The sequence below is a fragment of the Calliphora vicina genome, chromosome 1 (assembly GCF_958450345.1).
Source record: "Calliphora vicina chromosome 1, idCalVici1.1, whole genome shotgun sequence".
NCBI classification, from domain to species: Eukaryota; Metazoa; Arthropoda; class Insecta; order Diptera; family Calliphoridae; genus Calliphora; species Calliphora vicina.
In genome coordinates this window covers 143913142-144035037 of record NC_088780.1, presented here as the reverse complement: position 1 = coordinate 144035037, position 121896 = coordinate 143913142, and the positions used below count along the sequence as shown (strand labels likewise).

Below are 121896 nucleotides of genomic sequence, written 5' to 3'. Positions count from 1 at the left end.
TTTGTGTGGTTCTGAAGTGGTGATTTTGAAACGGAAGACACATATCCCCAGATTAGCCATAAAAGTTTGAAGACCAAGAATTGGAGGCAGTACTAGATGAAGATTATTCTCCAACTCAATAAGATCTTGCGAAATAATTAATAGCTACTCAAGCAGTAATTTCAAAACGGTTTTGATTCAAGCAAAAGCAGGGAAATTTGGTACCATAAGAATTAAAGCCAAGAGACCTTGAAAGACAATTTGGTATGTCCGAAAATAACTTAAGCACCGAATCAATACCTGAAAAATGGATCAATTAAGATATTCCGAAAAGTATGTGAAGCCTGGTCAACCACCCGAATCGACACCATATCCAGCGCTAAGGTAATGCTCTGTATTTGGTGGAACAAAACGGTTCTATATATTATGAGCTGCGAAAAATTTAACAGACCTTCACAGGGAATCTGTACCGAAAGCAACTTGTTCTTTTGAAGCGAGCATTAGTAAAAAAAATGCCCAGAATATGCGCCTAGCCATGCAATACCTGTTAAAAATTATTTAGCTCGGTCGGACTACTATTTGCTTCGATCGATGCAGAACGCTCTCTCTGAGTACGATTCACTTTGGAGCAGAGTATACGATATTGGCTTGATTCGTTCTTGGCCTCATAAAATGAGCAGTTCTTTTGGCTCGAAATCCTTATGTTGCCAAAAAGATGGCAAAGGGTCATTGATAGCAATGGCAAATACTTTGAATAAATTTACACTGTACAAATGTTTCGAAATAAAAGCTAAAAGACTCTCATTTTTAAGTCATACACCCAGTATTTATTTTGAAAATATTTCAATATGTTCAATATAAAGAAATATTAAATAAAATGTAGGACTTCTCATCACAAAAAAATGTAATAACAACAAATTCAATTTATTAAATAGGCCATAATAATGAATCTTAAATCAATAAAATCAGACATCAACTTCATAACATACGACTATGTAAAGATACACAATAACAAATTTTTTTTTTTTATTTTTTTCAAAATTAATATTGCGAATTTTTCGAAATTAAAAAAAAAATGTAAATGACTTTAAGGTGTATGTGTTTATCGAATATTATCCAAATCGAAAAACCATGCATACCAATTTAAATAATTACCAATTAATACACAATAAGTTTGAAAGAAATGTACTCTAATTGGTTAAAGTGTATAAATCTGTAATGCAAATGCTACAGATATGATTTTAAAATCACACATTTTTAAAACATCTTCACTTTTCCTTTAAAAACTATTCTGCATATACAAATAATTAAAACAGAAAATATCACCACCATATACCCTTTAGTTCAAAATTTTCTTAATTAATATTTCCTTTTGACATTTATGCAATTAGAAACATAAAATTTTTTGTTCCACAAATCACCTTCAAATTGATTTTCATGCAAGCAGAACAAACTGAGAGCAATAATAATAGTAATAATAATAAAATGAAAAAAAAGAACTCAAAAACAATAACATTTCGTATAAATGTGCAAAAGTTTTCGTTACTCTTATCTGGTAAATAAATAATATAAAGTTAAAAGTTTATAACAAACGCGACTGGGGAACTAATTTAGAACTTGAGAAAAGTTAGTGTGCTTTGTTCTAAATTTGTTTGTAGTTTGGGCATAAAGTTTTTCCTTATTTTTGTTTTATTTTTCGGCAAGATGGCAAGTGAAATGATGCCATGATTTGAATGGTCACATAACACTGGCTTAGAGACTGAATTGTTAGATAAACAGACAGGCAGTAGTTGGACAGAAATGCAAGATGACATATAACTAAAAGAAAAGTAGAAACATTTTAAAATAGTCGACACTAGGACAAATAAAATAGTAAAGTGAAAAAAGCAATATCATCTTGATTTCAACAGAGATTTTTAGGGTGATGACAGCATAAAAAAATATTTTAGGTTAGAGTGAATGGAGTAGAGTGCATATTTAATTTAAAAACAAAGTACATAAATGAGCAAAACCATTTTTTTTTTAAATTCCAATAATTTATTTTTGGGAATGATTTTTGAAATTATGTGACATAACTTCCGTTTATACACAAAATTCGTGTAGATACCTATATAAATTAAACAATTATGAACGATAAAGTCCAACTTCGGGAGGACATTTGTATGGGGGCTAGGTGAAGTAATGGACCGATAACAGCAAACTTCAATAGGCTTTGTCCCTGAGCTGAAACAAATATGTACCAATCCACCCAAAAAGTGAGGTATACTGATTTTGTAATTCCGTTTTAACAATTCGAAATATTCTTCGCAGATCCATAAAAGTAGTATATACTATATGCCTTGTCCTATAAACACCTAACACGATTTAGCTATGTCCGTCTGTTATCTGTTGCAAACACGATAGGGTACATATGAAAATAGCTAGCTGGCTGAAATTTTCCACAAATACTCTTTGTTAATAAGGTTTGTTTAGTTTAGAAAACTATTATTCAGAATTAAATTCGGTTGTCTATGAAAACAGATTGGTTATCACATACAGAACTTTATATGCAATAAGCTTGTTCGTTTGCACAATATTTTTTTTTTTTACTAATTTTACTGTTTTTACTATTTTTTTTAATTTTAGTTATCGTTCTCAAAAATTAGTAAAATCTAGAAGGATTTAAAAAGAACATATTTTTCTCTTTTACTATTTTTGACTTGAAAAATATTCCTAGTCATCCATCCAATAAGAAACTTTGACAGTTGATAGCGGTTATATTGTTGAAGCCACATCTGTCGAATTGGCTGTCAATTGTTCAGTTTGTTTTGCTAAATCTTCACCGACTGATTTAGCGTAGAATAGTGAAATCTGGGACGATACAAATCCACATCAGATACAACAGCGTCTACGACATCCCGAATAAAATACTGTTTAGCGTGAATTTTAGGCTGGCGACGTCAGCAGTCTATATTTATTTGAGAACAACTTTGGCCACTCCATCAATGTCAAAGGCGAGCGCTATAGTTCTAAGGTTACCAATGTTGGCTTGAATTGGATGATATGGTCAACAACGACATGGGATTTCAATAGGATTACACTCCGTGCCACACAGCTCATGCCACATTGGACATTCTGCACGAGCAATTTTAGGGCATGGTCATCCCACTTGGAAGTGATGTGAACTGGCCTGGCCACCAAAATCTAGCGATTTGACACCGTTAGACATTTTCTAGTGCATTTTTATTAAATCTCATGTCTATGCGAATAAGCCAGAAATGCGTAGGGTTTTCTCCCGGCAATTCCCGGTACAAATTTCTCGGGAATTTTGCCAATTCTTCACTACCCGATTCCCGGGATTTTTAGTCGGGAATCTCGGGAATTAAAAACTGACAAAAATACAAAGAAAACAAATTAGAACTCAATTTTTGTCCCCAAAAAAAACGTGAAATGTTTTTTTTATAGTTTTTTGCTTATATCTCTGCAATAATAAACCACTTATTATTATTATTTATTTGGGTTGTTTTGTATGAAAATTTAAAAACAGAATTAATTATTTATATATTTCTTATTGAATCATTCTAATTTCTTCAAATCCTTAACAAAATAACTTCAAAAATGTATTAAATTATTAAATTTGTCTTTAATTTAAATCTATTACAAGAAGGCTTAAGACATTTTTTTCAATTAATTTTGTAAATGATAAAAACAAAACTGAATCAAGAATAAAATATTAACTTAATTCAAATTAACAAAAATTTATTCATTCAAAGTTTGAATAAATTCTATTATTAATTAACTTCAAAATTAATTCAGTTTAAACAAAGTATTTTGAATGAATCTAAAAAATTAAATATTGGGAAAAGATTTATGAAATGAAGGTCTGACATTTTTTAATTACGGATTAAGATTTTAGTGAATTAAGCTCAAATTGTATTAATTAATTCGAAGCTCTGATATATAATATTTATAACACTAAGTTTTTATATAAAATTTGGCTATAATATACCTAATTTACAGTATCATTATAAATCTCGGGAATAGCCGTGAATGTTGAAAATAATTTCCCGATTCCCGGGAATCAAAAAAGGTCGGGAAATTAAAAACCCTAATTGTGCGTAACAAAAATTCAAGATTTTTCCTACAGGTCAACTATGACCCAAAGATCTTAAGTGCAAAAAATTTTATAGATAATTTTTTTTGCAAATTTTTTTACTAAAAACCAAACGTAGTTGTTGACATTTAAAATTAAATAAAATTCATAAAATATAAAAAAAATTCAATTTTAATTTCAAAATCGGCAAAATTTGACGCTATGAAAGTTAATATCGTTGTTTTATATATTTCAGTTGTTAAATGTCTTTCTTTTACAAGTTTTTAAAGTCATTCTTTCACATTTTTTAACATACTGTTAATACGTAGTTATATGTGTATCTCTCTCACACAGTGTTTAATGTGAAATGTTAAGTAACATATCAGTTTTTTGGTTAAGTTCTTGATTGTTTCGATGTTTTTTATTAACAGATGTTATTGGAAACAGTAAATATTAGATTTTGATTAACACGAGTGCACATTTAAACCTGAAAATAATACCTAATGTATTCTTCACGTCCACTAAGAACGACGTTCTGGAAAAATCATGAGATCCGCTCATCTCTAATTTACACATTAAATGCATTTATAAATATAAAAGTGTTGCTGAATACATACTTCATGAAATTGATAGAAATGTTGAAAATGTGAATTGTGTGTTTATGAGCAAAGATTTTTTTTACCGCATACAATGTTAAAAGTCAAGTCTGATGGTCATATTATCATATAATAAAAAAAACTTATATACATTTGCATATATTTTTCAATTATTTTTTTTCTTAGTTGCTTTTAATACCAATCGTGTGGGAGTCAAACTAAAAAATAGCAATGAAAAAATGTATGTAAAACCATAATAAAACGAATACAGTATTTGGTGGTATGTAAAACCCATTTGCTCGTAATTTTTGTATATAATGATAGCAAAGGGGGTAATTATTAAGTGTTAGTTGCGCATTTAGGGTATAATTAGAAAGTGATTTGCCTGTAGGTATTTGCTTAATTTTATGTTGCCATAAAATTTTCAGCGTTTACATTTTAACTTGTTTTCATTACATATTCTTCTTTTTTTTTTCATTATTAAAGTTATGCTCACAAAAAATAACAAAAGATTAAAATTTACATAAATCTGTGTTAAACGAGTGTGTTCCAACAAAAAATGGTTAATGTTTAATTGTATAAGAGGACAAATATTTTCGTAACTTTCATAATTAAATGTAGATAGTTTTTAAAAGGAAATAAAGCATTGAATAATAACATATAAAATCCATAACTTATTTATACCATATTTTATGAAAAAATTGGCAAAACTTAAGCATATTTAAAAAACTAAAATTTCATTGGTGAGATTCGAATCCATTTAAAGAAAATTCCTGTTATTATGTCTATATGAATTCACTAATACCTTAAGCCAACAATAAATTTTTTCCATTATAAATTGTTCGTTAAGCATTGTCACTTTTTTTGGAGTATTTCAATATTTGTTCACGTTTAAAAGCACACCGCGTTTTAAAACTGTTTTAATTTTTGCTTGTTTTTTTTTTGTTTTATTTTTGTTCTGTGTGAAAGTCAACAAGGTGGTTTTTGTTATTTAATATTTTATTCAGACCCCTTTTAATAAATAAAACAAAATACACGTTTATTATCAACCTTGAATAACGTACGCATTATAATTTTTTTCCTCTGTTTCACACAGACTTTTTAAAGTTTTTAATGTTGCCATTATTCATGAAAAATTTTAATTATTTTCTTTTTTTGTTGTTGCTGTTATTGCATAAATTGTTTTTAATAACTGATGTGTGCAGATGTGTGAATGGTATTTAAGTATATATAATACAAAAATATTTTAAGTTTCTTTTTAATATTAAATACATAAATATTTGGAATTTTTAATAACCTCTGTGTTAAATGCAACAGTAAGTATTTTCATAATGCTTTTGTGTTCCTGCAATGACTATTTGAATATACCCCCATCTTTTTGATGGTGAATATAAAAAATAAAAATTGTTTTATTGTCAAATCTCCAAAAAGCTACAAAGAGATCTCTAAGTGCCATTATATGAAAATACTATACTAATACATTTTTGGTCTTGTAGTTTTGAAGAACGTTGAAATTTTAAATTGTTCTATTTTGGTTAATTTAGATTCACTAGGAATACTAATTTAAAAATACCTTAGCTGTACTGTGTCATATTTCATAGAAATGCACAAGAAACACACACATTTGTTGAACTTTCAATGAATGCTATTTTAAATTCATTACTTATATGTGACGTATGATTTATTTAAATTTGTATACTTTTTGTTATTTTATTAAGTATACGCTCAAGTAACATATAATGATTTACATATCGCTCATTTGCTGCAACGCACAGTGGGGGAACTGAATAAAAGTGGAAATAAATCTGTAACTTCTAAACAAAAATCCCGATTTTAATAAAATTTCCCATGGCTATAGAGTGTTGATAAGTTTAAGTTTTATATTTAAAAATTATGCCAAATGTTTGTTTGCGATCAGATTAGAACTGATAGATTTGTATATATATATGGAATCTACTAGACAAGATCTACAAAAATCTTATAGTTTACGAGTTATTCGCATCTGAAAAGTAAAATTTTATTTTTTACCTACATTGGTCTGCTTTTTTGCTAATAACGTATCCAATTATTTCCCTATTTTCTTGAAATATCATTTTCTGAATTAACAATGTAAAATGTCATTAAAAACGATGCATAAACAAAACTTTGATTGCATTTTAAAAATTAAAATTTTCTAAAAAAACTGTTCTATAATTTTTTGAATTCTTAAAAATTGTGTACATTTTTTTAAAGCGGGCATAATTTCCTAAACATTGATGTATAATATGTATATGTTTACTTTTTCGTTGATAGTTGATTTTCAGTTGATCAGCTTCCTAGGCTTAATGGGGCCCAGTACATAGACCTCTTAAATTTTTAAGAAATTCGCCAAAAAACCATTTATGTTCCGAATGAGCTGAAAAAATAAATAGTCCTTGAGAAGATCTATAAATACGCTTACACGTGTAGGTTATCTCCATTGGTTGAAGAGAAGAGATCCAATTGTATAAAATAGAAGCTATAAAAGGTACCATATATAATACGGTAATTTCAAACGAATTCACTTAGGTCAACTTTGAATGTCTCTGGACAAAAAAGTAATTAAGATATCAGATAGAAAAATCAGGTAGATCAAAAGACATGAAAAAAGTTAATTACTGCCGCTCTTGAACCACAGTGCGCCGCACATGGGGATTTTATTTTTCGTCCATGCAATTTAAAAAATCAAATGATGCAGTTTTGTTGAGAAATGTTTAAAGATAAAATTTTAACTTATAGTTTTAAGAAAAATTGTATTTTATTTTTAAAAAAATTAAGTAAAGTCCATGAAGGGGTTTTAAGCAAAAATTTATTTTAATTTTCACGCAATTCAATGGTTTGTATATGTACAATTTTCTTGATAACACCATTTACATTTATAATATTTGAAGAATATGCTCAAATCTGTAAGCCTCTAAAAATTATTTTATTTTTGATTTTTCATTTAAAAAATTAAAACAGCCCTATTTCCCCCAAACTGTTGTTTTCTATGCAAGGTGGGACTTTCCTGTTTCGATGAAAAAAATTAGTTCTGGACTTAAAATTGTTTGTCGTATGATAAACGAAATATCAAAAAAATATCTTATCAATTCATGGGCGGTGGTCATGGGCGATTTTATTGAAACATTTTGTTTCATAAAATGTATGCACCAAATTTCTAGACTTTTGCTTGAATAGGAAAAATTTTGTGCGAAAAAATCGATTTGGATTGTATGGGCAGTGGGCGTTGCACTAGGACGCTTTTGATCAAATTTAATTTTTTTCTTTATTTGGTCCATGTTATTCTCGGTGCCAAATCTCAATGCTCTACCATCACTCATTATAATGTTTGCACAAAAATGTATAAACTCATCCCTCTATGCGTCTTCATAACTCAATAAATTTTATTTTTTCAGGAGACACATTTTTATTATTTTAATCTTTTAAGGAAAATAACAAAATATGTCACTTTTCTAGATAACTTAACGATCTTGAACACACAAACTGCTACAAACAACTAAAACAAAACGTTGCTAGAAGTAATAGACTATAATTTGTGAAATTAGGACAAAATGCTCCTATGGCGATCCTGCATTTAATTTTAAAAGCTAGTTCACAAGACTTTGGTAATTCATTTATTTGGGTTTTTTTTTTAATTATGACAATGTTGCAGCAAATGAGCGTACTAATAAACTAAAATTAAAGAATAAAACAAGCAGGAAAGAATGGTCGGGCGATAATACGCTGCATTAAGTACTGACCAAATACATTTTTCTTTTAAAATTTCAATAATTTATTTTCATAAATGATTTTCGGAATAGGATCGAAGAGGCTAATAATGCACCGATGAAATTAGGTCATGTGATTTATGTCTATATGAAAGTGATTTCTGTTAATTTCTATGTGTATACCAACGTTTTTAGGAGATTTGTACTGGTTAAAGTGATTTCTGCCGGTTTCAATAGGCTTTATCCTATGGCCGAAAAAATTTTATGTCCCAAATTTAATGGAAATATCTTCAAAATGTGCAACAAGGTTTACATGGCCAGCCAGACTGACGGACATCGTTAAATCGATGAAAGTGATTCTGACTAATAAGACTAATACTTTTGGACGTTACAAACATGAGCATAAACGCATTATACCCTCCCCATTATGGTGGTGGGAACAATGAAAACTATATTATTTATAAAAGAAAATTGCATAGTTAAAATATATAAATTATCACAACAAGTTCTTCCGAATTCTAAAATATATCAAAGCGCTACTTTAAGAAAAACTAATGCTTCATGTATGAGAACTTGAATTAAGATAAAAATTATGTAAAATGTAGCAAAACAATAATTGTACAATAAATAATGAAAGCATAAATTCCATCCTAATTAAATGACAATTGTTATTTGTAAATCAATGTCATAATCCTTTTATAATAAATGTCTTTATATACATATGTACATAAATTTTATTTATTTTTTTACTTTAAGAGACCATACTAGACGATTCACCCCTTTGACTATTTACATAAACATCATAAATTATATATTTGTGTATTCAAATATACCCACACGCACCCACACTGGTGAACATGTGCAATTTAAAACAAAACATTCCCTGACAAGAAGTCTTAAAATAAATATTATTTTGATTATTCTCGGCACTTGATTTGTTTTGTTTCTATAAATATACATTATACTAGTGTAAACTACATTACTTGGTTGTTACAGTCATCCCAGCAGTTAAGCAAGTAGTCGATGTATCCCTTATAGAGAGTAATTGTCACTAATGTATTATCACTTGGCTAACTCCAACATATATATTTTGGGTCATTTGACACGTATGTATGTGCTCTTTGTAGTGCAGAGAGAAGCCAATGTTTTACTTTATACATCCCAGGTAATCTAGCTTAAAGACAATTGCCACATAAGTGCCTCTATGTAATCTAGAGTATAGTCACTTTAAACGTTTTGTGAATAATTCGTACAAACTGGTTTTATACAAATTGTGTTGATATAATTCTCATACAGTTTATTTTTATTTTTACTTAAGTATACGGATATCCCATGTAACATAGCGTGAAGTCAATAGTCACTTTAGTGTGTCTTAGTAACCTATGGTGAAGTCACTTTAAACCTTTATTTTGTACTGCTCTTTAGAAAGTAGTTATTTTAGCCACCAGAAGCAATCTATTGGAAAGTTTTCGGTGGAAGGTTTGTTTACAAGCAAACGTTTAGTGGACTGTCTGTTATATGTCTTTTTAGATGACTATTTGTGGTCAATTAGCACCCGTACGTGTTATGTAGCTGATCAAGTACCCAGATAGGTGGTGAATCCAATGCATTGACTACTTTGGATCATCTATCGGCCAGTCTTATTGTAATCAAAGAGTATCAATTCACTCCCGCCTTAGGACATGCACGTGCTAAAATAACTAGGCACGTAGATATTGAAGTAACTAGTTCTCACCCTAAATGATGGATAAAATCACTAGTTCGGGACAGTCTCCTAGAGCTGCTGGGATGTTATGTTTGCTAGAGTGTCTGTGTGAATCGAAAGCAATTTTATTTCTTTGAGTTGTGCTGCCAACATTTCATGTCATATTTGTTTTCTAATTTTAATGTTGGTTGATTTGAGTTTTTATTATGTTTGGCACTTCTTTCACACCTGAAGTTAATAACTTTAGCTGCTTTTTATTTACTATACAATTTGCTTATACATATATTTTTTTCAGTTTGTTTTGTGCTATTTTCTATTTCTGACATTTGCTTTGCTTTGTTTTATTTCATTTTAATTTTTTTTATATGTATGTATATGTAGCTGTTATTAACAACATTTATTACATATAATTTCTAGGCTTTTGCAAGAGACGTGCAGTTCGTTTGATGTATATATTTTTATCACCTTTCTGACACTTGAAATACAGCATTAGGTTGGAGGAAATTAAAGAGAAATGTACAACTGACAGTCAATGTAATGCATGTAGTAATTCGTGTGTACATAAGTAAGTAAAAATAATAGAAAACAAGTAAGAAAGTATGGTCGGTCAAGCCCGACCATATAATACCCTACACTAAGTAAAAGAGCAAAAAAAATTTACTTTTAAAATTTCAATAATTTATATTTTTGAGTGATTTTCGGAAGTGGGGTTATATGGGGGCTATGACCAATTATGGACCGATCACCATGAAATTAGGACGTGTGATTTATGTCTATATTAAAGTTAACTATGTTGAATTTTGTGTGTTTACCAACATTTTTAAGCGATTTATGCACGTTAAAGTGATTTTCGGAAGCGGGTCTATATGGGAGCTATGACTAATTATGGACCGATCGTAACAAAATTTGGTGACATGAATTTTGTGTATATAAAACTTATTTGGAGCGGAATTTGTGGAGATACATATATAAATTAAACATTTATGACCGATAAAGTCCAATTTCGGGAGGACATTTGTATGGGGGCTAGGTGAAATAATGGACCGATTTCAGCCAGTTTCAATCGGCTTGGTCCTTGAGCCGAAAAAATAATGTGTACCAAATTTGATCGAAATATCTTCAAAATTGCGACCTGTACTCTGCGCACAAGGTTTACATGGACAGCCAGCCAGCCAGCCAACCAGACGGACGGACGGACGGACGGACATCGCTTAATCGACTCAGAAAGTGTTTCTAAGTCGATCGGTATACTTTAAGGTGGGTGTTAGACTAATATTTTTGGGCGTTACAAACATCTGCACAAACGCATAATACCCTCCCCACTATGGTGGTGTAGGGTATAAATAGTTACGGAAATAAAGATAAATCCATTTTAAGCATTTTAGTAAGTATATAAATATAAGTATTATAAGTAATTGTTCTGTACAATTTTACAGACACTTTTCAATATCTTATAACATCTTATGCCAAGATTATTGACAGCATATTTAACAACAGCTTGAATTATAAAATACCAGCGATCGAAAATAGCTTGTCCTTAGAATCAAAATACCAAAATTATGATTTATATTTAGTTATAAAAAATAAATCACTGCACTGTATAGTTTATTATGACCTTTATTATTTTTTCTTTATACCCACCATAAAAAAGATGGAGGTATATATATTGATTGAGTCATTGCTTTTATAATATATCAAAATATTTGTCGCAGACCCACATGATCATATATACATTCTAGGTCTTCGTAGGATTCTAAGAAGATCCAGATATGTCTGTCGATCTGTACGGCTGTCTGTGAAAACACGATAGGGCCCTAACGAAAAGAAATAATCTCTGTTGATAGGATTTGTTTGGTATTGCAAATATGCAAATGGTTTTATATGAACCTAAATCTTTCTACCAACTTTTGTGAGGATCGGTTCATAAAGGATACATTATGAATCCCCATATAACCCATATAGCAGACAAACATTTTGTTGTCAATAAATAATTTATTTATAAAGATATTAATGTAAATTTTGACATAAGTAATTTAAAGCTTTCAGAAAGTATATCAATCTACTCACGATCGCTTTCTGAGTCGATTAAGCGATGCCCGTCCGTCTGTCCGTTCATGTAAACCTTGTAATCAAACTACAGGTCGCAATTTCAAAGGTTATTCGAAAATTGGTACAAGCTCTTATATTTCCCCAAGGAACTCTATTAAATTTGGTTAGAATAGGCCTAGTATTTCTCATAGCCCCCATACCATTGACCTACATGAAAATAGAAGATATCATAACTATCTTAGTTATATAGATATCCAAACCAAATTCAGCAAAAATAAGTTCTTCAAAATGTTGGTATTCAAATAAAATTTAACACAAATAAGTTTCATTCATATATAAGTCATGCCACCTAATTTTATGACGATTGGTCCATAATTAGATTGGTTAGGGTATCATATGGTCTTGACCGACTATATTTTCTCTACTTGCTTCCATACTTGTGTTTTAATGATTTAGTGAGGGACTAATTGTGGTTGATTTTAAAACTGTTACCGTTCTTTCTCTTTTATTTCTAGTTTGGCATTGAGACTAATAATATTTGTTTGAAATTGTTACCTTCGGAACAAGTCACGAATCTCGTATTCCTTCCATGGAAAGATTCTGGAATTAGTTTTATGGAAGCGATAAATAACTAACAAACCTTTCTATGAACGGTTATAGAACTAGTTCCTCCATTAATGTTTTTTAATCGAAATTGACATATTTGGAACTAGTTCCGGGAAGCAGTTGATGAATCTAGCTAAAGATTCTTGGATCCATTTAACGTTTGTTACATTCGTAACAAACATGATAAAAATTCTGTTGAAAATAATAAGACTAACATATCCATCCAATTATATCATATCTTCCATTTTTATTATTCATCGTTATTAAACAGTATCCTAAGAATAACACAGCAACATTTCACGTTGAATTCTTCTTCAGTTTAATTTATTTTATTGTTCCTCAGAACGGGTTGTATGAATTTTACCAAAGAATCTCAAGAGGTTCGGGTTATACAAATTCTAGAGCTACTGGGACCAACTTCTAAAAAATTAGCTTTAAGACAAATCCCGCTTTCATGTGGCTTGATACGAAAATTCCATTGAAGCTTAGATAACTTAAGGACTCACAATATTGTCATGATTCGGCTGTTTCGGATATCGATCATAAAAATCGATGGATTCTTTTCGAATTTATTCACAATTAAGTCAGTTCGCTCATTTTCACAAAATTGTATGTACTTACAAGCGTGTACTTTAAGTAGAAATTTTACATGTGTTTTATTTTTGTTACAATAACAAAACACATGTAAAATGTAAGCTGATGTAAAATGTAAAATGAGCGAATTCACTTAATTGTGAATAAATTCGAAATGAATCAATCGATTTTTATGATCGTTATCTCATTTTGTTACTATTATATGTGGCTTTGCGATAAAGCAATAAATCCGAATAATTTCTGTCGTTTTAAATTTTTTTAAACATAAAAATTGCTATTTTCACCTAAAAAATATAAAGGTTAAAAGTTATGTAAAATCCAATTTTTTTAGTTTACCTTAATAATATCGGACTAACCGTTTTTGAGTAATCACTAATTATGTGAAGAAATGTCTAAAAAAATTCACAATATTACTTAAACAATTTTTTTAAAAAAAACCTCTCCCTAGAATTTAAAATTTGGACCATATTTGTACTACTGGAACCACAATAAATCAAAATTGTGTAGTGGTTTGAAAAGCCTCTAAATTTTTTTCGATTTTGTTGCCCTATGTTATTAATTCGTATATTTTTAACGAAGCAGGAAACAAATTTTGAAAAATATTTATAGTCAAATTCCCCAAAATATTTGATTTTCCTCATATATGTATATTAGATATTAGTAAGTTAAAATATTTAAATTTCAATTTATGTGTTTCACTCCACTATTAACAATAACTTTGTAAATATAGTCAGACTTTAGATATATACAAGAGAATATTTATTATAATGTAAAATCCTTAATATTTAGTTCCGTTGACATAAGTCAGACAATTACCACACTTTAAGGTTTTCCAATGAAACCACAATATACAACAATCGCTCTACAAAATCTTCATACAAATTGTAGTAATAATCATTATTTATAACATTGCTTTCAGGTGTATATGCATCAGCAGAAACTAACTAACTAATAATAATAAAAAAAAATAAAAGCAAACCATTGATAGTATGAAAAACACATATAATCTATCAAACAATAATATGAAATTCATAATAGTATTTTATCTTTATTACCACATTCCTTTTAGTACTTTATGCATGTACGTGTCCTTTTCACTCTCCTACATTTCAATGTGAATAAATATATGTATTTGATTATAAACGTGTGCACAGGAGTGAGATGCAAGCCAATAGAAGTTAGTATCTAAAATATACATACATTCACATTTACTTATTCATATATCTATGAATGTATTCCTGGTCGTCATACATACATATGTGATTAATTATGGCAATAAATTTTATAAAATTTTCTATAAATTTTACACATCAAAAATATTTTTGAGAAAAGGTCATTATTATACAATTATTTATGATCATATAAAGTGAAACTGAAGACACAGACCCCGGTGTGAGGGAGAGCAAGTGTACTACTGAAAGCGAAAGGACATTTATACAAACACAAACTCACGCATAACAATAAATTTAAATAAATTATTCATGTTGACTTTCCGTATATGTATGTATGTATGTATGTGGGAGTATTTGAAAAATACTTTTTATTATAACAAATTACAGTCATATAATATTATGATTACAGTAGATTGAGTAGTTTCATTTTTGGCGACACTTGACAAACTACTTTCAATATCTAGTAAATTGAGATAAAGAGTCAAAAAATATATTTTAAATGCTATGGTCAAGTATAGGTTGTAGAAAAACGTATATATATGTTTGAGATATAATAAATAGTAAGAATGTTTTGTAAGATATTAGTTTAGATGATAACAAGAATTTTATTAGTCATATTTAGAAGATTAGAGATTAGTGTAGAAACCAAAAAATTATGGATTATTTTTTTGTTCGATTAAGTTGAATTAAAAGATTAACGGCCGTAAACGGCTTATAAACATTTGTTAAACAAAATTTTATAAAATTGTATTCATAAACGTTTAGGAGTTCAATATATCTTTAAATATATTTTAAAGTTTTCACATTGTAAATGGCAAAGTTATAACGAAAAATGTAAAAAAAAATCGAAACTCCCTTGCAAAATTACATTATATGAGGGGGTGTACGTAGAATTTGTTTAGGTATATTTCGTTAATGATACTTATACTCCAGCGGTGGTTAACCCCCTGTCTATACTTGACAAAACATTGGTTTTCTCGAGACAAAAACATTGATGTATCATACATTAAGATCCGACTGTAAATGACAAAGTTATAACAAACAAATTAAGAAGGCGACGTCAACGTTTGCAAAAAAATAAATAAATAAAAAAAATTGTTCGTAACTGATTACAAAAATACATTATACTAGTAGGTGTACGTCGCCCCTTTTTTTTGCTTGTAAGGTGGTACGCTCTAATGAGTTTGTTTGCAATTTTTGTCGTTTTCTGTTACCCCAGTAATGTCATGAAGTAATTAAATAAATAAACATCATACAATATTCGTCATTCAAATACTTTTAATAATAATTGAAGAAATACATATATAAAATCAAATAAATTTTTAATCAAAAATAAAAAGAATTAGCATAGGGTAATATAGTGACGCGATGTATTTGTAAAAAATCTAAGTCTGTTGTCAAAAACCTAACTCTTGCAACAACAAATTACAGGCTATTCAAAGTATTTTGTTGTTGTATCATACATATGATTTGTTGTATTTCTGTTTGCCAAATCGGAGTGTCTCCTCTCTATGTATATTTCTCTATGTGAATTAAATAGATTAACATACATATGTATGTCTCGTTTTGAAATTTAAATAATTATTTTTCCATAAGTAATATATATCTGAAGATATGTTTTTAATGACTAATATGGTGATGACTTACCTGAATAATAAGCGCAAGTTATCCTGATACTAGAGTTCTTCCAATATTTATCATTTCAACTCTGTTATTTAATTTAATGACTCTATTGTCATTAAAGTTGCTCCCAAATGTCAATGTAGCCCTTAATACGCGAATGTTGGATTTTGGCCATTCTCACCCACCAGTTTGGTGAACATTAGTAAAAAAATCATCCTGAAACAATTTTAGGTAAATCGGTTGGGGTTAAGGCACGTCTTAACCCTAAGCCCTCTGAAGTTTTGAGATGCATTTACAAGGGGAAAAATGCATTTTTTTCAGTTTCTGTAAAAATTTTTCCATTAAAAAATTACTTTTGCAATTTAATTTAAAAGAATAGAAATGTGTACGTAATTGTCGTTCTAATGAGACATAAAAAACAGAAATTGGTCAAAAAATGTTAAAGTTATTAAAAATTCGCCAGCCCATTAACGTGTCTCAAGCAACTAGAACAAGAAATGTAGGAACAAAATTAACATATTTTGATAAATATTAAAATAAAAGCTAATTTTTACTTAAAATATATCCATATTTACTTGTATATGACTTTTTGTCTTCGTAGGATACCGTTAACCAATTCGCAGGTATGACCAAAAAAAATATTTCTTTTAATGGCAGTTTCAAAACTCCATTTTCAAATTTTTAAAAATTTTGTTAAACAAATTTCAGAATTTGATCATCTCATTGTGATTTATTGAGAATATAATAGGGAATAAAAATGTGAAAAAAATTATGAAAATATCTGTTATAGTTTTTTCCGTACCTGCGATTTAAATTTTAAAATTTTCGAGAAAAACCAATTATTTGGCCAAACGATTTATCTAAAATTTTTTCAGAATGATTTTCCAAACTGGGGGGTGAGAATGGCCAAAATCCAACTTTCGTTTATTAAGGGCCACCCTAATGTATATCCTTAAAAAAATTTATAATTAATTTTTCCTTTTTGAAATTTAATGAATAAACCAAGTTTGACTCCATTATATAAACTAAATTTAATTTATTTTGGTATAATAAAGGCTTTGGAACAATATTGCATTAAAGTTTATTTATTATTTAAAATAAAACTTATTTATGAAAATATATTTGCAATCGTTATTATACGTATTTAATTTACTAGCTTATGCCAATAATTTAATTTTCTTTCAATAAATCACAGTAAAGTAAAACTTCTTCTCAAGGTTTAGCAATAATTTGAAATGAACTCGTAGTAATTTTTATATTCATCAAAATTCAAATTTTTAATAGAATTTGACATAAGTTTGTACAAGCAAATTTTTGCTAAATCATTATCGAAGAAACAAAAATAGTTGCTACATACTTACATACATATGTTAAAGTTGGTTTAGTTACAAAAAAAAAAAACAAATTAAATAAGTTTATTACTTGTTGTAAATCATATTTGACATGATTACTTTTTGAATTGTTTTGAAGGTTGGCTGGCATGTTGACGTAGACATTGTAAATTTCATGTTTATTAATAGTGTTTATTCAGGTATTTTATTACGTTTTTATTGCACGATATTATTTTGTATTTGATTTTTGTTTGCAGTAAAAAAATTTTATTTAGAAGGGAAGGATTGTAGTGTAATATGTATACAATTAAATAATGAAATACGTAAGAGAGTGTTGTCGAGGAAGTTCGACAAAATTATACCTTACAAGTAATACAAATCATATGCAGAATATTCAGAATCATGTTCAGAATATTCCGGCCTATTAACATCAGCAAAACAGATCACTGAAACCTTACCATCGATGAACCCATACTAACACAAATAAAACGTAGGAAATGGAGGTGGATCGGCCATACTATCAGAAAGAACGCTGACAGTATAACAAGGATGGCGCTAGAGTGGAATCCTAAAGGTTCAAGAAGCCGGAAGCGCACGATACTCCAAGATCTTCCACGGGAAGACGCGAAAACTACTGCAACAAATCGTGTAAGATGGAGAAGAAAACGATATTATGTTAAAATAATAGTTGCTGAAATATGAGGTGAGGTGCTTATAATATAGACAATTATGTATAGCTTTGCAAACACTTTGGTAAACTGCATTATGTTCATATAAGACATAAATCTAATTGCTCAGGATTGTGAGAAATAAAAGAATTCCTCAATTATAACAGTAATATTAAAGAAGAATGGCAGTACAGTTCATAACTAAGTGAAATTTTGTAACAACTATCGTAAAAATTGTCCTAATATCACTTGTTGTGAATCTAACATCTTTCCAACACATTTTCAATATGTCATAAATTACTACATTATGTACAGTAATTTGACAGGGTTATCATTGATTTTTATATAAAAACTCAATAGATTTTTAGAGCGCAAAATAATCAGCAATGAAGCCATCATCTGCAAGCATAGAAAAAACATTATGATTTAAAAATGCGGGATTTTTTAAAATAGTTTGTTTTATTTTGAACATTTATAAAATACAAATTTACTAAAAGTATTGTGCATTGTTAGCTATTAACTTTTTTCATCTTTCTGGCAACATATGTATTCCGAGTCAAGAGAACTGCCCATCACTGGAGGTCCAGAACGAATCAAGCCAATTTGGGATACTCTGTTCTGAGAAAGCGTTCTTCATTGACCGAAACATATAGTAGTCACACGGTGCAAGGTCTGCACTATAAAATGGGTGAGGCAAAACTTCCCAACCACTTCTTTCTAGTTTAGTTTTTAATAGGTATTGCAACAAGTGGTCTAACGTTGTCATGATATAATATTACGGTTTCATGTCTGGCCGCATATTCTGGGCTTTTTTCGGCCAATAATCGATTCAAACGAATCAGTTGCATTCGGTACTGGTGCCATGTGATGGTTTGGCCAGATTTCAGTAGCTCATAGTAGATAGCACACTTTTTGGTCATGGGCGCCATTGAAATTTGGCTTTGGTGGCGATTAGGCTGGTTGGCCAGGCTTTACATACGATCTCTTACGCTTTGGGTTGTCGTAATGAATCCATTTTGCATCGCAAATAATGGCTTGGTGTAAAAACGATTTTCTTTTATAGGATTCAAGCAACATTTCTGCCATACAAAATCATCTTTCAAGGTCTCTCAGCTTCAGTTCGTATGGTATCCAATTTACATGTTTTTGGATAAATTCTGCTGCTTGAAAACGTTTTAAAATTGCTGATTGAGTAGCTCCCATTGAATCCGAAAACTCTTGTAGCTTTTGACCACAAGCTTCGGTGATCAATCGTTGTGCTTCAGTGGCACTTTTTTTTAAAGAAGTATCGCAAAACTTAACGCATATGTCGCATTGCTGGCACAAAATTCGACATTTTCGAAGTATCATAAAATATCATATTATGATCAAGTAATTTATAAACTATGGATAAATTCACTGAAATTTATTGTTTTTCGGCTTAGAAAACTGTAGAAGGAATGAGAACTTTACTTGTCAAATGATGAGAACAAAATACTATTAAAAGTAAACAGATTTTGTTCGCATTTTAAACATATCATAAAAACTTAACATTTAGTGGTTATTTGTGAGTTTTAATGGTTGAGTATAATTATGTTTCGGTGAAACATACTCAAATGTAAAGAAGTGGCCACTTAAAATCGGTTATCAAAATGGAAAAAGATTTACATACGTTTTTAACAACAAATCTACCGTTATTCTACAATGAATTGCAAGTCATTATGTTTAGTTTTAAAAAGTGTAGACACAATGGAAAAAGAAGCTAGAGAAAAAATTGTGCACAAATATCTAGAAAATCCGACTTTGTCGGGTTACAAGACAGCCAAAATCTGATTTCCGGTAGATATCAGATCAAAAATTTTACGTTTCGGCAGCTCGTGTTTATGTGGCGGTTTGTGAATACGTAAAATTGAACAAAAATATTAATTTTGCAAGCAATCCGCAGCTGCGGTCTGAAGAGTCAAGCTTCTCAGACATGTTTTTAAAGAATTTTCAGAATTATATATAAAACGAGAGTTTGGAAAAGCGATTGCTATCATTTATAAGACATCACACATCTGATACAAAGTTTTTGTCAAGTTTTCATTACTCAATGACAAGTTGTCATTACTCAAATAGAACTATGAAGTGGTATAATGAGAATAATATTGATGTTATACCAAACCATATCAATTAAACAAATTACACAAATCTTTGTGCAATTGTTAAACGTAAATTGAAAGAGAGTACAGGTACAGTAAATAACCACATTTTGATGAGAACAAAGTGGAATAAATATGGTGGAATAACTGTAGAAGTGGGAAGAAAAGTTGTGCAGTTATTAATGGGAGGCATAAGAAGAAAAGCCGACAATTTATTCGCAATAAAAACGCATAAACCGACATTTATATTTTTTTAAAAGCTTAATAAATTACCTTTAATATCATGTATAAAATGTTAACACACGTTGTTTCGTTTAAAAGTGGCCACTTCTTTATAATCGCGATGAACAAAAAAATGATTTCAGTAACTAAAATATTGTTAAAACTTAATTAAAATAACAAATATTTGAGTATGACAACAATATTTTGTTACAAAGAACACAATTTAGTTGTCGTAAACATGTCATAGCTCCCATATAAAGCCCCCTTCCGAAAATCATTCATGAAAATAAGTTACTGAAATTTTAAAAGAAAAATATTTTTGCATTTACTTATTGTAGGGTATTACATTGTCGGGCTTGACTGGTCATACTTTCTTACATGTTATTTTCTCTACATGTGTGGCATATATTTAAAAAAAAAAAGTTTTTTTTTTTAATTTTATTAGGATATCCATCTTTCTATATGTTTTAATAATTGCTTCTCAAATGAATTATTTTGTACAATGTCCATATAAAGTTTGTAAAATTTCCCTGTTTCTGGATTATAATGTGCTTAACATTATAATCCAACTTTCTGTTTCTCACGACTGAGTAACCCGGAGGTTTGGGTTTTGTAATTTTTAAAACAGGAATGTTATTTGAATTGGACAATCTATTCTACTGATCATCAGAAAATAGGGCAGATATCGATTTAAAAATCTCTTATTGTTTATAGATATTTATCTATCCATATATTTTCAAGCTACAAGCTGTACAAAGTTTTCATAACCAGAGGTGGTCAACTTTGACACCCAAATTTTAGTTTCAAAAATCTATTATCCTACACCACGATTCTTTCATACATCGTTATGTAATCGGAGCAGTTAGAAGATTCATATTTATCACCATTTTTTTCGGAAGATGTTCTTATATGAATCGAACAGCACACAATTTTTCGGTTTCATCTATTTTTATAGAAAACTTGTTAGTAGAAAAATGTGAATGGATATGGTATGCATATAAATCATATCTATATGACACATAATGTCCTACTTCGGGAGGATATTTGTATGGGGACTAGGTGAAATAATCGACTAATTTTAAACAATTTTATGAACGAAACCTTGTCCTTGGCCGAAAAAAAGCATGTGTCAAATTTTATAGAAATACGAGTATTTTTAAAATTTGCGACCTGTACTTTGCGGAAAAGTTTACGGGCGGACAGATAGACATACATCGTTAAATCGACTCAGAAATTGATTTTGAATCCATGGATATACTTCAAGGAGGGTGATAGACTAAACGCTAATGCCTGTTCCACCATGGTGGTGTAGGTTATAAACTGTTTAACAGAATATCAAATACTTAAGATGCAATTTAAAACAATTCAGTTGACTTTACCACTGTTTGCTACTGCACTTAAAAAACCCACTCTAAATATGCCACGACTTCCACTTGTTTATGTCTGTATACAAACTTATAATTCGCAAATGTAGTACAATGTTCAATAGTTGTTTTTAGTAGTAATTTTTTCGATTTTAATTTAAAATGCTGACGCAGTTGTTACAGATTTTGTAGCATTTTGTTTTGCCATGTAGCAACATACGTTGACTATTATTATGGCTTAGAAACATTGCATTACATGGCTTTCTAAACTCCAATCATCACACACATACATATGTTAAATATGTCAGTACAATATTTCTATTTGTATATCTGTGTGTATAGAGGAATGTATCTATGAATATATGAATGTGTATTCATATGAATGTATGAGAGTCATGATACATGTATGCTTGGTGAATTTTATTGCTGCAAAATAATAACTTAATTATACTTTGAATTTTCAAAATTTGCAAATTATGATGGTGGCGTTGTTGCTGTTTTTGTATTTCTATAACCAGCTTGCTGTTGTAGCTGCAGTTATTGCTTTTTTCGTTGTTTGCAACACAAATAAAACGATTTAATATTGAGTCGCGTGCACTGAAATTTGTAGATGTTGAACTTACATGCATCTAAACATACTTACATGTGTTCTTGCTTTATATGTATATGAATGGAGGTTTCAACATAAGTTGTTATTTAATTATCTACTAAGAATGTTTGCCAAATAGTCAAAATTTGTTTATAATTCTTTAGTTATTATACAATACCTTTCCGCCATTTTGAGGCAAAATGTCATTTTATGTTTTCTTAATTGAAATTTACACTTATTATCGAAATACCCTTTATACACAAAATGCATGCAGACGCAATACCAAATCTATGTTGCGGCATTTATTCCAATGCTGTTGATGATGGTGTTGGTGGAAATGGCAATATAGCGGGAAATTAATTTTTTTTTCTTGTTTAATTCCAAAAAAAGAAAAATACAAGAAAATAACTAAAGTTGTTTTCTTTTTTTGCTCTCGTTATAATAAAAATAAAATTTTACTACTATTTCGCTTTCGTAATCAAAAGAAAAACCAGTTGGCATTTTCAACTCGCGCACCAAACAGCCAAAAAGTAGAAAAAAGAAATAAAAACATGTTTCTTTATTATTTCCTTTAGTTAATTACGTGCTTCCACCTGACATGTTTTTAATAGAAAGGACTTTAGTATTGTCGGTGTTGTTGCTGCTGCTGTTGATTTTGCTGTTATTTTTTCAATATTTAAAATACTTAAGCTCAAACATAGAGTATGCAGACAAATGCATTTTCGTGTTTTAACTTTCCAACTTGTGCATTTTTGTACACGTATGCGCATACTGGGAGCAATTCATTCAAGAGATGAAAACAAAAGTTCATGAACCCGCAAGAGTGAAAGTTCAAAATTAATTACAAGTACATACTGAATAAAATTATCACAAAAATCTTAAAGAAACTTAGTTAAAATTAGAGGAAATTTATTAAAATGTTGTATTAGTGTCTGTGATATTTAGAATTCGGGAAATGATTAATTAAGAGTAATTATAGATCAAAGATATTAAAAGTAATTCAAAATGGAATTTTACATGAAACAAAAACAAGTATTTTTAATGTCAATGTTTCTGTTAATAAGATTAGTAAATGCGAGTTTTCATTAATACGGTAAACTCACGAAAACATGAACTAATAGTTTACAAAATTAATCACGCTTGTTAACTTTGATTGTCAAGTTTAAAATTCCAAGTAAAAAATATCTACAGAGCAGATTTTCTTCAATATGGAATTTAGCTTATAAAATAAGACAGTTTTAACACCTTTTCGAGGCCTAAACTTCTCAAAAAAAATAAATTTAAAACCATTTCAGAATTACTATTTAATGGTTAATTTTAACTGTGTATGAAAACTGATATAAAAAAGAATTTCCATATTATTTCATCCTACGTTGGAATTCTACCATATCTGATTTTATTTATATTTTTCAATGTATTTTTCTAATCCAAATACATTGGATATTTAGCAATATATACATTACAACATTTTAAAATCCCTTTCATCTCTAAATCACTTTCTAGACCATAGTGCAGTAATAAAAATTTTGTAATGAGGTCGAATTTCTGAATGCATGAGAATCCCATTTGGGTATTTTCTAGAGCTAAATGAATCATTTTTTTTTATTTAAAATTCATTATTAATTATCTAAATTTCGAATTAATACATTTTACAACAAAAATTAATTGAATGAAATTTTAATCAATTCAAACGAATTAGGCAGAAATGAATTTCAATACATTTCCAATTCAAATGATTTTGTAAAAATGAGTTGCAATTCGTTTCCAATTCATTTGAATTGATTTTGAATTAAATCAAATGAATTAGAAAAAAGAATTAGCAATTCAAATGAATGAAATCTAAAATGAAATACAAGGGCAGGTCTCTAGGAGGAATGAAAAATTTCTCATACCAAAATGAAAATATTCAATACAAAACTTGAAAACTTCACAACTCATTGATTGAAATTTGAATTGAATTGAGTTGGAAAATGAGTTGGAAAAGAATTGCTAACTCTTTTTCCTAATTCATTTGAATTAATTCAAAATCAATTCAATTCAAATGAATTGCAATTAATTTTTACCAAATTCATTTGAATTGACTCAAATTTCATTCATTTCATTTTTTTTTGTGTGAATGATTCGCGAATTAATTCAGCAAATGAATGATTCGTCTACAGCTCTGGTATTTTCACACTGTAATTATCATTCTGTTGTTTATTACCAAATACAAAATATTCTTGGAATTCTTCAATTTTAAATCGGTATCCACGATAATAGCTTCAACTGTTAAAATTCGCAAATACAAAATATTCTTGGAATTCTTCAACTGTTAAAATTCGCATTTTTAGTCATTAGTTAGAAACGAAATAAATTTTTAAATGTCTTCAAAACAATTTTGAAGATGTATGATTTGCTATTTGAAATACATGAAATTTTATAATGAACATTTTTATAATAAATATTTAAACATCTGTCCATAGATAACAGCGATAATTACAAAAAATATTTTTAAATTACTTTCACCCAAAACATGAAATTTCAAAAAAAAATTTCGATAAAATGTTCAGCATTTGGTTTCTAAATGGCAAAGAAGAATCTTAAATCTTGAGAGCATCGAAAATCTAAAAAAATGCAAAAGAAAGGCAACCGCAAAAAAAATTAGGGTTTCTACGCGGGAAAATTTTACCGAGCATTTTTTTTAAATTTTCGCTAATTGCTTTATATATTTTCTTCTTATAGTTTTAATATTCAGATTCGCTGTGATGGTCAAAAACTCGGTCATTAAGATTGAATCACATTGAAATTTTATGTCCTTAAAGGAATTATTAAGGAGCCTAAAATAACTATGTTGTTTTACAGATTTAACATTAACGAAATTTTTAGGTTTTTTTAAAAAAAAAACATAGAATTTACTGATTTTATACAAGTGTGACAACATCGATCAAATCACTATTACCGATGATTATTAAATTACAATAGAAATCCTTAAAAAGTTTGGACCAATATTGTACACCCAAATATAATAGTTATTTTATACTTCTTTAAAAGTAAGTAAATGAGCAGAACTATTTTTCTTTTTTCAATAATTTATTTGCGTTAATGGTTTTCAGAAAAGGGTCTTATATGGGAGCTATAACTAATTATAGACCGATCGTCATTTTCACCGATTTCAGCCAGTTTCAATAGGCTTCGCCCTTGGGCCGAAAAAATTACAAGTACCAAATGTTATCGAAATATCTTCGAAATTGCGACCTGTACTTTGCGCACAATATTTATATGGAGAGCCAGCTAGACTGATGGAAATCGTTTAATCGACTCAGAAAGTAAGGTTGTGTAGGCTATAAAAATTCCCGGGAATGAAACGGTTTTATAATTTCCTCCCGAGAAGTGAAATATCCGGAAATTATTAACTATAATTACACTAATGCAAGAGTATACTTGTTACAATTATTATATATATTGATCATACGCATCCGTGGTCAATGCGAAAAATATTAACCTAATTAATAAACAGTATCTTGTAAACTAGAATTTACTTTGAAAATTTTTTATCCGATTCGACCCATAAATAAATACACATAGATCGTAAAGTCTGTTATCAAAGACCTAACTCAGTTGTCAAAAATCTAACTGGTAGGAATTAATTAAAAAAAACATGTGAAAACAAACAAAATTGTTTGAGTTTTTTTTTTAATTTCTATGATTCGATTTTCTGTATTTCGTTACATTCCATTTGAGAATAGAATCCGAATAATTTTGCAGTATTTGTAGAGTAAGAGATATTGAAGACTTTATAATATAAATAAAGAGTGTAAGTAAATTACTAATTTTATACATCCTACACGCAGAGAAAAAATATAATTGGGCATGGTTACTGTAACCATTTAAATAGTGTTACAAGATTTTTTACAATATTATAGTCACAGTAACCATTTACATGATTGTGGTAACCATTTAGAGCAAAAACTGTTACACAAAAACCCCCTTTTTTTGATAAAGAGTATGGTTGTATGAGTAGCTAAGGAAAGTGCGTGAGTTTAAGAGTGTGTATTGCATTTCTTTGCTCGTGTTTTGTTTAGACGAGTACAAAAATAAACATACGTGCAAAATAAAGAAAATATTTTTCATCTTAAAAGCTACAAAAAAAACAACAACAACTAAAATATACAAGAAAACGAAATGAAAATTCTTATAAAGTTACGTTCGACTTGTGCCACTAAACAGCTTCAAAGTTAACAAAAACAAAGCACAGAATTTGGGCCAAATTAAGAAAAACATACTACATGAAAGCAAAAAGAAAGAGTCAAGAAAATAATAAAAAAAATTGACAAAGTAACAAAGTAACAAACAATAAATTTAAGCATCACACACAACACCTTTCACAAAATCAACCATATATATGGTTACAGTAAACAAATATATGTTTGTGGCAACCATATTTCTGATGCATAATTTTATCATAATATGTTGTTCTCAGATTATGATAAGCTTTAAGCCGAGAGCAACATAATATGATAAGTCCTTGATCATATGAATGGTTGTCACAATCATATATTTGTTTACTGTAACCATATATATGGTTGATACAATCATGTGATTCGTAAATTAACCATATTATGGTTACCACAATCATGTAAATGGTTACTGTGTCTATAATATTGTAAAAAACTTGTAACAATATTGAAATGGTTACAGTAACCATGCCCAACTTTATTGTTTCTCTGTGTGTAGGTTTATTTAATAATGCTTTAATTATACTCGTTTTTCGAACATATAATTTTCACATGGATCCCAATTCACGGATATGTGTGACTCATTGAATATTTCCGAAAAACTAAAAAAATTGGAAGAATACATTTATATTCTAAAAACAGATTTTGATAATTTTCCTCCATCAAATAGAGTTGACTATGGATTTACTTCGACTTCAGAATTAGTCGCCGTAATTCCAACTAAACTTGGAAGTTGTGTTCAAGTGTATGCATAGTGTTGCTATAAAATGTAATGCCATGCAAGAACAAATAAATTGTTAATATTCACCATGTCTTCAATAATTTTTACGTTCATAATAAAATAACAACAAAAAAACATAAATTGTGAAGAACATAATTATTACCATAAAGCGGAAACAAGTTACGAACAAAACGGAACATCAAAACAACGAGAAAACAATTACTGATTTATAGCTTCACAAATTTGTTATAGTTACTACCAGTTCCCTATATATAACTTCCTATACATAACTTTATATAAAAATAAGAGTATTTAGGTATATATCGTAAAATAATTTTAACAGCATAATCAATAAAATAAAATACAACACTCATACATGCAATAGTAAATCTAATTACAAAAGCAACATATAAATAACAAATACTACTAAATCACATACATACATGCATACATATGGGCAATTCCATGTCATCGTACGTGACAGTTGTACACCTATAGAGTGGAAGAGATTTTGCAAAACTAAGAGTATCTGAATAATAGTTTAGTCATATTTAAATGAAAACAATCTTTAGAAAATCTTTACAGATTTTTCTCTTATATTAAAACAATATATATTCTGTAAATACAAAAAGCTATACAAAAGCTACAAAAATAAATAGAAAATATTCGATTTCAAATAGCAAAAAAACAATCAGAGTTAATTTCACTAATTGGGCGATTAGTTTTCGCCGTCACATACCAATTAAATTAAAAAATTAAATTTAGCTCAAAGTACCTTAACATAGTAAAATTCTTGTGTTTTTTCTTATTCAGTCATGTTTGTCATTCTCGTGGAATTGCCCATATGTATGCGTATTTTTTTAGATATTTAGAAGCAGGTGTAATCTTCATGTATAAGTACTCGCACATACATTCTATATAATAATGTATGTGTGAAAACGCTTATTCATTTTTATAGACACACATATGAGGAAAATCAAAAATTTTGCAGAATTTTACTAAATAAAATTTGACTATAATATTTTGCACGAAGTTGTTAAGAAGAAATATTTAAAAATATGGTAAAAATGCAGTATATACTATATATATTTCCATGTCATCGTACGTGACATTCGTACGTCTATGGAGTGAAAAATATTTTGGTACAGATTGTATTGTATTTTTTTAAAAAAAAAAATAACTACAATTGATTTTTTTTTTAAATTTCACTAAACCAAATATTTTTCCTTTAAAATTTTTTATATTTAAATAAAAACCATTTTTTAATTTTCTCTTATTTATATCTTAGTTATAAAATATATCGAGGGTTTATATTCAAATAGTGCTATAAGGAAAATCAACATTTTACAGGAGAGCGAAAAAACTGTTTTTTTCGTTAACTATAAGAGTAATAACTAAAGTTTATTTTACAATGTTATTTAAAAACGACATCTAAATCCTACATATATTAAGTTTTTATTAATTCCTGATATTCGCGCTAATATGTTAGATAGCACTTTTTACAAGTTGAAGTTTTTCGATTCTAACAGTGAAATAAGCAGATAGCACTATTTGAACAAAAATAAAAATAAGCTTTAATGTAAACTTTGAGGTTTTTATGTAAGTAATAGGGCTCATACACAACACCATCAAAGGTGTGCCATCAAGTGATTGTGCAATTAAGCTGGACACACACACTACAACCAGCATGCTGGTACAAAATAAATTTTTTACCAAAAATTGTGTGTGGAAGGTTGTAATGAATAACGACAAAATTTGTAATGCATTTATTATTGCTATTATCCTACACAGAAAAAACTATTTTTTAAACCGCTTCAATTCAAATATATATCACATATTGAAGTGGTTTCAATTATTTTATAATTGAGTCAAGTATTCATGTGCTCAAAAACAAAATTTTCTGATATTTTGAGTTTTGAATTTGATAATTTTGACAATTGAGTACACAATTTTCGTTATTGGTTGAATTTCAAATACAAAAGTTATTTAATAGATTATTTTCGTAATTGAAAGCACATTTTTGATATTTTTTGTGTTTTCAATTACGAAAATTATCTGTTCAACAATTTTTGTAATGAAATTCAACCAATAACGAAAATTGTGTATTCAATTGTCAAAATTATCAAATTCAAAACTCAAAATTCAATAGAAAATATCAGAAAATTTTGTTTTTGAGCACATGAATACTTGATTTAATTATGAAATAATTGAAACCATAGAGAAAACACATAGAGCGGAAACTCTCCTGTCAAAGACCTAACTCAGTTGTCAAAAACCTAAGTGGTGAGAATGTGTTAGTAAAAAAAACTATGTGAAAACAAAAACAACACTCGTATGTGTAACTTTTTTGAGTAATTTTTGTGTTTGAGTTTTTTTCGAGTTTCCGCTCTATATTCTCTATGATTGAAACCATTTCAATATGGGATACATGTTTGAATTGAAATATAATTTGTTCTGTGTAAAACGAAAAAGGATTAAAAAAAAGCGTTTGGATAAAGAAATTGCTAGAAAACAAAGGAAATCTAGGTTTTATTTAACTTTTATGAGCTAATTTTACAACACTCGATTCAATCCTACTTGTACAATAAAAATAATATAAAATATTTTTTATAAAGCACCAGCAGCTGGTACAATCACACTACAAGCTCATACACGGCCAATCAGCTGGCACAAGCACTTGATTGCACATTCATGATGGTGTAGTGTATGGGCCCTATAACACGAGTTTTTAATATTTGCTTAGTTGAATAGGACATAGTTTTACATATGTGAAGAACTTCGTAGTTGTAAGAAAGTTTATACATAAAGCTAATCAGCTTTCTAGAATTTTCCACAGAATTCTATTTGTTGGAAGCGGTACCTTGAAATAGCTCCCAAATGAAGTAACTCCCAATGAAAAAACTACCAATAAAATAATTCCCATCAAAAATGAAATAATTCCCAATCTTGACAAATGAAATAACTACCAAAGGGTAAAATGAAATTACTCCCAATAATCGACGGTTTCATAATTTTAAAAATATTAGTCCCAAAAAAACGAAATAACTCCCAATGAAATAAATCCCAATAGAAATGAAATAATTCCCAATGCGAAGCAATTTATTTATGTAATATAAAAAAAGGAACCACAAAAGTAAAAATATTCTTTCTCAGGACATACTCCAAAACGTTTCAAATGTAGGCTGTAGGGAATTCATTTTGCTGTTTGATCGGGCTTGCCCGACTGTACCATTTTACTTGTTTATTCGAATGAAATATTAAAATAAAATATAAAAAATCAAATAAAGCAAATTTAAAATATTATTTAACACTTAAGTAGCGAAGATAGAAGGATAAACATTTGGCATGTGGTATTCAATATTTGGATCTCTAACTCACTATTTCTTTAAAAAAAAATATTGGAAATCTAAAAGGATATTCAAGGATAAAAATTTGAATGGACATTTTTAACATCTCTGACAGGAAAAAATCAAAATAATACGAAATATTTTACAACCTTTCTTCATCATTTGACATCAAATTGGACATAGTAAGATGATCAGAAGTATTTTAAAACATGTTTTCAAAAATTTACTCCTCAGAAAATTTTAAATCCATTTAAAAGGAAACAGGATCACGAAATGAAAAACTGAAAACGCAGTTTTTCTCCATTTAATTTATAGTTTTGGACGTATATCACGGTTCGTGTCTAATATTGAGTGTCGTACGTTGTAATAGACATATATTTGTTCAATTCACAACTGACGTTGTACAGTCGTATGAGTTGTAAGTCGTCTGAATGTACAATAGTTGTACAAATGTTGTTGATAATTTCTATATAAATATTTTGTACAACACCTACAACATTTTTACATATGTTTTTCGAATGTTGTATGAAAATGTATGTGTTACCAAAAGTTCATATTTATACATAAACAAAAAAATCTGAAAACTGAAATCAGTAAATTTATTTAATTTATGAAAAACGATAATTTGTTTTAAATATTTGTCAATTGTTTGCATTTTTTACACAATGCACACATTAGTTCGCTTTCATTATTAATTTTACATATTAATAGATTTTATAATGTTTTTTGTTATCATATTCGTTTGGAATTGTCAAGGCTTGGCAGGGTAAGCTTACGACTTGGCGAAATTTGTGTTCACAACCACAATAGTTGTAACATACAACATACAACTAGGTTGTGAATTGGACAATTATATTTTATAAAAAACACTTTTAATATTTTATTATATACACGAATATTTCATATGCATATAGCACTTTTTTACAAACAAAATAAATTGTGTGTTAGATAGCCCAATACAAATTTTATGAAAACAAACATTGGAAATATTTTTTTTTTTAAATTTAAATGACAGATGACAAATTAGTTAGGGAATACGTTGCTATAAAAAAATCATTTTCGAGAAAATGTCGTATAGCTCTGTTTAAATATAAACCTTCGATATGTTCTGTAAATATATGTATACAAAATTCAAAATATATACTTCATACTAACTGTCCGCTTAGTTTCCCCGCCACTCAGCCTGCTAAATACTAATTAATTTAAAAAATTATAGAAAGTCATTTTAAATAAATTATGTTGTATTGCAGTCAATAAAGATCGAAAATACGTACAGTTTTTCTCGATCGCCTCTTTTAATACTTTATTTTATTAGTAAATATGGTGTAATAAATATACACTTAAAGTCGAATCTTTAAAATATCATAAGTAAAACTAATTATTTTATTTAAAAGATATATTATCCTTTTAAGAAATAGAGACTTTTTGAAAATCTGTTGGAGAAGGGGTGAGCTAAGGTCGTTTAAGTTTCAGAAAAATAAATTTTCAACAAATTTTCCAATTCATATACACTTATAAAAAAGTAATGACTCTAATTTATGTTGGATGTAATCTGTATGTTGTGAGGGCAGATATCAAATTAATGAGAGCACTTTAAGTTAAGTAAGTTATAAAGTATATTTTTAATTTTGTAACTTTTAACTGATCATAAATTTAAGAGGAGAAAAATTTTACACAACCCAGTTTTTTGGTATTATGTTTTACCGAAATATTTTAATATTTTTTTCAACGTTTCGTCCAAATTTTTGATTTTTCTCATATGTATGTACTCGTATGTATTTATTTATTTATAAAAATAAAATCATTTCTATAAACTGCTTAGAGTCGTAAAAAGACTACATGATTTAGAATTTTCCCAAAGGAGTCATTTACGTTTGAACGCAATCAATTATCCCAGGCTTATCACAAAACCGTAGTATATAATCAAGAGCATCCTTTATATTTAAACAGAGGTCTGTGTATGTTCACATCTAAATACACACATACTCAAATGAAACGACATTAACATGATTATCATTCACTGAAATCGTTAACATTAGTATTGTTAACGCTACGAGTCGTAAAAAAAATCTTACCAAAAAAAATCCTAATGAGCTTATATTGATTATACAATACATACAAGAACACACAAACATCTCACTCACGCTTTAAGTGAAACAAAAACAACAACCTTAATAAAATTAAAATGTTTTTAGGATTGTGATTGCCAGGTGTTTGATTTGTTTAACAATGGAGTTGATTAATAAACTGCAATTTTTTTTTAACTATTTTAAAATATTTAACTTTTATTAAAATACTGTCCTTTCTCTTTACAGCAAGCCCATGAATTTATTGGCAGCGTTCCTTATTCTGCCGACTTGGCAAGCCTATTTGCCAAAAGCGAGAAGGTAGGTGTAATAGTAGCACTTAATCTTCACTGGTTATTAGACATGTATTGATTGCTATTGTTATTATTAATTCGTGTTACGTATTATGCACGAGTATTATTGTATGGTAACATGATGATGTTCATACATCAAGTTCGAAAAAAAAAAAAAATGGTAATGAAAAATCAAATAGCATTAGGGGAAATTACAACAAATACAGCATACATTTGTAATGGTCAGTGAAATCACAAGAGTAAAGGCTGGCGATTAAACTCTGGTCGACTTAAAAAATTCCAGCAAAAAAGAATTTACAAAATCATTAATAAAATTAGAAATGTATATGAGGAAATTAAAAAATTTTAGAGAATCTCTAACATTGAATTCAAATGCTTGTATTTTTAATTTTGGGTTTTCGAAATGAAAAAAATTCTTAGAGGAAAAGCGACAATAATCTGTGATCACTCATATTTCCCACCATATATCGATTTTAATATGAAATATCTAAAATCACTCATATATTCTATATAAGAGGTCCTAGAGGAAAAACGACAATAATCTGTGATCACTCATATTTCCCACCAAATATTGATTTTTATATGAAACATCTAAAATCACTCATAGATCATTAATAAGAGGTCCTAGAGGAAAAACGACAATAATCTGTGATCACTCATATTTCCCACCAAATATAGGTTTTTATATGAAATATCTAAAATCACTCATATATTCTAAATAACAATAATCTGTGATCCCTCATATTTCCCACGAAATATCGATTTTTATATGAAATATCTAAAATCACTCATAGATCACTCATTAATAAGAGGTCCTACAGGAAAAATGACAATAATCTGTGATCACTAATATTTCCCAACAAATATTGATTTTTATGTGAAATATCTAAAATTTATGATAGAACGTTAATAAGAGGTCCTAGAGGAAAAACGACAATAATCTGTGATCACTCATATTTCCCACCAAATATTGATTTTTATACGAAATATCTAAAATCACTCATAGATCATTAATAAGAGGTCCTAGAGGAAAAACGACAATAATCTGTGATCACTCATATTTCCCACCAAATATTGATTTTTATATGAAATATCTAAAATCACTCATATATTCTAAACAAGAGGTCCTAGAGGAAAAACGACAATAATCTGTGATCCCTCATATTTCCCACCAAATATCGATTTTTATATGAAATATCTAAAATCACTCATAGATCGTTAATAAGAGGTCCTAGAGGAAAAACGACAATAATCTGTGATCACTCATATTTCCCACCAAATATTGATTTTTATATAAAATATCTAAAATCACCCATAGATCGTTAATACGAAGTCCTAGAGGAAAAACGACAATAATCTGTGATCCCTCATATTTCCCAAAAAATATCGAATTTTATATAAAATATCTAAAATCACTCATATATTCTAAATAAGAGGTCCTAGAGGAAAAACGACAATAATCTGTGATCACTCATATTTCCCACCACATGATTTTTATATGAAATACTTAAAATCACTCATAGATCATTAATAAGAGGTCCTAGAGGAAAAACGACAATAATCTGTGATCACTCATATTTCCCAACAAATATTGATTTTTATATGAAATATCTAAAATCAATCATAGAGCGTTAATAAGAGGTCCTAGAGGCAAAACGACAATAATCTGTGATCCCTCATATTTCCCACGAAATATCGATTTTTATATGAAATATCTAAAATCACTCATAGATCATTAATAGAAGTCCTAGAGAAAAAACGACAATAATCTGTGATCACTCATATTTCCCACCACATGATTTTTATATGAAATACTTAAAATCACTCATAGATCGTTAACAAGAGGTCCTAGAGGAAAAACGACAATAATCTGTGATCACTCATATTTCCCACCAAATATTGATTTTTATATGAAATATCTAAAATCACTCATATATTCTAAATAAGAGGTCCTAGAGGAAAAACGACAATAATCTGTGATCACTCGTATTTCCCACCACATATTGATTTTTAAATGAAATATCTAAAATCACTCATAGATCATTAATAAGAGGTCCTAGAGGAAAAACGACAATAATCTGTGATCACTCATATTTCCCACCAAATATTGATTTTTATATGAAATATCTAAAATCACTCATAGATTGTTAATAAGAGGTCCTAGAGGAAAAACGACAATAATCTGTGATCACTCATATTTCCCACCAAATATTGATTTTTATATGAAATATCTAAAATCACTCACATATTCTAAATAAGAGGTCTTAGAGGAAAAACGACAATAATCTGTGATCACTTATATTTCCCACCAAATATCGATTTTTATATGAAATATCTAAAATCACTCATAGATCGTTAATAAGAGGTCCTACAGGAAAAATGACAATAATCTGTGATCACTAATATTTCCCAACAAATATTGATTTTTATGTGAAATATCTAAAATTGATGACAGAACGTTAATAAGAGGTCCTAAAGGAAAAACGACAATAATCTGTGATCACTCATATTTCCCACCAAATATTGATTTTTATATGAAATATCTAAAATCACTCACATATTCTAAATAAGAGGTCTTAGAGGAAAAACGACAATAATCTGTGATCACTTATATTTCCCACCAAATATCGATTTTTATATGAAATATCTAAAATCACTCATAGATCGTTAATAAGAGGTCCTAGAGGAAAAACGACAATAATCTGTGATCACTCATATTTCCCACCAAATATTGATTTTTATATGAAATATCTAAAATCACTCATAGATCATTAATAAGAGGTCCTAGAGGAAAAACGACAATAATCTGTGATCACTCATATTTCCCACCAAATATTGATTTTTATATGAAATATCTAAAATCACTCACATATTCTAAATAAGAGGTCTTAGAGGAAAAACGACAATAATCTGTGATCACTTATATTTCCCACCAAATATCGATTTTTATATGAAATATCTAAAATCACTCATAGATCGTTAATAAGAGGTCCTAGAGGAAAAACGACAATAATCTGTGATCACTCATATTTCCCACCAAATATTGATTTTTATGTGAAATATCTAAAATTGATGACAGAACGTTAATAAGAGGTCCTAGAGGAAAAACGACAATAATCTGTGATCCCTCATATTTCCCACCAAATATCGATTTTTATATGAAATATCTAAAATCACTCATAGATCGTTAATAAGAGGTCCTAGAGGAAAAACGACAATAATCTGTGATCACTCATATTTCCCACCAAATATTGATTTTTATATGAAATATCGAAAATCAGTCATAGATCGTCAATAAGAGGTCCTAGAGGAAAAACGACAATAATCTGTGATCACTCATATTTCCCACCAAATATTGATTTTTATATCGTCAATAAGAGGTCCTAGAGGAAAAACGACAATAATCTGTGATCACTCATATTACCTACCAAATATTGATTTTTATATGAAATATCTAAAATCACTCATAGATCATTAATAAGAGGTCCTAGAGAAAAAACGACAATAATCTGTGATCACTCATATTTCCCACCAAATATTGATTTTTATACGAATCTAAAATCACTCATAGATCATTAATACGAAGTCCTAGAGGAAAAACGACAATAATCTGTGATCCCTCATATTTCCCACCAAATATTGATTTTTATATGAAATATCTAAAATCACTCATAGATCATTAATAAGAGGTCCTAGAGAAAAAACGACAATAATCTGTGATCACTCATATTTCCCACCACATATTGATTTTTATATGAAATATCTAAAATCACTCATAGATCGTTAATAAGAGGTCCTAGAGGAAAAACGACAATAATCTGTGATCACTCATAATTCCCACCAAATATCGATTTTTATATGAAATATCTAAAATCACTCATATATCGTTAATAAGAGGTCCTAGAGGAAAAAGGACAATAATCTGTGATCCCTCATATTTCCCACCAAATATCGATTTTTATATGAAATATCTAAAATCACTCATAGATCGTTAATAAGAGGTCCTAGAGGAAAAACGACAATAATCTGTGATCACTCGTATTTCCCACCAAATATTGATTTTTATATGAAATATCGAAAATCACTCATAGATCGTCAATAAGAGGTCCTAGAGGAAAAACGACAATAATCTGTGATCACTCATATTTCCCACCAAATATTGATTTTTATACGAAATATCTAAAATCACTCATATATTCTAAATAAGAGGTCCTAGAGGAAAAACGACAATAATCTGTGATCACTCATATTTCCCACCACATATTGATTTTTATATGAAATATCTAAAATCACTCATAGATCGTTAATAAGAGGTCCTAGAGGAAAAACGACAATAATCTGTGATCACTCATATTTCCCACCACATATTGATTTTTATATGAAATATCTAAAATCACTCATGACCGTTAATAAGAGGTCCTAGAGGAAAAACGACAATAATCTGTGATCCCTCATATTTCCCACCACATGATTTTTATATGAAATACTTAAAATCACTCATAGATCGTTAATAAGAGGTCCTAGAGGAAAAACGACAATAATATGTGATCACTCATATTTCCCACCAAATATTGATTTTTATATGAAATATCTAAAATCACTCATATATTCTAAATAAGAGGTCCTAGAGGAAAAACGACAATAATCTGTGATCACTCATATTTCCCACCACATATTGATTTTTATATGAAATATCTAAAATCACTCATGACCGTTAATAAGAGGTCCTAGAGGAAAAACGACAATAATCTGTGATCCCTCATATTTCCCACCAAATATCGATTTTTATATGAAATATCTAAAATCACTCATAGATCATTAATAAGAGCTCCTAGAGGAAAAACTACAATAATCTGTGATCACTCATATTTCCCACCAAATATTGATTTTTATACGAATCTAATATCACTCATAGATCATTAATAAGAGGTCCTAGAGGAAAAACGACAATAATCTGTGATCACTCATATTTCCCACCAAATACTGATTTTTATATAAAATATCTAAAATCACCCATAGATCGTTAATACGAAGTCCTAGAGGAAAAACGACAATAATTTGTGATCCCTCATATTTCCCACCAAATATCGATTTTTATATGAAATATCTAAAATCACTCATAGATCGTTAATAAGAGGTCCTAGAGGAAAAACGACAATAATCTGTGATCACTCATATTTCCCAACAAATATTGATTTTTATATGAAATATCTAAAATCACTCATAGATCGTCAATAAGAGGTCCTAGAGGAAAAACAACAATAATCTGTGATCACTCATATTTCCCACCAAATATTGATTTTTATATGAAATATCTAAAATCACTCATAGATCATTAATAAGAGGTCCTAGAGAAAAAACGACAATAATCTGTGATCACTCATATTTCCCACCACATATTGATTTTTATATGAAATATCTAAAATCACTCATAGATCGTTAATAAGAGGTCCTAGAGGAAAAACGACAATAATCTGTGATCCCTCATAGTTCCCACCAAATATCGATTTTTATATGAAATATCTAAAATCACTCATAGATCATTAATAAGAGGTCCTAGGAGAAAAATGACAATAATCTGTGATCACTCATATTTCCCACCAAATATTGATTTTTATACGAATCTAAAATCACTCATAGATCATTAATAAGAGGTCCTAGAGAAAAAACGACAATAATCTGTGATCACTCATATTTCCCACCACATATTGATTTTTATATGAAATATCTAAAATCACTCATAGATCGTTAATAAGAGGTCCTAGAGGAAAAACGACAATAATCTGTGATCACTCATATTTCCCACCAAATACTGATTTTTATACGAATCTAAAATCACTCATAGATCATTAATAAGAGGTCCTAGAGAAAAAACGACAATAATCTGTGATCACTCATATTTCCCACCAAATATCGATTTTTATATGAAATATCTAAAATCACTCATAGATCGTTAATAAGAGGTCCTAGAGGAAAAACGACAATAATCTGTGATCACTCATATTTCCCACCAAATATTGATTTTTATATGAAATATCTAAAATCACTCATAGATCGTTAATAAGAGGTCCTAGAGGAAAAACGACAATAATCTGTGATCCCTCATATTTCCCACCAAATATCGATTTTTATATGAAATATCTAAAATCACTCATAGATCATTAATAAGAGGTCCTAGGAGAAAAATGACAATAATCTGTGATCACTCATATTTCCCACCAAATATTGATTTTTATACGAATCTAAAATCACTCATAGATCATTAATAAGAGGTCCTAGAGAAAAAACGACAATAATCTGTGATCACTCATATTTCCCACCACATATTGATTTTTATATGAAATATCTAAAATCACTCATAGATCGTTAATAAGAGGTCCTAGAGGAAAAACGACAATAATCTGTGATCACTCATATTTCCCACCAAATACTGATTTTTATATAAAATATCTAAAATCACCCATAGATCGTTAATACGAAGTCCTAGAGGAAAAACGACAATAATCTGTGATCCCTCATATTTCCCACCAAATATCGATTTTTATATGAAATATCTAAAATCACTCATAGATCGTTAATAAGAGGTCCGAGGAAAAACGACAATAATCTGTGATCACTCATATTTCCCACCACATATTGATTTTTATATGAAATATCTAAAATCACTCATAGATCGTCAATAAGAGGTCCTAGAGGAAAAACAACAATAATCTGTGATCACTCATATTTCCCACCACATATTGATTTTTATATGAAATATCTAAAATCACTCATAGATCGTCAATAAGAGGTCCTAGAGGAAAAACAACAATAATCTGTGATCACTCATATTTCCCACCAAATATTGATTTTTATATGAAATATCTAAAATCACTCATAGATCATTAATAAGAGGTCCTAGAGAAAAAACGACAATAATCTGTGATCACTCATATTTCCCACCACATATTCATTTTTATATGAAATATCTAAAATCACTCATAGAGCGTTAATAAGAGGTCCTAGAGGAAAAACGATAATAATCTGTGATCACTCATATTTCCCACCAAATATTGATTTTTATACGAATCTAAAATCACTCATAGATCATTAATAAGAGGTCCTAGAGGAAAAACGACAATAATCTGTGATCACTCATATTTCCCACCAAATACTGATTTTTATATGAAATATCTAAAATCACTCATAGATCATTAATAAGAGGTCCTAGAGAAAAAACGACAATAATCTGTGATCCCTCATATTTCCCACCAAATATCGATTTTTATATGAAATATCTAAAATCACTCATAGATCGTTAATAAGAGGTCCTAGAGGAAAAACGACAATAATCTGTGATCACGCATATTTCCCACCAAATATCGATTTTTATATGAAATATCTAAAATCACTCATAGATTCTAAATAAGAGGTCCCAGAGGGAAAACGACAATAATCTGTGATCACTCATATTTCCCACCAAATATCGATTTTTATATGAAATATCTAAAATCGCTCATATATTCTAAATAAGAGGTCCTAGAGGAAAAACGACAATGTTAGAGGAAAAACTACTCTTCTAAGAAGACTTTTTAAGTTCCGATGAAAGAAATTTAAAGCTTTAATTTTTGTATCAGCATCAATATCGTTTAATGTGAAATATTTTGAAATAGTACCTAATTATGAGTGGTAATACCACGGTGCCAACTGAGTATAAAATGTAAAACCGTACAAGTTTTCATTAATTTGATATATTTATGTACTGACATTGCATAACTTACATAGAGTTAAATTTTGTAATTATGTAGTACTTCATGCAGAAAATTATGTATGTGTTGGTATACAAGTGAAACCAAAATAGACCGATTTTTTTTGTTATGAGGTATATATTGTATATATTGATGGCTAATCTCACGAATATAACACGATAATTTTAAACTTTTAAGGAATGGCTGTACACTTTTAGAAAATGTATGGCTTTCGAGCAGTGTAGTCGTTAACAACTTCAAAATGGCGATCGTGTCAAATGATCCAACATTTTTAATTTTCCTGATATATATAGTACAAGTGAGTGTGTAGGAAAAATATTTTAGCATTTCATTCAAGTACTAATTGCTATGTTTTTTCAAAGTACTTTAAAAAGCCGTTTTAAATCCATTTCTTGTTAGTTTTGATGTATATAGGTACTCCACAATAGTGTGTATACAATAATTTTTGAAAAAATTTTAGCTGGTTTTTTAACTTCTACTATACTTTTTATTATTTGTTTGCATTTATCAGTTTTAAGCATTTCCTCTAAATTGCTACACAAGTTTTTTATATATTTTTTGTTCAAGCTTATCACAACGTTTTCGGTTGGCTGAGTTTAAAAACTCAACTGGTTACAAACAAACCAAAAAAGAAAAACAAAATAATTTTTGAAAACTTTTGTGTGATAGCCTTAGTTTATCCTGTTAAATTTTTTTCTACATACACTTGAAAAAAATCAATAAATAATATTGAGATATTTTTATATGGCAAAAAATTTTTTTAAAAAAGACATAATTTAATATATATGTATGTATTTGTGTAGGAGTTTCAAAAATATCATTTAGTTTCCTGCGTAGTAGGTTCGTCAATTATTCGAATATTATTTAATCGAATAAAAGTTTATAATTTCTGTATTATTCGATTAGTTTATAAAATTGCCTTGATTAACGAATAACGAGAGAAAAATACAACACTTTTACCTTTCTAATGGTAATAAAATTTCTTTAAATTTCTATTCCACTAAATTTCAAGTTTGATTTAACATTTTTCTTTTAAAATATCAATAATTTATATTCGTGAGTGATTTTCGGAAGTCGGCCTTATATGAGAGCTATGACCACTTATTAACCGATCACCATGAAATTAGGTCGGGTGATTTATGTGTCTATGAAAGTTATTTATGTTGAATTTTGTGTGTATACCAAAATTTTTAAGAGATTTATGCACGTTAAAGTGATTTTCGGAAGCGGGTCTATTTGGGAGCTATGACTAATTATGGACCGATCGTAACAAAATTTGATGACATGAATTTTGTATATATAAAACTTATTTGTAGCGGAATTTGTTGAGATACATATATAAATTAAACATTTATGACTGCTAAAGTCCAATTTCGGCAGAACATTTGTATGGACAGACGGACGGACATCGTTTAATCGACTCAGAAGGTGATTCTAATTCGATCGGAATACTTTAAGGTGGGTGTTAGACTAATATTTTTGGGCGTTATAAACATCTGCACAAAGGCATAATACCCTCACATGTGTTCACTACATACAATGTTTGGAATACGCGGTATTAATCTGGACCTTAAATTAATTTAAATACGTATTTCTCACTAAGTCTGTTATAGGTTTTCAGCGATGAGGATATATAAGATTACAAAACGGGCACAGGAATTTAATTATGACAGCCAATATTGAAAACTGAAGGACATTTTTGATGATAACAATCAATGCACATATAATACAAAACCACTGACAGGGTTTTCTTTATTTGTTGACCTTTGTAATCGAAACAGAATCACTTTCTGGCTAATTGTCCTTGTAAACCTTGTTCGCAAGAAGCAGGTGGTAGTTTTGAATATATTTGATATAATTACGAAATTGAGCAAGTGAAGGAATATATATATAAAAATAATAGGTAAAGTAGACAAATCTGTATAAATTACTATAATAAAATAATAGTTTGGGTGTTTTTTGTCTGTATAATTTATAGACATTCATAAAATATAATAAGTACTCAATTATACCCGGTTGATGTACAATACAAACTATGCTAAATACTCTGTTTAATGCAGATACTAAATTTTTTATAATAAAGTCTCATGAACTTCTTAAGGCCGTTGCATATTACATAGAACTAATTTTTATGTCACATTAAACATTGTTAGCACTCATATAATTGAGAAAACTTTTCTAATAATAAAAATATTGTGCAGTGTAATAAATGGGACAGTATTCAAATAAAAAAACTCATAAAAATTCTAATATTTATAACAAATGGCGTCTCGCCAACACACAAAAATAAAAATAAAAGCAATTCACATATGAACTCATGAATTTGTTCAAACTCGTACTCATATAAATATTATACAGAAATACTTACATACGAGCGTGTACGTATGTAATTTTTATGTTACAAGCTAAACTTAACAAAAACATTATTGTGCCATTTAAAAGCATGAAACTGGCATTTGTTTGATAGTGGAGTTCGCATAAGAGGCATTATAATTTATGGTTATATTTGCTATACACTGCTATAATTATGCTCAAAACTGTGTTAGCAGATGTACCTTGCAAACTAATATGAACACGTTGAATAGCATAAACATTTTAAAGTTATTCTAGGCAATAATATAGTTAAGTTGAAAATAACAGCCACCAGGCTGACAAACTGACATAAAGTAGTAACAGGGAAACTTTTACTTGCCAGTGTAATCAAAATATATTATACTATTTATAATGTAACTATAACATATAGAATTTATATTTGTTTGCTGTATGTAGTAGCGAGGAATTTAAAATACATTAAATACTATATGTTATTATGTTATTTCTAACATCATATAATAGTTTTATGGAATTTTTAAAATTTTTTTAATGGAAAATCATAACATATCGTGACACCGATTGTGAATTGGACAATTGTATTTTAGCTCTACTTAAATACATTAAATTTGCAATTATTAATTTTCTGATATTAAAGTTTAAACAGTAAAGTTTAGGGTGACAGTATTTAAACTAAAACAAAGAAATTGTTGCAAACTGATGTGAAAGTTAAATAAATTTTTAAATACAATTCTTCAAAATTTATATGATATCTGATGAGCTGGATAAAATGGACTTTTTGGAAAGTATTAAATTTTTTTTTCATATTTTCTGCAGCGCAAATATGTGACAATTTGTTATGAATCGAAAATAATTAAGGAAATTTCCAAACACTTTAATTTTAATAAAGAACATCAAAATTTTTTTGTGGCTCTCCTATTCTACATACATACGTATGATCTATAAAACTAATTAAATATTAATTATACGCAAGGTGTTTAATTTATTCGTATGATTACATACATTTATGCTAATTAATATTTAACACTATTATATAGATGGAATTTTTTTTTTCAAATTTGCATATTATTCTATTTAATTTTTAGAAATGTACACAATCAACCCGTGCGCAGTTTAGCAGATGTTATTTAACTTAAAACATTTAAAACTAAATACTTGTATTATAGGTTCACAACAAAATTTAAGAGTTAGCCACGTGAAGATGAGGATTACTTCATCCTGTGTTATGTTAATGCTTACAAAATTAACATTACTTAGTTCTATGAAACCTTTTGAAATATATGTATTTTGTTGTAGATTAAGTCGCTGTTGAATTTAGTAAAGTATAAATGTACAAAGTTTTTTACTTAAAACAGCAATTTTTCTTTTTACAAGACTCATTAAAAAGACTAAGGTCTAATAATGACAAATTGGTAACTTGTTTTAGCAAGCAGTGGCCTATTGATAGACGTGTACATTATACTACTTTACCTAAAACTTTTTAGATAAATATAAATAAATGGACAATGTTATCTAATTCAGCAATTTATAATGGAAATGACTACAGATTCGTACAACATTCAACATAGTTCGTACTATGCTGTTTTATAAATTGGTTTACATTATCTGATTGGTTCAACATTTTTCCATATTCACCACAAGTGAATATATTTAAAAAAAACGTCCAAAATACGTTTTTCACAGGATTTCAAGAAATACTGGAGTTAAAGTACATGTGGGCCTTATATAGGAGCTATATATAATTGTGGAACGGTAGTCACAAAATCCAGCTGTCACAAAATCCAGCCTTCTTGAAACTAATTTATGTTTTCATCGATATAGACACATTTTTTGATTACATTTATTAAAATGTTGTTGTTTTTTTTTCTTAAATAAATAAATTACTACACTCATTATATCAGATATACTCAATACAGAAAAAATAAAACTCCTCAAATGAGTTTTTTTATGACGGCTATTTAAAGCTCTTTTTTTAAGAGTTTCATGCAAACTTTTATTTTTACGTTGAAAAATAGCTGTCAACTGTGGAGTTGAGATCATAATATCACCATAGATTCTGAAAGAGCATATCAATACGAATCTATTGGTATATAACAGTATAAACTGCTTAGGAAACTGCTTGGAGGTGAGAATGTATTACACAGATGGACAGACAGAAGGACATTTCTTAATATACCTTTTTGGGTCTTAGATGAATACAGAATGACGAACTTAAACACTTCAGCATGTAATATCCGCTGGCATGAATTACATTTGTGAGGAGCCCAAACAAAATATTAGATTTTGTTTTCAATTTTATGTTAATCCATATCCATATAAATATGTAAATATCTTTGTAAGTTTGTTTGTTGGTTTGTTTGATCATCACGCCTAAACGGCTGAACCGATTTTATTGAAATTTGAAAGATAGATAGATCCTTACTTCGAAGCGTCAATAGGCTATACATTTTTTAATACTTGAACCAGAAAGAGATTTAAAGGGGGAAACCCGGTAAAATTGGTACCTTTAGTTCTTAAGTCCCGGTCCACACTGTGAAACATTTGCTGCAAAACATTTGAGTTTGTTGATGAAAGGGGAAAGAGGAATGAAAAAGGGAACTTTGTTTCATGTACATGAAGTTTTTGTTGAGTATGTCATCCACATTTATTCGTTTGTATTCGTACTGTACAGAAATGTCAAAAACTGAAAAGCAAAAACATCACTGTGTGGACACGAATGCAGTTTCAAAAGAGAATTTAAAAATGTTTTGCAGCAAATGTTTCACAGTGTGGACCGGGACTAAACAATCAGGAGTAAACGGCTGCACCGAGTTGATTGAAATTTGGAACATAGATTTCCCTTTACTTGTAAGCAATAATAGACTATATAGTTTTTCTTAACTTGGACCATAAAGGGACAAAAGAGGGCAAATTTTGTACCACCCATACAAAGTAAATAGTTATTTTCGAATATCTGCAGAACTAAAATTGTGACTATCTTCAAACTTTATACGAATCAATTTCGTATCACTGTTTGAAGTTTAACTAAAAATGGAACGGATCGGAACAGGGGGTGTGACACCTCTCACACAAAGTAAATAGATATTTTCAAATATATGGTGAACTATAATTGTGCAAGTCTTGAAATTTAGTCCGAATAACACTCTTATCTTTTTACATGGTTTGGCTGAAAATGGGCGGTATTAAATTAGTGGGCGTGGCACCTACCATACAAAGTAAATAGTTATTTTCGAATATCTGGAGAACTGTAAATGTGAAAGGCTTCAAACTTCATATGAGTTAATTTCTTATCAGTGCAAGAAGTTAATAAAAAAATGGGAAGGATCGGAACTCGGGATGAGTCACCTCCCATACATAGTAATTAGTTATTTCTAAATATCTTGAGATCTATAATTACTAGATTCTTCCAACTTGGTCCGAATAGCTCTATCATTTTACATAGAATAGCTGAAAATGGGCGGGAGTGGATAAGTGGGCGTGGATCTTCCCACTGTACGAAGTTTAGCATAAAATGGGCGAGATCGGAACAGAGGATGTAGGACCTACAGTACAAAGAAAATTGTAATTTCTTATATTTTTAGGATGTTTGGCTGAAATTGGTCGGGATCGTCTTAGTGGGAAAGAACTCTTACATATAAAGAAAATAGTTATAATTGAATATCTGGAGAATTATAAAAGTTATAGTAATGCTTCAAATGAGTTATTTTGTTACCATTGTAGATATCAAGTGAATGTAATTGTAAGAGTCTTTTAACTTTGTGTAAATTACGTTGATGCCAGTGTCCAGTTATGCCAGAAATTAAGAAGGGACGTGCCTCCTACAATACAAAGTAAATGTTTATTATCGAATATCTGGAGAACTCTATTATTGCATTTCTGAATACTTTGCATGTGTTATTTTGGTATATCGGCGCATTGAAAATTGATATCTAAACAACTGTTATAGCTATAGTCTTCTAACTTTTTATAAATAGCATTCATATCATTGTAAGCAGTCGGACTAAAAATAGGCGAATGTCTTAAAAAAAGCTTCAAGACTTTTTAAAATCACAGTATATTTTTTATACCTTCAACGGCATAGTATGCAATTAATCACAAACAAGAAATTCTGGTATTAATTATATTCATTTATTTGCTTATAAAATCTTTTCACATTTTTTTTTATTTTACTTCGATAGGTGTAGCGAAGAGCACCGGGTCAAGCTAGTATAATTGATAAAGCATCATCAACAAATTCATTCAACTCTATTTACATTATTTATAAGAATTCAAATCAAACTATCTATCAAATTGAAACTGAGAAAATCCAAATTTATGTTGAGAAAAAACAAATTGAAATCGAGAAATCCAAATTAATGTTGATAAATAATAAATTAAAATTCAGAATAGCAACATAATATTGAGAAAATACAAATTGAAATTAAGAAATCCAATTTAATCTTGAGAAAAATCCAATTTAAATAGAGAAATCGAAATTAGTATTCAACATTAATTTGGATTTCTTGATTTCAATTGGCATTTTCACAATTTCAACATAAAATGATGTAGTATGTTTTGAAATCGATGTCAGCCGATCGGGATGAAATTTGTACCAATGTCAAAATTTGACATTTTGGCCAAACAGATGTTTTTTCTCATCCATGTAAGAAATATATAGATATTTCTTAAATCTTTCGAAAAAAAAAATCCAAAAAAATGGGCCTTTTTTATTATCCAATAGAACTAACTTCTGTACAAATTTCATCCCAATCGGAAGACTTCGATTTCAAATGTTGGTTCACTTGACATAAACTCCCCCATATAATAGACAATTTAAAAATTTTAGTCTCGTTATACATGAGTTGTATAAAAGATGAAAGGTTTTTAAAAGTATTATTGAATTTAACTAAATAACTATTAGCGTTGTATTGGTTCACTAATCGATTTAAGTTTCAAAAGAAATAATACCGATATGTTTTTTATACTATGAAACTTTTTTTGTCCTTTAGATCTGCAAATTACGAATTTCTTGAAGGGCCTCCAGGATTTTAGTACATATTTCATCAAGGGCCTACTATTATGAACAAGTTATTGTATTATAATACATAATTATACCTGTAATATTAAAAATTTCAAAATTATGATGATGATTCACACAATATTTCTGTATGCTAGGTCTAGTGTAAACTCATTACATGATTTTATTGTTCTTTTATGATTACATACTAAACAATAATGAAGTCTTTACTTTTAAAACATAATAAATATTTATTCATCATATGCAAATAAGGGAAACATTAGTCAACATATTAACATTACACACAGACGCAGCCATCAATCATTAGCATGAACAAAATTATTGATCACAATACATTCACAATTATGATATTGTTTTTGCAGCTCATTACGTTTTGTACTTTATTGGTTTCCGGGCTCTAATAAACAAAGAGGAAACACTTGTATAGACACATGCATACATATTCTATTTAATTTATGCAAAAATATTAGAATGTTGTGTATAAATTAAAGCACCTGCGTTTAATATAATGTAAAAAGAAGAAAAATGTAAAAGGATGGATTTTTTTGGAAAAACAAAAGACAACTTAATTTTGAATAAATATTAAAAACATTTCGAAATAATAATATACCCACATATTTATTAGTAGAAAAAGATTTTTTCAATTAAAATACCAAAATTTTTTTAAAACGTACTAGTCCTGTATGGGGAATAATTCTAAACTGATCAAAACGTATTTGGTTGTTGACAATCTGTAAGTAAATGGTAACATAATTTACTTCTAAACGGATAGTCCAATTTTATTAAAATTTAAAGTTTAAACACCAAGGGCTCCGCGGTCCCTCTGTAGAGTACCTTCGGTAAATAAAAAACTTAAAATCTTGCCAAAATTTTATTCTTCATCTAATTTGATCTAAATACATATGTAAGCATACTCAAAAATTCACTGATCATTATAAGAAAAAGTAAAAATTTTCAACTTTTTTAATTGTTTCAAAATTTCTTTAAATTTTATTTTGGAGGTTTTGTTTAAACTCCAACGAACAAATGTACGCTCTATCGAAAACCGTTTTATACCCTTTGCGTTTAAGCGTCAGCTGTTGTTGTTAAGAAATACTTCAAACAATATTCGTAGTAAAAAGTTTTCTATTATTTTACGCAAGTAAATAATAACAGTTGTATAGACAGATCCCTTTTAGTCAAGTGAAAAATTGTATATTATTTTATTCTACTATACTATTGTTTGTTTTATTGGCGGTAGATGTTTTGTTTTAGTTACAAAAGCATCGAAGACCACCCACACTCTAAAATGCCAATAGCAAGGAGCAAAATATTAGCAGTACTAAAGGTTTTGTGTCAATATTAATAGAATGTATTAGATGCTGTGTGAGAAAGATAACTGAAGAAAATCACGGTTTTCAAATGGAGGTGTTTTATCGGTTCGTATAAATATCAGGAAAATAAATTTTCTAATTTCTCAAATTTGATTTTTTAATATCTTCTTTTTTACATTAATCTTTTGACAGCTCACAATTCTATTTGAGATATCTGGCAAAATAGTGTTCTTCAAATCAAAATTAAGTATTACGAATAAACTTCTTTTGTACAACTTATGTATTAATCCAATTCTCATATACGGTTGTGCTGTTTGGAGGGATTGCGCGGGAACTCACAAAAAGCGACTACAAATAATTAAGAACAAAAATCTAAAGATCATATACAACTTACCAAAACGATTCTCTACTTTGGAACTACACAGAATGTCCGGACAAAAAACTATTGAAACATTAATTAATGACTTGACTCTGACATTCAATGAAAGATGCAGTAGGTAAAATTTTGCCCATTTGAGAAGTTTGCATAACATTAATTAATTGGCTCTATACTCACAGGTATAGATTCCATTAGTTACTGATTCACTTTAAATGAGCTGAAATGGAAAACTTTGGTTGATATATTACAAATAAGTTATTGATATAATTGTTATCGCCATATGCGTAACAGTCATGCTATTTGTAATACATTGAAGTATTCATTGCAGACCCACAAAAGCATATATATTCTGGGTCCTTATTAAATTCTAAGACGATTTAGCAATGTCCGTCCGTCTGACCGTCTGTCTGTTTGAAAACACAATAGGGCCCAAACGAAAAGAGCTAGCGGTCTATAATTTATACTTTATTAACAAAGTTAGTTTGGTGTTGAATATTGCTCCCTGATTTCACCTAGCCACCATACAAATGTCCCCCCGGAATACTGTTTGAGCAGCCATAAATATGTTTATTCTGCGGCGCTCCTGATAAAATTTTGCACAAATTTGTTCTACACCCAGAGAAAAAATATAGTTGCACATGTTTACCATAACATTCAAAATACAAGAATTTTTAACAATATTATAGTCACTAAAATTACATAAATGATTGCGGTAACCATAATATGTTTAAGGTGCCACTCACACGATTATTGCAATTATATATATGATTGTAGTAACTAAGTATATGTGTGTGCTAACCATTTTCATGATGTATTACTTCACCATATTGTGGTTTTCTCAGATTTGGTTATCATAATCTAAGAACAACAATCATGAATATTATTACCATAAACATATAAATATTTACCACAATTATATATACATTTGCTACAATGATGTGAATGGTAACATAAGTATATTATGGTTACCGCAGTCATATACATAATTACAGTGACCATAATAGTGTTAAAGAACGTTTAAAATTATATTGTAAAGTATTGTGAGAATCACCATGCAAGGTCCCCCACAGAAAATGACTTGAACTTTCATAATTAAACTGTTCAACATCATTTTTGGAAAAGAACAGCGACTATATAATTCTGAAAGGGCGTGTTAAGAAGATAATTTTTGTAGAATAAACTTATAGCCCAGCTTGTCTGCATTTTGTTTAATTTTAATTTTTTGATCGAAGGGAGCAGGATACTAAATGAAAAAAATGTTGTGAGTTATTTAAAAAATGTGAGACCCAAGGTGTAATTTTGCTAATTAACCGTAAAGTGCTTAATTTACAACTTTCGGGACCCCTATTGAAATTTTTCGGAAAAAAACTTTCGTAGAATATTAAAATGTCCTTTTTGAATGGACTTTTTTTGATTTTATCGAAAAAAACGGTCAAATTAACCCCTAAAGAGAGAAGATAGAGGGTTAAAATCTTCCACAAAAATGATCCCCTTAAAATTTCACAATATAACTTTGACAATAAGAATTCTCTCAGACATTAACTTACAAAATATGTTCATTTAGTATCCTGCTCCCTTCGATCAAAAAATTAAGGCCTTCATTTTGTAAATCACGTCACCAAAGTGATATTTATGTTCATAGCCAAAACAAAATTTGACACATTTTAACATTTTTTTTTTTATATTCAAACACTGAACCAATCAACCGCACAAAAATTCGTTCGCCTTTCATAGTTTGAAAATGATGTATATAAAACAAAAAATAATCACACCAGCTGGACTATAAGTTTACCCCCATATACATAAACAGTTTATGAATTTATCAAAGGTTTATGAAACAGATTTTGTATGGAAATTTTTTTGGATTTCATAAGTCAAATGTACCTTTTTTGTTGTTTTCAAAACCGATTCCGACAACTATTAAATTCTATGATAACCCCGTATATCGAAAAAATCTAATTGTGATTAAAAAAATTAATGCTATAAACACATAGATTACAACAGGCTAGCGACCACAATCTATCATGATTAAAATACCCGCGACTCTATGAACGATTATTTTGACGCAACCACATCTTCGCGATCACCGTTTTCGCTGTAACCAACTTAAGATAATTTCTTGTTACTGACATATTTGTAGCCGTGTAGTTGTGTAGCTTGGTGTAGTCTACGTCAAATTGAGAATAGCCAATTAATGTTGAGATAAACCAAATTGACATTGAGAAACAAAATTAATATTCAGAAACTATAAACTGAAATTAAGAAATCCATTTGCGAAAATATAACTTGATGTGATTTGTACCCGTATTATCTAACAATAGAAATCGTTGTATTTTGTGATTTGGAAATAAGAATATGTTAACATTTTGGGCCGTGAATCCAATATGCTTACATTTTGTTTACAACTATTTTATTTGCCTCACAACTGTTACGCACAGATGTAGGTACGAATTTGAGTATAAGTTTCATTTGTTTGAATAATTTTTTTTGTAGTGGAGTCTGTGCGTTCTTCTACAATATGTTTGTTTGTACGTATTTTTATGCCGTAGTTATATATGGCTATAAACTTCAGTGTAATAGTGTTTGAACCACCCTTAGTACACTGGTATTTAACATGTATTGATAGCCAAAGTTTTTCAATTCATTTTGTTTCGTTTCCATTATTTGATTTTCAAGTTTTGTCTTCAACTTGGCTTATTTTTATAACTATGTTGCTGGTTTTTAGTTGTTGCTATTGTTTAGTAAGTTTGTATTATGTATGTATTTTTATATTGTACTTCATCTGTTGTTTTTCCAGTCTTAAATACACAAGTGCTCTAAATGTTGTGCGTAGTTAGTTGCTGCTGCATATACGTATGTGCATTAAGGTGGTCCTTATATTGGATGTTTTTCGATTTTGGATGTTCCCAAGATTAAAATTAGGGAATGTAAAAAGAGCTAAAATCACATAGATCGCTCAACCCAGCCAACAAAATTTGAAGAACAAGAATTGGAGGCATTACTCCATGAAGTTTGTAGTCAATATGAACAAGAGCTGGCAAAATCAATGTGACCTACTAAGCAATTTCACAATGTTCTCGAGCAGCAGGGTTCATCCCAAAAGCAGCGGAATTGAATACGCTCGAACCGCTGATTTTGCACAGAATCATTACTTGCTATGAAAAATGGATCCATTGCGATAACCTGATGTGTAAGATATCGTATGTGAAGCCCGGCAACAAGCAGAAACGACACTAAAGCCAAATATTCATGACGATAAGGTAGTGCTCTGTATTTTGTGGGGTCAAAAGGGTCCTATCTATTATGAGCTGCTGAAATCTGGCCAGACCATCACATCAAATGCAACTGTTCGGTTTGAAATGAGAATTTTCAAAAAATCGCGCAGGATATGCGGCCAGTCACGAAACCGTAATATTCCATCATAACAACGCTTAGCCACATGTTGCAATACCTTTTAAAAAATTATTTAAAAAGAAGTGGTTGGGAAGTGTAGCCTCTCTCGCCTTATAGTTTAGAACGCTCTCTCTGGGATACGCTTCACTTCAGAAGAGAGTAACCGAAATTAGCTTGATTTGTTCTTGACATCAAAATATGAGCAGTTCTTATGGCGCTGAATCAATATGTTGCCAGAAATATGGGAAAAAGTCATAGCCAACAATGGCCAATATTTTGAATAAATTTGTTTGTACAAATGTTTAATTAACTTTGAACTTTGAAGCAAACAAGAGACAAGCCAAAGCGAATTTAAAATGTTTGAACAATTTGTATGACAATAAACATGAATGAATTTAGAACTGGCTGTAATCGATGCCTTATCGAAAATTTTTGTTGCCTCCTAATATTGATTTCAGATTGTTTGAGTCAAAAACTATTTTCATAATTTTTTGAAAATTCCGTTTAAGTTTAAATTCGTTGAGATATGAAATTGTATGATCTTTTGTGCATCAGGATATAGAAAACGTTTATATTTTATATTTAAATAAAAGACAAAAAGTATTTTAGTTGGTTTTTATTTCACCATTTAGTTTGTTAAATTTGTTGCAAATATTGCTACTTACTAGTACTTCGAAACATTAATGAAAATTTGAAATAAATTCTTGAACATCTAAACTCAGTATTTCAGATGACGGAATGTGCAAAATAAAGGCCACCCTACTAGTTCATTGTAACTAAGTTTAAGTTTGATTTTATGAAAATATAAATATTGCTATCGACTTCGTTAAGACATAAAGACATGAAGGGATATTTAAATGGAGTAAACTTAAATTAAATATTGAAGGCTTGTAAATGGTTTCCTTTTTAATAAAGTACTTGGGATGTAAATACTTGTGCATAAAGTCTTACAATTTAAGTTTATTTAGGCGAAGGTCATAGTAATTTAAATAACTAGTATTAAGTAGAAGTAGTATTGTTGTTATTATTGTAAAGTATAATTAACTAGGCTTTTTAAAACTTCCTTTAACTTTGTAATTAAAGATTTTTTTCTTAAAATTTTTTGAAAGTTTAAGTAGTTATATAAAATTATTAGAACTTTTTAGATAGAATACTGATAAAGGAAGAATTTTATTGAACAGTTTCAGCTTCTTAAGTCGTTTTGTTGCTAGTATATTTTATTATTTGGCTGATAGAGAGGGAGAGTTAAATACAAAACATTTGTTGTGAAAATTATAACATTTATTATGGCAATTATTGGAATTATAGTCATATATCCATATGTTTACCTCACCACATTTAAATAATATTTTTCATTTTTCGTTTTCTATTATTACTTACACATCATAGGTATAAATAAAAAATGAATTATTATGCTACGAGTATTATTATTTAAAAAAATGTTTACCTTTGCAAAAAAAAAAATATATAAATCGAAAATAGCATGTTTTTGTTCATTTTCAATTTATTGGTTTAAACAAAGGAGAAAAGTAAAACAACAACTAAGAAAGAAAAAAATAAAAGGAAAAATGAATATATTTCATCAAAAGAAATAAAGAGATTACGTGTTTTTATATCCCCTCCTCGACGCATATTCGCAAATAATATTTCCGTTTTTCAATTTATTGGCAATGTATTATTTTTTTGTTCTTTATTTTATTTTCCTTTTCTTTTCATATCATTTCAAATATTGCCATTCAAATGCACTGCACGTGTGAGATGCTAAAAACACAAATAAGAAAAAAGCAAATCATCAAATCAATCACAGCAATTACTAGCTTAACGCCAGATTCTTTTAAATTTATACTTTAATAACTTTTACAATATTTAATCTATAAAATTATTAAAAATAAATATTTAACATAAAGCTTTATATTTTGTTTAGTTGCTTCAAATTTGTATTAAGCCGTAAGTTGAGGCTTTACTGTACAATACTAAGATTTCAAAAAAAGTAAGTAACAAGTTAAAGATGAAATATTAAGGTAAAACATACATATATGTTTATATATACAGCTACATGCATATGTGTTTCAAATAATGCAAAACAAAAACTGAATGTGTTTAAACAATAAATTTAATTAAAATATTGAAAATGAAAATCGACATATTCAATTTATTTTAAAAATATATTGCTTAAAATTGTTTCAAAATAAGTTATTTTCCATTAAATTATAATTTGTTTTACTCTTTTTATGTTTTATATCCACAGAAAACATAAGGACTGAGATCGAAAAAACCTTAACACACGGTTTTTCTTAAAACTTTTAACCCAAGTATTACTTGATTTTTTTGATCAAGTTGCCTTTGTAAAGCATGTCAGTTATTATGTTTAATGTCAAGTATGTTCATTTGTTGTAAATCTGATTAAAATTAGTGACGAGATAAAAGTGCATACTAAAATTATTAAATATATTCAACAAACCCCAATTTGCTCCTACAAAAAGTTGGCCAAACAATCAAAGTTCTGCCGTTAAACTGATTCCAATATTATTAAACAGTATCGAAAGAACTTGCCCCTTGTTGAACTTGTCACTTGTTGAAAGAAGACCTGGTTCAGGTAGAAGGAATGGTCCACATGATGTTACAAAAGCCAATAAAAAGAAAGCATAGTCAAAAGAGTTCCCAACACATCTGGTATGAAAATAGCCCGGTTAGCGCAGTAGTCGGAATATTTGGTACGAAAAGTTAAAGTCAATGCAGGTTTAAAAACATACAAGGCTCAAAAAGTTCCTGATAGAAACTCTGCTAAAAATTTAGAGGCCAACGTTAGAGAACGGAAATTGAAGTCCAAATTTATACAAAAAATATACCTGCTGCATAATGGATGACGAAATGTACGTATGGAAAATTATTCGCAGCTTCTGCGTCAATATTTTTCTGTTGCTGATGCTCGATAGAATGTTGTAGAAAAGTTTAGAACCCAAAAGCAGAAAATTTTCCCAAAAAGTTCTTGGCAAGCAATATGCAGTTGCGGCAAAAGACGCCAAACATTTGTTACAAAGGGCTCTATATTTGAAATTGAAGAGCACAAAAAAGGTGTGCAAATGTGTGGTAGATTTTAAACGGAGTTCAATAAAAACTTTTATGGAAGGGTTCATAAATTCATCACTACTTACTAGAACTATAAAAATAATATTTTTTGTAAATAATAATAATTTCAATCAAATAAAAAAAAATCAAAACTGTAAGTTTAGTGGTTTCATTTTTACACCCTACACCACCATAGTGGGGAGCATGTAATGCGTTTGTGTATATGTTTGTAACTCCCAAAAATATCAGTCTCACCGATCGACTCAGAATCACTTTCTGAATCGATTAAACGATGTCCGTCAGTCCGTCTGTCCGTCTGGCTGTCCATATAAACCTTGTGCGCAAAGTACAGGTCGCAATTTTTAAGTTATTTTGATGAAATTTGGTATAAATAATTTGTTTAGCGAAAGGAGGAAGCCTATTGAAACTGGCTGAAATCGGTCCATAATTTCATCTTGCCCCCATACAAATGTCCTCTCGAAATTGGCCTGTATCGGTCATAAAGGTTTAATTCATATACATAGGTATCTACACAAATTTCACTTCAAATAAGTACGAAGTAATAATATAGGAAAATCATGTCACCTACTTTTATGATGATCGGTCCATAAGGCCGATAAACGTAACGAGCATAAATCTTCTAAAAATTCTGGTATACACATAAAATTCAACAGAAATAACTTTCATATAGACATAGATCACATGACCTAATTTGATGGCGATCGGTCCATAATTGGTCATAGCTCCCATATAAGGCCCTCTTCCGGAAATCATTCACTAAAATAAATTATTGAAATTTAAAAAAAAAAATAATTTTGCTCATTTACTTAGTGTATGGTATTTTATAGGATCAAGCCCGACCATACTTTTTTACTTGTTGTTAACATATATGTATGTTAAGATTTTTTGATCTCAGTCCTTAGGTAGAAAATATAATTTTTCGACAAGAATTCAACAAATTTGGATGCCACAAAGTAGAATTTTAAGCAATTGTTTGAACATATATTACCTGTCGGCGATATTCAAGTATTCACAAAATTTTATTACATGGATCTGATATTATAAAATACGAATGTGCGCCAACAGGAATGCTCTCAGAAGAAGCAATGGAATCCAGAAATAAAAATTTCCGTAATTACCGGGAATTCCACACTCGATTTACTTAATACATTGCTTTATTCATCGGACCCTTATATGGCCTTGGAGCCTCTCTCAAACGAGGTTCTAAAGCTGCTTTGTGACCCGATGATTCCCGAACAATGCGAAGAAGCCTAGGAATAATTTCTAATCGTTTTGTTCATGCAATAATTATCTTAAGCATTATGTTTTTTCTTTTCTTTATTTGTATCATATATTCAGATTATTTTAGCAAATTTTTTTGTTGATCTTTAAATAAATATAATTAAAAATAACAATAAATGGATTGAAACTAAATACATTTGTTTCATTCATAATGTAAACTTTAAAATAGTTTTCTCCAATTTTAAAACAGATTTTAAATTTAACTCATCTTCATATATGGGTTTTGAAATCGACAGAAAAAGTACATTGGCTTTCTGAAATCGAAAGTTATGGGTTTTTTATTCAATCTAGAATCAAATTCTTTATCGATTAAACAAAAAAAACTACATATAATTTCATAAGTCAAATGTAACTATTTTGTCGTTTTCAAAACCGATTCCCACAATGATTGGATTCTATGACAACCCCGTATTGGGTTTAAAAGATACGATTTTGTACAAGCTGATACTGTTAACTAGTGAGAATATCCCTAATGACTTGAAAGTCTCCCTGGTAAAAGAAGAGTTTGAAAAAATTCGAGAGAAATATGTATGTATTTAACAGCTCATTTGAACTCTTGCACATATAAGGCTTCGCAGAGGCGATCTTCCACTCTAAAGCTCTCAATACAGAGTAAAAAGTTTTTATGTTAGTTTTAAGATGTATATGCTTATTGTAAGGTCTAATTAAAGACAAATGCAATAAATAAATGAAACGTTAAAATAAAATTATTTTCTTAACCCATTCCCAGCCATTGTACCTGCTTGAGTACAGAAAAAAGGCAATATTCAAATACTCATAAATTTTTTAACAAGATAAATTTGACAACTTTTTTTGTGATTTTGCATTCAACACACTGTGCTTTTAAACATCACACATAAAAAATTTAAAAAAATAATACCCTTAAGGTATATTTTGTCCTGTTTTTATAATGCTATATCATTTTTTGGAATATTAGCGAGGTTAGTAACAATTGAGCTGCGGGGAGCAAACACTGTTTTACGAAAGCAAGAGTTTTTTATAATTTTGTGAAGTGGAGTGATTATGTGTACATTTTATAAAAATGTATAAGAAAAATAATTATTTGGGACAAAGTTGTGTGATTAGGAAAATCGGTGTACCCAATTGGGTACAATGGCTTGATATGTATTATTTTTTTTAAGATTTTTCTTACGCTAAAATAGAATTTCAGACCATCAAAACGTGAAGTTTTTAATGCAAAAGTTTTAAAAACTAGATTTATGGAAAAAATATGAGCATCACAATTTTGATAGCTAATATTTTATCAGATTCGGATTGTAATATGGATGAAGATGAAGGTGTTGCTGACGATATTGTTAGAGTTCTGATGTACCAGGTGAAATATAAGTATTTTGTGATAACAGTGATAGCGACGATGATGTTCCACTTGAGATGTTCTGACAGAAAATAATGCCCTCAAGATCAAGCAAAACTAATTATATTTGGATAATAAGACCATGCGATGCTCAAATGTCTCAAACTATTTTTTTGGACAATGAGTTCAATATTATTTCATACTTGAATGGGAAAAGGTTTTTAGTTTAACCATTTAGCAGACTTGCATTTATGCATCGCAAGCTAATAAGCACAATGTATCCTTCAACGCAGAAGATTTGAATATATTTTGAGTATTTTACTTTACAGTGAATATCGCCCTATGCCAAAAGAAGATATGTATTGGATGCTCTGCGAGGATACTCGCACTCCAAAATTTCCGAAATTATATCACGGAACAGATTCGTTTTGTTAATTTGGCTGATAACACTAACTTAGATGCTACTGACAAAGTGAGACCCATATACAAATTACACTAGCTTCTGGTGTCGCAACTACTCCTGGAAACCAATTTCCTTAAAGGATAAAAAATCCCCTACGATGGGGTGAATGTCATAACAGAATAAGATGGTTGTCTGAACAATACGATATTGCGTTGTGTTGAAAAAGTAATGTTTTAAAAATTTTCACAGATTATAAAAATAGCATACACTTTACGCCATTGTACCCATTCAGGTACAGCCCCAAAAACATGTTTCCTAAAATTTTTTTTTAATTTTTTTTTAATTTTCTATGTTCTTTTACCGTATTTTAGTTTAAATAAATAAATGAATTTAAAAATTTTTCATTTTAAATGGTCTTGGTTTTTAATGGGTTAACAAACCCCAATATGTCATCTTGAAACTTTTGTTAATTAAATTAAAATACTATTTAAAGATTTCAACACATTTGTCACACTTCACTCATTGTTCTCTTGTAGACTGGTACTACACTTTGCAAAATATCTCATTGTAAAAGATATACCCACACAAATATATACAGTGGCGGCCAGCTATTTAGGGTCATATATTTGAATTTTTTGTATTTACTAGGGTATTCAATCGATTAACCGTTAATCAGTTAACCGATTAATTTTGGACGGTTAACTGTTCGAATAATTTGAAACTGCCGATTTTCAAATAAACAAATAAACCGATTAATTTGTATCGATTAACCGAAATTCCTTTTTTTTGCACTTTAAAAATTTTTTTTGTATTTATTTTTTTGTTTCAATTCAAATACAAATTTCAAATTAGATATTTTTTGAACATCCAATAGACATGATTAGTGAGTATGTATAACAACTGACATATTTAATTTACATGTATTTGAAACTTTGTTTGGATTTACATGTATAGACGAAACTTTTTTTTTGAAATGAGTCTTTTATCATAACTAAACGAAACTATGAAAAATCTAAAACAATGCAAAAAGGAATATTCTTTATCATGCTTTTGATGATAAAGAAAAAATCGTTTAAATTATATTCTTTTTATAAAATATCACTTCAGAAGATCTCACTAAAGCCCTAAAAACCTCACACATCGCTCATTTGCTGCAACAACGTCATAATTCAAAAAAGTCGTTTCGAGAAAAACGTCTTTGAATATTTTATGACATTTTACTACATATTTCTTAAATAAATGTTCAACAAATCATGCGATTTCAGAAATATAAATAGTAGATGTTAATATCTTTCTAATCTGTATTTAACCCAAACTTATAAAATATACGAGAAAATATGAATTTTAATTTTGATGTTTACAACAAAAAAACACTCTAACACAAAGAAATAATTGACTTTTTAGAAAACTGATAAAACTTTATGAAAGATTATAGAACAGCTCATATTTCGTATTACTCAGTTCAAAAAAACACCGATTTTGAGTTATGACGTTGTTGCAGCAAATAGACGATATGTTTACAAAAATGATCTCAAATACCTTATTTGCTGATTTTTATGTTTTTGTACACAAAATTCGTTGTTGTATTTTCAATTTAAAATGAAAATAAAAATTATTCGGTTAATCGAATAATTTTAAATTAAGCGATTATTAACCTAATAAATCTAAACCTCGATTAATTATTTGCTCGATTAACCGATTAAATCAGAAACCCGATTAATTGAATACCCTAGTATTTACTGAATTTTTTGTTTGTTACTATTTTTAGTTGCTCAAAAATATTTGAAAAATCGGTACAATATATATCGACAAAAATATGTGAGCGTCCGCTGTTAATAACATGATATGGCCGAAACAAATGGAATTAAAAATAACACTTAAATATTGATGAACGGGAAGTGGTCTCTCAAATCGTTTTTTCGTTTTATTGCGCAAAATGCATTTTTTCCAAAAAATTAAAAAATCTTTCTTTAGGAATTGTCCTTTCACTCAAGCAGTTCTTAACGGATTTGAACGTAATTACATACATTGGAAAGTTAATTAATTTTCCTAAATGCCATTTTGTACGATGGTTTATTATTCATTGCATTACAAATTCAGATTTTCAAATAAGAACTTATCATTTTTTTTTAATTTTTGCTTACCTTTTCTTATATAATTAGGTTCAAATCCGTTAAGAACTGCTTGAATTAGAGGAAAATTACTAAAGCAAGATTTTTAAATTTTTTGGAAAAAATGCATTTTGAATAAAAAAAACGGATAAATGATTTGAGAGACAACTTCCCGTTCATCAATATTTAAGTGTTATACACAAAAATTCTTGGTTTTTAGAGTAGATTAAGAAAATCAATGTTCATGAAGGAATTTCGAAAAAAGTATAAAAACTGAGACGGTCTAATATACACACATTTGTTGAAATATTTGAAATATTATTTGAAAATCACATGGTAGTTAGCAAACAATTTTGTCCCTAATTAGCTGGCCACTACTGTATATATTTTCTTCGTTTTACACATTTATTTATTTACTTTTGTTGCTTGTTTTCATTTCGTCATTTTTATCTACCGTCTTAACGACTCACGTTGTTCGATAAGAATCTCAATATATTCCTGCTTGTTTTGCGTAAAAATCGCGTTTAATGAGCAGTGAATTTTATGAGCTACAGGAAATTGCATTCAAATTAGTGTCTTGGGAATGGAAACAAATTGCTAAGTGTCAGGTTGTTCAAAAAACAGACCGTAGAATATAAAATTACAGACTGTGGCAAATCTATACTTAGCAGACAACGAACGTAGAAATAATGGCATGAACATACTTTTCAATTTTGTTGTGTAGAAATTTTCCATAAAAACTGTTTGATTGCCGGAATGTCATCAGAGAATTATTTTTTGTTTGGTTATTTGTCTACTTGCTTTTTATATTTGTTTTTTTTTTAAAGTAAAGTATATTGACCTGTAAGATATTTAAATATAGAATACGAATTTTATTTATTTTAAAAATTGCAGGTGTTTCTTTTTTTTCTAATAATTTCAGTTTATTTTGTGTAAATATATATGTAGGTATACGTATATGTAAGTAACTTTTAATTTAACTAAATTCTAAACTTTTTATAAAGTTTATTTTCATAGAAAACTTTGGTATAAAAGGAGAACAAATATTTTTCCTTACAAGTGCTGTCATGTTGCTTAAACTAAAACGATTTTCATAGAAAATTATGCTGCAACAAATTTAACTTGTAACATTTCCAGTTACCATAAACACTAGTGTATCTTATTTTCATATATTATAATTTTCTATTAAATTTTACATTGTCATATTAGCAGTTTATACATCCTTACTACTCATACACTACTACGAATTTACAAACACACTTGAAAACATACAATGTTGTATATGGACTAGGGTGGACCCTATTTAGTACTTTTTCGATTTTTAAGGTCTTCTGACAGTTCCGCTCGTATTAAACCAAGAAAGAATTTTTAAAGATTTCAATAGTTGTTGATTACAATATTGTATTAAATTCCAGTCCAGTTTTCATATTTCCATAAAAAATATTTATTTTGTTCATAGTTTTTATTATTTGTTACTATTTTGTTCACTATGTAGTCAGAATGAAAATTAGTTTTTCATTTTAAAATGCCTACTTACCAAACAAATACTTTGGCCCATAATCATAGTCAAGCAATAAAGTCGGTTTTTTTTAAAAAACAACTTTAAAATAAAAAGCAGCTTTTAATTATTTTTCAACTATAGTCAAAATTAAAGTGTGTTTTAAATTGAACCGACTTTAACTGGGTGCCAGCTCAAATGCAGAAAATATTTTCATACAATATACAACAAAATATAGACAAGTAGCACCGCTGAACAGCTGACATAGAAATTTAAAAAAAAGTAAACAATAAAAGTAACCGCGGAATCTAAAGAAAAAAAACAGTTTGTGGTGGAAAAATAGAAAAGATAAGATAAATCTCATATTTACGATATTTTGCTACTAATTTTATTGATAACTGTTCAATAATTGCAAAATCTTTGCAAATATCTTGTAATATAAACATTTTTTACTTTGTGATGAGCTTTTTTACTTGGCGAAGAACAGCTGATGCTGTTGTTAAACGTGTTAAAAACAATTTCAGCTAGATTTATATTTAGAGTCGACATCAGCGTCAGAAGTATACTTTAACTTGTCTATGATAGACCTAAAGTTCACTCTTAAGTAAAGTCAAGTTTAATTCTCTTAAAATATACTTTATTTTTGACTACGATTATGGGCCTTTATTAATACATTTAAAATTGAAACCATAAAATTATTTAGTTGAATGAAAATTGATAATTTTTAACTGCGATTAAAGATAAACCAAAATGTTTCAAATATGGTAATGACATACAGAAGCTATGTATATACCAAGCCTTTAAGAATTTTTTTATTTCATCCTAATCATAGTTGGGGGTAGTGCACTACTTTTTAACTATCACTAATAGTTAGTGGTAGTGTAAAATATTTCACTAATTTTTTTAATGTTTAGTGATGAGTTGAAAAATATAAGCCTCACTCAATAATAGTGATAGTGTAGTTAACATTTTTTAACTAATAATATTTTGAAAATAGTTAAAATATTTTTTTTGCAGCCTAATGAAATAATTTTTTCTACACTAAAATTTTTAGTTAAAAAAATATTCCTGCACTATTTTTTTCAACAAAGAAATGTTTTACTCTATTCATAGTTTAAGTTAATATATTTAAGGAAAAAACGTAAAAGCGGTATATAAATATACAAATTACAATAAAAAGAGAAATAAGCAATTACACATAAAATAATTAGCGACTATTGGCTTTAAGTAAAACAAGCTTTTCGAAATTCGAATCACTTAATTTATTTCTCGGAGGAGAATCCACCATTCCACTAAAAGAAAATAAACGCTCTACTGGAGCAGAAGAAGCCAAAGGAGTGTTAAATTTAAAAAACATTTGCCTTATTATTGCATATTTTTTGAGACTGCAAATATCAGTGTCCGAGCTTAAAAGGAATGCACGTATTTCACTATGCCATCTTTCTGAACAAAGGTTGAAGGTCCTAATATTGAAGATGTTAATAAACTAAGTAATTTCTTCAATAACTTTTTCACTTACTGTCGATTTCCCCAAAATCTAAGAATCCTACATTATCAGTGTTTTTTTGTGTTATTATTTCTTCGGATGCTGAAAAACACTTTGAAGCTTGCTCAACAAACATCTGTATATTTAATATTCTAGTTTAAACTGGAATAACTTCACGATCACTAATTTTGAATATATTAGTGCAAAGAAAATTATTGAAGCTTTTTTTTAGTTATTGTTAAATTTTTTAACTATTTGAGTTTAGTGCTTATTTCTACACTACCACTCAATTGATTTATAGTTAAAAAAATATCACTATCACTAAAAAATATTAGTGATAAAAATATAAGCTTCACTACCACTAAAGCTGATGAAAATTAGTTAAAACTATATTTTTTAAAATAATATTTAGTGCTAGTGAAATGTTGATTGCACTCAACATTTAGTTTCGGATTGTTTTTTAGAGTGGAAAACAATTTTTTAATTATTGGAAATTTCGAATTTTTGAAAATGTATGATTTTCAATTTGAAATATGATTATGATGAATTTTATGATTTTCTTTGGTACTCGTATCAAGAAAAAAAAATATTATGGAATATAAAATTTTCGCTATTAAAAACAAATTTTAATTAGTTTTTGTGTTTTCAATAATTCGATATAATTTGGTACATACAATTTTTTCGGACCAAAGTACAAATGTCCTCCCGAAATTGGACTTTATCGGTCATAAATGTTTAATTTATATATGTAGGTAACTACACAAATATTGTTCCAAATCAGTTTTATATATATCGAATTCATGTCACCAAATTTTGTTATGATCGGTCCATAATTAGTCATAGCTCCCATATAAGACCCACTTAGTGTTCATAAATCTCATAAAAATGTTAGTATTCACATAAAATTTAACATAAATAACTTTCATGACATGGTGATCGGTTAATAATTGGTCATAGCTCCCATATAAGGCCCACTTCAAAAATCACTCACGAATATAAATTATTGAATTTTTAAAAGAATAATGTTTTTGCTAATTTACTTAGTGTAGGGTATTATACTTTCCGACCATAAATTTCCGACTTAAAATTCTTACTTATTTGTTTAGGAAATTTTAAGATAGCTATGGGAAAATGCATGGTGATAGTGATAAAAAACATATGAAAAATTCGTAGGTTCGCGACCCGTACGTTCGCGACAGGTACTTAAGCCAATTAAACAAAATCCAATAGAGATATTTTACTGTGTAAATACTGGATAGATACCTACATTATTACACTTTAAAATAAATTAATCGCTTTTAACCCTTATGTGTGTGCAACTTTTTGAAATTTAATTGCAATTTTATATGTATGTAGAATTCCTAGGCGCTTGAAACTTTCTGAGAACTCATTAAATTTGTTTGTATTTATTTTTTATAATGGACACTTTTGTATCTCGACTTGGGAGGGAGTGGTTAATCATTTTAGATTTTACACCCTTAACAGGGCGACAGGGCACCCGGGTACCACATACAAATTATATGGAAAATATTACTCATACGCTCACAACACAATATTGAGTAGTCTTTTTACTTGCTGAATTTATTTAAGTACTGTTTATATAAATGGGAATACCTATTTATTGAATTGACTTTAGACCAAACTAAAACATTGTTCTTGCATTTAATAATATGGAGCATTCATATATTTTGCGCAATAATATGAAACGTCATTTGTTCTGTGTGAGGGTACCCTGGTAACCTGTCACACATAAGGGTTAAACATTCCGTTCCATTTCGCAGATTTTTACATTTCACTACTGTCAGCCAAAGTTGCCTTCTATTTTGCGTACGTTTGTTGTCATCTTTTGCACTAAACATAGAGCTACCAAAATACTATAGAATCGCAAAAAAAAATGTTAAGAACATTTTTGTTTTCTATATTCTTTGAGCATCAAAATCGTACGAACGTACGTTCGTGACCCCAAGAAATGTCCATATTCAATTTTCAAATTCAAAACTTAAAATTCAGTACAAAATATTAGAAAATTTTGTTTTTGAGCACATGAATACATGTTTCAATTATGAAATAATTTAAACCAGTTCAATATGTGATTAATATTTGAACTGAAACTGTTTAGGAAATAGTTTTTTTCTGTATAGAATATATTTAAAAATCTATGGGTAAATGGAATACAAAAACTATTTTTAATTGAATTGTTTTCAACATTTAATATGTATGTCAGACATAAGGGCCACCCTAATATATACATAAATATATATGTATTTGTGTATTTATATATTACATATAATATATACAATATCTTGAACAGTTTTAAAATAGAATTTACGGTAAAAATCACAAGCCAGTGTTTCTTAAAATTATATTCAACATTTAAGTCCCTATTCGTAAACAGTTTTTAAATTTAAACAACGTTTTAAAATCAAATTTTGTATGGCAAAAACTTTAAATTTCAATAATGTTTTAAAATTGTTTAAATTTACAATTTTTTTATGAATGTTTATTAAACTTTTAAAATTGTCTGCTTGGATTTCTGATGGAAGTTTAGCTGTACTTGTTTTCCATTACATTCAACGTGCGATAGATAGTTTGTGCGTGAAAGACTTGGAAGACAAAGATCGCCCTGGACACCCAAAAAGAATGAAGATCAAGAATTGGAGGAGACCAAAATCATTGGGAGCTACGGGAGCATCAGAATTCATCCAAAAGCAGAGAAATTGGGTACTTACGATCTAAAGCCGAGAGACCCTGAAAGACGATTTATCATGTTCGAAATGAAACTCAACGCTATAAAAGAAAATTATTTTGCACAGAATCATTACTTGCAATGAAAACTGGATTCATTGCGATAACGCGAAGCGTAATAGATCGTACGTGCAACCCTAAACACTAAAGCCAAATTTCAATGGCGCTAATACAATGCTCTGTATTTGGTGGAACCAAAAGTGTCCTATCTATAATAAGGAGTTGAAGTCTCACCAAATCATCACAGTGAACCTGCGTCGAATACAACCGATTGTTTGAACCGCGCATTGGCCCAAAGACGCCCAGAATATGCGGCCAGACATGAAACTGTTATATTTCATCTTGACAATACTCGGCCACATGTTGCAATACCTGCTAAAAACTATTTAGAATGAGGTGGTTGGGAAGATTTGCATCACCTGCTTTATAGTCCAGATCCAGAGCTCCCACTGGAATACACTTGACTTTGAAACATAGCATCCGAAACAGAGTATGGCTTGATATGTTTTTTGCCTCAAAATATGAGCAGTTCATTTGTCTCGGAATCTATATGTTACCAGAAAGATGAGAAAGTGTCACAGCTAACAAAGGTCAATACTAACAAATAGATACAAATTTTAAAAAATCCCGCATTTTTAAGCTTTTCTCTCCTTTCATCACCTTTACTTATCCAATCTAACTCTTTCCAAAGAAAACAAGTAAGAAAGTATGATCGGTGAAGCCCGACCATATAATAACCTACAAGTAAATAAGCAAAAACATGTTTATTTTATAATTTCAATAATTTATATTCGTGAGTGATTTTCGGAAGCTATGACCAATTATGTACCGATCGAAATAAAAATTGGTGATATCTATTCCGTGAAATTTGTATAGATAACTATATAAATTAAACATTTATGACCGATAAAGTCCAATTTCGGGAGGACATTTGTATGTAGGCTAGGTGAAATAATGAACCAATTTCAGCCAGTTGAAATTGGCTTTCTTCTTGGGCCAAAAAAATTATTTATACCAAATTTTGAGGACAATCGACTCAGAAAGTGTTTCTGATTCGATCGGTATACCTTAAGGTATTAGACTAATATTGTTGGACGATACAAACATCTGCACAAATGCTACCCACCCCAGTATAGTGGTGTTGGGTATAATAACATAATTAATATATAGGAGTGTTACAAAAAATATAAAAAAAATTTTAGTGAAAATATTTAACTGATTAGGAGGAAATAAGTAATCTTATTGACTTCAGATATATACACGAATATACTTCCTGCTAAGAAAGATTAAGCATCACTGTCCTCCTACTTCTTGCGATTGCTTCTATTTCGTTGCATTGCTTCTGAAAATTTATCAACCGTAAAAATGCGCAGCATGCGTTTGACTACGTAACAAGTACAGCCACATAGAATAGGGTGGTCGCGTTTGTATGGAGTCAAAATACGTAGTTTATGTTCCCAATTAAAATTAAATTTTTCATACATTTAAAAAAAAAATCCCAGTATTATTGTCGTATCCTTAACTTTTGATGAGTTGGATGAAAAATCAAAAATTATGCTTTTTTCTGGTTTGTTTTTCGTATTTTCTCCTTCGCAAACAAGACCAATCATATCCAATTTTTTTTATTAAATCATCCAGTATAATTAACATATCTATTTGTTTTCTTCTTTAATCGATTTTCCCAATATAAATATTATTTTCATTCTAATACTTATATTATATTAAAGTTATTGCGTAGAACACGCATTTTTATGAACTTTTTTGTATTATACAATAAAAAGCTAGAAAATTCTGTTGATTTTTGTTTATAGCTTCCCTAATATTCATTCATATAAAGCCAAATATATATTCATATAAAGCCAAATATATGAATCTACCTACATCTATGAAGCCTGAAAGTTATTATGAATGTTTTTAGCTGAAATTCTAAAAGTTACTAGAACATTTTAACAACAAGGAGGCGAAATTCGTCTAAACATAGTTACTTTGTGCAATTTTCTGTTTGCAAATTTCATATTTATATTGTTTATTAGCTGTTCTTTTTATTGTTGCCACAAGTAACCTTAATACATTGTTTTGCCTTAAATTTAAGTCTAGAAATTTGCAATACTTATCTGCTTAATTTGGAAGTTACAAAATAAAGATCTATGCCAAATGGTGCAGTGAAATAAGGCCATAGGCAATAAGGTCATATGGCCTTATTACACATTGTGTTGATAAATAAGACCATATGACCTTATTTCCAAGGAAGAAGTGAAACAAAGATATTATGACATTATTGCATTTTAGACAATTTTTTGTTTGCTAAAATGATTTATTTAATTTGCCAAGAAAAGGAAGTTCAATCAAAAATTAAAGAACTTCCACTCCAAAAAAAGTATTTTTTAATAATTTATTTAAAAGAAAGGCTTTATTTAGCGAAGCCGCCTGCCGCGTTCCATGGAGGAGAAAGTCCCTAAGAGCGGCCGCAGGCCGCCACGCAGATAAACTTTATTTGCGAAGACAAGTTTTTTTGCACTCAGTAGTATGGCCAGCAACTATTCGGTTTCGCAGGAAAAGGTTTTTTTTATTGGGCTCTTAGGGACTTTCTCCTCCATGGAACGCGGCAGGCGGCTTCGCTATATGAAGCCTTTCTTGCAAATGATTATAAAATTTTTTTTCGCGGCACTGTCTTTCACTCTAAAATAACTATACATATTTATGTAGTTATAACAAGCAATTTTACACTGATATGGCTTTATTTCCACTTTGGCCAATAATTGATTATGACTTTATTTCACTCCCACGGTGGTAATAAAGTCATATGGTCTTATTTCTCAACACAATGTATAATAAGGCCATATGACCTTAATACCTATGGCCTTATTTCACGTCACCAAGCCAAATAGCGGGTAATATTTTAGCATGTCGAAATATTTTAGTCGAAAATAATAATTTGATAAAAGCCTGTTAATAATTAAAATTTAATAAAATGAAATGAATTTTGTTAAAATAGTAGGAGTGATGAGTTTCAAATTTTAAAATGTGGATTTCACATGACACAAGGACGTAATTGATTTTGCTACAGAAATGTTAATATTTATATATTATGATTACTTTGGATCATATGACTACTTTGAATAACAATATTGATTACGTTTGAGTATAATATGATTTCATAACAACACATTTTGATTATAGAGGACAACAATATGATAATATTTGAATTATTATGATATTGTTAACTGTTTTATATCTAGTGTCAAATCTTACCAAAACAACAAAGTTATAATCTACACAAAAAATTATTAAAACTATAAAATAGATGAAATTTGTTATAAAATATGTAAAAATTTGCTCTAAATCCGATAATTTCAAGTTGGATTTGAAGAATTTTGTTGTCGAATTTTAATTTTCTATATTTAAATATCTGTGGGTAAATGAAATACAAAAACTATCTTGAATTGTATTTAAAAAAAAAAAAAAAAATTATAGCAGACATTATAACCGCTACATACTTACATATATTTCAATATCTTTAATTCCACAATTAAGTCTCTGTGCGTATAATTAACATAAACTCTATAATAATAAAAATATTATTCATACGTCCTATACAGAAAACAATTTCATATCTGGAATGAATTTTCTCATGAATTGAAAATTGTATTGAAAAAAATTCCACGATGTCGAAAGAAAAATAAGTCGAAAAAATTTGTATGAAAAACACTGACCCCATTTTCACAATATCTAACGATAAACCTCCAATTAACATTTTTTTGTATAAGAACTGTCAGTTTATCGTCACGATAAAAAATAACCAGAGATTGAGAAAATGCTGGTCAGTGATTTAAATTCTTTCGAATAGTTTTCATACAAATTTGTTCGAATCATTTTTCTTTCGACATCGTGGACAGGCAGTTAAACTTGAATTTTTTTCCATACAAAAATTGTTTAACGTTTGTTGTTGCGTTTTATAAAAAGAGACCCTAAAACGTTTTGGGAATAATGTTACATATTCAATTCATACAGTTTATGTGGAAAACTTAAAACTTTTTTTTCCCAGATTCTTCATACAAATTACAAAATTGAACATGAAGTAGTTTTCTTTTTTGTTTGATTTATAAATTTATCTTTTGCAAAGATAAGTCAATTGGTAACTTTATACATCCCATGAAATCTCGCATGAAGACAATTATCACTTAAGAGTCTCTCAGTAATTTAGAGTGTAGTTACATTAAACATTTATTTTATAATGTACTTTTTTGTAAGTAATTCGTACAAATATCTTAAATATTTTAGTTATATAGATGTATAATCCGAACTCGCACCACCATATTTTTTGACGATCGGTCCATAATTATCATTATCATTTTAACGAGTATAGATTTCATAAAAATATTGGTATTTAAATAAAATTCAACAAAAATAAGTTTCATGAAGACAAAAGACATGCCACCTGTTATGTTATGATGAGTGGTCCGTAATTAGTCATAGTTCCCATATAAACTTGAAAAAAGAACTGTTTATAATCATATTGTCGGTGTAGGGTATCATATGGTCAGGCTTGACCGATTATACTTTTTTGTGTCTTAATTGTAAGAGTATAAATTCAAACAATTCTTATATTTGTTATTGTATATTTGACCCCTAAAGGTTTTATAAAGATATCTGTCTGCTTTTTATTTCATACTAGCATGACCCGGTGCCCTTCGCTACCCCTGTCGAAGTAAAACAAAAAAAATTTGAAAAGATTTTATAAGCAAATAAATGAATTTAATTAATACCGGAATTTCTTGGTTGTGATTAATTGCATACTATGCCGTTGAAGGTATAAAAAATATACTGTGATTTAAAAAAATCTTGAGACTTTTCTTAAGACATTCGCCTATTTTTAGTCAGACTCCTTATAATGATATGAAAGTAATTTTGTTACCATTGTAGATAAAATATATAAATATTCGAATATCAAGTGAATCTAATTGTAAGAGTCTTTAAACTTTGTGCAAATTACGTTGATGCCAGTGCCCTAATATGCCAGAAATTAAGAAGAAGTGCCACACCCCTTCTTCCCATCCGTCCCATTTTTGAATAAACTTCATGTACTGATAAGAAATCGAAGTATATAGTGTTTCGAATATTCTGCAGATATTCGAAAACACTATATACTTTGCATGGGAAGTTCCACGCCCACTTATCCACTCCCGCCCATTTTCAGCTATTCTATGTAAAATGATAAGAGAGCTGTTCGGACAAAGTTGGAAGAATTTAGTAATTATAGATCTCAAGATATTTAGAAATAACTAATTACTTTGTATGGGAGGTGACTCACTCCGAGTTCCGATCCTTCCCATTGTTTTTATTAACTTCTTGCACTGATAAGAAATTGACTCATATGAAGTTTGAAGCCTTTCACATTTACAGTTCTCCAGATATTCGAAAATAACAATTTACTTTGTTAGTAGGTGCCACGTCCACTAATTTAATACCGCCCATTTTCAGCCAAACCATGCAAAATGATAAGGGTGCTAGTTCACCATATATTTGAAAATAACTATTTACATTGTATGGGAGGTGTCACACCCCCTGTTGCGATCCGTCTCATTTTTAGTCAAACTTCAAACAGTGATTCGAAATTGATTCGTATAAAGTTTGAAGATAGTCACATTTTTAGTTCTGCAGATATTCGAAAATAACTATTTACTTTGTATGGGTGGTAAAAATGTTGCCCTCTTTTGTCCCTTTGTGGTCCAAGTTAAGAAAAACTATATACTCTATTATTGCTTCAAAGTAAATGAATATCTATGTTCTAAATTTCAATCAAATCGGTGCAGGCGTTTACACTTGATTGTTTAAGAACTAAAGGTACCAATTTTACCGGTTTTCCCCCTTTAAATCTCTTTCTGGTCCAAGTATTAAAAAAACATATAGCCTATTGATGCTTCCAAGTAAGGATCTATCCATGTTCCAAATTTAAATAAAATCGGTTCAGCCGTTTAGCAGTGATGCTCAAACAAACCAACAAACAAAAATTTTATTATAAGTCCCTGAATACACCAAAACGGAAAATTCAATCAGAAAGTCAGAAATAAGACACAACAAAAGAGAGCCAAGGGCTAATTTCGCATTTATTAAGAATTTTATTTTAAAGTACCCCAAAAATTTAGCATGTAAAAAAAATAGTTCAAATTTAACAAAAAATCACTAATTTTATTACGCAAAAAGTTTATTACCATGTTAGACAAACGTAAGACGAACGTAAGTTTGCAATATTTTGTGTTTATCACTAGATTGATTAAATATTATGCAACTCAACACGTACGCGGTTAATAACATCACTTATTTATATTTTAAGATCGTGGCCTTCGTCTATTTCAACGTAATCATTATAAATGTCATCCTCAATATCACTTTCAACGACCGGTTAAAAATCACATTCACCATCACTTTCAACATCACTTTAATCTAAGTTAATATTTTGATTATTAATTGCGATTGTGATAATATTTCGTCAGCATATGTTCTCACCCCGTCATGTTTAGACCCTAAAATATCAGTTTCGAAATGAGTTCTAAAATTATTCAGCCTTTTGTTTACTACATGACAAATATTTTATTCCGTACCTTTTATTTTCATTGCTTCAAGTCCTAAATTAAAAACTTAGAACGACTTGTTTTTAGAATTGTAACTTCACAGCACTAATATTTACTCACATACTCTTATAAAATGATCGAAAGACTCCTTTATCTTTAGTTATTTGTCGAATTTCATAAACAATACAATTTATGTAAGTAATTTTTACTAAATTTGGAATTATGAAAAATTTTAAGCAATTTAATAAATTTAAATTTTTTTGTTTTTTTGTTTTATTCGATTATTCTACATAAAATGGTTCGAATTATTCGTTATTCGAAAATGGTTATTTTTAAGTAGTTCGAATAATTATTCGTAAGAAATTATTCGATTAATTGAACGATCATTGCTCGAATGAATACCCTAGTGTATACACGCAGAGAAAAAATATAATTGGGCATGGTTACTGTAACCATTTAAATAGTGTTACAAGATTTTTAACAATATTATAGTCACAGTAACCATTTACATGATTGTGGTAACCATAATATGGTTAATTTACGATTCACATGATTGTATCAACCATATATATGGTTACAGTAAACAAATATATGTTTGTGGCAACCATATTTATGATGAATAATTGTATCATAATATGTTGTTCTCAGATTATGATAAGCCTTAAGCCGAGAGCAACATAATATGATAAGTCCTTCATCATATGAATGGTTGTCACAAACATATACTTGTTTACTGTAACCATATATATGGTTGATACAATCATGTGAATTGCAAATTAAATATATTATGGTTTTCACAACCATGTAAATGGTTACTGTGACTATAATATAGTTAAAAAACTTGTAACAATATTGAAATGGTTACAGTAACCATGCCCAACTATATTTTTTCTCTGCGTGTAGCAATAGCTATTTTAGTGGAAATTTTAAGACAAAATTTTGAAGTTTTTGTTATATTTACATCTCTCTCAAGTATGTTGATTTCACATAGAACCTTCCCTTATTGTTTTTCTCCGTATAAAATTTTTATATAAAATTTTTTTTTGTATTAAAGAGAATTTTTCAATTATTTTATGTTTTATTTTAAAACATTTCTAACTAAAAATATTTAAAATAAAAAATTCACATATACAACATTTAACCCAAATAGATGGACAATTGATGTACAATGATATTTAAGCTTTTACTCATTCACTTTATGTATTGTTTCCGTATTTCGTAGTTTTTTTTGTATTGCAATGCATTTGGTTTTATTTTCGTATAATTTTTCATAGCTATTGCTAACAAGAATTATAGCTTAAAAAAAATACCCAAATACAAGAAATAAAAATAAATACAAAAAAATTTTAAAATAAACAAGAAGACAACAAGGAAAAGAATACAGAATGTAAAACAAGTAGCCAAACAATACAAACAACAATAACAACAAAAGCAGAAAAAACTAACGAACCAAATAACCGAACACAAACAACATCATAAAAGCCAATTTTGTATTTTTTTACGATCGTTATTTTATATTTCCGGTTCTTGAAGGTTATAGTGGCATTGTATTAAGAGTTGGCAACATGCATAAAATTGTCATTGTTATTGCTACTGCAACTGATGTTTGTTGCTCTTGTTCGTATTGCTGTTGTTTCTTGTGCAACATAAAAACAGTTGTTTCCTTCCTTTGGTATTGTTTATTTTTTTCATTTCATTTCTGTTTTTTTTTTCTTAATACTTTAGCATACACTATCTTCCGAAAATTTCTTTCAACTTTTGTCGAAAATGATGATTAAAGTCGCCAAAATAAATGCACTTGCTTGCAGAGTGCTAGTAGAGCATTCAGAAAATAAGAAATAAGTGTGAAAGTATTATGTTTTATATTTAGTTTTAATATAATCATAAAAAATAAGAGGTTTTTGAGAGATATTTAAGTTTATGACTTTGTTGAGTTTGATTTTTTTCTACAAATTTTGAATTTTGTCGGTTGTGGGGACAAAATGATTTACTATATATTTCTGTGGAAAGAACTGTTACTATCAGTGGAAGCAATTAAAGTATTTTTGTTTGTTTTGCAAATTTAGTTTATTAATTGATGTTACTTGAATTCAAAAAAATTAAAATTAATTATATACAAAACAAGTAAGAAAGTATGATCAGTTAGCTCGACCATATAATACCCTACACTGAGTAAATGAACAAAAACATTTTTCTATTAAAATTTCAATAATTTATTTTCGTAAGAGATTTTCGGTAGAGTTCCTTATATGGGAGCTATGAACAATTATGCAATGAAAAAAGGTCGTGAGATTTATGTCTATATAAGAAACTTACTTCTGTTGAATTTTATGTGGATACCAATATTTTAAAAAGTTATGAGGGACAAAGTCCAATTTCGGTAAGTCATTTGTATGGGTGCTAGTTGAAATAATGGACCGATTTTAATCAGTTTAAATAGGATTTGTCCTTGGGCCAAAACACATGTATGTGCGGAATATGATTGAAATACCTTCGAAATTGCAACCTGTACATTGAGCACAAGGTTTACATGGACAGCCAGCCAGACGGACGGACATCGTTTAATCGAATCAGACCATTTAATCGACTCAAATGATTATGTTAAACTAAAATTTTTGGGCATTACAAACATTAGCACAAACGTATAATAGGCTATGGTGGTCTTAATTTGGCAAGAGAATGTGAGAAAAAATTTACCGAAATCGATACTGAGGTTAATTAAGCGTTTTACTTTCACAGAATTTTACAACTTATTTTTCTTGTTCGCATAAATCCCTACATTGATCAATTTAAAGTCTAAAAATTCTGCACTGGCTTTGGTCTTTATAATATAAGGGGTAACCAAAGTTTGGTTGCTTCCACCGAAATTCTTTCGGACTTTCTGTTGATATTAACGAACAATTCTGTGTGTGCAACCAATAATTCTTAACTTCAATAGTGTGATAAGAAATATAAGTATTGAAAACAGATCATCGTCACTAGCATCAGTTATTTTCTCGTTCGACAGTTATCTTTACATTATAAGTTTTATGCACCGAGAAAACATATTCGTGATAGCAACCGAATTTGTTGCCAATCGAATGATTCGGTTGCAGACCGAAGAAAGTCAGAGAAAGTCAGTTAATAAAGAAGAAATTAAGTTGAAGCAACCAAACTTTTGTTACCCCTTTTAAAATTTTGTAGCCACAACTGTAAAATTCGGTTGCTATCACGAATCTGTTTTCTCTGTGTGGGTTTTGCGTAGCTCAAAATTACAAAAAGTTTTGAATGCGACACAAATTATAGAGTGCATAAGGCTGCCAAAGTTTTATCAAAAAAAAATTAAAAATATTCAGCTTACCTTTGGGAAATATTGTTAAAAAGATGAGGGAGTATCTTAACAAGAAAAAAATAAACTTTTCTCTACCATTTTCTCTTTTTGATACACTTTATTCTGTTGTATAATGTTTATAACAATATGTATCTTGTTGGATGCAAATAATTTATCTTTTAGTCCTACATGCTGGCTGCTGTCTGTGAACTCTATACAATTTCTTGGTGTATTTTGTTAATAAAAATTCGCTAACAATTTTTTAGATATATTGTAGTTACAATGCACACTAGGGCGGCCCGCATATTTGAATTTTTCGATTTTCTAGCCCTCCAAGTTCAAAAAATTTTATGTGTCATCTGCAGAATATTTCAGAACGTTAAAGGATAAAGTTAAGAGGAGTAATTTAATGTTGAAAAAATCTAATCAAATATAACATATTTTCCAATATTTTATTCAGATTGTGTATTTTTTGGTTGCTAATTTTGTTAATTTTTAATTTATAGGACTTTGTTAACACTTTCACATCTGGTGTCAAAATTGTCTATGGCAGCATATTATAAATAGAATAAAGATGTTTTTTAAAGAATAAAATTTAACAAATTTGTGACGAGGCAACATATTTTAAATCCGCTAATATCAATTAGTCCCTACGACTTTTAAAATTAGCATTTTTAGTCTTATTAACACATTTATTAGAATCAAAAACAATTTTTTTTAATTTTTTAAAAAAAATGAAAAAAAAATGGGATTTGGAATATGTATGAAATTGTATTACTTTTTATACCCTACAACACCATAGTGGGGAGGGTGTGTTGCATTAGTGCTGATGTGTGTATAGCCCAAATTATTATCCTAACACCCAAATTAAAGTATACCAATCTGCTCAGGATTACTCTTAGTGTCGATTAAGCGACGTTCGGCTGACCTTGTAATTAAACTACAGGTCTCAATTTTAAAGATAATTCAACAAAATTTGGCACAAACTTTTATATTGCCCCAATGACTAGCCTATTGAATTTAGTTAAAATTGGTCCATTATTTCTCTTAGCCCCCATACAACTGCCCTATCTGAGAATAGTTAAGCTCCCATAAATATCTTAATTATAAACATATCCAAATCAAATTCTGCATAAACATGTTTTATATAAGTTGAACTCGTACTACCAAGTTTAGTACCAATCGGTCCACAATGTTCCATAGCTCCCATATAAATCTCTGAAATATGTTAGTATCCAAATAAAATTCAACACAAATACGTTTCATATACACGCAAATCATCCCATCAAATTATTTGACGATCAGTTCATAATTAGCAATTACTTCCATATGAGGCCCACTTCCGAAAATCACTTTATCGAGCATAAATATCTTAAAAATGTTAGTATTAAAATAGGATTCAATACAAATAAGTTTAATCTCAAAAAACAAAAATTCAATTAAAAAATCAATGTTATCCGGATTTGGTTTTCAGAAGACGGAGAATAATTCGAACCTTTCGAGCACTGAAAATCAAAAAATTCCAAAATCAGGGCCAACCTAATGATCACACACGTCTTCTTTTCTTTTACCACCAAAAACAATATTTTTTATGAAATATTGAAAAATATGTCTTTGTAAGTAACACAAATTCATGTTCAATATAAAGTTGATTATGAATGATTTAAAATTTGTTTATGTTAATTAGGGTGGGCCGATTTGTATAGACAAACATTTGTCGATATTTTGCCATCGATATTTCGATAGCTTTTGGCATGAGGAAAAAATTTCCATTACGATATATCAAAAAAATCATTTTCGAAGCTTCCAAATTTCAGAAAAATTCCAAAGTTTTTTTTAGTAAGTAATAAAAAAATCAGCTGATTTAATTTTTTTTTTAATATTTCCTTAAATATTTTTTGACTTTTTCTCAACTTTTTCTACACAGAGAAAGCAGATTCGTAGTAGCAACCGAATTTTTTACCAATAGAATGATTCGGTTGCACACATAGCATTTTTCGGTTCTTGCAACAGAAAACCAGTTGGTCCAGAAGAATTGAAGCTACCAAACTCTTGTTACCACTCCTAAAATATTGTAACCACAACTATAAAATTCGTTCACTATGGCTGAATCATTCGATTGTGCAACAAATTTTGCTACTACGAATCTGTTTTCTGTGTGTTTACTTTTTACTTTACTACATATTATCATACCATACAATTTCCTTTAAAAAAAATTGTATCCATCATATTATGGACCAGTCTTTCCAGATTTATCCGATTTCTGTTTATATCTACAAACAATCGTTTAAAGTTTAAGTAATTTTCTGAAGAAGAGTTTTAGGAGAGCAATAGTACATTTTAAGACGATCCTTTAAGAATTTATAATACTGTAGCTGTTTACGTATATCATTCCATAAGATGTTTATGATATTTTAAGATTTTCGGATGTTTGGCTTACATGGGAGAAGATTTTTCTATACAAGTTTAACTGATAAATTTTTAACATTTTTTTTAAATTTAAAAAGAAAATTATGGGAAAGTTTCTATACATAACTGGTTGTAGAATCGTTTAAGAAAAAAATTGGTATTTCTTCTGCACCAGTGGCAATTTGAGACTCAAGTCGTTTAACAAAAATCACAGCAAACTGTACTAAAGTCTTGATTTAATACAGTTGCAGAAATTCTAGTAAAATTGTATGCATTCATACTATATGTATTTTATATTACACCAAAACTGCTGAATTCATAATTTAAAATTAAATTTACTTGCAAAATACTACGTAAACAAAAGTAGAATAAACTGCAAATCATTTGTGGATTTAATTTATAATTTCTGTTAGTATTTCTTATTTACTGATGTTTTTTTCTCATTTCTTTGCAGCATAAAAATCTTGTAATGGCTGTAAATTTATAACAAAATCATATATTATTTACTTTTATTATTTCGTTTTTTTTTTTTTGCAACTAATTGCTGGGTGGTAGTCTCTAACTCTGCTTCTCTCATTCATAAGGATACACACATAGAACATATGTTGAAAAACTGAACTTAAGATATATATCAGTGAGTAAATTATCACAACAATTTATATATCGAAAAAAAGAACAAAGCAATTGGAAAGAGGTTCAAGTAAAGGAGTGAACATACTAACACATGTTTGTATATTTGCACACAATTACATAGCACACACATGCATACTTACATACATATGTGTGTAAGTATTTATGTATATAAGAACAGGATATTGAACATCATTAGTTTCTTTACTAAGCTCCATAAACGAGTTCCAAACACAGTAAGTTAGAACTTGACTAAAGTCATTTTTCTTGTTATGTATTTGTTTTATGTGTTTTTGCCAACAAGCAAACCGAAAAGAAACAAACAAAAAAGCTCAAACAATGCAGAAGAAATGGCAAAAGTACAAAAAGTTGAAAAGTAAAAATAGAAATACATGAACAAAAATCTGAAATACACACAATGCTATTTCAATGCCATTTCGTAACATCATAAGTCACTATTAATTTTAGTTCATAAATTTAAGAACATTTTGGTTTTGGGATATTTTTTCTTTGTTTGCTTGTTAAAAGGTGAAGCTTTTTAGTTGGTAAAATAAAATTGTCGATACCCTAAATAGGTACAAGAGAAGCATCTTAATAAAATATAGCGTTTTCCGATTTTAGCAAAACATTCAGACTATATTTAAATTGACCTGTCTATAATATTCTGAATTGGTTTTACTTAAAAATTATAACAGTAAGAAAATTCGGCTTATTCGCCTAAATATGGCCAAAAAATTAGTTTTTCTCGAAAATCGCAAACTTTAAATCGCAGGTACGGAAAAACTATAGGAGGTATTGACATACCTTTTCCAAATTTTTATTCCCAATTATGTTGTCAATAAATCCACATGTGATGATCGAAAAATTCTGAAATTTGTTTAACAAAATGTTTAAAAATTTGAAATTGGATTTTTTTGGTTATACCTGCGATTGGTGGTTAACTGTATTCCATGAAGATAAAAACTCACATACAAGTAAATATGTATATATTTTAAGTAAAAATAAACTTTTGTTTTAATATTTCTCAAAATATGTTAATTTTATTCCTACATTTCTTGTTCTAGTGGCCTGAGACACGTTAATGGCCTGGCGATTTTTTAATAACTTTAACATTTTTTAACCAATTTTTTTTCGATTCTTCTAAATTAAATTGCAAAAGTAATTACTTAACCCTTTCGCTACAAGTTTTAACTGGAGGTGTTAATAGATGTTTTAAGTTTATCATATGGTTGGTATTGATATCAATATTGACTGATATTAATATTAAGGTCCTACGAGTCCTGGTTTATCCGTTATACCAAATTAAATTTTTAGTCCTGGAAGCTTATCCTGAAGCCCCCAATGATTTTTTTTTAAATATTTTTTATTTTTATATTTCCCTAATATGTTTCTAAGCATTCTAAATAATTTTTATTACAAAATTATAGTTTTTACAAATTTTATATGCAAAAAATCGAAGGCACTTTTTTTAAAAAAAAATGTTGGATTCAAAAATCTATTTTCACACATTTTCAAATTGCTATCAATCGAACACGAATAGCGATAATTCAATAAAATAAATTGTAAACATCTCTAAATATATTCCAAAAATAGACTCAAAGACTATTTTTTAAAAATATTTATAATTGTCGAAGTTATGTGCAAAAATCTAAAATGTATCCATATGGATACAATGTAGCGAAAGGGTTAATAGCAAAATTTTTAAAAAAATAACTGAAAAAAATGCATTTTTTCCTCTTGTAAATGCACCTCAAAACTAAATCGAAAGTCGGCACGGGTTACAAGCTAAACATTTTTTTGGTGATATTTTACTTCATTACGAAAGTTTTCAGTGGGTACCGTTTCAACATTTCAAAAAATTTAATTCTAAGGGACACTCTAATATACATCCTTTTTGAAATTACTTCGAAGAAGTTCGGGCGCTATCAGTAATTCTTTGCTCATCACTACTTTATTTGGATTTGCCGAATCGATTTAGCAGTACATCGATAAATAGCCCTAGGGGAAAGGGAACTAATAGAAACTACGAGACTAGTTCTAAAGTTATAGGGACCGCTTCTAGTTGTTACAATTTATATGATGAGGACTTGTCGATTTAAAATGACAATATTCTTGGATGGGGTAAATTGCTGCAGTTCTTTTTTTGATTTTCTAACACCGGCTATAAAATTTTACTAACAGAATAAAATATTTTTAGTTTTTCTAAAAATTTGGGAAAGGTTTCCTGATGATCCTGATTTTTAAATAATTTATTTTAAATAATACGGTTTTTGATTTCTAGCACCTTAAAATCATGTAAATTTATTTATAAATCAAATAAATTTAAGAATATTTGTTCACATTTTGTACACATGAATTGAAACAATTAACATAAATTTCCCGCACAGAGAAGCTAAATCTGTGATCACTAGTATTGCTAATCTTCAGTATTGTATTACACTGTGCAGTGTAAATACGATTTCAACAAATAAGAGGCTGAGTCTGTAACCAATCATATTTCTAAGCTAATAATTGTCACTAAATTACAGATTCTTCATAGCCCATCTAGAGACATTAAGATTTGGACAGTAAGATTCTCCTCTAAAAAAAATTCGAATTTTTATGAGGTAGAAAAGGGTAATGTTGTATTTAACAACTTTATCTGATGGATGCTTGGTAGCTTTTTAAAAGTGGTTAAAAATTTACAGATTTATTTTAATATGCATACAAATTATTTAAATAACATTCTTATTGTATCAAAAAAATAATAATCAAACGCCTATTTTGTACTTTTTGGGAGTTCGAACCATTTAAAAGTAAAAAATGTTTGTCTTTGTAATAAACTGTCCTTTTTTATATTTCCCTGTGAGCACCTTCTAAGATATTCGGTAAAATTACTTTAATTCAAATGATATGCAAATAATTTGATAAAATTTTAAACAGTGTTTTTTTATATTCGAGTATAAAAGGGAAGACTGGGTAAAGTTCGGGTAAATAACGTGCAACTTTTTGAAAACATATATCGCTTAGTTATATATGATCAATAAACATTTGCAAAAAAAGGAGCAAATAACAAATTCAAGCCTTTTGGCTTTGTAGGTGAAAATAAAAAATTTATAAATTTTCCATCTTTTCGTACATTTTTAATATTTTAAAATAATGACCTAAAGTTGAGCAGCTACACGCAGAGAAAAAATATAATTGGGCATGGTTACTGTAACCATTTATATAGTGTTACAAGATTTTTAACAATATTATAGTCACAGTAACCATTTACATGATTGTGGTAACCATAATATGGTTAACTTACGATTCACATGATTGTCTCAACCATATATATGGTTACAGTAAACATATATATGTTTGTGGCAACCATATTTATGATGAATAATTTTATCATAATATATTGTTCTCAGATTATGATAAGCATTAAGCCGAGAGCACCATAATATGATAAGTACTTCATCATATAAATGGTTGTCACAAACATATATATGTTTACTGTAACCATATATATGGTTGAGACAATCATGTGAATCGTAAGTTAACCATATTATGGTTACCACAATCATGTAAATGGTTACTGTGACTATAATATAGTTAAAAAACTTGTAACAATATTGAAATGGTTACAGTAACCATGCCCAACTATATTTTTTCTCTGCGTGTATGCTTCTGAGTGAAGTAGTAATCTCTCTAAATTAATTTACTTAAAAGAACTAGATTTATCTCGACTGAGTAAAGTAAAAATGCACATTTTTACTTCATTCGAATTTTGTGACAATAAATGTGGCATATGAGGGAAGTTTTGCTTGACTTCTTTAATCTGAAAAAAGTGCCGTTGAAGTACACCTATTGCTCACAAAAGCTTATGGTGAATGCGTTGCATCGGTTTCAACGTGAGAAAGATGTTTTGTTCGGTTCATAAGTGTTTTGTTTTATTTTATAAAACTTACCTCAAGCTTAATTAACTATATTAATATAATTATTGATTTTATTAATGCTAATTTTTAAATGAACTTAGAACCCCGACAGATGTAGCTTCAACAATATATCAGCTGTCAAATTTCGGAATTCCCTATTGGAAAACCCTTTATATACATGTTTATTAACAATTCAAGAAGGTTTAAATAATATCAAAATCTGCTATGAGAATCGAATATTTATTGTAGGAGATATTTCGATTTTAGCTATTTGGGGATATAAATAATTTCCATTTTATTATCCTAGAGTTATAATATATTTTAAAGTATTCACGTTTCTAAAAACAACAAGAAAAATAAAAGATTCTTAATACCACGTTTTAAGAAAATCAATGTGTTTTCCTGTGTCTCGCTTTTAATGTTTTGATTTTACTTACATAAATACAAACATAGATTTTTTGATTTTAAGACTTTTGCTTGTTTTAGTCTCAAATTTTATGATCCAATAATAATGGTGATGGGTTAAGAAGTATTTATACTTGTTTTGAATTTCTATTTACGCACTTTTAGCAAGGACATTTACACGTACGCAGCCACATACATACATATGTAAACATACAATCTCGTATATGCTGTAAATGTGCTTTAGCATGTGTGTAAGGACTAGCCCAACACACTAAATTCATAAATAAAATAAAAACAAACAAACAAACATAATATTGCAATAACCAGTACATAAGTTTAAATATTCTTTAGGGTAATCCTTATTTATAACTTTGTTGATTTGTGATGCTCCCAAGGTCTAAGATTGTTTTCCTTCGTCTAAAACTTATAATGCATAATATTACGATTTTTATAATGCATATGTGTTTTTGACTTCGTGTTAATATGAATTAAATATGACCAATTTTATTTTTTAATTTAGATACTCTTAACAAAAATTATATTTACAACTTACAAATGTAAGTTTAAAACGTAATCAGTTTACTTTCCAACCCCGTTAAAAAATTTAAAGTCGGACCGAAATTGATTGAGGTCAATAAATTGACGAACATCACTGAAAACGGTTTTTTTAGAATAACTTCTGAATTTGAGGGTGTTTATGAAATTTTTTGACCCAATTTGTAATGCACTCAGCAAGACCTGTAACCCACGCTATGTCTTTTTCCAAGTTTTTATACCCTACACCACCATAGTGGGGAGGGTATTATGCGTTTGTGCAGATGTTTGCAACGCCCAAAAATATTAGTCTAACACCCACCTTAAAGTATATCGATCGATTTAGAATCACTTTCTGAGTCGATTAAGCGATGTCCGTCCGTCTGGCTGTTCGGCTGGCTGGCTGTCCATGTAAACCTTTTGCGCAGAGTACAAGTCACAATTTTGAAGATATTTCGATCCAATTTGGTATATATTACTTTTTCGGCCCAAAGACCAATTCTATTGAAACTGGCTGAAATCGGTCCATTATTTCACCTAGCCCCCATACAAATGTCCTTCCGAAATTGGACTTTATCGGTCATAAATGTTTAATTTATATATGTATCTTCACAATGTACGCTCCAAATAAGTTTTATATATACAAAATTCATTTCACTAAATTTTGTTACGATCGGTCCATAATTAGTCATAGCTCCCATATAGACCCGCTTCCGAAAATCACTTTAACGTACATAAATCGCAAATTAACAGTTAACTTTTATATAGACATAAATCTCACGACCTAATTTCATGGTGATCGGTCCATAATTGGTCATAGCTCCCATATAAGGGCCACTTCCGAAAATCACTCAAAAATATAAATTATTTAAATTCTAAAAGAAAAATGTTTATGCTATTTTACTTAATGTAGGGTACTATATGGTCGGGCTTGACCGACCATACTTTCTTACTTGTTTCAATGTAGAGCCGTGTAAAAAAAATCCAATATGTACTTTCAAAAAAATAGCAAAAGATCTGAAGGTTCATCGTCACACTGTTGCAAGTATAAGAAAGACTTGAACATTAAAAGAAAAAGGTCTAACAGATATTGGTAAGGCAAAATAAGTCGAACAACTCTTTTGAAGAGCACCGAACACTTTTATCAGGAAAGCAGCTCGTAAAGTTAAATACTCTGATTATTTTGTGCGCAGACTATACATGCGGCTGGTAATGTTCAAGAACAATACCGGACAAAAAAAAACAAAAATTCTCTATGAACTTTCTTCAGAGGCAACTAGGGAAAAAGGCCGTTGAGTTGTATTCAAACAATAATGTAAATTTTGTACCACAGGTGATAAATCCACCCAACTGTCCAGAACTTCGGCCTGTGGAAAAGTATTGGGTTGTTGTAAAAAATAATTAAATAGCACAGGAAAGGTATCCAGAACACGTCCGATTTTAAGCGTATAACTATAAAATCTTTAATGGAAGGATTTCCGGAAAAAGTGAATAAATTTATAAATACCGAGTAATATGCCAATATTTTAATGATTTATGAATTTGTATAACATTTCAATAAATCTACATATTTTTGAGAATTTTTATATTGAACGGTTTATGTTTTATTTAACTTAATGCAATTATAAGTTTTTTTCAGGTTCACTCTTTATATCAAAATGAATGCATGTCTGTTTATTAATATGTTTGTTTGGCTGTGACCTATATGAGTCCAAATCACTGGACCGATCCTTTGAAAATGTTTACTGTATGTTCTTATATATCTGCAAGGAACAATAGGCTATTTTTCAAGTGGGCGTGGTATTATTATGTTACATATATAGTTATTATGGAATATCTTGTGAACTACAATTGTGAAAGCCGCAAGACTTTGCTGTACAGAGTTTGGCTGAAAATGGGCGGGATTCATACAAAGTTAATAGTTATTTTCGATTATCGGGAGTATTATAACATTGAATATCTTCAAACTTTATATGAATCAATTTCATATCACGGCATAAAGTTCAACCAAAAATGGGAGGGCTCGGAACAGGGGATGACTCACCTACCATACACAGTAAATAGTTATTTTTAAATATCTTTAGAACTACATATAATTGCAAGATTTTTCAAACTTTGTCCAAATAACTCTCTTATCATTTCTTTTGTGGCATAAATGATGCATTTGTTCGCCCTTTTACCCTTCTTTGTGTTCTTAGAAAGGGTTAGAAAAGCAGCATTTTTTAAACAGCTGCTCTTGTTATTGTTTTTGAAGTTCGTTCGTTAATTAAATAGTTTTTACATTTTTTGATCAAAAAAGTATTTAGAAGCTACCTAAAAGAAAATGGCAATGACTTTTGTTCTTTTGTGATCGTGAAAAATGTAACACATTATGAGTAACCTTTAATAAATTGTACATAATATGTTTGCAACATTTTGTGTCAGAAAAGAGAACACTATTAGCTTGCTCGCTTAGAATGTCACATTGACTTTATCGATTATTATCTAAGTACTTCATCTCATTTACGGCTTTGGTTCACTTTTGGTTTATAGATGCCGAAAAACAATTTTAAATTTTGGGAGCACCGAAATGCATAAAAGTCTAAAATAGGGGCCATCCTATTGTACAAACAAAACATTGGAGCATTATTGTATCGTTAGATACATTTTTGTTTTTGTTTTTGTTAGTTATTGTTGTTTGGTCTCTAATGCGTTTGTCGATGTGCGAACGTGATACATAAAATTGACTACACTTAAACACGCACTTACAAATATAGATGGATTTCGATACATACCAACATATCTGCTGTTGTGTAGTGAGTATATAAATATACAAGATAGCATTTCCCAATTTTCTTCTACATAATGTCCCAGCAGTTAAGCAAGAAGTCAATGTATCCCTTAAAGACAGTAATTGTCACAAATGTCTTATCACTTGGCTGACTCCATTTTATATATTTTGGTCATTTGACACGTGTGTGCACTTTGTAGTGCAGAGAGAAGACAATTGGTTACTTTATACATCCCAAGTAATCTAGCGTGAAGACAATTGACATTTAAGTATCTCTAAGTAATCTGGAGTGTAGTCACTTTAAATGTTTTCGTACAAACTGGTTTTTTACAAATTGTGTTGATATAATTCTCATACAGTTTATTTTTAGTTTTGCTTAAGTATACTGATATCACATGTAACATATCACTTTAGTGTCTCTTAGTAACCTATGGTGAAGTCACTTCAAACTTTTTTTGTACTGCACTTTATTTTACCCACCAGAAGCGTTGACTATTTTCGATCAGCTATCAGATAGTCCCATTGTAATCAAAAGGGTCAATTGACGCCCTGCTTAGAACATGCACGTGTTAAAATAACTAGTCAAGTAGCGGATCAAGTAACCAGTTACAAAGCTAGTAAGACAACTGACGCTATGTAACCAGTATGTGTAGCCAATGCGTTGCCTACTTTGGACCAGCTATTAGACAGTCCCATTGTAATCAAAAAGAGACAATTGACCCCCTGCCTAGGACATGCCCGTGTTAAAATGACTAGTCACGTGGCTATTGAAGTAACTAGCTCCCACCCTAAATGATGGGTAAAATCACTAGTTCGGTACTGTCTCCTAGAACTGCTGCGGTATATAGTTGTATTGTTAGTTTATTTGTTGTGATGTAGCAACTATGTATACAATTCGTAGTGTGAGTTTGATTGTAAGTGTGTCTGTATAGAATAAAGTTTAGTCAGACATATCTTACAACTTATTTTATTTCAATTTCTACAAATGTATAGTGCACAATAAATGTCTAACGTACAAAAGATAAGGATTATATATTTAATTTAGGAAATATATAATGATTACTCTGCTATGTCTTCATTTACTAATATATACTTTAAAGAACCATAGACTTTCTTAAATTAACCTCCCTATGAATTTTTTTTTATCAATTATATACTTTTGTTTGCCACTGTGCGTACTTATTTACAGACGCATATAAAAACTATAAATATATTTATGCGTTTTCTTTTTGTACATTTATTTATTTCGTTTTTTTTTTTGTCGGATTCTACATGACTTTTTGTGACTTTTATGAGTTTTTGATTTTATCCTTATTGTTGGTATAAGTCCTTTTTTTATGACTGACTAATGATGTGTGAAACATTTCTTCTGCATGTTTGTTATTCAATTAGATTAGCCATTAACTAAGTAAGTTTTTGGTAGTTGTTTAAGTAAGTAAATAGTTGACAAGGGAACTGAAGTTACTTTATAGTTTAAGGTCTTTTTAAAAACTCCAAAGTTATGTATAAAATAAATAAATTGGAATTGCTAATAAATGTATATAACTATCTAATAACCATGGCAATAAAAAAAATAAATATAAATTAGTTAATTAAGAAATCAGTTTGATTAAAAATTAGCCAAATCTCTCTATAAATAGCTGAGATATGAGTAAAACCGTATTCACCAAAATAAGCTTCAAGATTGCCAGTAATTATTTAGGGAAATTTTTTACATAAATATCCGCTCAGACCGAGCTTTTAAAATTTGTGTGTGTTGCAAGACAAACATTTTAATTTTTGATCAATAGTCTATTTGAAAATCGGTTGGAAAATGGCTATGTTATTTTTTAAAAAAATTTCTCAAATTTAATCTTGAGACAATAACATATTTTGTACAATTTTTACTAATTCGTTAGTCCTTCATAAGATATCTCTAGATTTCCTAAAAGTATATGAATGGTTTCCTGATGAGCTGGCCTAAACACCACCAAAATTTTCATTGGAACTAGATTACCCCACAATATTTTTGTAAATAATTTAAAACAATACAGTTTGTGGATTTTTAGCACGTTTAATAATCTAAATTTTTTTGTTATTTCAATTAAAGAGTACCTTCCCAAAACATGTAAGTAAATACAAGTTGATTAATAAATTAATTATACAAATTCTTGTGAGAACATATTTTCTGAATTTTCCATAGAAATGTTTCTGTGTTGTCTGTTAAAAGAAGAAAAGAGAGCATCCTGATTAGACTTGTGATGTTTTGAATTGGGAACTTGCAGAATACCATTATATCACTAACAAGTAAGAGAGCTATATTCGGCTGTGCCGAATCTTATATACCCTTCACCAAATTATACTTAAAAATATTTTTTTTTTAATATTTTTATTTAAACAAAATCAAAATTTTTTTTTTAATGTTTTAAAATTTTTTTTAAAACAAATTTTTTTTCCAAATTATTTTTTAATTTTTTTTTAAAAAAGTTTTTTCAAAATTTTTTTTTGTAAATTTCTTTAATTAATTGTTTTGGAAAAACGAATTTATGACAAAAAAAAAAATTGGTGATGAAAAAAAAATTCGGGTTAAAAAATATTTTTTTCCGATTTTGACCCATTGTATGTCCAACTTACTATGGTCTTATATACGTCGTTGCAAAGGTCTTTGAAGTATCTATCATTAGATATCCATATTGTCTATATTAATGACTTAGTAATCCAGATATAGGTCAAAAATAGGTCAAAAATCGAGGTTGTCCTAGTTTTTCCCTTATATCTCAGCCATTTGTGGACCGATTTTCTCGATTTTAAATAGCGACCGAGCCGTAAGATATTCGGAGATATTGATGTATGAATCGTGTATGTAAGTTATTTGGGGGCTTCGAAAAGTTGATTTCAACACACAGACGGACAGACGGACATGGCTATATCGATTCCGCTATCTATAACGATCCAGAATATAAATACTTTATGCGGTCACAAATGAAAAATGTGGAAATTACAAACGGAATGACAAACTTATATATACCCTTGCCACTCATGGTGAAGGGTATAAAAATAAAAGAAACTAAACGAAGTGATCGAGAAATTCTTCATTTTGATTACTTTTAAAAGTAAAATCGGCTTTTGATAAAAACAATTTATGAGAGACTTTAAATAAAAACTTATCATAATTTAAGTTTTAAATACATTTAGGGATTTACATATAACAGATAGTTAAGCATATTTGTTGTGTAATTTATGTTGTCATGGAAAACCATATAAATAACAAAATAAATGCATAAATATAAAACCACAAAATGATGCAGAAAACAGTAAACATCTACAAATAAATACATAAAATAAACCTAGAGGTTTTGTATTTAGTAAAGTTTTTTTTTCTGTAATAACAAAAAATCTGGTAGGCTTTGCAGACAATAAAATTAAAACATGCATAATAACCAACAAATTCAAAACATTAATGGTAACATTTAGTAATACCTTTTGTAAACGTTGCATATACATTGGAGCAACTCACTTCGTATGGTTGTGAAAATAGTGTTTTTTGTTTCCCCAAATTAAGCCTTGTTACATACAGAAAAATGATTTGTTTGCAATCGGTTCGGATTATAAAAATTTAATAATGTACATCGAAATTGTATTGTAATTTTTAAAATACTATTATTCTAATGGAAATTCTATGTTTAGAATTGTAACAAAATAATCGTAGTAAGTGTAAAATAATGGCTGGTATTTTTACTAAACATATTTAAATTTATTTGGAAAATGAAATCGCAATAAATTTATGATAGTAATGGATTCAATTGAAAAATTCGATTATATTAGAAATTCAAATTCGGTTTTATCAACCTAATGGAAGCAAATATTTTTTTGACATCCATAACAAAATTATTAAAATAGCATTGATGTATGTAAAAATATGTACATACATATCGAGCCCTTAGCGCCAAATTATCGTAAGCGACATTTTTAAATTTTTTGTTTTATTGCAGAAATTAAAATTTTATGGACCGACTGATGTTTTAGCGTTCTCAGAATATCAAAATTGTTAATAACATCAAAAATATAGGGTGTAAGATTTTATCGTAAGTCAATGTTTATATTTTACAGTAAAGTAGTATAGAAATAAAAGAGGGAAATAAATCTGTAATTTCTAAATGGTTAGATTGGTTTCAATGAAATTTCACATGCGCAAAGAAGAAGTGTCGTCGAGTTTAACCTTTGCACATGGACCTCATGGGACCACCAGGGGCGCGATTAAGGGTCCTCAAAGTAGGACACCTCGGGTATGTTACATTTTTAAAACCATATTATTTCTTGGTTTGAATTTGGATTTCAAACAAATTATACATATAGAATCTTCTCATTGAGCACTACAAAAAATCTCGTCGTAGCTACCAATTATCTATTAGAGCTTAGGAGATATTCGCATTTGAAAATTAAATTGTCAACATTTTTACCCACCCTACTCCAGTTTTTTGAAAACAGAGTATCGAAATATTTTCCGATTTTCTGTCAAATGGAAAAAGAATTGTTTAAAAATAATGACGGTCCAACGTTATATGCATTTGAATTTAAAAAATGTTAAAAAGGTGATTTTTCTCTAATTTTTTTTGGAAAAAAGAACTTTTTTTCTTTTTAAGTTATCGCAAAAAATTTCTAAGAGGATGTATAAGGAATTTCTACTTTCTGAAAGCTAAATTTTCATAAAATATTTTAAAGGAAAACAAATTTCAAAATTGTTGTTACCGAGGGGACCAGGTCCTTTCAAAAAATGCCTATTTTTTATGTAAAATAAAACTTTAGGGCAAAAATTCTCAAATCGTTTATCCGATATCAAAATATAGTAACCCATTATAGATGGCTCAATATGTTTCTAATTATTATAACCCCAGCCCTGGTATGGATATTATAGCGAAAAAACTAAAAATTACCATTTTTGGAATTTTTTAACACTTTTTTTGGGAATTTCGGGATTGCTGATAATAAATTTCAAAATTCGTTTCTATTTTTCCATTTTAAATATTTCTATTTAAATACCAGTGAAATTTTATTAAAAACTATTTGTAAATAAAAATTTTATTTCAATTCGAAAAATGTTTATCTATGCAAAAATTCAATATAAAGCATTTTTTGTCCTATTTATCTATAAAGTATTCCATGAATTTTTAATTGTCAAAAGATATAAATATTTTTGAAAAATAGACAATTAGCTTGAACGAAATTATATTATATCGCATCATAACATTTTTAATTCTATGTTAAAATTTCAAAATAATCAAATAAAACCTTCTCTTGTAAAATTTGTGTTTTGTCGCTTACGATAATTTGGCGCTAAGGGCTCGATATGTAAATCCTTTTTAGTAAAATTGTTTTATGCTAAGTTCGCATTGGGGATAAGCTAGTTCCTTAGACAGAGGTTAATGTCATTATTATTTTCACAAGATGAAACATGATTTGTTTAGTCATGTTTTCAGTAAAGCTTATTTTCACATTGTTACAGTTTGATGTTGAGCTAATCATGACTGGTGCAACCAATCTGTTTAAATTACAATATTTTATCATGAAATGGAAGCATTCTTAATTATTTATAAGCAGGATCTTCCGAAAAGTTGTTTCATTATTTATTCATATATTGCAGTATCAGTAGAGTAATGAAACACGACCCACATTGTGATGATATTCCAGTGAGTCGATAGAGCTGGATAAGTTACCGATAAGCAATTTCGCGTATCCTGTAGGAGGTCGAGTAAGTCCAAAATAGACTTCGAAGCACCGGCCCATACATGAAAGCTTTACTCCATTTTGGGTCGGATATAAGTGGTGTTAATACTAAGGAGATCAAATTGATTGATCTTTTTTGTATGCTCCTGAATAGAGAATCAAGATCTTCTTATTCTTTAATATTTGATTGAAATCAGCATTGCACTATCACTCAATCAAATTGTCATACATTTAGTTTGCACTATTATCAGCTTTAGTGATTTCTTCAATAGCACTAAAACGAAAATAGTGATAGTGATAATTTGTGCAAAATTTTATATTGCAATCAACTAAAAGCTGCATTAAACATACTATCACTAAATTTTCTAAAATTAGTGGTCATGAAAATGTTGAATCCAAATTCGAAAAATAAAAATTTTAAATGTTTTTAGTCTTAAGTTTTAAGTTGGTAAACAGAAATAAACTTAAACCATTTTGAACTTAAAAATTTAGCGAGGCTGCTAATTTGCAACTCAGCACTAAACATCAACAAAATGATTGCACTAATTTTGCACAATCACTAAGTATTAGTGCAATCTGCAAAATTAGTGCACTACCCTCATAAAAACAGATTCAGCAACATGATAGCCATACGTTTTTGGGTTAACATACAACATTGGGTATTGTGTTCATTAAAATCTACCCTATACGCGCAACCCCATTCAGAAATGGTCACAAGATCTTGGTTAAGCGTAAAATTGTTTTGCCTCATTGCCACAATCTCCGACAGGCTTGGTCTATAATTGAATGTATAAAACAATACGTATAGTGCGATCTCTGAAAAATCTCGTTGTACATCGAGACAATAATATTATTATATAGAAGCACACGATGCCAAAATGTTGAATGGAACGACACCATTATTCCGATAGGAAGGAATGCTAGTCTTCTATGAAAGTCATACTGCCGATTGCTAACTAAATTTTTGGAATCTTTATATTTAACAAGATGGTGATGGCGAAATAGTACGAACATTTAAAATATAATTAACTATCCACTTCTTAAATGATGTAAATTTTTAAATATTTGAAATTACTTTAAAAAAATAAACATTTTAATAAAGAATCCTAAAAATTGTGGAATTACCCAATATTAAGGGACTGGCTGAATATGACGTGTATACCATTAGATGGGAATTGAAAAAGGCTTTCGAATTGCATATTTTGTCCTGTAAGAAAATGTAATTATTTTAAAAACACTGAAAAAAACCTTTACTTCAAAATGATCCAGCTCACAAATGGTTCCCACTAGACCCAACATATTTTGGGTAACATCATAAAAACGACCAAGCTTTATTTTAAGGATGACAACAAAATCACTCTTTTCCGTGAGTCGCTCCAATATTCATATACACAAACACAGAAGTATCTATACATACAAACTATCTATGAGCATTTATGTATGTGTGTGCATGAGTTTTGATTTATAAACAGTGTGTGAGCGTGTGTTTGTCTGAGTTCACGTAAATATAAGTATGTATATGTAAATGAAATCATATGAACCACAACAAAATTTGGTTGTTGACATTTAAGCTCATTTTGTGCCTAACACAGAAGTGACATTCTTCTTATGATTCTATAATACTTTTATGTCTCCTTCATCTTGGTGTTGTATTCATTTGCATGGATATGGATGTGTATCTGTATGTCACAAATACGAGGAATGAACTCTACATGTTTGCTTGTGGTAATTTATTTGCACGTGTGTTTAGTTCCAAAGACAGTCTGAAAAGTTAATTTTTTTAATTAATGGAAAGTTCACTAAAATTATACTGTAAAATTTCAACTTTTAAAATGAAACCCAAATTTCGTTTTAAAAGAGAACTTCAAATTGTTGTCCGATATGTTGGTTGCTGATATGACTTATTTTTATTATTATAATACATTTTGTACAATCCTTACTGAGATAATCGGTTCCTCAAATAATCCATGAAGGGTAATATTAAGTTTGTAATTTACACATTATTCATTTGCGGCCCTATAAAGTACATGTATTCTCAATCGTCTGCCGATTGAAATCAAATTTCCAAAGCCCCAAATAACTTCAATACATGATAGACACTTCAGTATATCCGCCAACATAGATTTTTATTTAAAATCGAGAAAATCGAACCAAAAAATTACTCAAGTATAAGCAAAATACAATTGCCAAATTCAAAATCGGCGTCGTAGCGCTGTATCATTGTATGTCGTAGTATTTTTTATTAATGTTTTGTTTTTGTTTGAAAAATATTTATGACATACAACGTTACGACACCGATTGTGAATTTGGAATATGTATGTATGTATGTCAAATCATAGAGATTTTCTGATGTGATATCGAACTCAAGACATTTTTTACAACCTATTGTTGAGTTTTGATTAAATTACCAATTTGGGACCATATTTCGTTATTTTGGAGTCATATTACATTTAAAGATTGGGGCAATAGATGAACCATATTTGCTGTAGCTATAATTCGTGGTGCCTGTGTCAGCATTTAAGGCTTTTTACCAGATTGCGAAATGTTCCAAACTCCAACAAATATGAACCGATTTGAGTACTTAAACGACATACCATGATTACAATAGGACCGAATTAAAATCTTAACCAATGAATTTTCATATTGTCCTCGTATGTGTTTGTAACTGTTCATATACTTCTGCATGCGTTTTATGTATGTCCTTGTATAATTGTAAGTTTGTGTCTGTATAGCAAAATTTTAGTTTATTGTGATTTTTAATTCATTCATATTGCATTTATAAGAAGACATTCAACAACAATAGGAAAAACAGCATCATCAGTGCAGTATCAAGCGTTAGAAAGTTTTGTATGTAATCATTTCGGCAATAATAATAACAACAAAAACCACACATACATCTAATAAACCACAACAAATAAGCCATTTAACAAATGATGCCACTACAACTACAATTTCTCCACCTTAAAACATATCCTTATACATATATACTTAGTATACACATTTCCATTTAAATGCAAGTAATGGTACAGGGTAACTCATGTTTTAATATCTTCAGTTTTGGGGACTCATTTCATAAAAGTAAACGGCAAACATTTATATGGAAAAAATTCAAGTTGCAAACCCATCTACCAGTATTCTTTAAACAAATTTCATATGTTTCAAAGTATTTCTATGTAAAAAAAGCCCTTTTTATAATTCAATTCAATGTCTTGCCATATTTGCTGTTTTTTCATTGTCACCAACTCAATGTCTTGCCTTATTTGCGGTTTTTTCTCTGCTGCTTTATCAAAAATATGTTTCAGTGTCAGCAACTAAAATTAAAAAGAAATATTTTTAAATTATATTTGAAAGAGAAATATATTGCTTTTCCCATGTATATTTTTATACCCAATATCACCATAGTGGGTATTCTTTAACACCTCAAAGTATACCGATCGACTCAGAATCACTTTTTAAACCAATTAAACGATGTGCGTCCATCTGGCTGGCTGGCTGACTGACTGGCCATGTAAACCATGTGCGCAAATCGCAAATTTGCTACATACAATTTTTTCAACCCAAGGACATATCCTATTGAAACTGGTTGAAATCGGCCCATTAGTTCACCTAGACCCCATACAAATGATCTATCAAACTTGGACTTTATCGTTCATAAATGTTTAATTATATAGGTCTCTACACAAATTTCACTCCAAATAAGTTTTATATATACGTAAGTCATGTCACATAATTTTAACGATACACAAGTAGCCATAGCTTCCATATAAGGCACGCTTCCAAAAATCACTTTAACGCGCATACATCTTTTAAAAATGTTGGTATACACATAAAATTCTCTTTCGAAAATCATTCACTAAAATAAATTATTGAAATTTTAAAAGAAAAATTATTTTGCTGATTTTCTTTGTGTAGCAACCATATACATATATAGTTACAGTAAACAAGTATACATATATTTGTGACTACCATATTTATGATGAATAATTTTATTATAATATGTTGTTCTCAGATTATGATATCCATAGCCGAGAGCAACATAATATAGTCAGTCCTTCATCATATAAATGGTTGTCACAAACATATACTTGTTTACTGTAACCATATATATGGTTGATACAATCATGTGAATCGTAAATTAACCATATTATGGTTACCACAATCATGTAAATAGTTACTGTGACTATAATATTGTTAAAAATTTTTTTAACAATATTGAAATTTCTCGTCGTGCAGCAAGCCAGTCAACCAGCAAGCCATCCAGTCAGACGGACGGGCGGAAGGACATTGTTCAATCGACTCAGAAAGAGATTCTATGTCGATCGGAATACTTTAAGGTGGGTGTTAGACTAATATTTTTGGGCATTACAAACATCTGCACAAATGCATTATAACCCCCACGACTATGGTAAGGGGTGTAGGGTATAATAAAAACTTAAAAAGTGGAATTATTGCATTTTGTTATTGAGCTCCTCATATATATTTATGAATAAGAGTAACGTTATTGACTAACAGATTTATCATAGTCAGACCAAACTCAGAAGCATGAGATTTGGATCTAGTTTAATTATAAATGAACAATATATCTACACAGAGAAAACAGATTTGTGATAGCAACCGAATTTGTTGCCAATCGAATGATTCGGTTGCACACATAACATTTTCCGGTTCTATCAACAGAAAGTCAGTTGATAAAGAAGAATTTCGGCTGAAGCAATTAACCTTTGGTAAACCCTTCCAAAATTTTATAGCCACAACTGTAAAGTTCGGTCACTAAGGTAGAATCATTCGATTGGCAACAAATTCGGTTGCTATCACGAATCTGTTTTCTCTGTGTATTTTTCAATATCTTTACAGGAGAATAGAAAAATGTTTAGTTTATATACATATATCCAAATAAAACCTAAATATGCGTAATTAATTTACAGTAACAAGAGATATTTAAAATTTGTTTTGTAAGATCAATACTACACAGAGAAAAAAGGTTCGTGATAGCAACCGAATTTGTAGCCAATCGAATGATTCTACCTTAGTGACCGAATTTTACAGTTGTGGCTACAACATTTTAAAAGGGGTAACAACAGTTTGGTTGCTTTAACCGAAATTCTTCTTTGTCAACTGAATTTCTGTTAATAGAACCGAAAAATTCTATGTTTGCAACCGAATCATTCGATTGGCAACAAATTCGGTTGCTATCACTAATCTGTTTTCTCTGTGTACTTTCAGATAAATGCTGGCAAACAGTGATGGTATATGATGTACCTGTAAAGGAACATTTGCACTTCGATTCTAAGCCAAAACAATGTACGAAATCTTCTTCATTACATCCATCGCAATGCCAAGGTTGCTATAATTACCCTCATTGGAGGAGTGCAAGAGAACGTGTTTCACATATTCGTTCTCATTATGACAACTTCTTTGTTATTAAAAGGTAAATTCAATTTCATGAGAATTTGGGTGGCTTTTATTTTTCGATTCTATAGCCTCTAGAAAGCCAAATGCAGAAAATTTTAGAAAAATCGGATAACATATATTTTCCAAAAAAAAAATTATAAAAAATAAATGTAGAATAAAATCCAATTAAAAACAATTTTCATATTTAATTTACCCATAGGTATTTAAAAATAATTCGTAGAAATTATCTGATATATACATATCTGAAATCCTAAATTTTACATTGTTAATCATTTAATATCATGGGTTAAAATGTTCCAAGGCAGCAAATTACTCTACACTAAAACTTAAGAGCTGGATAACGCTTCATTGATAGTTAAAAAGAAACTGTTTTGTCTCTGAGTCCTTCCTAAACAAATTTACAAAAATGTGTAAGAACCCTGTAAAAATTCGTGTTTTATATGTATTCAGATACGTTTATATAAAAGCTTCTTATCACTGTTCTTTATGTTATTGTTGTTGTTGTCTTTTACTTTTATATACATTTTTCTAAGCACACTTGGGTGGCCCTTATTTAGCAATTTTGAATTTATCAATGCTCTCAAGGTCTAAACTACTTCTATGTCATCTAAAAAGCAAATGCTGAAAAGTCGATCAAAGTCGGATAACATTTAGAAGTTGCGCATTTTATTTAAAGGCATATGAATTTTACGGCTTTCGGGGAAGTTTAATTTTTTCGTGTCACATTTGTTAAAATTATTTCTTAAAAATGCTTTTACTAGTCTATTTCAAATTACTTATCCCGTTATTAATTTAAATTTCTCTTTTGTATCTGGGGTAAAAACTGTCCAATATAGCAAAGTTATATCGCTACAATAAAAATTATTAATATAAATCTGTGTAATCTGCTGAACCAAAACACTATTGCAAAAATATTATAGTTTTTTACTTAACCCATAATAACCAGAAACCTAATATATTGTTCAAAGTAATTTCGAATTGGTATATATAAATTTGACTATATATTGTTACGTTTTTACCTTTTAAAAACGTGGTTTATTTATTTTAAATAAACCGGATACTTTTAATTGCAAATAAATAGCAGTTTAGTAGTTTAAAATTGTAACAACTCTTTATTTATTTAAAATGAACAACATCAATTTAAGTGACTATTTAAATTTTTATACACGTTTTTAAATTTGCAGAAATACACACACTTTATAATGTACAAGTATACACTGGCAATGCAGTTGATGTCTTTACTTAACGATGCTTAAAATTAGATTCATTAGTTTGGTGTTCTCACTGCCAATTTATATACGCTGCATTACCGTCAAGAAAGCTCTTTCTTCAAACTAGAATATTCGAATTATAGAGCTTTCGATGTTAATCATTTAGTGTAGCCATACTTACAAACAATGCTCAACTCAAAGCTTTTATTCAATTTTATATATTCCACAGCAATGTTAATAATACCCACAGATATGTTACACTTTGAGAGGCATTATACAACTTTAAACCAGCCGTTAAATCAGTTATATTTAAATTTAAGTTTAATTTCGTAACAATATATTGCAAAAATGTTTAATTATGACCAAAATTAATTCCAAAATTATTGTTTAGTAATACGAGTGCGTATTGAATTTATTTTAGTTTTACTAAAACTAACACTACACTGCACACAATTTTTTTTTACTTTCGGAAAAGTATTGAACAAAATATTTTTAACGTCATATTTATATTTAGCAATTTCGTAGTAATTTTCTAATTGATTTACGAAATTGCTTTTTAATCTATTTTTTAACATTAAGTTATAGTTTAATGAAGTCATTTTCAGTTTTAATTCTTATTTAGCATTTATTAGAATTAACCCAATACCGCCCACTGTAACATATACGTAACACTGACATTCATCAATATTTAACTAAATTGTCAACTTAATAAATAATATACAAATGTGTATTCATGTTTATTTTGTGTTTTAATGTTCCTTCTGCAGCAATAACTGATTATTTCGTTAGTTCTACTCTTCTTGTGGTTGTGTAAGGTTGTTTTGTAAAGTGTGTTTTTTGAAAGCTTGAAAAAAGTGAATTATGACGACACGAAGAAGGTAAGATAGTTAATTTTATATATATATATTATTTTATACATAATTATTATATGCATACTTAAAGAAAACATATCAAATTATATTATTTAAGTGTAAAAAAAAATATTTGAGTTATATAGTGTACGGTAGAAAGTGAAGAAAGCAGGTGTTACGTATTTGTAACACTGGGCAGCACTCAGTTATTTTTGGACCACTTTTTTTACGTTACAAATATGAACAAATATCAACATATTTGGCATTAGTTTTACTTTTAGAGTATTTTTTTTTTTAGATACGGGTATTTAACATTGGAAGAAGCCACACAATATCTTGAGGAGCTTTTGTCAGATGATAGCCAGGAAAATATTATTGAACAAGTGGTCATAGAGCCGCCGAGAGCTAACTATTTGCCGTCTGATGAAGACTCTGGAGATGAAGATGGTGGTGGACTCCCGCAAAATTTGCCCAAAGCTCTACTTATACAACCATGCGAAATTACAATTCGGAAGTCGGGATCATGTGGCGATGATGATCAGGAAAACGCGGAAGACATGGAAAATGTATTGCTAGAGCAGACATTGCAAGATGTTATAAATAACTCTTCTGATAATTTAAATATTGATTGCCTTAGATCTAATGCAACTACACCGTTGAGTGTAAAATCATCTGCAGAATCGCCTAAAAGAAAAGCAGTGGAAAATAAGATAAAGACCCCATCTAAGGTACCTCGTGTGCAGCATTTTGACTCTGCCTCAGGTTCTACAAAGAAACCAAGACCATCAAAATGTAAAAAATCAAAGTATGCCAAAAGATTACAAAGTGAAACTATTCAGTGGGTGGAAGATGAGGATGTATGGTGTCAACGTATATTCCCTGAACCCGACTTTTCTGATTGCACTGACTTACCACCCTACGTGCAATTTGAGAAGTTTTTTGACGATGAGTTGGTACAAATGCTATGCAATGAAAGTAACAGTTATGCAGTATATAGTGGACAAGAGAACCCAAAAATATCGATGAATGAAATGCGAGTTTTTCTTGGAATCCTGATTGTTACAGGTTATGCTTCAGTTCCTTCAAAGAGAGATTATTGGACAAATGAAAGCGATCTTAAAAATGAATTGGTTTCGGATTCTATGCGTAGAAATCGCTTTGATACAATATTTCGTAATATACATTTTATTGATAATGCAAAACAACAAGGAGACGATAAAATCTGGAAACTACGACCATATACAGATGCTTTAAAAACACGTTTCTTGAAGCACTTTCATCCTGAACAATGTCTATCTTATGATGAATCAATGATTGAATATTATGGTCGTCACAGCTGCAAACAATTCATAAGAGGAAAACCCCTTCGTTTCGGTTACAAAATGTGGAGTTTAAATACTCCGCTGGGATACTTAATAAATTTTGAAATGTATCAAGGATCAAATCCCCGTTTAAAGCCTGAATATTACACCAGGTATGGGAAAAATATAACTCCATTGTTTTGTATGCTGGATGAATTTGATGAAAATGTTAAGCAACTTGAATTTTCAATTCATTTTGACAATTTATTCACGACAGTTAACGCTTTGGTTGGTCTAAAGCAACGCGGTTACCATGGAACTGGAACAATCCGAGAAAATTGCATACCCAAATCATGTCCTTTACCTTTAAAAGATGTATTAAAAAAACAACAGCGTGGTCATATTGAAAGTATAAAAATGGTATCTCCTGCTATAAAAATTACCAAATGGGTTGACAATGCAGTTGTATCTGTAGCGTCCACTATTCATGGGAAGGTACCTATCACCAAAATAGCCAGATTTTCCCGAACGCATAAGAAAAGAATTATGGTTCCCTTACCACATGCTATAAACGAATATAATAAAAATATGGGTGGAACTGATAGAATGGATCAAAATGTAAATGCATATAGAATTGGGGCGCGAGGAAAGAAATGGTGGTTTTCAATATTTACATGGTTAGTAGATGTTTCAATACAAAATGCTTGGATTCTACATCGCAAGGCAGGTGGAAGCATGTCCCAGTTGAGTTTTCGCCGATCAATAGCAACTCGGTATTGCAAATCTTATGGCAGTAACAAACCACCTCAGAGTTATCGTCGTTTAGCTACAGATGAACAAGAGTATTCAACCAGATATGATGGGGTAAATCACTTTGTCGTCGAAACAAAGGACAAAAAAAGACGTCGTTGTGCAGGTTTGAACTGCTTGTCTCATCCAACTTCCATGTGCAAGAAATGTAATGTTGGTTTGTGTATCAAATGCTTTGAAAAATACCACTATTTTCTAACAACAAACTAAATAACATTAAAAAAATTTTATGAATTACTATATTTGTTTATTTATTTTTTATTATTTTCTGTATTTTTTATTATTTTTATTGTGTAAAACACATTAAATTAAAAAAAAATGTTTTATGTTATCTTTTATGTAATAAATGGAAGTTTTTGTTAAGTTTTGTTTATAATAAATATACGTTTTATTTTGAAAAATGCTAGGCCCAAAAATTGTATGTACTGCCCACTGTTACGTATATGTAACAGCCCCCAAAACCCAATCTAGGACAAATGGAAAAATTTTTTTTATTAAAATAGGTTCATTAAGCTAAGGTAAATTGCTGTTCAAAATTTCATTGATTTATATAGTCTAGATCGCTGTGGGCATTAAAGGGTTAAAAAGAATATTTCCAAAATGTTTTTAAACTAATTTAATGAAAATATATGTTTCTTTTGGTATCAAGTTTAATGGGTTCTTCATGTTAAAAAATATTGTTACGAAATTGTACTTGAATTCAAATATAACGATTTTAACGGCTGATTTAAAGTTGCATAATGCTATTTGAAAGCAGTGCCTCTCAAACAGTAACAGCTTTATTAACATTAAATAAAAGCCTTGAGTTGATCATTGATCAGCGTTGCCATGCTGAATGTTTGCTGCGACTCGTATATTCGAATTCGAATATACGAGCTTTGACAGTTAAAGAACATTGTAGAAAGCGTATGCTCTAGGCTTCAAATATACGAGCTTTGACAGTTAAAGAACAATCTAGAGTGCAGATGGCAGTGTTATAAATAGTGGCAGAGGTTGCAGTCGTTAGTTCAGTTTATCAGAGACGCTATTCGAATAAACATCAACTGAGTGCCTTAAAGTGTGCTGTATTTTTCAAGTGAATTCGTGTACATTATAAAGTGTGCCTGTATTTCTGCGAATTTATAAACGTGTATAAAAAAACATTGAGTGACTATTTAATTCTGTTGTTGTACATTTTAAATAAATAAAGAGTTGTTACAATTTTCAAACTACTAAACGGCTTTTATTTGCAATCAAAAGTATCAGGTTTATTCAAAAGAAATAAACCAACGTTTTGAAAAGGTTAAAACGTAACAATATTTTATATTTAAACATCTATGGGTAATTAAAATATATAATTTGTATGTAAATAGCTTATTGCATAATTTCATTTTTATAATATTTGAAGTACTTGAAGTGCAACCTCTAAAGCATAAAAAATTCAAATAGCGCAAAAGAAGGTCAACCCTAATGTGCATAATGCATGGCATTGTGTGTTTGTATTTGTTTATATGGCGTAGTATGTGTATTTATATTTTAGCCGTTTTTACATTTGTGTTTTGTATTCTACGATTTCAAAATATTTAACTCTATTTTCTTTCTGTTGTTGTTGCAAAATGCACTTTTAGCCTTAGAATAATAAAACAAATAATATCACTCCTTTATGTCTTTTCTTTTTTTTTGTTTTGTTTCCTTTTTGTCTCCTGCACATGTTCATTCGTTGAATGTGTGGATTATATTGTTTTTTGTTTTATTTCTATTGGTTTGTGTTGGTGTTCTTTGTATTTTGGTATGTGTTTACTACGTATGTGGATGTGTGAGTTTTTGTATGTGGACTAAGTAAGTAATGTCGTAGAGAGCTTGTTAAAAGTAGAATGAAATAAATACAATTAGAAAAACTTAACCTAAATGTTGAATACAAACCATTATGTTTAACTAAGACTTCAAGTTAAATTAAGCAAACAGTGACAACAACAATTCCTAATAAGTACTTCGAATTCAGCAATGGGCAAGTTTGTGGTCAAAGAGGGAGCATTAATTTGTACAAAATTATAATTCTGTTTTATTATGTTTAAAATATAAAATAGAGGAACAACAAAGAGCTAAATCAAGCCATAAAAACAATGAACATTCAAATCAGTAGTGTTAAGTAATTTATTTTATATAACTGACAACTGATTTTCGATGCTTCCAAGATCCACAAATGCTCGGATAACGTTTAAAGGTTGTACATTTTATTTAATGTTTCGTCTTTTGGGTGAAAAAAAACCTTAACACACGGTTTTTCTTAAAACTTTTAACCCAAGTATTATTTGATTTTATTTTCGATCAAGTTATCCTTGAAAAGTATGTCAGTTATTATGTTTAATGTCAAATATGTCCATTGTGCGTATTAAAATTATTAAATATTTTCAACAAAACCAAACTTGGTACTACAAAAAGTTGGCCAAACAATCAAAGGTCTGCCTCCAACTGACTCCAATGTTATTAAATAGTATCGGGAGAACTTGTCCGTTGATAGGAAACCTGATTCAGGTAGAAGGAATGGTCCACATAATGTTTCTTATGCCAATAAATAGAAACAATTTTCAAAAGAGCATCCAATACATCCGGTACACGCAGAGAAAAAATATAGTTGGGCATGTTTACTGTAACCATTTCAATATTGTTACAAGTTTTTTAACTATATTATAGTCACAGTAACCATTTACATGATTGTGGTAACCATAATATGGTTAACTTACGATTCACATGATTGTCTCAACCATATATATGGTTATAGTAAACATATATATGTTTGTGATAACCATTTATATGATGAAGGACTTATCATATTATGGTGCTATCGGCTTAAGGCTTATCATAATCTGAGAACAACATATTATGATAAAATTATTCATCAAAATATGGTTGCCACAAACATATATGGGGGATTTCATGTCAAGTGAACCAACTTTTGAAATCGATGTCTTCCGATCGGGATGAAATTTGCACCAAGGTTAGCTCTATTGGATAGTAACTCAGACACAATTTTTCAACAACATCGGTCGAGAACTCTCTGAGTTATAGGGGGTAAAATTTTGACAATTTGGTCAAACAGGGGTTTTTTCTTATCCATGTAACTTATTACCTATTGTTCTTAGCAAAATGTGTTCCAAATAGTATAGATAGCTATTTCTTCGATCTTTCGAAAAAAAATATTTAAAAAAAAAAATAAAAAATTTTTAATATTTTTTTTCCGAAATCAAAAACTTTTTTGGCTTTTTTTTAAAATACGCTATTTTTTTTTTTTTTTTTTCTTAAAATAAAGTTTAGATATTTTCCTTGAACACCTACTTGGTCGCTTAGTGGGATGCGAGTGGGATATCTATCAAAATAAATATTTTGTAACTCAAAACATAAAATTTTTGACTTTTTTTGCAAAATCAAAAACTTTGTTGACTTTTTTTTTCAAAATGGACCCTTTTTTAATCTTTTTTTTTAGGTCAAACAAAAGCTTAGATATTATCCTGGAAGACCCTTTTGGTCGCTTAGTGGGATGCGAGTGGGATATCTATCAAAATAAATATTTTTTTAACTCAAGACTTACAATTTTTGACTTTTTTTTTTGCAAATACGATTTTTTTTCCAAATGGGCCCTTTTTTTAAAATTTTTTTTGTAGTCAAAAGAAAGCTTAGGTCCATTCCTTTAAGATATTTTTAGTCCCTTAGTGGGATGCGAGTAGGATATCTATCAAAATAAATATTTTGTAACGCAAGACATACAATTTTTTAATTTTTTTTTGCAAAATCAAAATTTTTTTCCAATATGGGCCCTTTTTTAATTTTTTTTTTTTGCTCAAAAGAAAGCCTAGGTCCATTCCTTTAAGATATTTTTAGTCCCTTAGTGGGATGCGAGTGGGATATCTATCATAAAAAATAGCGTATTTTAAAAAAAAGTCAAAAAAGTTTTTGATTTCGGAAAAAAAATATTAAAAATTTTTTATTTTTTTTTTTAAATATTTTTTTTCGAAAGATCGAAGAAATAGCTATCTATACTATTTGGAACACATTTTGCTAAGAACAATAGGTAATAAGTTACATGGATAAGAAAAAACCCCTGTTTGACCAAATTGTCAAAATTTTACCCCCTATAACTCAGAGAGTTCTCGACCGATGTTGTTGAAAAATTGTGTCTGAGTTACTATCCAATAGAGCTAACCTTGGTGCAAATTTCATCCCGATCGGAAGACATCGATTTCAAAAGTTGGTTCACTTGACATGAAATCCCCCATATATGTTTACTGTAACCATATATATGGTTGAGACAATCATGTGAATCGTAAGTTAACCATATTATGGTTACCACAATCATGTAAATGGTTACTGTGACTATAATATAGTTAAAAAACTTGTAACACTATATAAATGGTTACAGTAACCATGCCCAATTATATTTTTTCTCTGCGTGTAGGAAAGGTATAGAGTGGTACAAGAACAATAATATGGTATTTGTACCAAGAGAGGCAAACCCTCCAAACTCCAGTGGAGAGATATTGGGCTCTTGTTAAAAGAGAATTGAAAAGCACAAAAAATGTGTTCAAAAGTGTAGTAGATTTTAAACGGAAATGGACTACGTGTTCGCACAAAGTGACATAAAGCCCTATAAAAACCTTAAAGGTAGGTTTACCGGACAAGGTTCATAAATTCATCACTATTACTATAAAAATAATATTTTTTGCCAGTTGTAATAATAATTTCAATTAAATAAACAAAAGTCAAAACTGTATGGTTTAGTGGTTTCTTTTTAATTAAAATTTATGTATGATTTTTTCGATCTCACTCCTTAGTTATTTATATGTAAAGAAAAGAGATTTTTTTGCATCGAAAATGTCGAATTTTGTACCAACAAAACTTCAAAAGCTTTACTTCTTTAATTTGAAAAAAGTGCCGGTGAAGTACACTGATTGCTCACCAAAGCTTTTAGTTGAGGTGCTCCATCTGTTCCAACATGAGTGAGATGGTTTCTGCGGTTCAGAAGTGGTTATTTTGACACGAAAGACAAAAGTCACCCAGCCTAGCAAAAAAAAGTTTGAAGATCATGAATTGGAGGCATTACTCCATGAAAATTGTTGTAAAACACAACAGGGGCTTAAGTACCTATCAAAATCATTGATAGCTACTTAAGCAGCAATTTCAAAACGTTTGTGAGCAGCAGAATTGATCCAGAAGTAGAGAAATTGGGTACTATACGAATTGAAGCCGAGAGACCTTGAACGACGATTTTGCATGGCCGAAATGATGCTTGAACGAAATAAAAGAAAATCATTTATGCATAGAATCATTACTTGCGATTAATAACGGATCCATAACGATAAGTAGAAGCGTAAGAGTTCATATGTAAAGCCCGGCCAACCAGCTGAATTGACACCAAAGCCAAATTCTCAGTATTTTGTGGGAGCAAAAGGGTCGTATCTATTATGAGCTTTTGAAATCTAAACATACCATCACAGGAAACCTGTACTGTACTGAACATTGGTCGAAAAATTACCAGAATATGCAACCAGGCATGAAACCTTAATATTCCACCATGACATCTCTCGGCCACCTGTTAAAATGTATTTAAAATTAAATGGTTGGACAGTTGTGCATTACCCGCTTTATATTCAAGGCGGGGCCCCGTCCGACTACTATTTGTTTCGATCAATGCAGAACGCTCTGTCTCTCTCTGGGATACGCTTCACTTTGGAACAGAGTATCTGATATTGGCTTGACGCAATTTTGTTCTCAAAAGATGAGCAGTTCATTTGTCTCGGAATCCATGTGTTGCCAGAAATATGGCAAAATGTATATTGCACAAATGTTTCAAAATAAAAACTAAAAATCCCAATGGAATCCTGAAAACTTGAGATATACTGCTAACATTTTTCAAACAAATTTTCTAACTGAACTTGTAATAAAAGTAATTTTTATGTTTTGTTCTTTAACTTAAGGTTGGCCAACCTAGAGTGGTATAATACAAAGTAACAAGCAAACCTACCGGTAGACATTACAAACCGAAATACACATACTCTCACACATAGACAAAGACGAAAAATGAGACAACATTGTTGTACAGCGGACGGACCACTTGCTAAGATTTTACAGCATCATCTCAAGAGCAATAATAATATGAACAATGACAACAAACAGGAGGAGCCACATTAGAACCATTTGTTAAAGGACCTCAGGTAAATATTTAAAAATACTTTAACTCGTACACAGTCTCCTAAATCAAGGAATGTTTATGTACACGTTTAGTTGTGTTCTGGTGTATTTGTTCATACGAATACTACAAAAAATTATATGCATGTATATATATTTACATATATGTATAATAGTATATGTGAATTGTGCAAACAGAAACACACACATACCAAAGAAAGCTTAGTATCTTTAGCTTTAAAGTAGAAAACGTTGTAAACAAAATAGCAAAACGGAAGATAACCTTAAGTATACTTTCCGGTTTTGTACTTTATCTTCAAGTAAAGTATGTATGTAAAGTATTTGTGTAACAAAACATGTATTAATGTATGCGTGTATAACTGGGATTATAATTTGTAAATGTTTTTGTTTTAACCTTTTTTTCACTTATTGTAAGTTTGTTTATTTTTTCATTCTAGAAAAGAAAGTAATACGCTCAATTATGTTAATGTGTAGGATTTACAGGCAGCAAATAAAGGATGTACTTACCCCCACACACATGATTCACCATTTAAATGGAGGATTTAACAATGTAAACTATTTGCCGCTGTATGAGCACAATTTATTTATGACATGTTTAAATAGTTGAGGAAGCAACAAACAACATTTGTTTATGGCTCTAAAATGGATAACATTTGGGATCATGACTCATTTTAAGCGAAAGAGGAAAACAATATTTAAATGAAATTGTTTTGTATTAATTTTATTATACGTATGCATAAGCATGTTCGTTTAATTAGGATAAGCATTGATTGAACAAATTAATCTGAGAGAATTGCTTTTTGCTAAATTAATATAAAATTATTAATTTGCATTGTTGCCATGGTATATGTGGCAATAGTAAAATTCATTCCACACCGTTCGGAACAAACTTGAGTTGGTCAAGCCCTATACTAAGTAAATGAGCAAAATCTCTTTTAAAATTTCAATCATTTATTTTCGTGAATGATTTTCGGAAGAGTGCTATGATGCGAGCTATGACTACTTATGGACCGATCGTTATGAAATTAGATCATGTAATTTATGTCTATATGAAAATGATTTGTGTTTAATTTTATGTGTATCAAAATTTCTAAGAGATTTGTGATCGTTAAAGACATTTTTTAAAGATATTGTGGGCCTTATATGGGAGCAATGACTAATTATGGACTGATCGCCAGGAGATTTGGTTGTGTTATTTATCTTAATATGAAAGTTATTTGTGTTGAATTTTATGTTTATACCAACATTTTTAAGAGATTTATGCTCTATAAAGTGATTATCGGAAATGGGACTTATATGGGAGCTATGACTAATTATGGACCGACTGCCATAAAATTTGGTTGTGTTATTTAAGTCTATATTAAAGTTATTTGTGTTGAATTTTATGTATATACCACCATTTTTAAGAGATTTATACTCGTTAAAGTTATTTTCGAAAGTGGGCCTTATATGGGAGCTATGACCAATTTAGGACCGATCACCATGAAATTAGGTCTTGTGGTTCATGTTTATATTAAAGTTATTTGTGTTGAATTTTATGTGTATACCAAAATTTTTAGGAGATTTATGCACGTTAAAGTGATTTTCGGAAGCGTGTCTTATATGGGAGCTATGACTAATTATGGACCGATCATAATAAAATTTGGTGACATGAATTTTTTATATATAAAACTTGCTTGGAGCAAAATTTGTGATGATACCTATATACATTAAACATTTATGACTAATAAAGTCCAATTTCGGGAGGATATTTGTATGGGGGCTAGGTGAAATAATGGACCGATTTTATTTTATTTTTAAAAAATTTAAGTAAAGTTCATGCAATGGTGTTAAGCTAAAATTTAATTATATTTTCACGTAATTCAGTGGTTTATATATGGGGCATTTCACGTCAAGTGAACCAACTTTTGAAATCGATGTCTTCCGATCGCGATGAAATTTGCACCAATGTTAGCTCTATTGGATAGTAATTCGGACACCTTTTTTCAACAAGATCGGTCAAGAACTCTCTGAGTTATAGGAGGTCAAAATTTGACATTTTGGCCAAACAGGTGTTTTTTTTTATCCATATAACTTATTACCTATTGTTCTTAGCAAAATGTGTCCCAAATAGTTTAGATAGCTATTTATGTAAACTTTCCTAATAACATATAACTTTCCTTTAACATATTTGAAAAAAATAACATTTCTCCATAAATAAAAAAAAAAAATTGGGGATATCATAAACCGTTAAGAAGATATGCCCAAATCTATAAGTCTCTAAAAATTATTTTATTTTTGATTTTCCATGGAAAAAAAATGTAGCCCTACTTTCCACCAAACTGTTTCTTTAATAAAATGAAAGTTGGGAGTGTCTTGTTTCGATTAAAAGAAAAAATAGTTTTCGGAAGTTTTCGGAATGGTATGGTATAAATATACAAAAAATAGTTATGAGTTCTCAGAAAGTTTCAAGCTCCCAGGAATTCTGCATACGCAGAACCCTTTGTCACACATATAAGGGTTAAAGTGTTTGTAGTCAGCGCTAAGTCCATTTTATCTTGGTAAAATTTCAAAATTCTCAGTACAATGGGATTGAGTATAATTATGTTACTAATTATATAATACTAGTTTTAATTAACGGTTTATTCATTTAGTTAAACAAATATAATGTAAATCATACATTTTTTAATTAAATAATTGATAATTTTGAAATTTATTATCACCTCGACTTTCGGATATGAAACAGAAAATGTTCCAAGTCCCAAAAATGGACCAATTAGATGCAAACGTACTTCTTCTTAACTGTGATTATTTGTCATTATAAAGCATACAAAACTGAATTGATAGATTTCAAAAATAATTAAAATCAACAATCTTAGAACGGTTTTTGTCTCTCATGTAATATTTCTGAAAAGAAACTTAGCACATTTGTTCACTAAGCTAACGAAATGCTTAATAAAATTAAATTTTTAAAACAAAACACACTGATAAAGTAAAATTTATTGATTAACGTATCGCTAAGTTTTTAATGAATCATTAGTAAGAGTTAGCCTGAACTTCTAGTATAATGCGGAATTTAATTATAATTTTTGATAATTTCATTATGTGAAATTGATTCTGGAAAAGTTGTTAAGTAAACTCATCGTCCTTTACTATTTAGAATCATTGTAATTCTTAAAAATTTTTATAGAAAGAGATTTATAATCTATATCTGCTGTTTAGGTTTATAATGAGACCAAATGGTTGATATAATGTGTATACAATAGGGTATTCAATCGATTAACCGTTAATTGGTTATCCGATTAATTTTGGTCGGTTAACTGTTCGATTTTCAAATAACAAATAAACCGATTAATTTGTATCTATTAACTGATTAACCGAAATTTTATTTTTTGCACCTTATATAGAAATATAGTTTTAAACACACAAATTTTATTTCTTAACTCGTAAACACTCCCTTCTAGTAAGTAATAGTTTTTAGAAGTATAGTACGAAAACTAACACTAAGGAATTTGGAAATGAACCTTTTTTCTAGAATAATCTATGATGAACTTTGTCCTAATTAGTCGGAGGACTATGTGGTAATAGACGAAACTGAAGACATTACAGAAACGAGTCTTTTATCAAAACTTAAAGAAACTATTAAAGTATTCAAAAACTAAAAAAATCCAAAAAAGATTCCCATAGCATGATGGAGGATTCTATATGTTTAGAAAAAACTAAAAAAAAGAACTGAGAAATTGGATATACCACAATCAGTGAGAGAGTTTTATCAAGTCAAGTTTTATTAAAACTAAAAAAATAATTGCTTAAAAAGAAGTAATTTAAATTATATTCTTTTTTAAAAGATCCCTAAAATCCAAGAAAAACTCACATGTTTATTTATGGTTTTGTTATGTTTTATTAGCTTTTATGTTTTTGTTCTTTTTATTAACAAAATGCTTATGTAAGTACACAAAATTCTAGTTTTCTTTTCAATTTAAAATTAAAATGGAAATTATTCGGTTAATCGAATAATTTAAAATTAACCGATTAAATCTAAACCTCGATTAATAATTTCGTCTATTATCATGTCAGTTGTTATACTCACTAAATATGTTTCACGCACGCAAAGAAAAAACATACATAGTTATGGGAACCAGAATCTGAAACTATCATTAATGATTGGCTTTATTTTTATGATAAACATGTAAAATATTACACAATGAGGAAAATAATATGATTCTTATAAGTTATCATAAAATTGTCCCTACGTAACTATAACATGATTCTCTCAATAATAATATGATACAATTTTTGTTAAATTTTTTATCATAAAATGGTCACAACCACCATAATATGGTTTTACTTTTATAATAATTTAATCCTCACAGCCATTTAGATTTATCATAATATGGTATATTTTTGTAATATGGACTATATTATAATAATACAAAATATTTGGAAGAAACATTTTATTTTCAACATAAATAGTTATAATACATTTTTTAATTTTTATAATTATTATTTATGTGCTGTTTTGGTATAGCGAGTTATGAGTGGACGTTTTGATTGGACGTTTACATGTATTTTGTTTTTGTTACAATAACCAAATACATGTTAAATTTCCTCTCAAAGAACTCGTTCGCTATAGAAAAACAGCACATTAATTTAAAAACTCTTTTGTTGTACAAATTAAATTAGACTTTAATGATAATACATTAAATGAAAAAAAAACGTCTTCATATTCAATACGATATGCAAAGTAATATGAATCGAATCCATTTTAAAAAGTTTCTGTATGCACAAGATGTATAAATATGTATATTAAAATTACAGGTTTATACTTTATGTTGGGATCACGATTTATTATCAATGATATTATTGCTTTGGCGATATTTGTACGGTGTTTATTTTCCAAATTCTTAGGTTGCTGTGCCTCCTCAACTTCACTGAGTAGTCTAATTTCCTATAAGAAATATATTTTTTGATACAATTCTATTTAATTTATATGTAAATACGTACTTGTATTGATGAAGATCTTGCAACATTTGTTGCGTTGCTAAATATGTGTTCCCTTCATTAACAATTCCATATTGAGAGTGCATTTGTAGATCAGCGTTGTTTCCATTAAATGGTACTTCTTGAAAAAACGTATGTATTGTGTAGTCAGACGGTGGAGTTTCTGACAGATTCACTTTTTGTGCTGTAGACTCGAGTAAAAACCTTTTCGAGTAAAAATCTTCTTCTAGCTTCTAGTTCTTATTATCAAATGACGCTTTTGTATTTTATATAGAGTTAATGACATAGAAAACAATGATATTGTCTTCCTAAACATAAAATGTTTTGTATAAATATGAAATTATTATATTGAAAATAATTAGTATCACAATGGCCCATAATCATAGTCAGAAATAAAGAATACTTTAAGAGAATTAAACTCGACTTTACTCAAGAGTGGACTTTAGGTCTATCATAGACAAGTTAAAGTATTCTTCTGACGTTGAAGTCGACTTTAAATATAAAACTAGCTGAATCTGTTATTAACTCGTTTAACAACAGCATCAGCTGTTCTTTACCAAGTAAAAAAGTTCTGCAGAAAGTAAAAAATGTTTAAGTTACAAGATATTGGTAGAAATTTTGCAATTATTGAACAGTTATCAATAAAATTAGTACCACAATGTGCTAATTATGACATTCATCTTATATATTTAATTTTTCCACAACAAACAACTTTTTTTCTTTAGTTGTCCTGGTTACTTTTATTGTTTACCTCTTTTGTTTTTTTTTTTTAATTTTGTATGTCAGCTGTTCAGCGTTGCCACTTGTCTGTATTTTGTTGTATATTGTATGAAAACATTTTCTACAATTGCGGTGGCACCCAGTTAAAGTCGGTTCAATTTAAAACATACTCTAATTTTGACTATAGTTGCAAAATAATTAAAAGCAGGTTTTTATTTTAAAGTTGTTTCTAAAAAGAACCGACTTTAGTGTTTGACTATGATTATGGGCCAATATGTTTGAACTTTAGCGTCATTTATTGAAAAAATAAAATTATTTTTGTAGGAACAATATCAAATGTTTGGAACAATAATGAAATACATTTTACAACTGACGACCATGTAACATTATAATATAAAATATAAAATTTTCAATTCAAAAATGTTTTGTTTAAAATATGATTAAAATTATAATGATTTTATTATGATGGTCATATATTTGATTGCAATGAAAATGTTGCTATCATGTTTTTTCTCTGCGTGTGGATGTTCGAATAAAATATGTAATTTTTCTTAGACATTTGTCTTAGAATTAAAACGATTAAATAAATACAAACAAATATGTTAAAGTGCAAAAAAAGTGAAATTTCGGTTAATCAGTTAAACGACACAAATTATTTATTTGATATTTGAAATTCGACAATTTTGAATTATTCGAACAGTTAATATTCGAACATTATCCCATTTTGAAAAATATATCTATATATAGGCAGAAAACCATTTTCATTTTAGACTGGTAATTAAATTTAACATCTTAGAGAAACAATCCTGATATAAATGTTTACTCTTTACAATTCAAGCTTCAACCTAAGTACTTCATGTTAACGAACGTATTTAGCATACAATATTTGTAGCCATTTCTATAATTGGGATAATCTATTTTCATGCTTTCCAAGAAATTACAGTAATTTCCATAAGATCCTTTATTTAGTAGTTTCACACCAATTATGTTTATAGTTTGTGTGTGTGTATGAGAGAGAGTAACTTTCTGTTAGTATTTGTGTCTGTATTTACGGTCTTCATGCTAGACTTATGTACATTAGGTTGGCCCCATTTGTATGGAGAAAATATAAGGTGTTGACGTTCTCAACTAAAATGAAAGTTTAGTTTGTTTAAGGAGACCATCTCTCAAAATTTGTATACTGCCGTTAGCATTCGGTGAGCTGTCCTTTTCATATATCATACAAAATGTTGATATCATCTGAAAAGTATTTAAATGAATATTTTAAAGATATATCAGAAATGTTCGTACATATTCAAAAATAGTGGAATTTTTTTTTGGCAACAATTTTAAGTTGTTTTACATTTAGATATATAATCGTTGAAAATATAAATTCACCGAAACATTTTTTTACGTGTTTCAAAATTCAGTTTGGTTTGAATTCGCTTTGAATTTTTCGAAACCTGTTTCCTCCCTGATCTGATGTTAGCTATATGTTCAAGACAATGAAAATATATATGAAAATAAGTGTAATTTCATTAGCTTTCCACTTCTATATAACAATTTATATATTCAATGGCTTATAAAACAAACAAATTTCATATATTTGGGGGGTATATGGGTTTTATCATTCCGTTTGTAACACATCGAAATATTCATTGCTTACCCACAAAATTATATATATATATATTTATTCTGAGTCCCAATGAAGTTCTAAGACGATCTAGCTGTGTCCGTCCGTCCGTATTGAAAACACTATAGTGCCTAAATATTGTTTGTTCTGTGTTGAAAATGAGTAATATCGGTTCATGCATTCAACTAGCCCCCATACATATTTCCTCCGAAATACTGTTTGAGCAGTTATAAATATGTTGAGTCCTGATAAAAATTTTAAGTACTCTGAAATTATACTGTAAAGTATGTCAAAAATCGGTCAACATTTTTCCCTAGTCCTCATACAACATCCCTCTCAGAATATGACTTTAATATTCATAACAAAACTGTGCGACAGCCAAAATCGGCGGTGGATCTGCTTACCGGTAAAAGTTATATCGGTCAAAAATATTTTATATAGTCCCGGCGTTTCGATGGGTCAGGTCTATAAATCAATATATATATCGATTTGAAGTTAGAAATTATACTTTTTTGTGCTTGATTTTGCTTGAATTTTGACCATCTAAATGTCAGAATATCGCAAAGTGATGTTCAGCAAAGTTATTAAGCTCGACGTCGGCAACAACATAATTAATAAAGGAAAGCGGTATTTTTCGTTTTCTTTGAGTGGATACCTGGAAAATCAGTTTTTAGTACTTTTTCGTAAGTTGTCTAATAAAACTCAATTAAAAACATCATAAAAGTGTTCTTTGCTGTCTTTACTTTCTTGCTTGATGAAAGTTAAGTTTTTAATTAGTTAGTTAACCCCTTGTGGGCCAAGGCTTGAAAAAGTTTTATTTTTTTATGAAATACTGAAAACAAGGACTTTTGGAAGTTATTTACAAAATGTTTACTTTGTAGAGGACCTGCAGGGTACCGAAAGGGACCTGCAAGGATCCGAAAGGGACTTGGTACAGTTGGGTCAGCATCAGCCAAAAGATAAAAAAGTCATTGATTTTAGTTTACATTTTATTAATATATTGATTAGTTTTGTAACATTTATAAAATTTTCTATTACAACTCTATTTTATGGTATTTTACGAAACAGTATTTTTTGTCATTACAACATAAATAAACACCACAATGAGAACATGAAATAATTCACCGTAATTATGGGTAAGCGACTTTGCCAATAGGTAAAAAAATATATTATTCGAAAGATGATAGTGTGCTTCAAAGTACTTTTGGGCAAAAAGGGTCAAAATATGTTTTGTTTTCATTTTGTAAGCTTATTATTGTTATGGTGCTTATAAGTTCAATCCGTCGACAAAGGGTTAACTTAAATTTTTGACAAACCCTCGCATTTTCTTTTTCTTCACCTTCATTGTCTGCATCGTACGTTTTTTGCGACCACCAACAAATTTGAGCCTTTTGCCTTTATATTGCGTTTCCATGGGATGGAAGCGCTCGAATCTGAGGCTTGCTCAAATACTCAAGTTGGTGATGCAAGAAGTTGATTTTGAGAACTAGACTGAGTTCCAAGAAACAGATAAAAGCGTTTCGGTATAATAATTATATGTAAACATTTAAAAAACTTAAAATTTAGGCAAAAAAATTAAAAAGCTTTTTTGGTCTTAAGTTATGACATTGAAATTACATTTCAGAGGCCTTTTTTTGGGGCCATCCTAATTTGCATATGCTCTTATGTGTGCTTCACTGTATGCATGTTAGTGAAATATTATTTTTAGTTACTTTAACTACATAATTTACCGCCCATATTGTTTGCTATTGTACGACTAGCTCGCTCCATTTAATGCTAAGGATTTAAAGACAAGTACATCAACAACAACAACATTAGCAACAACTAGTGTTTATGTTGTTGTACAACTATCGACACTGACGTGGTAATACATACAAATTAACTAATTAAGTTATCGACAAAGTGAAATTAATTCCAATTTTGTACAAACAAATTCTAGGAAATTGTCCGTATTCAAAGTACTTTACATATGTATGCACATTAGGGAAGTTTCTATTTTATAGTCCAACTTATAAAGAGTAGTTTTATTGTGTACAACTCTTGGCAACATATTTAATTAGGCCATCTTCAATATAGTCGCCTAAAGTCACTAAATTAAAAAAGTTTATGTTGTGTTTGTATTTTATTTAAAATGTGTATGGTATTTTTACTAAACTCTCTTAAAATCATATGAAATAAATCACAAACCCATAATTGTTCAAACAGTCTTACTCCAATATCTTTAGTATTTCTAATGGCGCATCAAATTATTCGTATGCCTTCAATTTGTGTGTAAAAGGAGGGTAGGACTTCTGACCAAGTAGGAGATTTTGTTTGTTTTTGTAATTGTTAATAGTTGTTTGTTTGTTGGTGTATGATTATGTAAATTAGATAAGAATATGTAAGTATGTGTCTTTAGTGTGTATCGATATAATGAGAGTTATTTCGATAATGTGTCTGTCTATGACAAATTCATTTGTAAAATGAATAGATTCGTGTGTTTGAAGGTTACAGCGAATTTACGAATTTTAATTCAAATACCGTTTACTGTATAACTTTTAGGTAATACAGTAGAATAGCTGTGGTTTTAACAGGAAGGCGTAATATTTACCATGGTGCATCACATATTCTATTTATTAAAGGCTGCATTTGAGAGCATGTATTTTGAACTATTGATAATGTTGCTGATTTGTATATTTTCCAGTTAAAAAAAGTTACTTTTGAATTAATTCATCATACAAAATCTCATTTATCATTAATCACTTTCGAGAATTTTAAAATATGTCAAAGCTATGTCAAAGGGGTTTTCATTCGAATAAGAGATTGTAAATGACAGAAGTTTGCAAAAAAAAATTGTTTCATTCCTTGAAACATATATTTTTGAGAAAGGCTAGATACGGTAGTTGATTAAGTATTTTTATACCATACACCACCATAGTGCGGAGGCTAGTATGCGTTTGTGTTGATGTTTGTATCGTCCAAAAGTAATAGTCTAACACCCATCGGATACCCCGATAGACTAATCGATGGTGTGCTGGACTATTAATCTTAGGGATGCAGGTTCCATTCCCGTCAGAGACTCTGGGTGTATCTGCAGACAAGCAAAGCGCAGTTTGTGTGTGTTCTTTTTTTAAAGTATAACAAACGAATCACTTTCTAAATCGATTAAACGATGACCTTCCATCCGTCTCGCTGGCTGGCCATATAAACATTGTGCTCAAAGTACAGGTCGCAATTTTTAAAATATTTCGATAAAATTTTGTAGCCAACGACAAAGCCTATTGAAACTGGCAGAAATCGGTCTATTACTTCACCTTGCAAATGTCTTTCCGAAATTGGACTTTATCGATCATAAATGCTTAATTTATGTATATATCTACACAAATTCAGCTTCTAATAAGTTTTATATATTTTTAAGGAAATGACTTTGAAAACCAGAGCTGTAAATGAGATGTAAATTATGAATTAGCAAAATTTTTAATTAATTAATTTTACAACAAAAATGAATTGAATGAAATTTGAATCAATTCAATACGAATTAGGCAGAAATGAATTTCAATTCATTTTCAAGAAGAACTGATTTTTATTTTGAAATACACTGAAAGACAAAACACATTTAATATTCAAGAAGCGATTAATAACACTCTGCTACAAAATAACTCTTTTTGTCGGAACTTGAAAAGCGACCTAATAGAGATTAAAGGACAAAGATTTTGAAACACCCTCAAAATTTTGAGTTATTTTGAAAAAACTGTTTTAGGGTTAGGTAAAGAATTGGGCTTTTACAAAATGTATGTATAAGATCTAAGAAATTATGTAAGTTTTTATAAATAGTTTCCCTTTATTTTTTATTTTTTTTTCGTAATTTTTCAAATTCAACAATAGTTATTTTAATTTTTTTTTTGAATCCTTTTTTTTGGATAATATTTTAAAGAAAATTTTATGTAGACAAAAGCGAGATATTAGTTGTTAAAATCGGTTTATACTTGTTTAAGTTATTAAACTTTTTCGAAAAAAGTTCGAAAAAATTTACCTTGTAAATTCAAAATTATACAGAAAATACTAGAAAAGGTGTTAATGAAATGTTGAATGACTTTTAAAATTTGTATCTGATTTGAACAATTAAAATCATGTTGTGTTATGAACTAAATTTCCTTTATACGTTGGTATAAATTTGTATAATCTTCCATATCAAAATTAGCAATAAAAGGCGACTAAAATCAAATAAGTTGATGAATTTTGGTTTTCTTTTAGATATTCTTAACAAAAACAATACTTATAACTAACAAATCTATAAAAAAACAAGTAAGAAAGTATGGTCGGTCAAGCCCGACCATATAATACCCTACACCAAGTAAATGAGTAAACATATTGTTTAAATCATAATTGAAATTATATTTGAATTTAAATTATTTGAATTAAATTAAATCATACACATATGAATTGTTATTTATCTTAAGAAACCCTATGTATGTTAAGTACGGATAAAGTTAACAGATAGAATTGTCATTTTTTTACCTTTAACTTCGAATATTGTTTAAGCCTTCGTGGCAAGTTAATAATGAAAAAATAAATCACTTTTTCTTGAATTCCCATAAGGTGAGCTTCATTATATTTAATAAAATCCCTTTTTATTTCTCAAAACTAAATCTTATTATTTGTTCTCATTACATACAAATATTTTATAATTGATCATTGCTTGAGCAATTATAAACTATATACAAAAGCTTTGTCCATATTGATAGGCAGCTATAACTCATCAAAGCTCACACACACTCTATTTTATTCATGGTCCTTCGAACCGGATATGAACCAGTGACCTATGGATCATGGTCCCTCTCCGACGTAAGACTGGTCACCTTCATCATTCTCCACATTAAAAAGAGATCATCTTTAACATCATCTATACAAGAAGTTCTACAGTATAAAAGAAGACAGCGAGCAAGAAAGAAATCGACAGTTAAAACGCAGCAAGTAGTACAAAAAAAAATATAAAACTATGTCAAAGTGAGTATACATATATTTGTGCAAAAGGTAAAAAGCCAAAAATATATTCAAGTGTATGCCCATACAATATAAAAAAAAAACAACAAAAAAGAATTTGAAAAAGTTGGAAAAAGTGCAAAATTTGTTGGCTAATCCACGCTTATATTAAAATCGCAAAATTTCAAAATCTAGAAATTAAAGTGCACAAAAATTGCAAATCTAATTTGTATACCATAAATAATACAAATTTAGTTAGTTTATACTGCGGTTAAACTACCATCATATATAGTGTACTCGTAAAATTTCGAAAAAGAAAAAAAACTACAAAGTATTGAAATAATTGCCAAATTTCATTTAGAGATCATAATTATAAAAATAAATTCATCTAAAATTTGCTTAAGTTGATTTCAACAGTGGTTTATACCGTTA

General features: G+C 29.2%; 1 protein-coding gene across 1 annotated transcript; it reads left to right on the top strand.

The window, feature by feature from the left end:
• The first annotated feature begins 286 nt into the window (after positions 1-286).
• LOC135953255 (piggyBac transposable element-derived protein 3-like) lies at positions 287-103217 on the top strand. The gene is made up of 3 exons (XM_065503052.1): positions 287-363; positions 33013-33084; positions 101195-103217. The coding sequence occupies exons 1-3, from the start codon at positions 287-289 to the stop codon at positions 103215-103217; spliced, it is 2172 nt and encodes a 723-aa protein (XP_065359124.1).
• The last annotated feature ends 18679 nt before the right edge of the window (positions 103218-121896 follow it).

Bases quoted from the DNA above. Each gene is read 5' to 3' on its own strand.
- LOC135953255 (XM_065503052.1), top strand. From the start codon at position 287: ATGGATCAATTAAGATATTCCGAAAAGTATGTGAAGCCTGGTCAACCA. The intron at 364-33,012 runs GTAATGCTCTGT...TTCTCTTTACAG, and splicing joins ACACCATATCCAGCGCTAAG to CAAGCCCATGAATTTATTGG. The intron at 33,085-101,194 runs GTAGGTGTAATA...TTTTTTTTTTAG, and splicing joins TATTTGCCAAAAGCGAGAAG to ATACGGGTATTTAACATTGG.